Below are 144179 nucleotides of genomic sequence, written 5' to 3'. Positions count from 1 at the left end.
TCTATGAAGTTCCATTATTCATTCTTGAAGAATTTTACATTAACATATTTCAGCAAAAATCTCTTAACACCAGTTTTTTGCAACAGAAGGTGAAAAAGCAGTTTTAGGCATTCTCCATGGGAGGTGTAGTAATGGCCAGAATTATGTAGAACATAACAAGTAAGAAATGCAACTGCTGCAATTGGTGGAAATATATCTGCTGAAAAGGACTTGGGATCAGGTGTGTTTTTTTCATTTTCCACCTCCGTCAATATGAATCGACTTTTCTTACTGTGAAGAATAAAATAACAGCCCTGTTAGTTAGGTATCTGTAACAAATCACTCATCAGTGCAAATGCTTATTTTACGTGAAGACAGAGTAGTACTTTAAGTGCAGTTGATAATGACTTTGCTGGCCTAGGAAATAAGGAATCAGAAGTTGTCCAAACCAGGACAAAATTAGCCTAAAATAAATCTTCAATTGATATTTTTTAGAAGTGTTTTCCTCTGAAGAATCACAGAATCAGCTAGGTTGGAAAAAACCTTAGATATCAAGTCCAACCTATGACCCAACACCACTTTGTCAACTAGACCATGGCACTGAGTGCCATGTCCAGTCTTTTCTTAAACACCTGTAGGGATGGTGACTCCACCATCTCCCCGGTCAACCCAATCCAATGCCCCATCACTCTTTCTCTAAAGAACTTCTTTCTAATATCCTCCCTAAAACTCCACTGGCATGGCTTAAGACTGTATCCTCTTGTCTTGGTTGTTGGTGTGGACTAAAGATATGGTAAGTGGCCAAAAGAAACAGTGACTCTTTGAAACAGTGGCATGATATCAAAATAGGTTGTCTTTAACTCAAAAGTGGTGTGGAACACAATGAAGAAAGAATCCATGAAATAAACCTGGCAGACTTCTATACATCAGCAAAACTTCTTGTGCTACAGTGATTCAGTTACATCTACACTGTTCTAACTGTGTTTTGATTTTGACAACTAGAAGCCTGTTAGTTCAATAGCAGTTTTATTTATAAGTTCAACAGCATCTTATTTGTAAGATCAGATACTTAAAAATAATACCTGGTTTCAATGTATTGACATTATCCAAGCTATCTTCTAACCTGGACAAAATAAAAGCAGCAGATCTGTTTAACTCATAGCAGGCGTTTAAATACGGTTTCTCAGCAAAATTGAAGGAGTAAGATTTAATGAAAAAATAATGGTGAAAATAAAATGAGGATCGTATAAAAAATACTAACTGGATCTTGATATAAACCTTTACTTGAATTTTCCTTGTGTGCATGGCAGAAGAAATGCTAGTATAGCTGTTTTATTACAGAGATTTAGGTATTATTGTTTATTCAGAGGACTGATGTATCCTACGTAATGAAATGGATGAGTTTTAGCCTGCAGAATGACTTAGTAGGAATTATATGACATCCAATGACACTAAGTGCGGAATTATGCGCTAAGATACAAGTAGTGAAAGAATTTCTGCTATAAATTGATAGGCTATGTATATATGTATATACATATAAGAAGTAGAAACTGGGATGAATGTATCACTTATCTCAGGACAAATGCAAGTCAGCAGCATAATACAGATCTCAAAGAAGCAAATGTGATGCTCGCTTTGTAAGCAAGAGCAATTTAGATGCTATTGTAAAGGGTATTGGTGATGCATTATTTGGGATCCTGTGGACATGTCTAAGGCAATTGGTCAAATAGATGAATTTTGTATATTGTAGCAGTAGGGGAAAAAACCCATGAGCAGGAATTTGAAAATCTTATTTCAGAAGCCTGAAAGAATTTCACGTGTTATCTGTCATTTATTGCCTGTGTCAATACTAGCCTTGATCCAGTAGCTATATAATCACACTGTGTTGTCTTGCATGCAAAATAGTATACCCAAGTTTTTTAGTGACTTCAGTCTGTTTTCAGAATTTAGTCTCAGTAAGAACAACATTTTGAGTTCCAGCATCTTGGTTCTGTTCAGAAGCCAGTTGATGTGAGGGCACAGGCAAATCATTGAGCATCTTTCCTAGTTACATTCACTTTGTCTGCATCTAATAGCAGTGACAGCTGTGGGACAAACACTTAAACATCTAACCTGCTCAGAAACATTGATTGTGGTGTGACCTCATACCACTGAGTTTTTCAAGATATTCAATGTTTCCATCTGTTAAAAAAGTCCATTAATTTAAGGTGTTAACTGCAGTGTTAACTGTTGTAAATCAGTTATAAGTCAGTTTGTTTGTAAGTATGTGAATGTAATCTTGTCAGTGTTTCCTTTCCATATTGAATTTTGATGATGGATTATATTCTCCAAAATGGAACATGTGAACAGTGAGGTGTGAGGTCTGAATATAACTGCTTAGAAGCAGCTCTCTCAGGAGGTTTTCTGATGCATATGAGGACTGCAAATTTGAGTCTGGAAGGAGCTGAGCAACTGTGAAGCTGGAGCTAACCACAGTTGGGTGAAAATTGCTAAATTATGTTTTCTTTATTTTCAGCAAAATGTCAAGTATTGCTCTTTTGCTTTTGCTTTTACAAAGGTCAAATTGATTTAAAAAAGCATCAAATCAGCTTATACTGACAGCTGATTGTTTGTTTAAATCTTCAGATACATAGTTTTGCTGTTGCAACAGGACATGAAAAGTTTTAGTGACAAATATCCTCTATTATAAAACTAGGAACCATACTGAAAATTTTTTTTCTATATCTTCTTAAAGAAGACTGATCAGGAGATTTAGTTTGAGAGGGCTACCATTTTATTTTCTGTGTGTGGGTGCCAATGACTGTAAATAAAGCTCATCATCTGCTGGAGACTTGCTAATGTTTTGATTGGGCTTCAAAAAATATGAAAGAGGAAAGCAAGGTGAAAATTGTGATTTATCCTTATATAGATTCAAATACTCTGCATAACTGGTGGTAGATTTTGAAATTTTGGTATTTCTTATGCCCCAGAACCCTTTGGGATTAAGCTTTTGAGTTCCAGAAAAGAGAAAATTGTCATCATAATACACAGAGTGATTTCATTCTGAGTAAAGCAGAGCCAGCAGATCTTGCAGGATTTCATTCTGAGTAAAGCAGAACCAGCAGATCTTGCAGAACCTTTTTCTCATTCCTGACTTCTGAAAGGTAACAGGAAAACAGTGATTCTCAGCATAGAGACTTCTGTTTTCCTTTAGAGCTTTGTTATTCTCACACTAGCTTGTCTCCCCCATTATTAACCAAGTAGGCCAATGTATGTGACAGAAATTTTTACTTCATAAAAGGAATATGTATTTACAGATCTGTTTTTAATTCTCTAATTCTCTCTTTTAAATTCTTTAATTTCTTTTAGTGAACAGAAAAGACTCCCCACCACTGGGTACCTAATTTATCACACTGATGTCCAAAGACTTTTTATGTGGTCAGTAAGGAGGGAAATGTGATTCCAGAAGATGCTTCACCAGATATATGTGATATTCCTGCTTTCACTCAGTATGGCATTTCTGTATTTAGGCTCTGTGATTTCATCCCAACGACAATGCTGTTGTTAAGCATCTTTGCCCCTTTCTGGCTGGATTTTAAAAAAAATAGAATCTAGACATTGCATACATTGAAAACAGAAAGTCTGTAATCACCTATCCCAATAATTTTTGGGTTATTTCATAATCCTTTTTATTTTCCCCTAAGAAATAGGTAATCTCAGAAGGAGCAACAAATAATTTTAATCTGCATTTCCACAGAGTCTTTGCTTTGCAGATAACTACAGTGTAGAAGTCCTTCATAAAGCTCCAAGTAAGGCCATGGAGTCATGATGAGATACTTGGACCACTTGAAGGTTTTTTTTAAGAGTCACTCTCTAAAGTCATAGTCTAAACTCTAAGAAATAATCTAAACAATTTTTTAACCTGGATCTATTTTTGTGTGCTAAACTTTGTCTGAAGTTATTATACTAATCCCTTGAAAAACAGTTTAACTGTCCTACTTTCCTTGAGGACACATGAAAACCAACTGAGAAAGTTTCTTTAGAGTAGTTTCTTTATGAAACTTTAGAAATATTTAAATTAATGAAAATTTTGATAGTTTTGCAGCAAATATGTTTGTAGTAAACCACATAATTATTTGGTATATTTAGACAAATTTACAGAAATTTGGAAACATAAATATGGAAAATGAAAACTTGGAAATGTAGGACTTTTACCAATGTAATATAAATTTTAAGTTCATGTGTGGTAAAGATATTTCAAGAAACACACAAATAATAATTTTCTGCTTGTGCAAATCATCACAATAGCATATAATTATATATGAAAAACAGAGACTAAATTATTTTTTATTTACAATTTTTTTTTGTAGTTCATCTGTAGATAGCCATGTCTGTCTGACCAGCTTGTCAGTCTTCAGAGATGGGTATTATAATTTCATTATAGATGGCTGGAATAAAAACTACTGGAAGATAAGTGACTTTTCTGGGGCCAACACAACTGCAATATGAAGCAAACTTAATGGTTCCTACATTTCCAGTTTGATCTTAATTTATTAAACTACATTACCATTAAACTCTCAGTCTGTATTGCCTCAAGTACTTTATTTTTTAGATTGGATTGTATTTTCTAATTGGAAACCAAATTTATTTCTAATACAGCATTAAATTCCTGTAACAGTAGAAATTAGAAGGAGCTGTGGGATGAACGATTTTCAGGACAACCTAAATAAAGACCCTCTTCCTGGAAATGTCTCTTTTTAGATTGCCACCTTAATTTTCTTTGACAAAGAGCATTAGCACACACTGTTTAGCCACTTTTCTGACATGGATTGGCTTAGTTTCTAAAAATTATTTGTAATAGATAAAATTAGAAGGAAGAGATTGGTGTTATCATCCTTGCCACAAATTTCACTTCTGGTAATGTAATTTTATGTTTAATTTTACCTGTAGTTTTGCATGTAGTAATTCATTGTGCATGAACCTTAACCTAGGGCAGTGAGTGCAGCTGCAAATAACTGAATGCACATGCTTTGAGGACCTCTGTATCTGAATTCAGAGGAAGGTTCTGCGTAGAGAGCAGTTACTTAACATCTAGGGTGGAAGTTCGTCTGAATGTTATAACTTGCATTTTTGCTGAGTGTTCAGAGAACAATTGTGCCTTGTGCCTGGTTTATCAATATTAAATTACCTTTATAGAAACATCATTATATGGTTTTGTTTATATTGTTATAGATAATTACAGATACATACAAATATATATATATATATATTAATATAAATATTTGAATATATTTTTTATGTCTTAGTCACCGCAGACACCACTGTAAAAAACCCTCACAAGCTGTTGTAGCTTTGAAAGACTTAAGGAGAAACATGGACTGACTGTGAGGTATATGTGAAGAGAGAGGCTGTGGTTTTACACAGAGAGGCCTTGGAGAAACTGGCTTGGCTGACTTGAATAGTGTCATTATGTTACATTACACTGAAGTCTTCTGAGGGACCCTGCATCAAGGACCACCACCCTGGTGTTGATGGTGAAGACATTATGCCCAATATAAGAGCCGAAAAAGAAAAAACATGCTCAGGTTCTTTCCATTCCCAGTGTCCTCACTGGAATGGATTATTGAACATCACCCTACAAATTTCTGCATTCATTAAATTATATGAATTATTGTGATTATTAAATACATTAAATGACACTGCCACACCAGCCTATGAGAATTCCAGTAGTTCCCTATGTCACTGGTTTTATATAGATTATGTTTAATCTGTTTAACATAAAATTGCTTCAAAATCCACCTGCCTGGCAAAGTTTCCCAGTCTCATTTCAGAATTTCTGGCAAATGCCACAGGAGATTGCTTTTACATCTCACGAGGCTTTTCATTACCTACTTATCAGCCCATTTCTTCTGCTGACTTCAGCGAGGAGCCAAAATGCTTCTGCAAACATCTGAACATGCAGATTTTGGAGGTGGAAATTCAGTTAGGTCAGTATTCCCCATCAGGTCTGACTTATTAGTACCTCCAGGCTTATGGAGCTCACCTCTCTGTGTTGGTCCTGCTCAGCAGTCAGAGCCAGTTCTGTCTGGGAGGTATCTGCAGGGGGAACAAGGCTGGAGTTTTCTCCCAGCTCTGATTGGTGGAGGGATAATGGCAGAACTGGTAGCTGCCTTGCTGCCACTGGGAACAAAAAAGTGCAAAGGATGACAAAGTCAAAAAGTACTAAAGTAAAAAACAAAAACAAAACAATAATCTAAAGAACCATTTGTCAGAGCCATGCACTCTTCTTTGACTAACACTACAGCTCTGCAGCTGGTGGCTGTCTGTGTTTGCTCTGCACTGGACTTGCCATGCAGCACAGACAGCTCTGTCAAACACTGGATAATTTGGCAATGAGAAAACATGATCCTGCAGGGCCAGCAGGGCCATAGAAAGGTGCTGGAAAAGAATAGATGGTAATCTTCAGCCCTCACATAAAGCAGAAGATCTCAGAAGGACATATATGCTAAGCAATAGGAAAATAAAAGCTAAAATAAAAATAAACAAGCAAAAAAACCCAAACCTCAGAAGCCAAACCAAAAACAAAATAATAAAAAACAGCTGAGAAATGTATTGCTTTTAAAAACATGGGAAAGTCCATCCTTCAACAGTTCCTATAATTTTTTTCTTTGAACAAATCCTCCACAGATAGCAGGAATGGGTCACAGACCAGGTCATCTCAAAACATTTCTGTTAAGTGCTGCAAACATGTCTTAGGTAATTTCTGGCATTAATCCATTGCAGAAAATTTCCAAGAAGGAGAAGGGAGCTTCTCATTTTCCAACTATCTTTTGCTGACTATGAGTAAAGCTACTTTCTGGCAAAGTTCAATGAATGTACCAACACATAGAAACCAAATATTCCAATTGCTTTGTTTTGAAATATATTTATATATCCTTTCTTATTACATTGGTATGTATTGACATACAATATGTGCTTTTATTAGTACAATTAATAACAATTAGTACAATTAATAAATACTAATTACTAAATACTATATAACATATTAAATAATATTTAATTGTACTATACATATTTAGTTATGTTATATAGGCCATTACTCTCCCAAGTGTTGTACTTGTCTCAGAAATGCAGAGAGATCCCTGTTTAGAGCCATTGGAATTGCCTCAATGTTAATTTAATTTGCTTTCTATTTTCTGTAAATTTTCCTTCTTTTATATATATATATATATATATATTTTTTTTTTACATTTAGTTGGTGTTTCTGTCTGAGTCTGTCTAAAAAATCCTGATGGAAATTTTTGTGGCAATGTTCATTTCCAAAAAAATCAGTTGTAACACACAAATGCAAATTCTTGAAAGCTTTCTAAAAAAAGCCTCAAGACAATGGTTTCTAGTAGAAGACTGACAGTGGTGGGATTGAGTGCACCCCAAGCAAATTTTCTGGCAACACCAAGCCGTGTGTTGCAGTTGACATGCTGGAAGGAAGCAATGCCATCCAGAGGGACCTTGACATGCTTGAGACGTGGGTCCATGCAAACCTCATGGAGTTCAGCAGAGCAAAGTGCAAGATCCTACACTTGGGTTGTGGCAATCCCAAACGCACCTACAGGTTGGGCAGAGAAGTGAGTGAGAGCAGCCCTGAGGAGAAAGACTTCGTGGTGATGGTTGATGAAAAATTCAGCATGAGCCAGCAGCGTGTGCTCGCAGCCCAGAAAGCCAAAAGTGTTCTGGGCTGCATCCAAAGGAGCATGGCCAGCAGGATGAAGGAGGTGATTCTGCACCTCTGTCTCTCTCTTGTGAGACCCCACCTGGAGTGCTGTGTACAGTTCTGGTGTCCCAACAGAAGGAGGACATGGAACTGTTGGAGCAAGTCCAGAGGAGGCCAAGAAGTTGATAAGAGTACTGAAGCATCTCTCCTAGGTTGACAAAGTCAGGGCTGTTCAGCCTGGAAAAGAGAAGGTTGTATAGAGACCTACTAGCAACCTTCCAATAACTGAAGGAGGCCTACTGGAAAGCTGGAGAGGGACTGTTTGTCAGGAATTGTAGTAATAGGACAGGGAATAATGGGTACAAACTGAAAGAGGGGAGATTTAGGTTACGTATGAGGAAGAAATTTTTCACTGTGAGGATGGTGAGGTACAGGAACAGGTTGCCCAATGAGATTATGGGTGTGCCAACCCTGGTACTGTTCAGGGCCAATTTGGATAAGTCCTTGGGCAATCTGGTCTAATGAGAGGTGTCCCTGTCCATGGCAGCTGGTGTCAGGAGTAGATGATCTTTAATATGTATTTCAAACTCTTAGCATTGTATGATTCTGTGATCAAATCCCTATTTAGTATGAGTCTGTTTTTTGTTTGACTCTGAGTAGCACTCCTATGAAAAGAGATCTGAAGTGCTCTTTTGAGGTACATTTTATTCTCTCCTTGCACAGACTGGGGGTTTGTTATCTCAATCCAAGAAGTGGGTGATTTCCATGACAGAACCAAATTATGCCTCTACCTTCTCTTTTTGTTGAGTTGTCAGATATGGAAGGACATCTAGTCTTTGTCCTCATTTTTGCCCACATTTCCCTTTTCTTGAGAAGCATACCTAACCAAAACTATTTTATCTTCCTGCTTTATAAAACTTGTATTCTGTCATCTCTGAATCTGTGGAAAGGTAGTAAGTATCTATAGGATATTTTCACTAAAATCAAGGGAAATACAGAGTATAAATTGCTGACAGTTCCCATGAATATCACTTAAAAGCAAAGCCTGCTATACAAGAACTCCAGTTCTGAAAAAGTCAGTTGTCTGGCAAAATTGCTTCTTGTAATGACTTACACATCTGTTATTCTGGATGTAAAAGTCATAAAAAAGTCATTGTAAGATATTTGCTGGGGTCTTAGTTAAGGGATGGTTGAACGTGGTGACAACCTGTTTGGTTCCCTGCAGCCTTGCATGTCTGTAGCTCTTTAACTGGCTGCAGAGTCACTGAAGGATTTTCCAAATGGTCAGAGAATGTTGGAGTACACAAACACTCTTATTCCCATCAGTCTTGCTCTAAAACACTCAAGCAGAAGATATGACAAATAATTACACTGGTTATCTACAACAATTCAGTTCCGTCCAAGACAGAATTTTTTATGGTTTCTTGCATTTATGGCTTCTGAAGTTGCAGAGTTCTTGTTACAGCTTTTTATGGCACTGCAATGAAATGCTCCTAAATAGATTATCCAATCTGTCAGTCAGAGTAACAAGAATCAAAGTTCCTACCTTCAGCGTTCAGCTCAGTATTTCCTTCTTTCTCAGTTAAGTTTGAAATACAAAAATAGGGATTTCTTTGTATTTCTAGGATGACTGTATTAGAAGGAAGGGACAGAATCTTATTCTATCTCAATCTACACATTTGGCAATTTTGGCTAACCATCTGTATTTTCAGTGCATTTTCAAGCTTAACACCCCTCTTGTAATGTTGAATCTGTGCTCTTGAAACAACAAGTCCCAAAATTCCAACCAAAAAAAACCTTTAAAAAACAGAATAAAAGCCCCCAAGACCTATTCCACTACTTACAGTGCTGAAATAAGAGGTAAAAATGGCAGTTGTGTAGGAGTAGTTACAAGTGTGCTGAGAGCTATGCAAAATATTTATAGTGAATCCTGAATATCCAAGCAAATCGCTTTTTAAAGATGTAGCAAAGTGTGTGAACCTGTCAGATAAGACTTAGCCAAGTTTAGACTAAATCTGAGATGAGTGCAGTTTGCCAGAAAGGAAGTTCTGGCTTTGGCTTTGAGCAGGAATTGCAAGATTCAGCATTGTGTTGGCATAGCTGACTCTGCATAAAGAGAAACTTGGCAGTGCATACTAAAGTTTCAAATGAGACATTAGTATTAGGAAAACTTGTTCAAAATGCTGAAAGCACAGTAATTTTTTTCGTTATTACAGAATATACCTGTAACCTGTTTATCTGTGAAATTAAAACTTTACCAAAAACTGAAAGCACTCAAAATAAGTGCATCTCAGGGCAGACCTGTAAATGCACTTTCAATTTAATGATAGATACTTGAATTATTACTTTTCTTCATTCCATGTTTTAAGGTGACTTCTGTTCTTGTGTGTGTGTGTGTGTGTGTGTGTGTGTGGTGGCAGTTGGCTGGTTCAACAGGTGATGCCTGCTGGCATGGTATGGGTTTTGCAGTCCTGAATTACATTTATTTATCCTTGATTACATTTATTATTGTGTTTTTGCTTTTGATGTTAATTTTTAGGTCTACAGCTGTAACTGGCACAAATCTTGTACAGAGCAAAATGGGGTATAAATGCGTAAGGAATCAAAGTGCAGATAAGCAGTAAACGTTCATCCTTGAAACTGTGATAAGATAAATTACAGGATTGATAAGAATTACAATGGTTTCATCAAAACTGACACTTAACGGCAAATAAACACTCTAACATTTGATACACAGCAGATCCAAAGTCTACTTCCTAAATGCAATCATCAGCTGATGGAGTTGCACTGCTACAGACAGTTTTACAACAATCACTTTGAATGCTAAGAAACAGAACCACATATAAACAAAGGATCTTTGATTTATATTTCACTGGTTATTATTTCTGAAGAGCCATGAGTGGAAGATGTTAAGTGATGGCTTCAGATGTGTCATATGACTAAGATGATATCAATATCAAGAATATGATGTCGTAATGTCAAGAATAAAAGATCTTCAATCTGCTTTCAAAGTCAAATATGATTGAAGAAAACAATGGCAAAATAAAATGTACATTGAAAAATGCATAGAAAAATGCCATGCCTGCAATTTATTATAATTATCTCTAAAAACAAGGAAGGAAGGGAAGAAGGAAAGGAAGGAAAGCTTTCCTTGCAGAAATAGATAATTATATGTTTTGTGTTTGCCACTTGGCTCACATTATTAATACTACTGCATGTATGAATATTCAGTTCCATAACTAATAAAAAATTATTAGGAAAGATGATATTATCAAATTTATATCATGCATTGCACAATAGCATTGATTATGATTCCTTGAGTATGATTCCTTTAATTTTGTGAGTAATTTAATAAAAAGATTATCCTGGTCCCCCGGCGTATGCTTGTGAGTTGAGGAGCACGACTCCCAGTATATATGTAACAGCAGAGGTTGCTGGCACTAGGTTGATACTTTGGGGTTAGGGTTTAGGTTAGGTTTTTTTGATGAGAACTTCTAATAAAAAATAATATTTCCCATATGTTGTATTGCATTTTGTAGCCTAGGGGGCCCCCTGGGGGCCCCCCAGGATGCCCCCCCCCCCCACCCCCAAACGAACTGCGACACCCATAAATTTAATAGAGATGTCATTGCCAGTGTTAACTAATATCCACACCTTGACCAACCTCTTTTCAATCCTTTTGGAGGGTGTAGGTTCCTAGCAAGCCTGTCAGCAGAAATTAATTATTGTATTCATTTCATTCTTAGTCCAGCCAGCAAGGACAAAGTCTGTGAGTCTCTGAAAAAGTACAGGAGTTCCAGGTTGGCTAGAGTTGTTTATATGATAAACACACAAAAACATATATTGCAATGCCAACAACCTTATTTTCATAGCAATTTATGACTGTTTTTACAGTGTTAAAGGTTGAAGTGAAAACAAACATGGGTCAAAAGCATGATGAGAGATAGTTCAATTCTTAGACTGGTGCTTTTGAAAAAACCCACTGAAACTGTGAAAGCTGTGGTTGCACTGACAACTACCTAAGTATCTGCATGCTGTCCATTCTCTTTCAGAGTAAGCACCTTGGTAGCTGCTGTCTTGAAAAGAAACAGAAATCCATATGATTAACTGCATGACATCATGCGTATGGTCTTTGGAACTCAGTGCTATCTGAGCAGGACCATTTGACTTATTTTAGCTTCCTAACCAACTTCCTGGGAGTTCTTAACAAGGACACAGGACTAGCAGAATATGACCACAAAACTCTTTTGGTGCTTCAAACAAAACTACAGTGATGGTACAAAGAAACTCAAATCTACAGAGCATTATCTTCTTGAGATTCTAGATTTGGAGAGGAATATAGGTGAAAGAAAGATCCATCCTTTGTCCAGCCAAGCTAGGAATTCTCTGACCAGCAAGAATTCCTGTGTAAATGTATTGCCTTCTTAGGAATGTTGGGTTTCATTAGGTATAAGCTTCTGTTTGTAAGACATTGCTCTAACAATTTACAAGACGGGAAAAGTAAAAGATAGTTTTTGGTTCTGCTATCTGTCTCAGCCTTTGACTTCTCCTGTTCTTAGCTATTAAAATAACTTCCCTGTGTCTGTGTGATTACTATGGAAGGACCCAGAGGAGTTGTTTCATCATCCATCTGCAGAGAGTTACATCAGGACACAGACCAAATTAAGGAGATAATTGTGACATTTTATTCCATGGGTATTTGTTTTAGAAAACTGGGTGTCCACACTTGAGGCTACACAGGAGAGTGATTTGTCATGAACCTTGTATGCCAATGCCTTGTGTCTCTGCAATTTTAAAAGACAGGGCTGTGCAGCATCTTCAGCTAATGTTTTTTTCTTAAAAAGTACAAAACCACTTGAAATGTTTGTGCAACTTTTGTGGCTAGGCCCTCAGAGACTGAACTGCCAGAGACTACTCTGAATTTTGTAATGTCACTATAATCTCTTCTTCTTGGGGGTTTTATCCTTTTCATATCCATAACAAATTAAAATAAATCCATTTGCTAGCCCTGTTATGTTTGATGTATATCAGAGTCCTTGAACTTGTTTATAGAATGAAAGGATATTTTAGTGCCTTTTAACGTTTGTCTCAAATGTGTTTACATCTATTTTATAGAATGTATTTGTTTGTATGTATCACAAAGAAATTTCTTCTCAGTGAACTGCTTGAGTTGTCATGACAAATAAACAAAAATCTGGAAAAGCAGGAACATGTTTTCTCAAAATAGTTTTTTATTGGTTTTAGCACTTTTGTTTGGTAGTCTTCTGTTAAAAAAACTCACATGCAGAGCTGTATGGTTTTATAGCAGCTGTGTGAGAGTATTTCCAGTGTTTAACCAGCTGAGATTGAAATCCTGTTGAATCCCATTAACTTTTCTTATGTGTCACTTGAGACCAGATGATTCTGTCATATCATTTTGGTAATAGAAATTATCAGTTTATGTATCATCAAGTGCTGTTGGGTATTTGCAGTCTCTTTTCAAGTATTTTCAAAATTCCTTTTGTTAGGAATTCACTAATATAATTAGACAAAACTCCTTACTATTTGTAATCCCAGTTAGTACTTCCATGCCAGTGGATACCTTTAAAATTAATTGTTCTGTTTTGTACAATTGGCTTCAGGATTCTAGAGAACAATGTGAATTAAAAAAAACCATTGCAAATGGAATTGTATTGCAGCAATTGGTAAGAATGCAGAAGACTTCATTCTGTACTATTTTGGTAACCCTTTCTTTAGTAATTATTGAACAGGTTGATTTAACAGTGGAGTGAATTATTTTCCTTCAGTATTAGTGCAACTTTAAAATAAGTCATCTGACTTAGTGATTCTTACTGAGAAGTTCAATTACTGGATTTCTTTATAAGCACAAGACATGGTTTTATTATTTGTCTTGGCTCAGACTAAAGGTCAAAATTAGCAGGTTTTAAAGAAGAACTGCAGAAGCATACAGCAGAGCCTTTGTTGTAACCAGTAATGAAAATCAGTGCTGAATTAGTGCATATCACAGAACATCTAAATTATAGCTATGGTATCTGTGACAGCATCAGTGTGGTTTGCATGAGGTAGATTACAAAGAGCCAGCAGGTCAGAAAAGAAGAAAATGAAGAATTGTGGCTAAGGAGCAGCCGCCAAATACTATTATGAGGGAGGCCTTTAACCTCATTTTCACTGTTATGACAGCTGTGAAACTCAAGTTGGTTTTGTTGGTTTTGGGGTCGTGGCTTTCCTTTGCATCTCTGTAGGTTCAACTAAATAATAATTTTCAAGTACGTGTGTGTGTGTGTGTGTGTGTGTGTGTGTGTGTTTGTGTTTGTGTGTGTGTGTGTGTGCTTGTGTGTTTTTTAGCTGAAGAACTCAGGATATGAACTTACTTGTAACTTTCAGATCTCTGATGGACAGTGATGTCATCCATTATTTTGCAGAGAAAGCTCTGAACCAAACTCCCTGCATTTCACAGCCTGCTGTTCTCTTTCAATCTCTGTTTAAGGGTCTTTACGTCTTTGTGGTATATTTTATCCTGCACAACCAACTTTGCTGTCCTGTGAAGGCAAGTTACACTGTTGACATGAATGGGCATACAACTCCAGGATCAGCATTTTTCACACATGGCAGTGGTCTGCCAGCTGTGGGGGGAGAGATCAGCAAGTCCACACAGAACCTCATCAGTGCTATGGAAGAGGTAAGAGTGCTCTGTAGTTCTCTATAGTCATTAACTTGTTTATGAAATGCACCTAGAGATTTCAGCATTAGTTCTGAAGAGTAATACATGGGAATAAGATGCTAAATATTACAGGTTTGATGGGTGAGGGGGAGAGTTTTTTCTTTTTCATTTATTTTAATAACAAAAATAGTTATCTTTATCTATGTTATTCTTGGAACTTGCTGTGCCCTGATAACATCCCACCTAGAGAATTTCTCCTTTCACACTTGAGTCTTCAGTTTAGTATGGAGGTTGGTTGAAGTGTCAAAAGTAGGTCATGAGAAATCAAAGTATTAGGTTAATTCTTTCAGCTTACTATAGATTTTAGATGGGTTTTAAGTAGATAATTTCGCAGAGTTATGATGTTCAAAACTTCTGGAAATTGCAATGAAGTTAGAATAAAATTAGAATGGAATGGAATGGAATGGGGAAAGGAAAGGAGTGGAAATGGGAAAAGGGAAAAAAAGGGAAAATGGAAAAAAAAAAGGGAAAAGGGAAGGGAAGGTGTCATGGGTATACCCTGCCTGGATGCCAGGCACCATCTAAAGTGGATGATATAGAGATATACTTAGCAACAAAAAAAAAAAAAAGAAAAAAACAGCAACCTTAAAAACACCTTCCCCCCTTCACCAACCCTCCTTCTTTCCCAGGTCTAATTCCTCTCTCAGCAGCACAGGGAGACAAGGAGTGGGGGTTATGGTTATGGTCAGTTCACCACCCATAGCTTCGGCAGCTCCTCAGGGAGAGGAGTCCTTCCTGTGCTTGAACATGGGGTCCCTCGAGCAGAAGACAGTTCTCCATGAACTTACCCAGTGGGAGTCCATCCCACAGGCAAGAGTCCTCCCCAGACTGCTGCAGCATGGGTCTCTCTTCCAAGGGATGTAATCCTCCATGGACAGGCCCCAGCGTGGTCTCTGAACACCTCTCACAGCCTCCTCTCAGGCACCCCCCTGCTCTGGCATGGGGCTCCTCCATGCGTTGCAGGGGCACAGCTGCTTCCTCATGGTCTGCACCACAGGTTGCAAGAGAATCCCAGCTCTTGCATCCAGAGCACCTTCTCCCTTTCCTTCTCCACTGACTCTGGTGTCTGCAGAATTGTTCCTCTCACAAATTGTCACCCTGCTCTTCCCAGCCACAGTTGCATCTGCACAATAATATTTTTTTTTATTCTTCTTAAATATGTTATCACAGAGGCATTACCACCATTTCTAATTGGCCCAGATGTGGCAGTGGATATATCTTTGCAGCTGCCAGGGATTGCTCCACCAGGCATGGAAGAAGCTTCCAGTAGCTTCTCACAGAAGCCACCCCAGTAGACCCCCTGTACCCTCCCTACTACCAAAACTTGGTCATGAAAACCCAATACAGAAGGGAAGGAAAGGCAAGGGAACGGGAGATACAGATTGATCTAGATCTAGATCTATATATAGATATAGACCTAGATATGTAGATATATATATATTTATAGATATAGAAATAGATATAGATATAGATAGATATAGATATATTATTCTGTGATTCTGTGATATAGATATAGATATAGAGACACAATTTATTAAAAAGTTTAAAAAGGCTTCCTGTTTCATTATAGAAGTAGCAGAATAGCTGGTTCCAAAGTCTCTTGGCCTTCAGCTCAGCTCTGGTCATAATTTCCAGATAGTTTTGATGATTACTGAATTTTTGTGTCTTTTTAAACTCTGCAGGTGCCTGCAGACTGGGAGAGGGCATCCTTGCAGCCTGCTAGTCAAGCTAGTGCTGCCTTTAAGCAGAGTCCACAAAATGGTAATGTTTTCCACCCTTCTGGAGGATTCAGTACCAGCTCATTAGTTGCTGATGAGGAATCACAAGAGTTTGATGACCTAATATTTGCTTTAAAGACTGGTGAGTGACTCTTCCCCTTGCCCTTCAAAGTTTGCTGTATTGCTGTATTGTTATTCATCCTAATGGTGCCACCATTCCACGAGATACAGTTAATGAGGTCTCCTAATATAATCTGATTTGCAACGAAAATCTTAAAGATCAGTTGTCATGGGAATGTCTGCTAGGACAACCAAAGAGTGAAAGGAATCCTACCTGATAAGATGTGACATACACTAACCACTTACCACTCAGGTAAAGTACAAGTGGACTTGCTTGGTAGCAGGAGGTCAACTATATGATCTTTAGGGAGACCACTGAGCCTTGCAAGAGACAACAGCAAGATATTTGTGGGAGTAGCAGATTAAGTGACCTGGCACACACAATTTCAGAAGCTTGTTCCCTTCAGTGAATCAAGAAAAGTCAAACTGGGTGGAAGACTGGGAATGCTGATAATAAACAGGTATTTTTATTTAAGTTCATAATGCTATATATCCTACTTATGGGGCCCTCAATGTGATGGACATGGGCTGATTCCAGAGAAGGCCATGAAAGTGCTCAGAGGGCTGGAGAGCCACTGCTATGAGGAAAAGTTGAGAGAGTTGGGGTTATCAGCTAGAGAAGGAAAGGCACTTAGGAGAGCTTTGAATCACTTACAATACTTAAAGGGGCTACAAGACAGCTGGAGAGGGACTTTTGACAAGGGCATAGTGTGACAGGACAAGGGGGAATGGCTTTGAACTGAAAGAGGGCATGTTTAGATTAGGTATTAGGAAGAAATTCTTCCCTGTGATGGTGGGGAGGCCCTGGCACGGATTATCCACATAAGCCATGGCTGCCCCATCCCTGGCCAGGTTTAATAGGACTCTGAGCAACCTGATCTAGTGGAAGGGGCAGGGGCTTGGAAATAGATGGTCTTTGTGGTCCCTTCCAACCCAAACCATTCTATGTTTTGTGAAAATCTGTTTTATACTTATTAATTTTTCTAAACATTTTGCAGACTAGTTCTACTTTGTTAACTGTCAATTTTTTTTTCAAGACTTTCAAAGACTTTTCAAGACTTTCAAAGTTAGGTGCAGAAGTTACAGTTGAAAACCTTTTTTTTAGGTATGTAAGAAGGTAGATTTTACTTTTTGACTTCTTGAACACTAAGAAGGAAATTCATAGATAGTTAATAAAACATGAAACAATCCACATCTAACACTTCTGTTAGTACACAATGTTTACTGCTTAAGTAAATCAGTTGGCATCAGTAAACTGTAGAAGTCTGAGTCTTAAGGCATGAAGAACAATCAAGGCAACAGCTATAGCTGAAATATAATACAATTTAACACATATTCAGCACTTACTGCTGAATATAGTTACTTTTTCCTAAGTCTTCAAGCTCGATCCCTAGTTAACTTGTTTTAAGTTGTTTGAGAAAATAGGTCTAAAATCAACCTTTGATTTTCTTGCCTAAATTCTGTTATTGTCTTCTTTATTAAAATTTTGTCATAATTTTTAATGAGCATTTCATATTAATGTGATTTGAGGTAGTGACTTCAGGCCATTGTTGGAGAAAAATATTTGGTTTATATTACTGATTCGAGTAGTGCTGGACAATTTTACACCAATGCTTATTCATGTGCCCACATGGTGTCACCCATGGTGTTACAAGAGTAAAAATCCCCATGATTTCTAAACCAAACCAGTTGTCCCATCTTGTTTCAGCCTCATATTTGAACAAGATGACCTGAAGAGGTGGTGTGGAAGGTTAGAGCATCTTTGACCAGCAAAGTAAATGTTTATCAGTTATTGTCTCAGACACAACCTCTAGCTCAACATATATTTTTCTTATAAACAAACAAACAAAAAACCCCACCAAAACCAAACAAAACACCAACAAGCTTTTATGTAACTAAAAATCTTTTTTATTATTTTCATCCTGACATATTCTGCAGTTCAGTTAAGTGCATGGCCAAAGAGAGGGAGGCAGGGAATCACATGGAAGTAATAAAAAGAGAGAAGAGGTGGTGGAAAGCTGGATTTTTTTTTTTCTCTGTTTGGCAATATGGACCTATGCTGCTAAAGTATTCACTATGCTGCAGTCTAACAGGAGTTTTATGATAATAGTTAAGCTAGCAGGCACTGAAATGAGCTCATCTCCTAGTCTCTCAGCACCACATTTCTTCCTCTCTTGCGTCATTGCTTGTGCTCACATGAAACCACAAGAAATCAGGATAGATTTCTCCTTTTCTTCTTTCCTCTCCCTTCTCTCTCCCACTCTACGTGAGTTAGTCTGAGGCCCTTTGAATACCAGCCCTTGCTCCAAGGAAGTGGTCATTGCCAACTGGAGGACAAGGACCTCTTCTCTGAACAGGTTAAAGGGTAAAGGCAGCTCAGATGCCTTTTTGCTGAACTGCTCTTGCCTGCAATTTGCTGTGTGAGGAGCTTCTCAAACCCTTTTAGAATAGACTTTATTTCAGAAGGCTGGGAATTCCTCATTCTGGAAGAGCGGGGAGAAGGTGCTTTCCCCCCCACATTAGCTAGTTTTATCACTGCTAATGTGGGGGGGTGTTGCTTTTGGAGGAAGATTAGAAGTACTATTGTTTGAACTTTACCTTTGATAAACTGAAACAGAACCTTCCATTATCTGTGTTCCCTAAAACTGTCAATCTATACTAAAACTTACAGTGGTGCTGAAATATAGTGGTGCTGAAATGTTAACTCCCACTCTGAGGGCTGACTGAGGATCAGCACTGATTAGTAGAGGAATATGTAAAAATGTTTTTATGCCCCTTTGTGCTTCGTCTGTTCTTTCTGCTCATGTCGTTCTGAGCTGTCTGAAGGTGACTTTAACTTATGCTCACAGGGAATAATTTTGTGGCCACAAGGTTTAACCTGGCAGCCAGGATCATTGGGAATGAGTGTAATCATAGCAAAGCTAATATTTCATTCCTGCCCTTCTGTTACTCTCAGCTGTAGAAAAGAAGACAGGTTAAAAAAAAAAAAAATCAACTAATACTCTACAGAAAAACTTGGTTTTTAACTTGTCAGTGTTTAGTAATTTGCAGTGTGCAGTGCAGCCCCATAAATAGTTGTGCTGGCACACTCAGCCTTGTTGCTAAAGGAATGTGTCACAGAACTGTGCATTTAGCCCTTGGTTCCACAGTCATTAATTCTGAGCCTAATTACAGATTAACCTGAAATACAGGCTGGCTCAGATGGAGGCATACAGCTGCAGTTCTAGAAAATCAGGTGGATAGCAGTGTGCTGTTTCTTAGCTACCTGTTATGCTAGCTTTGTACAAGCATCACATGGTGATAGGGTTTTTCTGTTTTGTGTGAGAAATCCAGTGGGCTTTTTATATCATACAGCCATTGTATTTGAATGCCTTACCAAGTAATTCCTTCTTTCTATCGAATATGCTCATGTCCATACAGAAATACACAGCTGGGATTTGCTCTGCTCACTACATTGTGTCATTTCTTTTATTTTGGAGATCTTTTGAAAGAAAGGCCAGCTCAAGGTGGCTTATGTGAAGGAAATAATTAAAAAATTAGGGTAGGAAAAATAATTTAGGGACGTCTTGCTCATTGACATGTGCTAAAAGGTTTTTAAAAAAGTTTATTAAATTGTATTTATTTGTTGTGTTTCATTTATGGCTCTTATTCAAACAAAATTAGTTATTTGTGAATTAGTTTTTGTTGATTTCACTAATGACTTTAAAAGTCTGCAATTTTGGACTTGATCTCATTTTCCCTCTGATTTCTTGTGCATAGTTTATATTGATAGTCAATTTAGTAAGACCTTTGCCTTCCAGATTGTGACAGTCATATGTTATTGTAATTGAGGATAAAGCCCAATATACCAGAATTCCCTGAGGACTTGTACTCTGGTAGAGAAGCATTAAAGGATGAATAAATGCGTGATAGCTTTACTGATTTCTGAACTTCTATCTATATCTTACAAGTACTCATGTCCTCTCCCTTTCTGTGAAGCACAAAACCAAAGCAATTTATTCCTTTGGATGAAATGTGAAACCAAAACACAGCAAAGCCTTTGAGGAGGCCCAAACTCGTCTAGAGGTGACGGGTGACCCACCATGGTAGGACCCAGATGCATATTAAGCAGAATACTGCTACATTCATACCTCAGTGGTTTTTTAATCTTAATAGAGGCAATTGTGATTAATATTATAGAAATATTCCAGTATTTCCTTAATATGATGCAAATATTCTAATGATTCCCTGATATGGAAAATACCTGGAAAAATCGAAGTTAAAAACCCTACACAAATACAGCTGTTACAATAACAATGTTATATAAAATGATTCATGATTTTCTATTTAATACAGCTAGGGTTCCAAAGTCAGCATTTTATAAACCTTGGTGACCCCACTAAAGGTGCCTGGTTTAAGAATAAAGCATCTCATGTGTCCATCCTGAACCTGAGGAAACATTTGAAATTTCAATTCTGGAAGGTGTTCAGTACGGCATCCTGGAGACTCTCTATTACAGGGCATATAGATTGTAGGTGGCAAAGTTCCTGCCTTATCAATCTACATAATCTCTGTTTTGAAGGGCTCACTTCAAAGAAAAAAATAAAGGGAGGAAAGTTTGCATATTCATTCAGTTTCTCATCTGTGTTTGTCACACATATGTTACCTGATGGCTATTGAATATGACTGCACAATACCCAGCAAGCATTTTTAGTTCAATATGAACTTCATTCATAGAAGCTGGATGTCTGTTGGTGTCATTTTTGTGAAGTTAAAATCCTGAAAGAAGAATTAAATTTGGTTTGTGTAGCTTATTCATACACATCCCACACATACAATAAAATCATGATTGATTAAGAAAGATATAAGTGCTTGAGAGACAGAAAGTTTTCCCAGTGATATGAGTACAATACTTACAAAACAAACTCTCTCCCTTAAAATGTTTTAGTGAAAGTCTGAGCTATCTCTGAGAAAGCAGAAGAAAACAGCTGGTGTTTCAGGGCATGTAGGGATGCGCTGGTGTAGCCCTTCACCAGCAGATGTCAGGGGAGGAACCTCTCTGTGTTTGAAGCCTGAGCTGAGAGTTTTCAGTTTACAGCTAGTCAAGAAAGAAAGAAAGAAAGAAAGAAAGAAAGAAAGAAAGAAAGAAAGAAAGAAAGAAAGAAAGAAAGAAAGAAAGAAAGAAAGAAAGAAAAGAAAGAAAAAGGAAGGAAGGAAGGAAGGAAGGAAGGAAGGAAGGAAGGAAGGAAGGAAGGAAGGAAGGAAGGAAGGAAGGAAGGCTTTATTTTCTTGCTTATTTTTCTTCACCAACTGGGGAAATTAATACTCCCTGCTACATACCTACCATCCACCTCTAGGATCTCTAGAAGAGTGCATGCTTTTTGGGATCTGATTGAGTTTAAATTCCACTCTAATCTGAGAACACAATGGACCAATGAACTCTGTGAAACTCAATTGTGTAAACAGTCGTACCCTTTCCAGCCTGCTGACTGTTTGGTAAGCTGGTATCCTGGTTACATTTCAGTTCTTATTCCTAAAAAGGATCAACTCCAACACAGTCTGTCTTTGCAGCATCAGCGGAGCAAGGCCCTTGTAAACCTAAAGTACCCAGTTTCAGTCTCTGACTTACCAAGTTCCTTATAAGAACCTATGTAACAAAAAAGATCTTCTCTGACTTTTCACAGAGCATGGACAAAACTTGCACATGTATGACATTTAAGAATGTCATATATTTATGTTATTTAATACATAAGAATATACGTAGCATTAGACCAAGATCTGATCTTTTTAGTGCCCAGCAAAAGATTCTTAAAGAAACGCTGTGCTAATTTGCCACATTACCAGTATAGCCACTGGTAAGACAAATATCTTTCTAACACCAACATTCAGTGTTCACCTTGAAATCTGAGCCAGGGTGATCATTTGTGTGATTGCAAATATTTTTTAATAGTGTGTATGGGATGGGGGTTCAGTTTTTGAAATTCATACTGTTTTCAGACTGGCTAAATGTCTTGAATGAATTTGACTATTCTTCTTATACTACATAAGAAGTATTGTGTTCTTTCTTCATTTGAAGTATTTTATTTACTTCATGGTTTTTACTTGATCGTCCATCCCCATGTGGTAAATACAGCAGTCTGATTCATCTTCCCTGTAACAGTCAGGTTTCTTTTTTAAAATAATCAAATATCAAACAATCAAAATAACTTGTTTAAACAATTGCTGCTTTTCCCAGGACCTTCAAGTACCTTTTGGATATTAGGATCTGGCTTATTAAAAGCCAGAATGTGCAAACAAATTTAAATCAACTTCAATACATTTATAAACAAGTATTTTAATAATTCAGATCCTAATCTTGACTTTTTTATTGTATCTCTGTATCTTGATGGATTTTTACTCCTATCATGCTCTGGCAGTAGTTGTTGTTTTCTCAAGAGCTTGGATCATGCAGACCTAAGGACTCAGTAGTGTCAGTGAACGCATGTTCCGTCCATGACCCAAACACCAAAACCAGGTGTAAGAAGGATCATGGTGCAGCTTACCCACTTTTCCCCTGGATCACAGGGCATGGAGCCAAGTTTGCCCCCTACCAGGACTTCGTCCAGACCTCTGTGGGAGAACTAGTCCTACAGGACCTTCTGCAGGTTCTCTGGACCAAACTCCATATTCAAGATTGCAGCCTGACTTCCCACAGCAAAGCAGCAGCTCACTGCTGTCCGCTTTACTGTAGTTCTTTTCTGCCTGGGGGGTGGCGGGTGGAAGGGTGCTAAGAGAAAACTTTGTCAAAGTGGAACAACAGAAAGCATAGAAAAAGGTGAAGAAACTGAAAAAAATTAACTGCTCTTTTCTTTTGTCAAACAAACCAAAAACTGAAGTGTCAGCTGAGATAGAAATAAGAGATGCACTGTATACCTGATAGAAACTCTGGAAAATATTTTACAACATGAAATGCAAGTCACTGCCTCTCCCAGCATACCCTGTTCAGGGCTGTTTTGAGCCAGATGTCATTCCTTTGTAACTGCCTTGAACGGCATGTAGTTACAGATCTGCTTCTGCCCAAAACAAATTAATTCCCCAATAATTTGTAAATGACATCGCTGCAGGATCATACTTGAAAGTGATTTGTATTGATATCCTCATGCCTCATTATACTGACATGCAGCTCTCAACAAATTTAAAGCCTAGACACCCTAAGCCCTCAAAACTCATGTGTTGTGTAGAATTTGTTCTATAGCTCAAGGAGACGAGCTGAAAAAGCGCTGAAGTTTATAGTTTCAACAGATCTTTTGTGACAAAATGGTCTGAAAAAAATTTGCATTTCATAAAAACAAGTGCAGGATTATGAATCTTCACATTAACTCAAACCTCCCTCACAATAAAAGCCCAAATTAAATCCCCATCAAACAAATAGAAAGCAGAAAGCTAGCAGAAGTCCTCTGACAAAAGGATGGAGAAGATAGCCTCGCGAGGTCATTTCTAGACATGTTTTGGAGGTTCCCTTGGACCAAATTCTTGTATTGTCTTCTGGCAGAAGTAAAACTTAATGCCACAATTTATGTCAAATGTGGGTTTAAAGAATATTTGGTCAGCATGTTTTCTCATGTTGAAATTACTGTCCTATTAAGACAGCTGGAATTATTGTTTAACTTTGAAATTGTATCATTAAAAATCATTTATTTATGAGGAATTCCTTGGAAATACCAGATACTAACAGCCAATCATGAACCCAGTCCAAGCCAGGCCTCGATTTATGCTTTTCTGATTTCAAGGCAACCTCTAAATATCTGTTGTACCACTTACTGGGACAAATAAAGTGAATGACAGTGGAATTATGAAAACGCATATCTAGATGGTACAAAGCTATGTCAGCTAATGTTATGATCCATTAATTCAGAATGGTAGACTAGTATGAGAAATCTTGCCACATGGTTGCAGGGTGGGGAAACATTTCAATAATCAGAATAAAACAGAGTGGAACAGAATGTTCCTATTTTTGTGTCAAAATTTCATTCTCACTGATACCTCTCCACACTTGTCAGATGAGCTGAGTGGATGGGAGTTCTCTTTTTTTTTTTTTTTTTTTTTTTTTTTTTTTCTCTATTTCAGGTGCAGGTCTCAGTGTCAGTGATAACGAGTCATGTCATGGCAGCCAGGATGGTGGCAGCATGGCTAACTCCCAGATCGTAGAGCTTAGAAGAATACCCATAGCTGACACTCACCTCTAACTCCACAGCTTGCTTGGGTTTTTGTTGTTGTTGTGGTTTTTTATTCAAGCCTCAATATTTTTATATTTGTACTTCCTTTTGCACTAAAACACTATATGAAACTGTAGTAAAATGCTGTTACCTTTACTGAATGTTTAACAAGGAATGTTTGCTTGAGGTTTTGGATATCAGGAAAAAAACTGTAAATGTTTTATAGTGGGTGAGCATCAATAGATACTGTGGCAATTGGCCTAGATTTGTATCTTGTAAGTAGATGGTACATTTCATAAACTGTAGCTTTTTTTAAATTAACCTGTGCATTAACACTGACTAATAAAGCAATAGAGTCTGTTTGATACAAACCAGTCTGTTTCTCCTTACTGTTTATGAAGATGAAAGGTGATGCAGACTCCTTGTTGAATAGGAAAGCATTCTTGTAGCACAGTTTTTCTAAGTTTCCTAAGCTGTGCTCTTCTCACTGTTTTTGTGAGTACCCAAATCTTTGAACAAATTCAAATATAGACACAAGCTTTGAGCCAAAGAGCTTGAAATTTAAATTGTGACATGATAAATATGTGATGATCTGAAACACACAGAGGGGAGGGCAGATGAAGAACAAGAGTGAAACCACTGGCAGCTATGTGCTTTTAGCTTCCTTACCTTGCTGGTTTCATATATGAAGCTCTCTCACTCTTCACAGGCAAAAATAGGAGGAATTCCAAAGAGCTGAATTTTCTGTTGATCTCCATGTAGATAGTCCTGTTCTGATTGGAGGGTTCAAGTATTGCATTACAGAGTTAGATGAATAATCTGGGACCATAAATGAACAAGAAAAGTTTCTCCCTTGGAAGAAAAAAATAGCAGAGGAGGTATTTCAGAACTGAGAGGGGGAGGCAGGTTGATCTTGTAGAAATCATTAACTCTGCTTGTGCACAGACAGTCTGGAAGAAAAACACATTAAAGCAGGAGACCAAGGGAATTTTCCTGTGAATGTTTCTCAGTGTAGTATAGATGTACAGTAAATGAGAATGTAAGTCTTTAATGCATTCCTCAGGAACTTGCTAAATGCTTCACACTGGGTAAGGGCTGAGCAACACCTCTCCCCTTAAAAGAAAACATTTCTTATAGAAATCTTTCCATTAATTTTTCTAGAATGATATGCAAATTTTGCTGTATTGAATTAGCTGTTGAGCTTTAAAAAAGCCAAAACCAACAAAATAAACAAATCCCACTTCATCACAGTTCTGTAACAGCTAATATGACTGCACAGCTTATAGTCATCATCTGTACCCAAGACAAGACACCAGCTTTAAGGTCTAATGCTAAAAAAGCCTTGACAGACACAGGAAACTATTTTTAGTCAGGAAAGCTCTTAAACAAGTGCTTTTTAAGTGTATGTTTGAATTGGAAAATAAGAATATGTCTGTATATAACTAGAATATGATCTGCTGTATTGAGTCTAAAATTTCTGACTCACAGGAATTTTGTTGTCTTTTTATACTGGTCATGGTATAGAGGAAACAAAGCCAAGTCTTTTTGATAAATGTCAAAAGTTAGTGTGAGTTAGAAGGTGGGAGTGGGGGACAGTAGATGAGCCTTTCCTTACTGTGGGAAATACACAGGATGGGCAGGAAGACCCTGAGCAGAAGGGGGCTAAAATTAAGTGCAGTACATCACAATACATACATAGATGCATACAGATGTATAAAGTGGGAAAATTTATGCAAAAGTGAGCCATCAAAGCAAATTTTGTAATTCACTTTTTTTCCCAAAGTACACCTGATAAAAAGGGACTTTCTGAGCACTTGAGTGAAATGCAAGTATCATTGAAGTATGTGAGTCTGGAGTTAACATTAGTTTTGGATATTTTGCAATATTTTGCACTCTTTTTGTTTTCCTCACAAAAAACCTGTCTCATTCCTCCTGAATAAACTGAGATGAAGTAAACCTTGTGAGTGTTGATCCTTCTCATCTACCCACTAAAGGCTTAATGTGAAACCTGGCCCTACAGAACTATTGCAACACTTGCTCAGTTGTGAGCAAGTCAGGACTGTAACAGATGTTTCATTACTCACGGTACATGCTACTACATGCTGTGAGAAAGCTTATAAAGATGATGTTTGTTTGATTTGACTCATCACCATAAATGTTAATACTTTATGTCACTTCAGCTTGTTGCACAACTGGCCTGCTTAGAGATTTACTGTAAATGCATCAGCATTTTCAGAGCAGATCAGCAGTAGGATGACATCAGTAGAATGGCATCTGCTGCCAGCATTTTCTGAACTTTACATCTCTAGGTGGTACTCACATGGTTTAAGGTCATGAGATGAATTTTGTAATTGTTCTAAAACTGATCTTTTGTTAGCAGAAAATGTTCTGTATGTAGGAGATTCAGTGGTTTAATAAAAAGAGTTTCTCTCAGCCCCATTTTGCTGTTATTTGGACAGACAAAGACAGAGCCAGGAGGAGGGCAGCTGTGTGCTCTGAGTCAGGTGTACCCAGCAGCCACACCTGGGCAGGACCAGTACCTTTACTCTTGGCATAACTCAGCCCAACCAGACTGAATACCTCCTGTGGCTCCTTGATCTGACGAATTATTTAAAATTTAATTGAGAGTGTAAACATTTCTTTGTTTCTATGAGATTAAATAATCTGCAGGTAGATATCTTTCAAACCAAGCATTACCACACAGCCTGCCCTGCTGACTGACTCATACAAGCCTTTACTTTGCTCCTCTGTAGGGAAAAAACACTTGCTGCCTCTTCTGTTTTCTTATAAAAATAGATAATTTCTCTCCAAGAAGCCATTTTACATGTCTTGAAGAGTAGGAGGAGCTGTAGTTAATATTTACTATATTTAATATTAACACTTAATATATTAAATAAAAACATTTACTACAATATTTAATTGAATGTATCTATGTTTCAAATATTACTTAATAATATGATACTATGCTCTATGCAATACTAAAATGTTATATAATTGTTTATAATTTATTATATTTCTTATACTGCTATAATTTAATATTTTATGATAATAGTTAATATATAACATTTTACAGTTCACTGTGTGAAGGAGGTCCCTTTTCCAGATAAATTTCTCTTAAAACTGCTTACATATATATGTGCATCAAATGGATGAAAGGACGTGTTTCAAGAGTTTGTTACTGCTCACATGCTAATATAATTCACCTCTTTTGAAAGATGCCTGAGTGTATTCATATTCAAATGCATAACTGGTGAAAAATACTAAGTTCAACAGACATCTTTTAGGTGATGTTTTAGAGAAAGCCACTTGTTTCACCTTCCTTGCTGTATCGCAAAAATAAAGCTCCATGTCAGTGACTTGAACTGATCTATTCAGATTACTATTTTTTTTAGAACCCAGCTGAGAGCCCCAATATATTAATGTTCTTTCTCTGCCATGCAAATGATAGCTCTCCAGTATTCTGCACTAAAGTCATCCTGCTGAGGACTCCACAGTGAAAGCTTTGATCTGCTAAAGGATGAGATTATATTAGGAGCTTTCAGCAATAAAATGCCTATGTGCTCAACATAAAATTATGTTAAATTGATTGATCATGTCAGGATCATGGTTAGACTAGAAAATTGCGTAAATTCAGGCATATCTAGCTGTCAGATGCATTTCACTATAGCTTGGTTTAAGCTCTGGCCCTTGGGCTACTATTGTAGATTCTGTTTCACCAGCACTAGTGTAAGAAATCACTAGAAATCAGAATGTATTTCAAGTTTGCTGGCAGCAAAATTTGCTCCTGTGTTACTTTGGCTGACAGTAGCATGTGTGAAAGTAGCATATGCAAGTTTGGGCTTATTTGTTCAATATGTTATTCTGTTAATTTTCACAGAAAAACATTCAAGAAGAATTTCCATTTCTAATGTCATGAATCAGAATCATCTTCTCTACAATAAATACATTGTAATAATTACAGTGTAACACTCTGGTACACAATAAATAAATGGAAATAATTGCATTGTAATACTCAAGCATTGATCTAATACCTGAGACTAATAATATACTGAAACTGAGAAAGCAGTTTGTGTAAACCACCCTAAAAGTTAGGCCAAAACCCTAAGAATGATTTTGCAAAGTTGTGTTCATGATGCAGCATTTTTACAAGAAGAACAGATTTGAAGGAAAATACATATTCCTGTGTCTCGTAACAATGTCCAGGGTAAAAACAGAAGGGTTTTTATTGAAGCTGTTTTTCCCCAACTCAGCAGGTAGGCTTTGAGACAGTGTGTTCATGCCTGTGCTATAGCACCACTAATCTGAGCACACAGTGATTTTATCCAGTGAAACTCTAACTTCCAAAAGCTGTCATTTTCAGTGTGCCTTTACTCTTCATGAACAAGTACATGCCACCATGTGCAGACAGACAAAAAAAATAATTGTAGGATACAATGATATAGATATATAGATGATATATAGATATGTAGATATGGATGTGGATACAGGTATTGATATAGGTAGATAAGATATGGCTAGATGTAGATGTAGATGTAGACATAGACATAGATGGATAAATGGATAATAAGAATAAATTCTGTTTCAGTCTGGGAGCTAAAACATTGTGGTTATGAAACATGTATGTGGTTTCTCTGGAAACTTCTTGGCTTCTGCTTTGCAATTTCTGAACCAAAGTTAAGCTTGTGATTTCCTAGTTACCTAACTGGAAAAGAGTCAGGCATGGGATATCGAGTTGTTAAAAGGGGAGCAAAGTAAGGGGATGCCCCAAATCTCCATTTGATCTTAGCCTCACATAGCCCACAGGCTGTGTGATAGATGTGCTGCACAACCTACAGCCTGTTTGTGCCCTGGGTCTGTCTGTTCCCCATGACAGGGAAGAAGAGAAACAAAGATTTACCATCTGGCAAGGACCAGATGAATGGATTCGTGCTTGATGTGCACACAGGAACATAATTCTATTTGATTTGAGAGAACAGCATGTCCTGGAGATTGGGACAGGGCAAGAGGAAAGAATGGCCAACACTGACCTCTCTCCAAATAATTGAGGAATCTTGAAAAAGGGGGGTAGTGAGTTGTTACTCCTTGTGTGTGTACAAGAGGATGACACCACTAGATCCCCTCTGCTGTGACACACAAGCAGCATCTGCACTAGCTACTCAAACAGGACTTGGTCTCTACTGTTTCAGAGCCTAAATGAGCACTGTTTAAGTCTGTTCTCCACATTACAGATACTTTTTGCTCCTTTTAGCAGAAATCTAAAATAACCCACAACTAACTTCTGGTGAAGAAGTGACCTTCCTCTCTGATCTCCTGCATGCCCACATTGCTTCTCAAAGAGACTCATTATTCACTTATTCCTTCCAGACCATTGTAAGGACATAATGCCAATTAAGAATCTTCTATGTTTCTGTCTTCTAAGAAGTAAAAGGTTTCCTTCTAATTTTTTATTGTTCTGCAGTTACCATGTTTTGTACCTTCAGCTGGTTAAGGTTAAGGAGTTATGTCCTACTCCTCCAGCAAAATACACTTGAGAGCATCCTCGTTGTTGAACATGTGCCTATTTTGGCAATTCAGGTGGCAAAACCAGTTCACTGGTTGATGTGACTCCACCCACGTGGATCCTGTGTCCAGCTGTTGTCTGTTGTGCACTTAATAAATTCCATTTTAACTCGGACTTCCTGCAAGTTTTGAAACATGCATGGTCAGTTGTGGAGCCATAATGATTGCAGCTGAGAAACATAAGCAAAGAGGATAAACTTCTGAGTGCTTATTTGTCTTCCTTTTTTGTTTTTAATCACCCACTCGTGTCCTACTGTTTCTACAATGTGATGCTCTGCCTTCTGATGCAGCAGTGTGTAACAACCCAGAGTACTTAAGGCAAGTGCTCTGATCCTTCTCTGAGGATTGTTCTTGCATCTTGAGAGCCAGACTTAATAAGAATGATTTTACTTTGCATTGCTAATGGGCTTTTCAGAGTTAAGAGTGTATTACTCATTAAATTCATTGCTGGCGGAAGACCACTTGCACATTGGAAGGCCTCTAATCCTGATCCTTAAAGAACTAAGCATTAGGATTAGAATACCCCACATCCTGGTTTTTAGTGTACTAAGGATTGAGATAAAGTCTGACCTATGACAGTCATGTGGACCCCTGCTGTGTCACCAGCAAGGAAGCAACCTGCCTATCTTAAAAATTATGCAGAGTGCAGAGCAAGAACGAGCCACGCAAATATCAGGCACTTACTAACAAGCCTTTTGACTTGTAAAGGAATGGTCCATTACAAACACTGCCTGATAAATATTGAAGATAATCCTTGGAGCATGTAAAAGAATTCCACGTAGCCTCAGGAGATGGACAGCTAGCTAAATCCTCAGAGCCAGTATACACAGTTATGCCAGCTGACATGGGGATACAGACCTTGTTCTTGAAATGAGCGTGCTTTAGAGGAGAATGTAAATGAAAAAACTTGCTCTTCTAACCCAGAAAAGAGCCTTGAGTATTCATGAAAACTATGTTTTATTCAGAGGAAACAGAAGTTAAGGTTTTCTCCTCGTAAGATTGAGGCTAGCATGATTTAAAAATGTGAAACTGTGTAAATTAGCAAAAAAAGAATGTGCATTTTCTATATATATTTATACCCTCGGAAATGCTGTTAGAATTAATTTTTTTTTTTTTTTTTTGCAGAAGTACTAGATGACAAAAAGTAGTGTGTTACATATCATACAAAGTAAGTTAACACCTAGATCATAGACTCATAGTGCCTCTATACCACAAGTGGTGAGAATTCATTGCCTCTAACTTAACTGCTTTTTATTTTAATCTGTACTCTACCTTACTAAAAGGAAAATTCTTACATTGAAACTAATTAAAGTCCTTTTTTCCCTGTTTGTCTTATACAAGTATTATATTTGTCTTACGACTTTTATATTAATGGTGGTAATGTATGTTTTGCTCAAAATTAAATTCATAATTTCCGGCTTTCCTGGGGGAAAGGGAAATAAAGGCATAATTATTTCCTTGTACCAGACAGAGACAGCTTCTCTATTGTGAGAAGCTCAGTATTTTGTGAATTAAGTAAATAAATAAACCTCTAAAGAAGTAATGCTTCTTGAATTTTGGAGGGGAGATTTGGAATGCCTGTCTACTTTTCTACAGAAAGAATGTAGAAAGCAGGAAAGGATGGGGGATATTTAGTCCCATTAAGTGTGAAAAAAACAAAGAAGCATGCCTTCCTATTAAGATCCATTGTAGGCCAAAACTGGATACACGGAAAACAAATTCACGATAGTGGGAGTCATTGTCTTAGCTTGACTACTAACAGCTGTAAGATTATTCCTGTGGTGACTGTTTTCGTTTGTTCTGACAGGATACAGTCAGCAGTGACTGCTCTACTGCTTCTTAAGGTCAGATCCTGATCTAGCAGCTTCTCGGACGATAGTTCTAAACGTCAGATTTCACTGATAGGAATTTATACTTTGTATTTGCAGGCATTAAACTCTGGTCTTAACTGAGTTATGTTGTGAATATAGATGTTATTTTTGGCTTTCAGGTGGAAAAACTGTATCTCCAGGTTTCCAATAGTGACCTGGGAGAAAACGTGTGGAATTCAGAGTGGAACTGGCATCTGTACAATCCCAGATAATGTGACAGGATATGATTGTCAGTTTTAGAAAGACTGTACTCCTTTGTGACTCTGTGTTCAAATTAATAAGAGATCATGTTCATCCATCTGCCCACCACCTGCTTTCAAACACAAAAACCCAGAACAGCATGAGAGTTTGGGTTGGAAAGGACCTTAATCATCTCATTTCAATGTCCCTGCCATGGGCAGGGAGGGACACCTCCCACTAGACCAAGCTTTTCAAAGTCCCATCCAGCCTGTCCTTGGACACTTCCAGGGATGGGTCAGCCACAGGTACTCTAAGCAATTTGTGCCAGTGCCTCACCACCCCCACAGGGAAGAATATGTAATTAAAATGTGTAACGCAAATTGCAATTTTCATACCGGTAGTACCAAATTAGTTGTGTTGTTGCTTATAAAGCCATAAAAATGTGAGGTTTTTTTCTGTGTCAACAAGATGGAAAGATACCCCATTTCTAATGTCTGCTTAACAGTCTCTTGCTCTAGTGCCCTCTCTTGACATATGATCAGTAATGCCTGATCTTGATTAAAAACAAACATGCTTCTTAAAGGAAAAGTCATAGTTAATTTTGAGGGGATTTTGTGTGGTTGTACCTCATTTTGATTCTTTTATATCTAACTAAGTTATTACTGAAGTAAGCACTGGATGCTGCTGAGTGCACTCCTACACAAACACAGTGTCTTTAATGTCATCTAAAGATTGAGGTTTTATTTGTGCTTGGAGGTAATAGTGTAATATTTGTTTAGACTTAGTGATTGAATGAGAAGGAAGATGTTATCTATGCCCTTGACTGAAGGGAAATGCTTTATGTCATGGTAAGGAGTCAGCATATTCAATCACTAATTTGGAAAACAACTCAAAAGATCTTGTTGTGTGCCTTCCATATACATCTAATGAAATGTAGCCAGAATTAACTGCTTATAAAGGCTTAAAATGACACTTGCAGTTTCCATTCGGTTGCAGATTTTTCACTTTGAACAAGTGCCACTGGGCTGGAAAAGTTCACAGTGCTATGGGGTGTGATGGAGATAGTGGGGAGCAAGACACATTGACAGTCCCTCATGCTAACCTGTTGCAGGACAGCATGACTCCTCCTGGATGTCAGCAGGGTGCTGCACTGCTCTCCAACTCTTCTCTGCTCCAGTGTTCCTCCTTAAGTATTTCATTGAGAGCATATGTCTGCTGGATGTGAAGATGACCAACTTGTTTTGATTGAGGAAAGCCAATAAAAGCAACCAAATTGATGCTGAATTAGATCATACTGGTCTTTCCAGGAATTTGGACTCTGTTACCATTTCTTAGCAGTATCAGTAATATTTGGGATAAATTTGTGTAAAGGATGTCATGCATGGTAGTAGATCTGTGATGGTTTATATCCATGTTCTTTTGAAATGGGTGAGTCAAAATGATTTTAACCTATTTTTTCCAACTAAAATATGAATAATGCCACATGATGAATTTCCGTATTGAAGGAAACTATCCAACATCCACTATACACACACACTGAAACAAAAGTATTGAAACTTCCCGCCTGCCTCAATTAGGGCTTTCCAAGACATTAATCACTCTAGTAATTAAGATATTTCATGTTTCCCAAACTGTACCAGCAACTGCCAATTAAAATACAACTATTTAATCATGTTGAATTAGAGTTATAATAATATTAGTCATTGCCTAATAATGTTTTGCAAGCCACTAAGAAAGTAAAGTCTTGCCAAGAAGGCTGTTACCCTTCCACAATATAAATCAATAAATCATAATTGCACTGTGTAACTTCACTTCTTTTCTACCACACTAGGTAAAGCAAAAAGCAAGAAGCCAGAGATGGGTTAAGTAATTTAAAACAATTTGTAAATTTTGACTCAAGAGGCTGTCTAGGCCTATTAATTAGTAAATCAGTCATAATCTTGAACCTATTTAAATGCATTTGATTTCAGTAAAATATACCAAGTGGAATATTTGATAATGTGACTGCTGCTTTCAAGACTGTAAAGGACAATGTACTTTTCAAGTGTTTCTGTAAATATTTCAACATAAATTGATGAAAGTAATAATCAATTTCAATCACTCCACCAATTCTACATAAATTAGGAATAACAGGAAGTCCTATATTTTTATCCATTAATAACTGATATTTTCATTAATATTCCCAAACTCATTATTTTGAAGCCATTGCAGACATGGGTTGGAGCTTTCTTCTCTTTTCTTTGCTTTTGATTAGCTGCTTTCTGGCATTGCTTCTTCGCTGCTTTGTCCTCATTTCAGTAATAGTCAATGGTGGAAAATTACCAACTCTGAACTCCTATTGCTATGGATGATCACAAGAGGACAGGGCACATGCTATGGAGCAATGGATCTGGTTGCATTAGAAAAGATTTAGCAAGGGCTGGGATTTGTAAGGCATTTTTAAGGAATTTTTTTGTGAACCTCAGAACACTGGCTGAACACTCGGGGTTTCTTCTGTCTCTCCTGGAATGGCTTAGGTGACACTTCTATTTTTTTTGGGCGTCCTAATGTGGTCCCTGTGATAGTGCAGGAGCTTGATATGTGTCTGTTATACCAAAAAATAAAAGCAACTTCCAAGTCATAGAATCATGGGTTCATAGAGTAATTTAGATAGTCAAAGACCTCTAAAATAATTTAATCCAATTCTTAACCCAATCCTGCCAAGTTCTCTACTAACCCATGTCCCCAGATGCCGCAAGTGTTTAAAATACTTGCAGGAACAGTGAGATCACCACGCCCCTAGGCAGCCTGTTCCAGAGACTGACACTTTCAATAACAACATTTTTCCTAATATTTAATCTAAGTGCCCCTGGCAGAAGTTGAGGACTTCCTCCAGTCCTCACTTATTACTTGGGAGCAGAGACCTACTGTCACATGGTTACACCTTCTTTTCAGGTAATTATAGAAAGAATGAAAGATGATCTCCCCTAAACCTTTCTCCAGGCTAAACAACCCAGTTCCCTCAGCTTTTGCTCATCAGACTTCTGCTCCACACCCTTCTCCAGCTCTGTTTTCCTTCTCAAGACATGATCCACCTCCTCCATGTCTCTCTTGTAGTGAGAGGCCAAAACTGAGCCCAGGAATCAAGGTGTGGCCTCACCACTGCTGAGTGCAAAAGATTTATCATTTTATAGTGCTAGGTACCTTAGTTAGCAAAAGAACTAATCCTAGAATGGAAAGGAATCAGATTATCCACAGCTGCTAAACAGATGAAGTGTCTCCCACACTTGAGATGTCCAAGTGACCTTTTGGAGAAATGAACAGGGCAGTCTTAGCCTTAGGCACATGTGAACTAGAATCAAAATTTTTTAACTGCAGCAAAAAGACTGATGCTGTGGATGAGATGTGTCTGGGCTTTGTTTGTGTAAACACCTTGGCTGGTGTTACATGAAGGCTGGTATTCCAGCCCTGGGAAACTCCCAGTCAAGAATGAAACACTTTAAAAGGAGGAAGTGCGTAAAACAAATATATTAATATTTTCCAGGAATGCTTATATTGTTTAGACATGTCAAGGAAAGAAAACAAAGAAAATACAAAACACAGGAATAATAACAACAATATTTCTGGAAAAACTTGTTTCAGTGCATTGTTTATTTACTGCTTCCTTGCTGTTCTAATTATCAACATGGTGTGCAGCCTTTATATATAAAAAATAAAGACTAAATCTGCACTCATGAATGAATAAGTGTCACAGAGTCACAGAATATGCTGAGTTGGAAGGGATCCACAAGGATCAACGTGTCCAGCTGAGGAGGAGCTTTCCTGTTCATATCAGCAAGTGTTCACTCAACTATTTTAATCTTACTAAAATTTCACAACATCTAGAAATAATCTATAAGCCCTTAGTTAGAGCTTACCTGCCTTTAGTGCTGGAGAAGGTGCCTGTGAGCACCGTTTCCATCTATTTTTCAGGCGTGGACTAGAAGAGCAATCAGCTGATGCAATAAAAATAGAGGTGCCATTGCTGTTACAGGTTCTTCATTGCATTTCAAGCTGCAGAAGACTGATCAGGAGGCCCACACACTGGTCAATAAAGCTCTCAGACCACACACATGGGAGAGGGAAAAAGTACAGTTTACCTAAGGAGTTAGGATGACCTTGTGCAAACTGCCTGTTAGGAAAACACCTCTAATCTCAAGGGGAAAATGGGTGCTGCTCTTCATCTTGATCTGACACAAGTCCACTAACCTCCCTGCACCTGCATCCACTCCCCCAGGTAGCCCAACTACCTGTGTGCCCATAGAAGTGAGTTCACCTTGGGAAGTCTCCTAGGTTAGCCCTGGCCTTGAATGCCTGAGCTGGTAAAAGCCTCATTTAATATCCATTCAGTATTTGTACTGTTCAAGGGCTGAGAGACTCTTGTAGGTCTTTGGGGTATTGTGGAAGGAATAGCTGAAAACCTTTCCTTAGACAAGTCTTTTGCCTTTCAATGGGAAAAATTTCTGATAGAATTAATGGAAAGAGGGTAGAAAAAGAGTTTTAAAAATGTATTATAGAGTATCCAAAAAAGAAAACAGGGTGACGGTGTGGGGTACATGTCAGGAACAGATACCATGTGTTATAATTTTGAACAAAATATATGTTTACATGTGAAGCAGTTAACAATTAATCTGTATTTTTTTCCCCTTTCAGAACCAGTCCATGTGAAATATATAACGTATTCACCACATGCTTGTACAATAGCAATGCTTATAACCTTGGAATAAATCTGTGAGGGATACTGTTGTGAGAGGACGTCTCTTTTATTAACATGGACACAGCCAAACTGCAACATTTCAGTGCGATCTGAAGGGATTTTCCAGAGTGCTCAGTGATCTGTAGACTCAGAGTAGCATTCAATGCTATAGGGATATCTTCTGGCATGAGTTAAAACACTCAAAATGTCACACAAGGATGCCTTAAGCATTCTAATATTCCTTGCCAAACCACTGGCTGTCTTTCAAGATCTAAGATCTGGTGGTGGTGCCTTCAGCCAGAGCATAGCCCTTGCACTTCTACTGTAGCTTTTTGTTGTTTTCAGCAAGGAAACATTGTCCTAGGGTGAGGTTATGATGCTTGTATCCCCAATCGTGTGTTCTGTTGGTGCTGGATGTTATGTACTGTGCCTTCAAGACTGGCTCTGAAGAGCAAGGGTTGTTTTGGTTTGTTATCAGCCTGCTCCCCCACGGCTGGCAGGACAGAGAGACGGGACAGTACACAGTGCAGCTTTTGCTTTGCTTTTTGCTGCTTGCTTTGCTCTTGCTCCTGCTTCGCTCCTGCTTTGCTCCCGCTCTGCTTTTGCTTTTTGCTTCTGTTAGTTAGTTTAGCTAAGCGGTCCAGATTTTTCCCTGGACTGTTTTTTTCCCTTCCCTTTTTGAAACCATTCAAACCTGCTCCGGACTGGAACCTGGGAAACACCAAAAGTTTACATCTTGTGGCTGCAGCAGCCATCCCCAGCGCCGGAGAGAGGAACAACAGAGGGACCACTCCCAGGAAAGACTTTCTGAATTTGTCATCCTTTTTAGATCAGTGAAAGTGTTGTCATCTGGTATTGTTCATTTTGTGTGCTGGGGGTGTTTTGCTTGTTAAATAAACAGGTTCATTCCACTTCTCTCCAAGGAATCCTTCCCGAACCGGTGGGGAAAAGGGGCTGTGTGGGTTTGTTTTCTGGGGGGGCCCCCTTTGGAGGTTTTCTCCCAGATTTGCCCTAATCCACGACAAACATGAATCTCAGTGAGTTTTGCTTCTGCTTGGTGAGAGCTTGTCTTGGCTGAGCATGAACTCCTCCTGCCAACCATGTCCTCCTAGGGCTCTACCAGTAGATTGGTGGTAGCACAGTATTTTGGTGGTTTTGGTCTCTCAGTCTTTCCATTTGCCATCCTGCTGAAGAAAGATATTTGTCAGCTGCATCCTTAAGGAGGAAACTGAAATAATTTGTCTGAAAAATGGGTCTTTGGGCCTGATTCAAAAAAAACATCAAAGTCATAGAATCCCAGAATAGTGTAGGTTGGAAAGGACCTTAAAGATCTTCCAGTTCCAATCCCTTGCCATGGGCAAGGATACCTTCCGTTAGACCAGGCTGTTCAAAAAGTCCCATCCAATCTGGCCTTGAATACTTTCACCACAGATGGAGTGCCCACAACTTCTCTGTAGCAGTGTCAAACACCCTCACAGTCAAGACTTTCATTCCAACATAAAATTTAAATCTCTCCTCTTTCAGTTTAAAACTTTTTCCTCTTGTTCCATCACTAACTGCCCACATAAAAGGTGGGTGTGTACAAAATAATGGCCATTTGTTTATTCATTTATATTTCCATTATTTTAAGTATTATTATTATTATATTATTATTATTATTATTATTATTATTACTGCTGCTACTACTACTATTTATTTGCATACACACAGCCCCCCATCCCAGAAATCTGTAGTCCATGAGTGGTCTGAGGCAGCCTCTTCCTGCCTCCTGTGCTGGGCTTTCACCAAAGTCAGAATATCTATGGTTTGATTCCACTGCGGGAGGATGTCAGTGAGGAATTTACTCTTTGAAGCAACCTTGTCTGAGCTAGGTTCAGGGGAAAGCTGACAGGATAACTCCTGACAGCTTCAGAGTCCTGCTGGCCACTCACACGCTGAAGTTCAGTCTGTGCAAGATTAGGTGAATCAGAACAGTAATTTGTGACGACGTTGGACTAGGCTTCATGTGGACATGATGTTCTGCAAGAAGTTGTGTCTGGGAGTGTGGTGCTGAGCACTGCTGTTGGCACTGTGAATCAGAGAGGGAACAATGCAAAAGGAATCCTCTGAGGCAAAGCTGTGCCATCTAGGTGCAAAATGCAGAAGTGAGTTGACTATGGTGGTACGTATTACATTTGCAATTACACTTCCCTGGAGCTGCAGAAACTGGTAATTTGCACAGGCAACTCTTTGAGATGGGGCTACAATTTTACATGCAGATTTAACAGTTTTCCTGATGAATGAGGAGAAGATATGGGGAAATTCTTTAGAAAATATACACCTGTCCTTGTTTTTGTTGCTACTGTTATTAAAGCCTGAGAAAATGACTGGTTTTAAGTGCTCTGTGAGGTTTGCTGAAGAGTGTGAATTTTTTGATGCAGTTAATGCATTGTCACTTCCCAGTGATTTGCCAGTGACACAATTGTTCTTTTGCTTCTTTGCATCATTTGCTTACACCTAATTGGTTTCTACTGTGATATGGATAATGTGTACAGAGCCTTCACACAATTTCAAAACAAATCTCTTAATCTAAAAGCACACTGAGATGTCACTTTTACTCTGATGTAGGCAGGAGGAAGTTGAGGAAACAGAGGTTTTGTTCACAAGTCTTTTGAGGCTTTTATTTGAGTTTAGAGAAACATTCAGTCCCATCCCTCAGCAGACAGCAATACTGAGTCACACACTTATTGCTGCATATCAGCCTGGTTCTTGATTAATGAAATAGCCAGTCCTTCCTCCTATTTCTTTTATAGGGCATTAATGGCAAAACAAAACTTGTTTTCTATTCAAGGACAGGATCTTCTTTTCTTCAATGTCTTCCTATATCTGCTACATTTTTTTTTTTTCCCAAACAGTAGGGAAGGGTTAGTTTTGCACAATTTCTTCCTCAAAACAGCCTTCAGTAATGTGGGCAGATACTACCATGATGGAAATCAAGACAGATCAAGTCGTAGGTGTGGGTTTTAAATCAGCAGATGAAGTTGTGGACTCACATATTCTATTATTTTGCACCCTAAATAGGATGGTGCCACATAATCATGAACTGCTATGAGACCTTAGGATTAATAAATTAATATTGGATTTTATACCAAACTGGAGTTCCGATAAATATAAGTGTGCTTTGATTTAGGGATAGATTTTGCTGTTAAATATCACTCTTTAACGGAAATGACATTTGATAATCCAGCTTTCAAATATTCTTATTTGTAACCAATTTTTGAAACAAACCCTTTTAACTTTTGAAGAATAAGCAAGGACAAAAATTTTTCTTCAGCATTACAAAACAGTAGGAGGTTTTTTTCCCTTGCTTTTTAAAGTGTTCTGCTGAAATAACAGTTGAAATTTTGTTGCATTTTTCTCAGCTTGCAGAGTAAAATCTGTCCCCAGGAGTTTAGAACTTGCCTATTTCTTTAAAACTGCTAAAACTGCCAGTGTGGGTTTGGGTTTAGTATTTTTGTGTGGCTTTTTTCTTTTAGCTTTTTTCTCTTTTTGGTTGCAGGGAGAGAGTGAGGTGGGGGAGGGTTCTTGGCAATTTTTTCTTGTTCGTTTGTAGTTGGGTTTTTTGGGATTTTTTTTTTTTGTTGTTTTTGTTGTTGTTGTTGTTGTTTTGGGGCTTCTTTTGGTTTTTTTAAGAGGCCAAGGAAGAAGATAGGAGAAAAAAAGAATGGATTAATCTAGAGTGTCCCATAGAAAATATGCACTGACCAAACCTGTTTAGTCTTTATTTAAAGTTTCAATAGATGGCAACCCTCCCCTTAATCAACAATAATACGTCCTTTTAGGTGTCTGCCAACCCCTCATCTTGGCCAGTGCATTTTACTTGTAGCTTGAATTTGGAATCTATTTTTCAAAATACCTGCTGTAACAGCCTTCTCTCCTCATGCTTTTGCTGAGCATGGAACCGTCACTGTCTAACTTCTCTTCAGCCTGAGTGAGTCAGAAAATTTATTAATCCTTTAGTTTAACTCTCAGGGTGGCATCCTGCTCAACATGTACTTAGTTAGACTGTGCTCTCCCAAATGGATAAAGCTCTGGAAAACTTCACAGGGACCAGCTGTCACCCACTTGGTACAGAAGTTAATTTTAGCCCTTTTCTTAATCTGACTGCCCAAATTACTTTGATGGACATGAAATAACAAGCTTACCATGAGCTGTTGCTCCACAAGAAATGCGTTTTGTTAAGTTGTATTGTTGGCCATAATATTTTCTTTTCCTGGTTCACTCTCCATATTACGCAGATTTAGTAGTTTAGAAATGTCAAGGATGATCCAGAAAGCTAAGGAAGAATTTTTTTTTTTGCTTGACCAAAACTAAGGAACCTAAATTTGAATGCTATGTTAATCTTAGATATTAGGCAGAATTTAGAGCAGAAGTCTGAATATGTTTACCACCAGTACATGACAAATTTATTTTCAGACCTTTTTCAAATATACTCTAAACTCATTTGGTTTTGTTAATATTTCTAAGAAGATAGTAGAGGATATTCTAGAATTTCTGCTGTAAGTTTTACTACTTGCTTAGAGACAGTCAACCCCATCCAGAGATTAAGTCACTGTGATATAGAGGTGTATCAATCTGCCTGAAAAATTAGTCACACAAATTCCACTAATGAATGAAGACTGCGGCTACTAAATGTAGGTGGAAACAGAATCAATTTTACCTCCATGATATTGATGTACCACAGGAAAGAATCTTTTTCCAAATAAGAGATTTTCTTTCCTTTTAGCCCTCACTGAACATGCAGAAAATTATTTGTCCAGCAACAGAATTATCCAGCAAGCATTTTTATATTTTTTCAGGTTGTAAAACTCCTCAGATATTGTCAAGAACATATCAAGATACAACAAAATTCCTGGAACCTTTATGTGAAAAGAAAAGCTAACCTTCATATATGTTTAACAGCCTAATTTCTTAAAATTTTCTGATAAATAGCAGATTTTTTCTGGTACAAAAATTGCTTTCTCTTTAAAATTTCCGATATATTTTGTTGCCAAGATCTTGGTAGTTGGGATTTGGCAAATTATTTCTGCCCTGATGTCCCTCCCCTTGAATGAGTAAAAAACCCTTAGCTCACCATGAAGCTAATAGTTGCTGTGAGGTGTCTGTAATTTAAGATGATCAGGCACTACTATTTTTTAACAAGATTTCACTGACTTTGATTAGCAAAGCCTAACAAGCAAAATCAATACATTAAGGACCAAACTTACAAACACTTTGGCATCATGCAGCGTTAGGAAAACTTCAGGCAAACAAGCATGAGTAGTATTCAAATTTCCATTAGTCACTTAGAGTGGAAAATCTGACGTGATTTTCAATTAGTGGGATGGGATATTCAGTTATTTAACCAAGAAACCACAGTGCAGCTTGAGGCTCCTTAGTTAAAACAAATATCTCATTACAAAAGTACGTTGACATTTCTTGTGTTCATTTAAAATCAGTCATCATTCAGGTACTTAAAAGCTATAAAACTGAAATCATGCAGACCTTACCAAAAGTAGGTCCTACCCTTCCTTTTCAAGTTTCATAACTTTTGGTGAGTTTATACACTACTGAAGGTTAATGATGAGCTAATACCTGTTTAAGATGTCTATTTAAAAAATACACTGAGCAACGCCCTGTTGCTGCAGCACACAAGTTTTCTTTCTTTCTTGTGCTCAGATTAGTGGTTTGATGCTTCCTGAACTGTGAGTCAGAATAGCTGCTTCTGCCTTTCTGCACTGTGGTTATGTTGCCAGCATTCAGGAAACTTGTGTCAGCATGTACCTTATGCAAGCAGGGCTCAAAGGCCAGTGTATTTAGAATTGCAACAGAGTTTTTGACTTCTTTTTTCTTTTTTTTTTTTTTTTTTTTTTTTTTTTTTATTTTATTTTAAGGAGTTTCTTCAGAATTTTGTCAGGAGAGCATAGGAGGAAGAAAGTGCTGGTTGAAGGTGATGGAAGAAAATGTGATTGTAGCTTTTTGTGTCCCTATGCTTTGCAGTAGTGGTGACCAATGGTGACTCAAGATTAAACAACTCTAATTTCAAAGAGCTCTTAAGCCCTGATTCATTAGATCTCGAAGTTCTACTATCTATAACAATGTGACACAACTTTTCTTGATTTGGGTTTTTTTACTTGTTACTTCTACCGTTACTCTAAAGGCCCTATTCATGCTCCATGTAGGGTCAGGTTAGTACTATTATTGAGAAAATGATGGGTAGAACATAGGTGCTTTGCCAGATGCACTGTGTTCTGATTTGTGCTCTTTTCTTGTTGGCTCTGCTGATGGACAGATATTAGCTCAGATAGGAGGTCTATGTTTCACTAAGAGGCCAAATATGTTCGGTTTGAAGTTAAGGGATCAGGCTGAGTTACAATCTGATCTTGTGGAAGTTAACCAAGAAGGGTGACTGAGGTTGTTGGAGTTTGCTGTGCCTGAGCCCATGCAATGGACAGGAGCTGACCCCTCACCAGGAGGAGGCACAGATGTATTACTGGACACTGGCTGTAAATGAGACAGAAGAAAAGTCCTTTGAATGCCTGGAGTTTAGCAGTGGCTTCTCTCCTCCAGCTCCAAGGAGGAATCTTCTCTGAGACGAATGTGCTGGAGCTTTTTGGGTGAAGTGGTCTCTCCTCTCTGTACTCAGAGGTGGTGAAGAGGAGACCTCTAATCAGCCAAATTCCCACAGCAAACAGCCAGGTTGTTTGGAGTGGCTCACATCACCTCTTAGGTTGACAGGCTTCTCCTTAAGTTCTTTATAAATCACCTGAGCCCTGTTCTGCTATGCACAGCCAGGAGTTTGGTTTTTGAGTAGTTAACTTGGCAGATTTCATTCTCAAGTAACAATGCAAAACTAACCACTTCTGATGCACGGATGGCTTGCTTTTATCAAAAGTTTTGAATGTAACTGAGGAAGAAGTTATGAGCTTCTATCACAAAAAAAAAAAAAAAAAAAAAAATCAAAGGGAATTGGTCCAATTTTCTACCAATCTGTTCTACCTTCATTTGGATTTGAAAAAGAGCACCTGGAATAGTGGAAAGGATCTTGTGAAGTTCTGAGATCCACAGCAAGACAGCAACATGCCTGAGTGAGCTTTAGGAGTCCTGTCTGATATACCTCTCTAAACAGAACTGTGTCCCTCCCTTGGATGTGTGAGGGCAAAAATATCTAATTATGTCAGTTTTTCTCCATCAAACTCCTCCATTCAAGAGCAGATGATGATGACAATTGTCTAACATTTTACAAGGACCAAGACCAAATGAAACTAATTTCCTCTTAATTCTGAAATTTTCTCAAGCATATTCAGGAAAAAAAAATATTTTAACATAATTCATTTAATGTGCCAAAAAGAGACAATATATTGTGATGCTATTGACATTTTTGGCAAAAAAAACCCCAAATGGGTGAAAATTTTTTATTGTTTTGGTAGTTGGCTTTGTTGTTTGCTTGTTTTTCACGTTAGCCAATGACTCAACACAACTACAATAAAAAGACGTTGGCCAATGTCTTCATATTACACCTGAATACAGAACAGAGTTAATCACCCATCTTCAGCAGTAGGGTGTGCCAATTATCTGTCAAACAGCTTGCACAGTTCAATGACTCCAAGTAATTTTGCTGACATCCTGAAAATAGGTGTTTATGCAACAGCCCTTCAAACATAAATAAAATCAAGATATATGATGAAATAACATTATGTGCCTCAAAGGTGGTGATGTTTTGTTCTTTCCCTTCTTTTGAACTTCAAATGATAACCAGATCATTTAAGAGTGAAGTAAGTTCTGAGTTCAGCTGGTTTCTGCACTCACGCCAGCTTTTTCTTCAACTTCTATCAAGGTTTGCAAGATCTGTTAAATCAGTTTGGAGATACCCTGATCTCTCCTTCAAGAAGACCCTTGTAATTACTGTCCTTTGATGTGTGTGCTTCCATCCTCCTTTATCTCCTCTTCCTCCTAAGACACTCCTGCAAGCATCTGGCTTAATTTCACTACAGTTGGAGCAGGTTTGGCCATTCAGCATCATTTGAGATCACTGAATTCCTGATTACTATGCACTGGTATTATATGGAGAGCTGTTTTCCTTCTCAGCCAAAACATTTTTCTCAGTCTTGCAGAAATTCAGTTTGTTATTGATGTGGAAAGTCTGAGTCAGCAGTGCTGGAAAACTCAAATGTGATGTGAGAACTGTGCTAGAAAACAGAGATTATAGTGGAGACATAGTGAACAGAGGTAAAAATTACTTGAAGAATTGTAGATTTGTTTCCTTTTTTTGTCTCAGAATGTTCTGGAGGAAACAAGTCTCCCCTCCTTCAAAAGATTGTATGTTCACTTCTAACTTGTTCCAGTGACATTAATTTTGCATTAAAGGAATTTCCCAGGTCTATAAGTGAAGGTGAAAGTTGGTATATTTCCATATGATGTGAAAGTCCTGTGCTTTTCCACTGAATTCTTGATTAAATCCTTGCAAACATTGCTTAAGAAGGAATTTTGAATGTGATGAGGCTCGGTAGAGGCTGGGAGCAGCTATTATCTCTGTCTGTAAATGTTATCAAGGCGTACTGTCTAGCAGAGATTTCTGTCCTGAAAGAAGTGATCATCCTATTTTCATTTTGTTCCTGTTCCTTTCCATGAGTAACACAACATGGAGTCCAAACAGCAAGAAAACTTGCACAGTTTCCTGATAAAACTTACTTCTTGGGAAAGTCTGAGGTGTTGGTTTATTATCTTTTTTTTTCTCACAAAGATTCTAAAAAGAGCAGATTGTAGAATGGGGTGTGTTATGATATTAATCTATTTACAGATACTGCATAGCCACAACTCTTGTACTGATTTTTCATACTACCTATTAGCCAGTTGATTGTGACTGCACTTGCACAGCAAGCTCCAGCATGTGTGCAAGGCACTCAGCAGCAGCTAAGTGCTGGAGGAAAGAGTCCAACCTGAAATGAGAAAACTGGCCATATTCAGTGTGGTCCAAGTGAAGTTGGAAGACCATGAAAGCATTCTTTGTGAACACCAGAGGGGATATGTTGATATGTCTGTTATTTGCAGCTACTTTAGAAAATATATGGAGGATGAGCAAAATATTGGTGGGCAGAAATAAAAACAATAATAAAAATTAAAATAAAATAATAATAAAAATAAAAGCTTGTTGTTTATCATACTTTAAAGAGGGAGAAAAGTGTGAGATAGCAAATTGTCTCTAGCTTACTAGAAAGTTTTGAAGAAATGCTTGGCAATTGCAGCAGAGTATACAGGTATCTCAAAGAAAACACAAGAACTGCTAAACGGCCAACAAAGATATGTCAAGAGCTAATCATGTGTAAACAATCTAATTTCTGCTTTTGAAAATATGAAGGACTTTCTCAACAGGTAAAACCAGCAGATGTTATGCATTCTGGTTTACCATAAAAATGTTGTGCTGTTTCACCCAACATTTTCTGGTGAGGAAGCATGTTGAGCTGTATTTGCTGAAGTACTGGCTGGAAAACTCTTTCCAGAATTCAACAGCTTAAAGTCAGGGAATACAACCACTGTGTGGCACTCAGGAAGAGTTTATAATAGTGGTGGGATGATGAAATAAGAACACTGTCATTAAATTCAGAGGTAACATTAGGCTGAAAAGGAATGAGAATATATAGACAGGCTTAACTTTATTATTGACCTTGACAACCTGGTGAATACAAGTCAACAAGGACAAGTGCAAAGCATTGCACCTCAGTGGGAAACATCTTTTCAAAAGGAGAGCAGACCTCAAGACCTTCAAGACTATTTAATAATATAACTCTAAAGGACAGAATGAAAAACAACCAAGTCAGCAGCATTTTGGCAGAAAGGGACCTAGGAATGATTGTGGTCCATGGGTTGTACAAGATGGTAGTAGTGTTCATGTGAGAAATTAAGCTTTTCTATAGGAGTGGATTTAGAGGATGAGCTTGTGACTAAGGTGAAATAACCTTTCTTCATTGTTCAGTACTACCTGGTTAACATGGCAGTGCTGTATTTTAGACAATATTAATGAAAGAAATTGTCAAAGATATAGGATAAAAGGTCTCCAAGGGGAAGATAAAAATTGTTTAGAGGTTTGTCTAACATAGGAAAAAAGGCGTTTTAATGCACAAAAAAAAGTTGCAAAAGCTAGTCAGGCTGTTCTAGCATACAGACAAGAAATGCACCAGAAAGCATTGAGTGTACATTGCAAAAAGCGACTTTAATTATTAGCTATGGGATAAGGAAGTACTGTGCAGAAAAGGCATGGAGCACTGGTGTCATGTTGTAGTTGTGAAAAACAGGTTAAGCAAACGTTCTTCAGGAATGACAGGTGTGGTTGAAGCTGCCTTATTGTGAAGGATGGAAAATAGTCTTCACCAGGTTTCCTCTCATCTTCTACTCTGTGATATTGACCAGTCATCAGGAGGACTTTAACCAGATGTCCAAACTAAATTGAAAACCTCAATCTAGCTCAGTGCAGATGAGGAGGGGAGCAGCTGGGAGATGCCTGTAAAATGAACCTAGATGTTAGGTAGAAATGTTCTGTTTTAAAACTTTTCTGCTCTGCTCACATGAAAAATAGGCATTTTATCTCTTTTTGTGATTTCAAGTCTGACCACAGAAACCCAAGCAGAAGTATGTAGCTACCTCTGCTCGGTAGGTAGTCAAACTCAGCTGGATACTTTGAATTAAAGTGCATAGCAGATAGAAATATCGTGACCTTGGTTGCTAAAGGACACACAACATTTTTACTAAGCACTGACAGATTGACAAGAGCAGCCCTTTTGCATAATGGTTGTCCCCTTTAAAAATAACATGCTTTCATTTAGCGGTAAGTGAAAAACAAATAGTCCTTAATTTATCATAGAATTGTTTACTTTAGATCAGTCATCCATATGCAGATGATTCAACTCTTGATTCAACTGTTTCAATATCTTGGTGACAAGGCTTTTTTTCAATTTTCAAATTGTATCTCTGTCTTTCCTAGCATAAACAATGGGAATGGTAAATTGCTCAAGCCGTAATTATGAATATCATTATTTTCTCTGCTTTTTTCATCTCCCTAATAATTCTGAGCATTTGCTGTGTCTAAGATGAATAGATAAATGTGGATTTCTTTCACTAGAAAGAAACAGGTCTTTATTATTTATGTCAGCATATATTTTTCTCAAGGTAATCCTTGCACAGCAGACTAATATGCAGCTGACCAAATTTTTCTTCATGCATGTATGAAGGCAAAATGCTACAGAAATTTTAAAAAATAACCTACCATAAAGAATGCAAGAAATATCAGTGTAAAAGTTGGCACTTCAAATGCTGCTTCCCTTCACTGTTATCCTCACTGTACAAAAAAAACCATGGGAAATTGACATTCATGCTTCTTATTGGCAGGAGAAATGGTCTGCATTTGCTTTCCTGAAGAATTAAGTCTGAGAATGACTGTTATTTTCTGAAATGCACTTAATGCAAAAATCTTGGCAAATAAAAAATCTACTAGTAGAAAATCCAGGTTAAAAAAAGGACCAGACAGTCCTTCCTGTGTCTATGTGCTTAGAACAATAAGAACTAAAACCCACTTATGTGAGTTGACCTAAACTACCAAAGATCTAAACAATACAAGAAAACCACTAGTAAAGGTAAGTGCATCTTATGAGGTTGATTTCCAGAATTATATGCATCTACATAAAATCTTTCCTTGCATAAGAAACTAACTTTTATCTTCATAGAATGTGGACTATTTTGAAATATTTATTTTGCTGTGTAGCACTTTTGTTTAAGAGTTCCACAGGTGTCTTTCAGGTTTTAATGCCATGATATCACGTTAGCTGACAGATTGCATTGTGTTAATGAGCATTTTGTTATTACATTCTAATACTGTATTGTTAATATATTTTCATGTAATTAAAATCCATAAAGTATAATTGAGATTGTTAGAAAAAAGCTTAAATTTGCTTCAAAATGCTTCTACAAATCTTTGGCACCTACAGTTGCCACTTGAAATTGATGTATTCTATTCTGAGAGAAAAGTGAAACCCATGTAAGTTTCTCAAATTGTATTATTTGGAAATATAAGAATTGCTAATTTTTTCTGTTTTTCTTCATCAGATAATGCTGAAAATGCCTGTAGAGAGAGTTTTATAGTTTTACAACTAAATACACTGGCACATATTCCCTGACATGTGTGAAATTGAGAAGTACTGTGATGAAGTTATTTTCCTCAGCCCTAGACACCAATTTGATTAGTACTGTCATTGTATTAAAAAAAATTGCTTTAAGAACTGAGATTGTATGTACAAAATCATTGTGGTTTAGAGAAAGTGTAGTATGTATGCTTTATATGTAGTTACATTTACTTTCTATTGTGCTTCTTCATATGTAAGCTTTGATATGTATGCTTGTCATCATCCTTACAGAAGCACTGATAACAAAATTTTTAAGATTTTATTATGTCACATCACTTTATTTCAGGAACAGAAGATTTTTCAACTTAAACCACAGTGAAATTGTGATTGTAATGGAGTATTATACTAAAACAATACATATTCATATTGCTGAAACCTAGGATTTTCACTGATTTAATGACATCAGTTTTTCTGCTGACTTAATCTTGCCAGCACAAAACAGTTTGTATACACAAATATACAGCGTGAGGGCAGCTGTCTTTCTTTCCCTAATTCATCTGTAGATGTCTACAGTATAAATACATAATCCTTCTTGCTCCTATCTCAGCTTTTAAATCCAATGGCATTCAAGTTTTATAGGTTAATCATACATTTTGCGAGCAAATGTTCTGTTACCAGCTTAAAATTTGCTTTTCACTAGTAGGTATACATGATTTTTTGCTTCTTGTCTTTGAAGATTCCTAGAGCTGTGGACATCCTTCTCCTCTCTCATCCCACTGTCTACAGGAGAGACCCAAATAAATGTGTCAGTGCTACAGCACCCACTGAGTTGCATCAGAAGAGAGGAACAGTCCATTCCCATCTGCAGGGAGAGCTGATGTTTCTGTGTACTCTCAAAAAGAGATTAGTTAATTCTGTGAAATCAAAATGTGTTGAGAGACTGTTCCCAGACAAACAGCTGCTGTGTTAGATTTTCATTATCAAGGGATTGACGAGATTTACTCTGGGCTGCTTTTTTCCATTGTGCCCTGGAGATAAGAATTCTTGTCTTTCTGCTAGTTATATTTTAACCTACCTGTTGGTTTCATTATTTGAGAAGCTAAACACAGCAGACTTTGTGGGAAAAACTAAACACTTGCAGTGCTACTGCTTCTAAGACACCTTTCTTGTTGACCACTCAGTCCACTGATAACTATAATAATTTAATGCATGTAGTTGCCTTATTTAATGTAGAGAAATTAATTAACAGATGTTTTGGGTGCTTTACTGACTTAATGTGGACTCTTTCTGTATTCATATATGCACAGTGGACTTCAGCACTTAGTAAACCAGAGCCAGAATCCTATCAGTGGCTGTGTTAGCTGGTGCTGAAAAACTATTTTTAGACCCTTGGCTATTTTGGTAATTGGAGGTTTTCCCTCTTTTAGACAATGAACTTTCTATTGTATAATTCAGCTGGCTGTCAGCTTGGTGCAAGGGCCAGGAAGTACAGGGGTCTCCACAGAGCACTCTGGGGGAGTCAAAAAGCTGCTACAGGTTAAGGACTTTATTGGGCATCCAAACAAAGAATCTATGTAGGTGAAAGGTTTGTTAAGCAGCACTGAAAGAGTTGGAACATGTTTACTTGCAAGGTTGAAAATAGACTAGTGTTACTAATTATCTCTGTAAAGTGTTTTACAAAGAATCTCAGTGCTGCTAACTCAGGATTACATGAACATCTGGAAAGAACCATTCCTGTCTCTAATAGTGAATGTCATTGTTTGGCCAAACCAAAACCTCTGAGAAAGACAGCTGGATTCTCACCAATATTGGTGAGACATTCGTGAGAATATTTCCATAGAGCTATAACATCGATGTCTTCAAATTTCCAGCTCAAATGGTAGGGAGATTAAAGAGATATTGAGTGGGGTTCAAATGCTTGGCACCTAAATCCAGAATATATTGTTCCACTCTACAGCTGGATCAAGGAGCATGAACCAACAAGTACCTAACAAGATACGGCTGGAAAACATGAAATTTTTAAGGACGTTTGTTAAATGCATCAACTACCAGACTGTTGCAATAGTACATGGAGTAATAGTTTAAATACAAAGGGTAAATTTAGATTAGATATATGAAAGAAGTTGTTTTATAATAAGGGTGGTGAAACACTTGATTAGGTGCCCCAGAGAAGTGGTAGATGCCCCATCATTGGAAACATTCAAGATCAGGTTGAATGGGGCTTTGAACAGACTGATCTACTTGAAGACATCCCTGCTCATTGCAGGGAGGTTGGATTAGATGGCCTTTAAAGGTCCCTTTCAACCCAAACTATTCTATGATTTTGTGATATGACATGTACACGCAGTTCCCTCATTTGTATAGACTCTAACTACCATAGTAACCCTTCACATATCTTAATTCCTAATCTCACTAAATTCTGTTGTGTCTTCTTCACGAACAAAAAATATCTGAGCAGAATAGAACATTGGGTCATAAATGTTCCTTCAGAAATCTGAAATAGTTTTGTAATCTAGTGGCATAGTTAGCTTTCCTCTTGAAAACTTCAATAATTCAGTTAACATAAAGGAAAGTACACTAATATAATGATACATGATGTATTATCTTTGATATTATACTTCTTTTAGCAGTTTATATCCAAATCAGTAATTTTTGGCATGATATTTGGGTTTTGTGGTTTTGCATGAAGACAAAGCTCACATTTCTTAGAATTTCTTTGAAGCCATTAGTAAAATTTCATAGTATGTTTACCTATCCTCTTCCCAAAAAACCACTGAGACAAATTTCCTAAATCAACTTTCAGAGGCCTTAATATTCTATAGAGACATGGATAGAAAAGATAAAAAATTAAATTTTAAAAATTTAAATTGACCTTTTTTTTTTTTTTCAACAATCTGAGAGGTAGTTTTAATAAGATGGATTCTTAATGGAGTTTTCACTATGTTCCAGGCAAAAAAGGTCTTAGAAAAGTCTTGTTAGACCATATACATCTTCAGCTTCTATGTAAAAGTTGAAAATACAAACTAAAATAAGTAAGTTGTCTCTCGGTAAACAAAGTTAAAACTGTCATGGTGTTGGCCTGTTGGGTTTGTTTTCACTTAAAAATGAGGCAAAATAAGGTTTTCAAAACCAAAACTTGCCTAAAGAATTAATCACAAATATCATTCTCACTGGAAAAGGTAGAGGGTTTTCAAAGCACCCTTAAACCCTTAATTACAATATTGATGTGGTAAGTCAGGGAGTGCTGGACATAAATCCAGAAATGACCATATTAATAATGGTAAGTTTAGCTAGTGCTGAGTAACTGTGGAAATACGATTTAGCAATCAGTCTATATGTCAATAATAGCATAAATCAGGTGCATTCCTCTGAAGCATAAACTTAGTATAAAATAAGTTTTTGACAGAAAATACAGGTGCCATGGTAACACTGGATTCAAAAACTCATCACTTTTAAAATGAGAATGCAGAAGAGAATACATAAATCTAGGTGTAGTAAGACTTTTCTTTGAGGTCTGTTATTTCTCTCCTTTAATTAGTGCCCTTCTAAGAAGCATGTTGTGCTACTTGAAAAAAAGTTTACAATGTTTGTTCAAATTCTATGACCTTTAGAAAAATAAAGCACCTTACCTGGCAAGCTCAGTTCTGGGTGGGCAGAAATGGCACAGTGATTTTGTGCTTTTGGTTATGAGATGTAGATCATGGGTTTGGTAATTCAGTTTTATTCTTCTGTATTTTTAATTTTTATAAATCTTAGGAAGAAAGTGGAAAGGAGCAATACTACATCCTATAGAGAGATATGACTTGAAGAAATGCATGTCATGAGATAACTATCTTGCAAGACCATTTGTTACACTAGTAGGGCCAAAATAATATTACTGTATAAAGAACTTCTGAATCAGAAAGTCATAGGTAAAATATCTGATATAAAGAGCACAAACTAAATTGCAAATTACATAGATTCATCACATATTGTAAACTGGTGTGTTTCTTAGCTGAAACTATGAAAATGTAAAACAAATTTGCAAACATTGCAAATACTCAGTTTCCTGTCTTAAAATAAAATATACAGCTCTTTAGATGAAAGTATTTTAATTCAAAATTGTTGGAAAACAATAACAAAGTTCAAACTTTTATACAAAATTTTGGAATTTTGAGTCAGTACTGAGATGCATGGATTCTATCAGCTGAGCAGAGCTTGATTTTAACTATTTTTTTGTCCTTTTATTTTCCTTTTAGATGCTTTAGTGCAGCTGACAGTGATAAGCACCCCTCTTCTGCAAAAGAATCCTGGATTACACAATGATGACACTTGCAGTTTGCCCAGCAAGTGGAGATAGACGCTTTCCTCTGCCACAGCTTTGGGATGGCATACCTCCTTTGTGCTGCCCCAGCTCCTGAGCAGTGCCACTCTGGACTTCATGAGGGATGGAGTGGGCAGAGCTAAGAGAGCAGTGGCTGCATTCCTTGCTCCATCACTTTTCCTTAGAGAAAAGGTGATTTGTGCATGCTGCACAGGCCTGCCTCCTGTCCTCTCCTGTGCTGGTGCATGGCAGGCAGGCTGTCACAACCATCCTGTGTGGAGGAGAGAGCAGGAGGATAACTCCTTGTCAGAGCAACTTGAGGCAATTCCAGGAGCCTTATGGAACTGCTGCCTTGTTTCCACATTTTCCATTAGTTACCAGACTCATCTGTAGCTTTTCCCTTTTTCTTTGTGTAGCTGTTATATAACAAGGGTCATGCAAGTACAAAAAAATCCCCAATAATAAAACATGTAGTTTCCCAGTATGTAATTTCCCAGTAGTGATGACTTCTGGCAGTGAGCTTCATATGTCCTAATCTAAAACAAAGGCAGCACAGGAAGAGAAAGTGACTCAGTCTTTGAGTCTCAGAAAGCAAATTATCTAACCAATCTAGTCTGGTCTTTATGAGCTTGAATGAGGTGTTTTGCTAGGCTTGGATTATTTCACATAGTGATATGTATTAGGAAGAATGGAAGCTCCTTATGAAACTGATAAAATATGTTGCTAAATGCTCTTTAGCTGAAAGATTTTAGAGGTATTTTTGTTTCACCCAGCCAGTAACCAAGCCCCATGCAGTCACTAGCTTACTTCTCCACAAGTGAAATCACAGAGACAATTGGAGGGATAAAAGCCAAAAAAAACTCATGGGCTGAGATAAAAGCAGTTTAATAGGGAAACCAAAAGCTTCACACACAAGCAAGGCAAAACAAGGAATTGATTCACCACTTCCTGTGGGCAGGCAGGTGTTCAGCCATCTCCAGGAGAGCAGGACCCTGTCATATAAATAGACACTTGGGAAGACAAACACTATCACACAAAATGTCACCCTCTTCCTCCTTCTTCCCCGACTTTATATAGTGAGCCTGATACCATATGGCCTGGAATATCCCTCTGGTCAGTTGGGGTCACCTGTCCCAGCCATGTCTCCTCCCACCCTCCCAAGCACCCCCAGCTTCCTCACCCGTGTGGCAGTATGAACAGCAGAAAAGGCCTTGGCTCTGTATAAACCCTGCTCAGCAATAACAGAAACACCTCTTTATTATCAACTCTGTGTTCGGCACAGATCCAAAACAAGTGTATGGCATCCCATACAAAACCGCTGTGAAGAAAATTATACCAGCAGAAAGCAACACAGGTATATATTCCTGAGGGTGCTTTCCTCAGGGAAATTACCATACTTCAAAGCTTTATTTTCTCCTAAAAAGGTTTACCAGTACATTTTTTGGTGATTTGGTAAAGAGGAGGGCTAAGACTTTTATCAAGAAGGAAATTTAGGGTAATGCTGACCCCATGTCTGAGTCAGTGCAAGTCACCTGCTGGAAGCCCCTTACATCTAGAGCAGTCCTGTTTTTCCAGAGCCTAGAAATGTCCCATCTGTCCAGAGCTGTCCCCGTTCTCCTACCACGTGGAAAAAGGTGCTGCCATTTCCAGTGGTTTCATGGCCTCTTCCTAACTAAAGTACTTCAAACCTCGTGTTTGCCTGAGCACCTGTCCCTCAGTTGTGGTCCTGTGCTGGGAAGCAGGATGCTTCACTCATGCAGCTCTGTGGAGTGCATTCCTCATTGCTTTGCTCTGTACGTGTGATGTGCCTTTGCCTTCCTCCTGCAAAGACATACCACAAAAAGTATGTCTCCCCAGCAGGTGAAACTCTCTCTGCACTTCATCCACCTGGATTTCCATGAGGCTGAAAGAACTAAAGATGTAGTCCAGTTTCTAACAGCTGCTTCATCTTGAGTGTCAGTCTCTTCTCCCTGGTAGCAAGCAGTAGGATGAGACAAAACAGCCTCAAGTTGCTCCAGGGTAGGTTTAGATTGAATATTAGGAAATATTTGTTCATGAATAGGGTTGCCAAGTCCTGGAACAGATTGTGCAGGGAAGTAATAGAGTCTCACCTAGGTGACATTTAAAAGATGTGTAGATGTGACATAGGGGTATGGTTTAGTGATGGACTTGGCAATGCTGGGTTAATGATTGGACTTGATGGCCACAGGGGTCTTTTCCAACCTAAATTTTCTGTGATGCTATGATCTGCTGCTGGGGGAGGAATTGTTGTGGAAAATTAAGTGCTGGCTATGGTTCTCTTTGAACACCCTTGGAAGCCCTTGGGAGCCTTGATGATTCTTTGCCTGCTCAACTCTTCTGTCCCCACCTCTTCTTTCGTGAGTCCTTCAAATCATACCTCTTCCTGGCAAAGCAGGTGGAGTAAAAGCAGACAACTTTCCTTTCAGCACTGCAAGAATGACCCCAAAAGTATGTACTCAAACCAGTGTTGTGTTTATATTTTAATTACCCACTGACATGACCTTTGGATGAGTTGTCCTTCCAGTCATCCCAGAAAGATATTGTCAGTACAGCACTTCTGAAAACATTTTGGAAGACACTGCAGTATTAACTCCATTTCAGAGATGAAAAAATCACCAAATGAAAAATCAAGTAACTTTTAACTGCTAAAGTAGACACGCAGAGCCAGGGACTGTGGGAAGCTTTATCTGTGCCAGAAATTCAGGCCAGCATTTTTCAGACATTAGCATTCCCAAAGCAGCACCTATAGTTGTTGGTTTTTAGCCATTCTTAGGGCAATATCTTACCAGATTAATTAAGTCAACTACTAGCAAACATCTTGTTAACTTCTGTGCAAGTAATTTAGAAGTCTTAAAGTAACTTGCTTGGTCAGTCTTCCCTTGTTATGTTTAGGGAGACAAAAGAGATATTTCAGAAAGCAGAACAGCAGAAATATTATCTACTTAGATAGCAATCTGAAGTGAATAAATGCAACTCAGTTATCGACTGAAAATGTCTTTTGTTGCTTTATTCTGCCACTTAGTGCCAACAGCCTGTGCCAAGCGCAGACTTGATTTGCGTCACCACTATGGTGATTTTGTCCCTATGCTAATTTTGTAATGTATGACAGCAATAACCTTGTAAATCTTGGACTTACAGGGAGGCAAACATGAAGTAAATGAGTTGTGAGATTTTTATGGTTATTCTTTCCTGCAATATAGATTTATGGAAATGCTGTCCATCAGGGAGACTTCTTGCCTGTTATGTGGCACAAATGTGCATTAATTTCAACCCTTTTAATAAATCTTCAAGGGGAATAACAACAATAGTAATGCAATAGCAGCAACAATAAATAATACTCATAAAATCACAGATCAGAGTGGTTTGGGTTGGAAGGAACCTTTTCCCTCATTCATGGATAGGGACGCCTTTCACTGGACAAAGTTGTTCACAGCTCCATCTGACCTGGCCTTGATTTTTCCAGGCATGGGGCATTCACAACTTCTCTGGACAATGTGTGCCAGGGATTGATCACCCTCACAGGGAAGTATTTATTCTAAATATTTAATCTAATCCTCTTACTTTTTAGCTCAAAGCAATTCCTTCTTGTCCTGTCCCTCCATGCTCTTGTCAGAAGTCCCTCTCCAGTTCTCCTGTAGCCCCTTTGGGCACTGACAGGAGGTCTAAGGTCTCACGAGAGCCTTCCCATCCTGGCTGGACAGCTCCAGCTTTCTCAGCCTATCTTCATAGTAGATTTTCTTCAGCCCTCTAATCATCATCATGGCTTCCACTGGACTTGCTCTGCTTCTTGTTTTGGGAAGTTATGGTTTGAAAAACCAACAATAATAATAAACCAACAACAACAATAAGAAAAATATTAAAATGGAACAACAAAATAGTAAAATATTGAAATTATAAAACAATGAAACAATAAAATAGTACAATAACAAAGTAATAAAACAGGAAATAATAATGTAATAACATCATTAACTCTATTACTTGTGTGCAAATGGGTCTGTGGCTGCTGGGGGTCTCAGTGGTGGGAAGATGCTCCAGTGTCCTGAAGCTGGAGCAGTGTTTTTTTGGAGGCTGGAGGGGTGGAGGTTATTTGCAAGCAATATTTTTCCTCTGCTCCCAACACTGCATCAAAAGCAAAAAAACAGGTAAAAAATTGGAAAAAAACCAACAAAAACCCACCCAAAAATCAACAAAACACAAAACAAAACAAAACAAAAACAAAAACAAACAAAAACAAAACCAAAAAACCCCTCAAACAAACGAACAAGAAATTAAACAGAAACAAAAAAAAGGAAGAAAAAAAATGTGCAGCTCTTTTCATCCATTTTGGTTTTAAACAGTATTCTGGAATAATTTAATTCAAACTAAAAGCAAATACTTAGTAAGCAAAAGATTTAAAGTATAGTGTCACTGGTGATTAATTTTTATTTAAATTAAAGACCTGTTGAATTCTTAACTTTTCATTTCTACAGATTACAAAAAACCATCAATACAATTTCTGTTCTTTGGCCCTCCCTTTACACAAGCCTCTAAATTATGTGAGGGACTTCTGGCTATGGATGGAGCATATCCTGACAGGTAAAAAAACCTTGTTCACAATATTAGCTGAATAATTCAAAGCCCTTGGACAAATTTGCAAAAGTTCCTGGCTTTGCCATCTGTTTTATGTAGAATTGTGTTTTCAGGTCTCACAATTCCCTTTCTTGTTTTAAAACCAGCTGCAGCTCATCATCACTGAATTAACATGATCAGAGGTTTGGACTGGACTGATATTGTTTGGGTAAACTCACTTGTGTGTCTGGAGGTGAGAACATTTACTCAAATTCAATTCCTACAGAGTGCAACTGCTGAGTCTGGAAACACTCTGTGAACTTCAGAGTTCCATGAATTGCAGGAAATCTTGGAAAAAAAGCTTGTTAATGGGAGTGTTTTCAACTTTTCATGGGTAAGGCCAGATCTTTAGCTTATCTCTAATTCTCCTTATAGCTTGCATCACGAAGACGGATGTATTTCAACTTATATAATTGCCTTTCATATGTTTTAATATATATGGCAAGATGTGAAATGAAGTGGTACCTGCCGACTTTATAATTTTTATCTAAATAGTCTGAGGTGGGGTTATTTTTTAAGGGAAAGAGTTTCTAAAATTAAAACATAGTTTTAGACTATTAAATTTTAAGGTGTTTGGACTGAAACAACTGTAGCTACAAAAGCAGAGGTCAATACCAGAATTGAGGTTCCTTTAAAATAAAAAAAAAAAAAAAAAAAAAAAAGCAAACTTTTTTCTTTTTAGGGGGGTTTTGTGGCTGTTAAGGCAATGAAGGAAAATCTCACTTTGCATTTACATTGTACGACATATGCTTAGCTGGAAAAATGTTCATTGCTTTAGACTGATGGTGGAAAAGAAAAGAAATTTAAAGTGAAGGTACTCAATTTATCTCCAATTTGAGAAAGTAATCTGGTTTTAATATTTTTGAAGTGTGTTGGAAATGACCATTTGACCTTTTTGATTTTTTTTTTTATAAAAATCTTTCTGTGTTTTCAAAAAAGCATGGCAGATGCATTTCATTAAACCTACATTTCTTCATTGAGTTTTCTCCATAGATGTGTGTTAACCTGCCTCTGCAAATAATTGAATGAATGAATGAATGAATTGAATGAATGAATCATTCCTTGATATTGAAAGTCAGTGGTTCCCAGTTTCTTCTTTTAATTAATATGGCTTTTTTTTTTTCTCTCAACACAGGTTTTCTCTTATCTTCAACCAGGAATGGTCTGATTATTTTTGTAGGGCAAGATGACCCCACGTGTCTTTGTTCTTCCAGCTGTAACCAGTTTCCACAGACTTCACTATCCAAATGCACCTTTTGAGACCGTGGGTACCACACTGAATCTGAACACATGAGAGATGAATCAAGTTTCTCAGCAGAAATGCTGGTGAATTTACCATATAGGTTTAACACAATATTGGTTTTAAGGGGAGAAGAAGGAGGGAAAGAGAGACTATTTGAATGGCCAACAAGGAGGATGATAGAAGCCTGTCTTACCTGATTATGGTTGGGACAGAAGGCTGCAAGTAGAAGTGGAGTTGTGTGACAGTAGACAGCCATACAGGCCTAAACCAAAGGGAATAAGGCTTTATGGCTGACATTAAGCTGCTATAAACTCAGATAAGAATGAGTTTCCTACACAACCAAAGTGAGGGAGCTCTTGGTTTATTTTGTTTTATCCTTTCAGTTTCTTAACATATTAAAAGCCTGGCCAAACTCAGAATAGGGGAGATATTGAGAAAAGGTCATCTGAAGGTGGAACCACATGGACAGTGTCAACTCTGGCTTACAGCTGCAGAATATTTGTGCATCACCTACACCAGTGGGCACAGGAGGAGGAGTAGATAGACTGAGTCCTGCTCCCTTTCCTTCTCTTTGATTCAGAAGCTGGAAACAGGAGAACATGGCACGCTTGTGACCTGGTTTTTGCACTGTCCTTCAGGAACTTGATAGCAGTCCAAAAAGCATTCCTCAGATCACAGGCTGTTGACACAGTACCTCAATATGAACTGTGAAAAGGCTGGCTTCGTTCTATATTTACTGCCACTGGCAGCCATCAGGAACCATGCTGTGCTTGAAGCATTTCTAGCATGCTCAAAGCTAGCTCGTAAGCCCCAGAAAATGAATGTTACACAACAAACTGGATCTGATATAACTGGGCTTAGGGTATCTCCAGGTGATGCCCCTTGCATTGACCTACTGAATATTAGCCATGATGTTGTGATTCTTGATTTAAAAATTATTTTTTGTGCTGTTTTTTTTGCTAGTTTAACTCCCTGAGCTGCCTTACTGTAAGGCCAGCTGAGTACTAGCAGGAGGGAAAACAAGTCAGATGCTTTAGTGCAAAAGAGTGTGAGGTTCATCACTGTCTTACTAGGCCCATAAAAATAAAAAGGGGCAAAAAAAGTACAAGAGAAACCTGGTATATAGACGGTAAGAGAAATATATATTTAAATGTCCTTTGGCAGACCACAGAACATCCCTTCTATGAGGAAAGAATGGATATAATTCGGTTGAAAATTTTTATTCTTTAAAAAGGAAATTAAGATTTTTGACCTCTGAAAGGAGGAAGAAAAAAGAGCTGACAGTTGCTGATTCATTTTTCTTTTCTCCCTTCCTTCAGTAATTGCAATAGGGTTATCGTTATGCTTACCGAAGTAGTTAAAATCCTGGAAGCATCAGAAAATGAGCTCAAATCAAATTCAAATAAAATTCAAACATGTAAGTTTGCATCTGTGAACAAGCCATAGAGTTGTACATTCATTACCAATATATAAATGTGAAAATTTCTTACCATATGTTGATTCGTGGATTTTATGTATAGAAGATGGACAGTAGTTTATCTTCTGTTCTGACTTCCCTTCAGCTGGGAAAAAAAAAAAAAAAATCTCTGACTCATGCTGAAATGTATTTTGTATGGGTTGTGATGGTTTTAACTTCCAGCCTCAGTTTACAAGATATGCTAGGCAAAAACAAAGGAAGGAAAAACAATAGCCTCAGGTGAATGAAGTCATGTGTTAGGAACTCCTGGAAGGGAGAGGTGGACAAGTCTTAAAGTTTTTCAGCATGTATCAAGTAGAAAGTAAAGTCCAGAAAAGAAATATTCAAGCTAGATTTCTGCAAGTGATTCAACTATTTTTTTCTCTTTTCTCTAGTAAGCCAACTTTATTACTGTGGTATTGCTGAAACCTCAGCCAGTTTCAAACCAATAATCCTAGTTACTCAAAATCCTTGAGGGTTCACCTTTAGTTTCTCTGTCTTGGATACAAAAGGGTAATTTTTATATTTGTTAAGACATTGATTAAATTTAAAGTCTGTGGTGTGACTCTTGAATTTAGAGGCAGCAATTCTGCTGTTGCATATTTACTGGCATGGGAAGTTAGTGATCAGAGACAGTTAATCATCCTCTCACAGAGTAAATGAACTAAGAATATAATAAATGGTGCTGCTCTGCACTTTTGTGATTGTCTGTATTATTTGAGACACATCACCCACTTCCACTATAATACCTTAAGAATACTGTTAAAAACATAGCCTCTGAATAAGTAGGAGATCTATGCAGAAATGGGAACTTGTGCAAAACCCCCCAGAGAAGTTATGAGCAGTGCTGGTGAAACAGCAGCCAGAGGTCAGCAGTAGCTTTCATGAAGAAAAACTCATAAACAAGCTGGTGAGTCAAACTCATTTCCTTGACTAACAGGAGTAGGATTTCATAAACACAGCAATCTCTTAGTGCTCTCCAAACCAACTGTGAACTGTTTTTGTCAGTTTATGCAGCAGAGAAACAGAGGGGAAGGCAGCTTTTTCCAGCTCTTTTGGAAACACTTCTAAAAAGAGGCTCTTTCAGAAAATATAATAGTTGTTAGACTTTGGGTAACAGGGGAGACATTTTATTAGGACTCATTTAACTTGGCACTCAACACTGCCTTCTTTCTGACCTACTCTTTGCTGAACTGGTATATTTTTTCATGTTTACTCCATGTGTTATGTCATGGTGGCCTAGTGTCCTTCTTAATGTATTTACTTGTGTTTGAAAAGGTCAGTGTGTAAGACCAACCTAATAAAACACTCCATCTCATAAAATTCACTGTCTTTCTAGTGAGGCAGCACTGTCCTTCAAATCCTCTTCATTTTAGTGGAAATCCAGATAGATCAGATTTGTAAGGGAGGTAAAGACCTCACTAATGCAAATACTTTGTATTTAAATTCAGAACACTGTTTCAAGCATTTATTATGTTTTATGAGCCTTTTCAAAATGTTGTGAACCAGATGATCAAATATAAAATGTATTCTGCATTCCGTTAAAACTTTATTCCAAAGGTTCTATTTAAAATATTTTCATTCACAAAAAAGTTGATAATGTCTTTAGCCCAGTTCAAAAATATTCTGGCATTGGTCCTCGGTGCAACTGCAGACCAGTTGCACACCATGAATTCACTTCCTTGGATATTTCATGCCTGTGGTCATACAAGAGGTCTACGTGATAGTCAGGAAATGCAAAGAACACTCTGAGATTCAAAGTCCCACTTGCAGCTGCCCACGGTGGAGGATTGACTTAGCTTACACACACACTCGTTCAGATCTTCAGGTGGGCCATGTCTGCAAAAATTTCCTGTGTTGTTCTGCAGCTGTGTTCTTTGTGTTACATCATTAATGGTGTTGACACTGAAAAGGTATTGAAACCTCACAATATACTACTGATCTAAGGGTTTGGTAAATAAACCATAGACTGTGAAGGAGAGAATGTGTTTGTCTCCTTATCTCTCTAATTTTGTCTTGTTCTTGTTCAAAGAGATTTAGTCTTGCTGGAAGGCCAGGATCCCATGCAAGAACTTTGTTTTTTGTTTCTTTGTTTCTTGTTTCTCGGTTTCTTGAAGACTCAGACTAGCATTGCCCCTGTCTCAAGGATGTGCTGCTGCTCTTGCCACCACTTAGCCCATGTAGGCAGAGAGAGGAGGTGGGGACACGTCCTGACACTGGTTCCTCCTGCTCTCCACTGCTGGTGAAAAGCAATAACTCCTCTTCCATTTCTGTGAGCTGGTGGCATAACCTGATAGAGCAGGTCTTGAATCATCACAGTACAGTGAAAGCTGTCCATCATCCATATTAAATGCCTCTCACACTACTCTTCTGTCCCACTCTGCAGGCAGAGTTCATGTCGTCAAGATTTTGGAGCATGTGCTTAACCTTTAGATATTAGAGTGGTTGGTTGGCACTAAGTTTTTTCAGTGAAAATAGACACCAACTTTCTCCAGCATTGTCAGTGGGGAGTGGAAAGATTTCTTCTGCTAGATATGTTTTAAAATGTACCAAGATGCATATCAAATGAAAAAAACCTAATTTTTTCTCAAAGTTCACCCTGTCATTTTTTAAGAAACCTCTGCACTATGACTCGTGCACTGAAGGGTTATCTGCTACTATTTCTATGGCATAAACTCATCCTTCATAACAAGGGCTGCTTCTTGCATTCCTCTCCTTTTCCCCTCACAGCCTCCTTGTGTGCCACTTGCTTCTTATCCTGAATTCCAACAACAAATCTCACATTTCTTCAAAAATTTTTCAATGGCAATTCTTTCTTTATGCCTTTCCTTTCTACCACTGCAGGATTTTTATGTATTTCTCTGGTTTTGCTGTTTTCCCTTTTATCTTTATGCATCCACTCCTTACCACTCTCACTCATTTCTTTTTTTCTTCTTTCCCTCTCTCAGGAGAGAATGCTTTCAGAAGTGTATTAGAAAGCTGGCAGAGTTGAAATGGAATAATTTCATTGGCAAAAAGTCAAAGGCTACTAAAGTTTGAAGTTTTGATGATCACAGTAAACCCTCCACCCTTCTGTGTTTCTCTTTTCCCCAGTGGTAGTGTAGAGTTTTGCCCTTCTATTTTCCTTGAAACTTCAAAACTGATTGAGTACATGTGACATATGCTGTTGTGTAACAGTCAAAAAGAGCAATATCTTAAAGCTGAGAAAAAGCTCAGTCATCAACACCAAGAAGCTAACCTGGAGAAGAAAATTTTCTCAGCTGGGAGAAGATCCTGAAGACCTGAAAGCATCTTCATCCTTAAGAATCAGGGTGCTGAGTGGAACAAGAAAAAGGATCACCTGTGGAGAGAACCATGGAGAGAACACCTGTCTATAGACACAGAGCTTTGAACAAGCAAAAACTCCAAAAATACAAAACTCTCAAACTCTGAATAGCTGGAAATCAGAAGGTTTCTGACCAGGTTTTGTTTTGTTTTTTATTTTTCAGTCATGACTGTGTCTAAGTGTGTGCAAACTCAGGAAGTGAAAGATAACAACAAATGAATTTGTTGGCAAACTGCTGTGAATTTTCATGCAATATTTTGCTATAGTGCAGTTATTTCACCTGGAAAATTATAATGGCTGCAATTATTTTGGAACTGTGTTTGTCAGAGAAACTTGGAATGGAAACACAATAAAGTTAATATTCTTTTTGATAGAAAGTGAATGAATTTGTATGCTGAAGTTGTAGATATAGCCTTATTGTACCTCGTATATGCAACTCTGTGTTGTCATCTAGGACAAATTTAGGAAAACATTTAGGATCTTCTGTAGAAACAGGGAGCTAAAACAATGTGCACGACTGCTGAAGATAGACACACAGCAAAATAGAATTTGAACCTTGGAGCCCCATGAGATTTCCTTAACATCACATAGTAAATGCAAGGGCTGGAATAATTGACAGGATTATGGGAGAGAGAAACATTACAAACTCCTGCTGACAAAGAAGTGGCAAGTTATCTCAGAAACAAGAGGAGAAACCCTGATTAAGCATAAAGAAAATACTCAAAATTCATTGTCATTGAAGTGCTGGGCTAGCTGAATAGGATCAAGCAAAAATGAGTGACATACAGTATCTTAAAACTAATATAGAGATGATTTCTATATGTCCATGAGTAAGAATTTGTAATAATGTTGGGAATGTAACAGGCAAACTTTGGTGCTAAAGAATATATCCTACAGTAAATATTGAACTCTATTTCAGGCAACCCAGTCCTCACATTTACATTAGGTTTTCCACATCTGTTTCATATCCAATTTATGTCAACAGCAATTGAAATCTGTTTCCATCTGGGTTTTGGGTGGGCTGCACTGAATGAATTACCAGGAAAAAAGTAACTTCTAGCATGAATTAAACATCATTCAAAGTCCTCTGGTACCTTCTGTGAGCTGAGTGGAGAAGCTGTAGAGCCTTGACTTGTACGGAATTGGAAATTAAGGAACCAAATTTTACAGAAGTAAGGAAAAATGCTCCATTCAGTCTGAAGAATTATGGGTTAAGATATAGGGCCTTCTATACAGTGATATTTGCTTATTATACAGAAACTTTTAATAAGCACCCACATGTCCACAAGTATTTTACTTTGCAAAATCTCTTTCTTTTGGTCTGCATCTAATGCACACTGTATCTCAACCATAAAGTTTCTACATTTATAAGAAAGAAATTACTAGACAAATAAAAGAGTGGGAACAGATGTTAATGTCCTCACTCTAGGGAGGTCAAATGTAAATTCACTCCAGGAGACCAAACTCAGTAATTGGGCTGCCTAACAAATTAGATTCCCAGTGTGTGCCTTGATATGTACAAGTTCTTTGTTTTCACACAATAGCTTCTTTATCACTGAAATCTCCATATTATGAAACAAAAACATTTCTTGCAATATTCTGTTGAGGAAATAAAACAGTATAATATGAATCTTTAAGTAAAAATTCAGTGTTACAGCCTTTGGCTTGGATGTTACATCAATAGGTAAATCAGGTACAGACACATGAAGGGGGGCTTGTTTTCATAACCCAATCTTGCTTTTGGAGAAGTTAATGGGGCGTTTGTTACTGGCAATACTAAGGGGTGGCTACAGACCAAAGGAGCAGTTATCAAAGGCTATATAAATGGGGAAAAGTACCCATGTAGGCCTACAATAGTGACTGAGGGAAAAAAGAATTTTACTTCAGACATGCAGAGACCCTTTCCAAGCTATATTATTCATGTTTCTATGACTATTTATATTTAATTACCAGAGACCTTCTCTTTTGAAGAGTCTATTGTATTAGTGATCCCTTTTAAACTGAGTAATCTTAATTTTGTAATATTTTTGATTTTTTGAAAGGATCATAGCTTTCAGGGAATAATGAATGCAGTAATGAATAAGTTAACTTGAGCTGAAAAATTTCCTAATGTCTTTATACTGCTAGGGGAAAAAAGCAATTTTTTTGAGAGTCTAAACCATCCATAGAGACCAATAAAGACAGCAGGTCTTTGATTAAATAGCTGGCAAAATATCTAACTTTTGGAGTAGCATCATTAAGACAGAACATTCAATGACCATTCAAGTGTTAATTAATCAGTGTAAATATTCATACATTCTTCGTCCTTGAAGAACAACTCTTTTCTGGACAGAACAGCTTTAATAATGTTTTTCATCACAGCTTCATGAACTTACCACAGAATTTTGGCCTAGGAAGTGGCACATGTGGATATAGATTTTTTTATTTTGTGAGAGCTCAGGGTTTCTTGTTTGAGTGTTCATAACTGTGGTAATTCCACTTAGGAACCAGCAAAGGAGCTGTGGGTAGGTATTGCAACCACAATGTATGTCATGTCCTTGGAATGCATCCGTCCTCTTTTAGGGACAAGGAGGGAAATTTCCTTCAACTCTGCGTGCTCCAGTTACTACTCAGTCATAGATCCACTCTGTACTCCAGGTATTTTGGCTTTGAAATTAATTACAAAAGGATGACAAACAGGAGAAACCTACTGAAAAAGTAGGATGAAAGTATGATTAAATTGGTATTATGTAGTGTTTAGTGCCTGGCTTTAGATGGGTTAACATTCCATCTTTATTTGTGTATGTGCACAGATTGAGAACTGGAGAAAGATGATAGCTGCTTTCTTGTTTACAAGTGCCACCTTGTCTTAGGGTGGCTGCGTGATGCTTTTATCCCCAATCATCTGTTCTGTTTATGCTGGATAATAAGTTTTGAATCTTTAAGACTTATTCCAAGAGCAAAGGGGGGAGAGAAGAAATGTGCAGTTTGTTTTCAGACACTGCACTCCTTCCTCCACATTCCTGCTCCTGGACTGTGTTGTCTGTGTATGGACAGACAGCGGGACAGAGCTCTCCTTTGCTTTTAGTTAGTTTTTTAGCTAGCTGAGGCAGAGAAATTCCCTGAGCAGTGGTTTTTCTTTTTCTTGGAATTGTTCAAACCTGCTCTAGACTGAAAACCCGGAACATTGGGAGTTCACACCTGTGGCCCACCAGGGCCTGGGATGCAGCATTTCCAGCGCAGGAGGGACTGATAAGAGACTGAGTGAGCCAAGCTACACCCCACGAAAAGGACTTTCTGAGTTTTCCATCTCTTCAGAACAGCGAAAGTTTTTATTTTTTAATGTTATTAATTTTTCATGCTTGTGAATACTTTACTTGTTAAATAAACAGGTTTTTTATCATTTTTCTCTGAGGAAATATTTACCTCAACCAGCAGGGGGAGGGTCCTGGATCTGCTTACTGGAGGGATCCTTTTGGAATTTCCTTCCAAGTTTGCCCTAAACCAGGACACACCCTCTGCACTCTTTCCCTACTGTCTTTTGGGTTTATTGCCCTCACCAGCACAGCAGAAGAATGAGTTTAGAATCAGTGGGCTGTTACTCTTCTGTGGGCTAGAAATTGCAGTACTGGTTGTTTGAGTGTTTGAGTTAATATCTCTAATGATAAACACAGGATGAAAGAAAATGGAGAGGCGTTGGCAGAAGCCCAACAAAATTCTCCACCCTTCAGAGACTATTTCCTTAGGCTTTGTAACTAAGTTCTCGATAGTGCTAAGTTCTACTTAATATGGATGTAGAAATATGTAGTATATATTTTTGAAGTCAAAGCAAACACTGAAGAACAAATTGTGAAATCTCATTTGGCAGCAGGAGTTTGCAACATTGGCTTTTCTCTCAGCCTCAGGAGGTTTCATAACATCTGAAGAAGTTATCATGAATGTGAGAAAGCTGACATTTTAGACAGAGTATAAGAATGGAAAAAATTATTAACCATTAAATATCAGCGATGTGAAGAGAGTGCACAAGTGATCATAAATGATCACAGTATGTAATGATAATATGCATGTTTTGTAATGTCTCTTATGTATTGTAAAGAGGCATCCTCTTTTGGTCCCCATATGCTTCCCATGTTGGAAAGACCCCAAATGCTCCCATATTTCAAGACATCTAGAGATTCCACTGGCTGGGGTCTTACCTGGTGTCTTTGAAAAGCTACCCACAAGCATAAAAGGGAAGATATATATAGATGGCTTGGTGTGTGAAATAGGGATAACTTTCAGAGTATCAGAGGTGTATTTATCATATTGAATTTCATATATCATTTTGTCATTCAGTGTGTGTAATTCAAAGAGACCATACCATAGGACTTTGTAATTGGCTTTATTCTGACTCTTCCAAGTAGTTTTGTGTCATCAGAGGTTACTGTTATACCACAATCAATTCTTTTATCTAAATTGTTTATGAGTATGTTGAACAACAGACATCTTGCCAATAACTCTTTCTCATCATGAAAAAGTTCTTAGTTGTCTAGGTGCACATAACATTCGCTACTGTTTCTGATATAAAATGGAATAGTACATAAAACACACTTTTCTAGGGTTTTTTTCAAATGCAGAGATGTATATATGCATGTGTAGTATGTATTTCTTATTATATTTTTATGTATATATTATTTGTGTATATATGTTTGTATAGATATGTGCATCCAAAACTCTTTTAAATAAAAGCATTTGCACTTTTTTGATTGACAGGTTTATACTATGCTGCACTATTAAAGAAAGAGTTGTAATAATTTTATTATGAAGTCTATACATCTAGAAAAATCATCTGCTCATGCTGATACCATATAAAAATAAAGACAATGTTGTTTAATTTGGCTGTGAAAAGGTATACTTCTGGACTACCAGCATATTTTTGCCAATGTTTTACCTTTTATTGTCATTAGAAAATTAACATAGCTTGTCGATTAGCTTTGAAGCAGATTTGACTGAACCCAGGAACTAGCAAATCTTCTCCTGAGACTATCATATGTTTTGAAAAGGCTGATTAACTGAGATTACATGCTGCAAAGATTACATGCTTAATTTTATCTGTAACATGAATTCAAGGGCAAAAAAATCCATAAAGTTTTAATGTGACTGATTTAGAACCTACCACACTTTTATGTGAAGACGCAGCTTTTCATGTGAGTTTTTTTTTTTTTTTTCTTTTTTCTTTTACCAGTTGAAATTTTATTTGGGATGAGGAAAGCAAAAACTTTCCTCTTTTCTGGGACTTCCAGTCTTAAATCTGTAACTGAAAATAAGGCATGCCCACACACCTTAGACCTTCAGCAAATGTGTTGTCATTTGGAAATCCTGGACATGTCATTTTTTTCTGATTTTGAGAAATAATTTTCCATCAATGAGGTGAAAGGATCTGATCATGACAGCTCTTTCAAAATGCTGTGTTTAGGTTGACAGTTCAATTTAAATTATTATGAGTGGACTAAATTTGTGTTATTTTTTATATGTCATACAAATGCATTCAGCTATGTTTTAATTCTCTACATTGAGAGAAAAGTGAACTGAATAACTAAAATAAAACAGGAACCTTCTACATGAGTAACTCATGTAGCCAACACATTTTTCTATTTCTAAAGATGCCTTTTACCAAGGATTCTGTTTTCTGTTAAACAAAAGTCACTTTATCACCATTAATAACCTCATTGACTGTGATGACTTACGTTGTGTGAAGATGTATAATCACATATAGTCAAGGCTGTTCTTTTCATCCCTTTACTTATTTGCTTCTGGCAGTGTGTCCCTCTGGATCCCTCTAACTTGCAGAGGTAGAGACTTGTCATTTGTCCTTGGAACAACACTAGAGAAAACAAAATTGCTACAGGATATAGCCTGATGATTCATTCACTAGATGCTCTCTCCTTTCTGAGTAACAACTGAATCATCGCAGATGCCAAGGGTGAAAAAGACTGCTTGTCACAAAACTGTGTGGCTATGTTTAGTTCTGTCCTTGTATTCTAACTTTGTATTTTCCCATTCTAAGGATGTGTCCTGCCCTCAAACAGTATTAGTAGGTCTGCAGGTAGAATTGCTCTATTTTGTCATTCATGTCAGCTATTATAGAAATGAAATAATTGATTTACAATAAAGATTATTTTCAGGGAGAGGAAATGATCTCTCAAAGTTTGCAGATGAATGTCCAAATTCCTAAAATCCAAAGCTATTTTCTGAGGGAGGATAGCTCACACCATGATCCTAACCCAGCGATAATCAGGGACTTGTTGTGGAGCTTTTCCTCCATGTCTTTCATTTTCCTATCCATCCCTGACATACTTCTCAAGAGAGAACTGTACCTTATTGTGGCATTTCTTATTCCTTATTTAAGACATTGGCTATGTAAAGGGGTTTTTTGAAAGTTTTGGGAAGTTTTTGAGTTACAGGGAATTTCCCTTGTTTACATTTTGTATATTTCTTAATCTGTGAGGGTCTGAGTGAAAGTGAGAGATAATGAAGTATTAATTATTTTATGGTACTATAGGAATAATTCTTCGGCTTGGAAAGTTGCTGATTGAAGATTTGTGATGGTGGTAGTAGAGTTTTGTAACCTAAGGATGTGCTAGCTAAGATGAAATGAAATGCTGTTCCAGACTTTTTATTAGCTGTAGCATATACATCAGCAAATAATAAGAGTCAGATTTCCTTATTTTAGGATTTCTCAGTTTCTGTTTGAATGAGTCTTTTGGGAATGAATAATACAGTCATTGTTTTTTAAAGCCCTTTAAATATTTTTCACCATCTCAACATCTCTGGGAACTAACTACAGTGCATTCTGCAGTATGTGTGAGTCCGTGTAATGTAAAATTGCTATGTGTAGGTTTTACATATCACACATCTTGAAACTGTTTTCTCTTGTGTCTGAATTTTTTGTAAGAAGAGCTGTTTGTTAGCTGTTCAGTGTCTGTTTCTAAACATAAACTGAAGACCCTTTTTTTTGTTTGATTTTTTCCCTCCTGTGCTTCTCTCTGTTTATAGACTGTATACCCCATGTTTTTAAAACTTACTGTCTGAAGCTTTTTACACAGTAAATAGCTGCAGATAACTATCTTACCTACTTTCCTCCAAGTTAAAGAAAACTTTCTCCTCCCCTTTCTCTGTATTGCTTCTTCAATTTCCAATTCTTTCCCATTTGCTGAATAATACAGTTAACTGACTTATGGATATTTTACTTCCCTATCTGTGTATCGGGATAATTAGTTGTGTAGTTTGTAATCCTAATACCAGGATGGTACTGACAAATTCTTCAGGTAGTAATGACATGTTCTTTTAAATTGCCGTCTTAAGAGCTAGGGCCAAATCCTGATGCAGTAGTTCAGATTTTATTGTGAACTACTTTTATTTTCATAATTACTGAGTATCTTCATGAGGGCTTTCATGAATGGAGGGACACAAAAAGTGAAGACAGGTTTTCTGCTCACAAGGTAATAAATACATAAGAAGACAAAGGAAAAGAGTTGGAAGGCTCATTTCTGTCCCAGTCCCATAATTTCTGCCTTCTGCTCTGCATCTCCTCACCTGCAGTGTTTCATGCTCAGCTCTCTGATCTCTTCATCATGTCTTCCCTTACCATGAGAATGGATCCAAAATGAGTTAATGGTGATGTTTTCCCCACACCTTTTCTTTATTCATTGGCTGCACATTGATCTTATGTTGCAAATATATTTTCCTTCTTCGTATGGTTCAGAATATGATGGGGAGAAAGGAACACCAACATGCACAACATCAGAAGCCATGCTGGAGTTGCTTACAATGAGCATCTTTACTTTTTTTTGTTTCCTTCACAAAAAAAGAGGGGAAAAAGAGAGGGTATGAAATTATGAGTCTACAGATAGTTTTACACAAATTAATGTCTGGTTTTGCATTTGTTTTATCTTTAAAAGAAAAATCCTTCCGTGAAGGTTATAACGTAGGCTAAGATTTATTTACCTTAGAGATAAGGAATTTTATTGCTTGCAAGGCTATTTATGACATAAGCAAAGAGTAACAGAAGGATGAAAGATAACATTTGTTGTGAATACCCAAAAGAAAATGTTGATAAACTGGGAGTTTTGGAAGTGCCAAGTGTATTACTTTCCCCATTTTCACTTCTAGAAGTGGAGTTAGAGGTTCATTATTGTATGAAGTTAAGAACAGCATATGCCACATTATTTTTGCCCATCGTCTGAGAAAATTAATGACAACTAACAGTATTAATTCAATATTCTAGACAAGCTGCACAGCCTTAATGATGAACTCATGATGGGGTAAATCACTGAATTTTTTTCTCCTGCCTGCTTCTCCTGAATTTGTACAAGAATACAGTCTTGCTGGACTGGGACAGGGCAGAGCCAGGAACATGTAGGTCAAAAAGAAAGATCAGAATGTACTTGCTGAAACTGCATAGGACATCAGTTTCTTGGAAAGCAATGAACTAAGCACAATTTTGGTAAGATTCCAAACACAGTTCAGGGTGTAGCTGATGATATTTTTTTGTCCTTTCTTTGCAACTTGAGTTTTTTTAGCTTCTAGGTTTTAAGCTTTTCTCACAAAACAACGTGGTTAGAAAGTTACTGCAGACAAAACTCCAAAACGACTGTGGGAGTCATATTGCCTCACTCAAGAGACTGGGGCTTTTCTGGAAGTACTAGAAAGCACAAGACGAAATCATAACCTTGGGCACCACTTGATAGAGAAAGAGGAATAAACTCCCAGTAGGAGACCCTGGGGCAGGTTAACACAGAGCTGCCTCCACCATCACTGTGTTGAAAGCTTGTCTGGTGCATTCTATTGGTCCTCTTTATCCCTTTAGTCTCCCTCACTCCTTTCTTCATTAAACATTGAGTTATGTGATTTGTTGGTTTTTTCACCATGCAGCGGTGCAACACAAGGGTTAGAGCAGCATTGGAAGGCAAAGGGAGCTGGTAGGAGTGCTAGGCAGGACAAAAATCTTACTGATACTTGAGTTTTTCACAGGTAGGAAGACTTGTCCTAGGAATAAATTTGGCCTCATCAGAAAGAGATAGGTGGTGGATAACCCAGCTCTGGGCAGCTATAGTGGCATTGTCCCCAGGTGTTTGTAAATCATCAGTGAACTTTGTAAATCAGTGAAGAATGCTGATGACCCATCAAAGAAATTTGGAATGAAGACTGACAATTTTTATTTATACTAATTAAAACTCAGTTGGTATTGCTAAGGACTCAAGCTGAAGACCACCTCTGCTCTTTTCTGCATAAAATGAGCAAGGCCAGGTTTAAGGGCAGCTGGAAGGGAAAACTGGCTTAGCTATAGATAGGAAAGGCAAAACAAGCAAATATGAATTATTTGCCACTTGCTACTATTTTCTGAGAGAATTAACACTGATGAAAAATAAATTACTTTTTTACTTTATTTGGAAATGAAGATAACAATAAAAGGTGACAAAACATAATCAAAGAAAACAAGAGAAGGTCAGCTTTTTAAATTTTCTCATTAAAAAAATTAGTATTGTCAATCCTAGACATTCAAAAAAAAAAAAAAAAAAAAACCTACTAGAAGAGAATTTTCTCAAAAGGAATAAGTTTGAAGGTGAAGTGTACACCTGTGTCTATTAGTGTGAATATGAGGCTTGTGATATCAGAGTTCATTCCAGTTATGTTTTCAAATGTTCCTCAACAATATATTAGCCATTTACTTATTTTTCTTTCAGTGGAGATTTTCTTGTTATCAATTGACTTGAGGAAAGAGATCTTTACTGTTCAGATATGAATGCAATCAAAACTCAAATCTCAGAATACTGTTCTGAGCTCTGATATAAAGATAGTAATTTAAATTAGAACTTTATATATTTTGTTTTTCAGGTTTGGGTTCTTTTTTCTGGTTGGTTGGTTTTGCATTTTCTATTTAATTTAGGGTTTTTTTCCTTTTTTTGTTTTCATTTACTTTTAACATTTTTTTTTTAGTAAAGTATGGATTACATAAGGTGTAACTGTTTTACATGATTATACCTAAGACAGAAAATCCCCACACCTGTCTTCCAGATAAGAAATTGTCTCTTCTGCTGTGCTTGTTTAAGCAGCAAAGTCCAGCCTGGCACTTGTGCCACTCTGCTCCCATCAGCAGCCCAATCACCTGACCTATTTGCCCAGCACTGACCTATTTGCCTGGCAGACTGCTAAGAGTTACAGCAACTAACTATTTCTGATTTCTCTTCCAGGCAGCAGAATGATTTTGTGGTGCATCACTTCCTCACCAACTGCAAGGTAAGAATAAGACGAGTTTTAAAATCTTTGAAGGTTCAAGAGGGTATGATAATTATTTGCCCTGTTTGCTTGTACAGTGCTCTGCTGCAGTCACATTTAGTTTGTCCTGCTGCTTCTCCTTAAAAAATAGTACAGTCCATGAAAGGGGGATTCCTGCTTAATGGCAATGACATTGTCAAGTTTTTAAAATGTTGTTGCTCTGTGCTGGTGTTTCTGAGCAGTTGTGGGAAGTTCAGTCTTTTGTGATATCAAGATGATTGCTATAAACAGCTGTTCTCCCTCACCCAGGCAGTGAAGGGATATTTCAGGGCTGACATAAAAAGAATCAGATAAACAAAAAAAGTAGTAGCAATGATGATGATGATGATGATGATGACGATGATGATGATGACAATAATAATAATGATGATAATAATAATGATGATGATGGTAATAAATAATAATAATAATAATAATAATAATAATAATAATAATAATAATAATAATAATGTTGTGGGGGAGAGGGCTGGGGAAGGGAAACCTGTCATTGGTTACAGAAACATGACTCAGCTTCTGTTCAGTAAGCCCTCTGTTCAAGCGCATTACACAACAAATTTAGAAGGGACTTTCATACTTTTTGCATGGCTTCTCCACTCTGATTTCCTGTTTACAGCAGGCTAGGAAAAAAACTTGTCAGAATAGCTGGAGAGCTGTGCCCGGACTGCAGGGGAGCTCTTGCCAGAGCAAGTTTTGCTTGAGGATTTAGATCCAGAGATGTCCTGGCGTTGTCCCAACCTTTAACAATAAACACAATAGTTTCACTCCAGCAATAGTTGTATGTTCTGGTATGCACACACCAGCTGTGTTCCTGCTCCTACAGTCCAAGTGTTTTCCCAGACAGAATACTTCATAAAATGAAAATAGGTTTGTGCCATTTACAAGGCCTATTATTTTTAATACATCTTTTTCTTTTCTAATATATTTCCTTATTTCTAAATTAAACTCATCAAAACTATTAATTTAAGAATGTAGCTTTTAGAAATTTTTCAAACATATGGTTTATAAAGGAAAAAGGAGTGCGAAAATATATGTGCAGGCTTTCTTTGCAATTTATTAAGCAAAAATTACCAAAACTGGCCATACCATTAGAAAGCACATAATAAGATAAAGGAAAATGTGAATCTGTCAAGTTTACCTCCAAAATTTCCTTTACACATACCAAAGAAGTTGAAATGGTTAGTAGGTATAAGAACCTCTGCAATAACAGATTAATCCATTGATTCTGTTTTCAGTGTTTATCCAAGTGATGTGTACATATATAAACCTAGGAAACTAGGAAATTTAACATGCAATCTTTTAATCTGACTTCTAAAACCTGTGTTCTATCCAGTTACCACCAATAGGCATTTTAAAAATATAAAATAATATTAAAAAAATCTATTTTTAAATAGATTAAATATAAATAAAAATTACATAAAATAAAGTGTAGAACTAATTTATTTTATAAAGAAATAAGTTTTCGTTTTAAGCTTTCAGAGGGTTGTTCATAATATTCATAAAAATAAATTGCTGGTGTCTTTTTTATTTGCTTGAAAAATATTTTGTTTTGTAAGCTTAACATGATTTTTTTTTTTTCCTGTAAAGTTACTTGACGTAGTGCTTTAGACTAGAATAACTGGAATGTGTTCCTGATTATAGCAATTATAGCCTGGTCTTCCATTATTTAAAAGGAAGCACAAGGACTTGAAAAGCCATATTGAAGGAAATAATTTGGGTAGCTCTCACTAGCAAAGAATCCCTTCCCAAGTGCTCCTTGTGTGTTTCATTCACATGAAACCTCATTCAAATCCAGAACTATCTGAGGCTTTACTTAACACTTTATGGTCATGTTGTAAGATATGGGAGATGGAATGTGGAATATATTGCTGTTTAAAGCATGCACAGCTTTGGAAGCCTGAAGACTACTGAGATCATAGTGAAAAAAGTAGAGAAGGTAAAGGTGAGAAAGTGTTCTTCAAAATTCTTAATATATTATGAAGAGAAAAATGAGATCACTAAGATGGTTTAAGTCTCCTGCATGCTATGACTGTCATGGCAGAAGAATTACTCTGGGTTCACAAGCAAAAATGTATCCTTAGTAGAAATTATAAAAGTGAAACTTTTGGTAGCTGTTTGACGTAGCTTATGGCTGCAGCAGTTAGATTGGGTAATGACATTTAAACTGCATCTGGCTATAAGTGCTGCTTGTAAGTGCTTCAAAGACACTGGTCACCTGGAGCAAACTCAGAGAGCAAATTATAGATTTTGAGTTCTAGCTTGTCCCTATTTGAGTCCAATCCACACAGAATACTCCCAGTAAGAGACTTAGGCAATTTTTTTTTGTTGAAAATTGAGTTTCCAATGAATACCATAAATATTGCTTAGTTCTTAGAGTTCTTCTCTAAGAAGAGAGAAGAAGGAAGGAATCAAAGAAAAAAATCCAAGAAGGAATCAAAGGAAAAGATGGGCACCAATGTGGCCTTATTAAATGGAAGACTACAACTATAGTTTTTGTTAGGTTAAAAAGGTGAAGTCATATTTGTTGTAAGAGTTAACGGTAGTTAAACTTACCTCATGCAGGCATTGAGAGGTATTAGGATGGAACTCTCTTTTTCATACGTGGGCAGTACACACTCCACTCATGGCTCCAAAGAGAAGGGCTTCAAAACATTGTATTAGAAACACAACAAGGTCCTTGCAAGTTGTAAGATTTAGTTGTCACCTGTTTTATGACCACTGTTTTAGGTAACTCAACAGGAAATTGAAGCACTTTGAGAAAACATGTTACATGAACACAGGGCATGCTGGAGACTTGCTTTCCTTGCTCCAGCAACCTCCTCTTAAGTAAACAGAGGAGGAATATTTCTGTGCACAGCAGTGTCTGAGGCTTGCAGGAAAAACCTATCTTCAAATCCTCAGTGTTGCCTATGCCTTAGCTGCATTAAATGACCTATTTTTCTCTATCCAAGTGCTAAGCTGGGGGTGGTGGACACCACTGGTGTCCTTCCAGAGTGACAGGACAAATAGCTCATTGGTGAGAGCATCAGTCACTTTAGAGAGCAATGGAAACTAGAGCAGTGTCTATTAGGAGACAATGTGGGTGTCAGAAAACTGAGCACAAGCTGTCTGGTAAGACTTTCAGCTTTCTGGAACACACAGGGACTTACAGGACAAAACTATATATAGTATATTTTTCAGTAATTGCAAAGTATGTTTTGCTGAAAAAAAAATTCTCTTAATGTTACCTAATATGTTACTAATGAATCAGAGAAGCTCCTCTGAACCTGTCCGAGTCTCTGCAAAATTAATCTGTGGGCTCAATGACATAACCATTGTGCGGTCAGCCTGCCATCTATTAGATATGCAGAGCAGTTGCGAGTGCACCAATTGTACTATGCTGGATCTGTGAAGATGCAAGCCCAATGGAGCATTCTGCAGTTTTGGTTGCAGAACTCTAAGGCTTGGGATAAAGAAATTATGAAGCGAAACACAAGAATGCACTCATATAGTTTATCTTTAGTAAGTTGCATGAGATAGGCAGTATCCCTTAATTTTTTCAGTGTACCTACTGTATTAGATACTTTGGTCCTTTCACTTCAGAAGTAAGAGTTTAAATTTCATAACTGCATTCATATAAAACTTCTAGCAATTTCCTTCTCATTGTTCTATGGAAGTGATATTGGGAAGGCTGATGCCACAATTGAATGACTGTTCTCCATTATTTAAGAGAGAAGTTTGCCCTTAGAACCTTTCCTCTAGAAAGAATGAAAAGAAAAGGAGTTTTTGAAATACTGTTTTGATGAAGTGAGGGAAATATATGTCAATTTTCTGATAAATAAAACAGTGCCTGAAAAAAGATACCTGATTAAAAATCATTATATTTATGCTTCTCTGTATCCTAATCACAAGCTGAAGAGTTGAAAGGCATCACCAGAATGTCATAATTGCCAGATTCTGCATCTGGATCTTTGAGCTATTTGACAGACACGTAGCATACAAAATATCTAGGCAAGTTGCCAGTGACTGTTTAGATGTTGGTGCAGGGAAACATATAATGTTCTTCACATATCTGTGTCCAGTCATTCCCTCAGAATTGTCTTTTTCTGCTTGTCTTTGTTTGTGTTGACCTTGTGTGGATTGAGACAAATACTCCTCTATTAGTTTTTTTCCATAAAAGGAAGGTGACTGGGAAGGCTGAAAATTTATTTTTCTGCAGGTTTAGTGATGCAGCAGTCATGAATCAGAGCTAGATGAACTCAGAGACAAAAGCAATTAAAATCCATGAACTACAAGGAAACCAACAGAATGGAAGAAATTTCATCCTTTTAATTCAGTAAACATTGTCAGTGAGCCACAAAAGTATTTGATGATAATTTTTGCCTTTTCTATGTACTATGTTTATGTAATATAATCCCCTCAAAAAGAAAGAAAGAAAGAACACAAGTTAGGTATATGTACTATCATGTAGAAGCAAGTTGTACATTCATTAAATTATTTGTACAGAACTGAGCTTGTCATAATCCATATAAGTGCACAAGATGTGAAAAGACTAAGCCTATTATTTCTATTTCTTTAATAAGACCAGTTGCTTATATGCTATTTATTTAAATAATTGCAACCATCTTCTTCCCCCACCCTTGCTTTTTCCTTTTGGAGAGAAACAACTCCTAGAAATAACTAGTGTCAGCTGTGAATTCTGGAGGAGAAGCCAAGAATATAAAACCCGCGCATGTGTGGACAGATCTGACCCTCAGTGGGAACATGGTGACACGGTCTCTTTTCCCCGCCCGGGACAGCCTGCTGTCGGCAGCACCTTTTAGAGACAGGAGCCAAGGAACTTTTAGACCAGGAGCCAAGGGACCGATTTTCCCTGCAGCTGCTCCTCAGAGTCAGACAGCCCTTGCTGAGGATGAGGCTGCACTTTCGCTATCCCTGCTTGGAGAGGATGGGCCTGGATCCTGCTGATGAGACTCAGTGTTCCCACAGCACCGCTGTTAAGGTGGTTGCCCATGTTTGTATTGCTGGAGTGTTCTGTGCTCACCCACAACATTCAAATGTTGCTGAGTGACATAGGGCTAAACTTAAAGCAAACAGATCGTACCTTTTAGCTCTGAGGAAATTAAGTAGGGGCACCACAACACGTTTTCTTGCTATATCATTCTGGCTATGTCCATGGCATACATTGCTTCCATCGACAAATCCCAGTAACTTTTAGTTTTCAGCATGCTCCACTGCTCTTAGGTTTTTCCACTCTCTGTCTTGCAACAATGCTAGCCTTAAGGCTTCTTGGGGGTCTGGGTTGCAATTTATGAAAGTGAAACTTTTTAAAGGTCACAAGAGTGCCTGCTCCTTCTGTCAACAACTTGCCTTGCAAGAGGGCTGGAAAAAAGTGTTTGGCTCAATTCCTGGGTACAATCCAGAGCACCACACAATAATCCAGTAACAGCATTTTGAAGCCCCTCTTTAATACTGTCACCATGCTTGGAAAGATCTATGGGCTGCAGAAAAAAAAACCTTCTTATAAAGCTGGAAAACAAAACAGCATGTCCAAGTCTAAACTGTCCTTGCCTGAACTGGACAGATCTCTGTTTTGTGTAATCAGTCAACAGATCTCTGGATCACATAAATCAAAGCTGTTCCTTTACCCACAGCCCCTTTTGTCCAGGTCTGCCTGTGTTTGGGGCTGTGCATATCATCCGCATTGACTGACACAGGTAATGGAGGTAGATGGATGTTGATGGGGAGTTTGCTCTGTCAGAGGTTCCTGAAGGGCCTTTCACTGCTTTCAGCAAGGGACTTGCCTGTTGCAATGCACTTAAAAAATTCAGATTGCACTACTGAGCTAAAAATACCTGTGTACTCGTCAGAGGTGTCTGTCTTCTCTCTTGGTGCTGCTTGGACACTCTGGATAGAGGGAATAGTCGCCAGTTGCAAAATTTGGGTTTCTTCCTTCCCCCTTCACTGCTCTTTAATTGTAATTACAGCAACTTTTTGTCCCTTTCAGATCTGCTCACTTTGAGCGAAGGGTAAAAGAATGATTTGTTGGAGTATTTTGTATTTATCAACTAGTTGCCAAGAGAATAAAGTTTAGCACAGCAGAGCTTGCCCTTCACAATAGCAAATAAAACATGCTGCTTGTACTCTGTTTCAACCCTAACTACGCTGTCAGGTGTAACATTTCTTGTTTCTTCTGGTTGTGCCAGAAACCTAGTTAGCATTCAGTCATGCAGTCATAGAAAAGTACCAAATATATGCCAAATAAATTAATGTAATTTAAATTTACTTTCTAACTGCATATGGGAAGCAAAAAAATATAAGAACAAATGTAGTATAGCCTCCATTAGAACAGTGTTTCCCTATGTTAGCTACATGAAATTGCTGCTTATAAAGCTTTTTAAAGATTAATTTGTTTGTGATTTGTAGTAGTTTGATTTTTTGGAGGTTTTTTGGGGGTGGAAGGGTAACTGTGAGACAGAGGTAGGATCTATTATCTCCCAGGTAAAAAGATACAAGTTCACTGCAGTGTACTCTAATATTAGTGGTTCCTCTGAATGCTTTTAACCTGTGATAAAATCACCTTCAAGGTAAGTCAATTTGCATTCTGCTTCTTTAGTCACTCATACCATGAATAAAATCAGTTTTATACAAGGAATTCAAAAGTCTATCTAGTCAATACTCCTAGGATTTTGTTCCATAAAATATGACTGGGGGAGAAAGACTATAGTGTATTTTCAAGCTTATTCTGAGAAGGTATTTTATGTCAAATAGCTGGATGAAATGGGTTTTCTTTGAGGAAATACAGGCTTATATGAGGCTTTATGGTAGCATAAGTTATATGCACAGAAAAGAAGTGGGATATTTTGAAGCATTAAAAAGTTTGAATAAAATATAGAAAGAGGAAGACAGCAATTAAGACAACTTATTGAGATTAAGAGAAGATTATTACTTCCTTTGAATTACTTTGAACTATGAGGGGAAAAAGAGGAAAATCAGAAAAAAAAAAAAAAGTAGAAGTTTTGTGGCTTTACATTTTAATGAATTTACATTGTTTTTCTTCTGCACAGGCCAGGTATTGTTTTCTTCCTTTGTTTTGTTTGGGAGGTCAGTTTTACATGGTACAACTGAAGAACTGCTTTGTTACTTTAGAGCTGTGTGACTCTGTCTCCATAAACAGTGTTGATGGACTAAAACATAATGACCAAAAAAACTGTCTTTCCTGTCTTATCCTGTTAAATGATAGGGTAGGGGATCATTTAATTTAATATATATGTGATAATTATATAGCTGTAAAATATTGCTGCAGGCTTCTCTTTGTTTATATTGCATATTTAATACTAAAATTTTTTTTTAATTAGAACTGCATTTGTTATCATGATCTATTTTCCTGGCATTCTTAACTAGGAAAAATGGGCTGCTTACAGAAGAAATGGACCAGTTTCAAAGACTTCAACTGACTTAGGGTAGACACCCCAAGCAAGAGTGTAAATAATAAAAAAGCAATTTATTAATCAGAAGCCATTACCTGCTGAATACTTGACACCTTTTACAGAAGGTATTCTTAAATTCTGTTTCTTAGCTGATGGGCAATGATGACAGACTTGAGTATTGACCATCGGCAGTGGGGAGTTTTCATTTTAATTCAAGGCCGTCCAATCACAGCAAGGCCTTTTTTAGCTCTGGGAAATTGCATTAATTTCCAGATAAATAATAACCAGGTTTTAAAATAATTTTTTCCCTCCTATGCCCCAACCTACTATTCAGCTGAAAGCAAAAGTATCATATCTCCTTTGAGAAAGATTGAATGGCATCACATTCATCAGTTCACTTTAGAAATAATACTTACTACATCAATAAACAGGTAACAGGTTGTGGCCTCACCATTACAAATTACATTTGATGGAGAGTTGGTGAGCCAAAGACATGTTTTAGCCTGGAAAGACTTGTGATGGAAGGTGAGATTCTTGGTAGTGACATACGGGAGCAAGAGGAATGCATGTGTGCTTGGTTATTCCCTCAGTGCCCCAGCAGAAGATCATGCAGGGAGCTGCTCATGGTAGATGGAATGCACTGTCTTAGAGGGAGAGGTGAGTTTTTCCTGTGTAAAACACAGGAGAATTATCACATAGTGCCAGGCTAACTTTCTGGATGTGTTTTTTAATATTGTAATTGTACAATCCTCTCCCCCTTAAAATACATCTAAATAATTCAATTTTTATGTTATATTTAGCACTCTCCCCTTCTCTGATCCAGGTAATTGTCTTTCATCCAAGTTATGACAAACATCTCAGGCAAGGTGCCTGAAGCAAACTCAACAGGCACAACAGTGTCCTTCTGAACTCTGAATCCCCCATTAGATGCTGTACTAGGTGAAAGGTGCACTATTCAACTTGGATTTCATAACAGCACTTGGACTCTACTCAGAAGCTACTGCTCTGTCATAATATCCACTAGGTAGGGAGATCCAGCTCTAGAAATAGCATCCTGTATCCAGGTGGAGTTCCAGGAGTGAATGGCTGCTGGGAGAAGATATAGGCTAATTTTCTGCTAATTTTCAAGGATATGATCTGGAGGTCAAGGTGGAGTGTGCTTGACAATGTGCCTTTGCAAGTGACTTTCACTAGTATCATCAAAATCCAGGAGCTAAAATCCACAGGAATGGTCATACAGTGCAAATGCTGGTAAGTCTTAATGTGTCTGTTGATCTCTGAAGGGGGACTCCGCTCAAAATCCACAACATGTGGGACATCTTGCCTCTGTGTCCCCAGGAACAGCCATCTTCCTGCAGCACTAGCCTATGAAGAATCTCTGCTGGTCATTTGTCTCTCTGCAACAGTTGCCCATAGCTGTGTACCTAGTTGCAGGAATTGGTTCAGATCAGCAGCATCAGCCCAAGTATATATGTTTTCCTGTGGAAATGCATTGCTGTGTTGCTGCCCAGCTTCACAAACTACTTCAGGAGACCCTTCATCACTGTGGTAGCTGGACTTTGTGCTTTGTAGCTGTGCTGTGGAAAGGTAAGGTAGTGAAGCAAGGTAGTGGTCCATTTCTGTAAAACAAGGGAAGGTTTAAATCTAGCAAGTGGTTAAAAAGTACTAGGTACATGTTTTAACTAGCTAATTCCCAGAAAATATCTTGATCCATATTAGAGCATTGCCTCTCAAAGCTGAAGTGCTTAAGCAATTGTAACTTGCTGCTGTTCTGTACACTTTAATGGATGGCAGAGGTGGAAGAGTCATTAGTTTTACATCCTGGTGTTACAGGCTTTTACATATTTACATTTATATATTTACCTTTATATATATTTATATATTTACATTTATACTATTTATATAAATAACCATCTGCATTTAAAAATTCTCAAGGTCTCAAATAGCAAAACTTTGATAATTTCCAAATTTATAACACTGACAATACAGCTAAGTTTGTTAGGTAGAGGTACTGGTCTGAAAATGTAGGATTCAAGATGTTGCACAGAACTGCTAGCAGATCGTTCCTTTAATGGTGCTAATTTAAATTCTAACTCTATAATGTAGCACTAGAAGGGTTGTACAGATATTAAAAAAATAAAAAGATTTTAAAAAAATAATATATATATATAGTCACTTAGCTATGAAGGAATTTGTTCTGGTTTTGACTGGGGTAGTTAATTTCTGTCACAGTAGCTATTATGGGGATGTGTTTCAGATTTGCACAGAAAGCAGCACTGACAACACAGAGATGTTCTAGTTACTGCTGGGCAGAACTCACAATGCACCTAGATCTTTCCTGCTTCTTGAATCACCCCATCAGCAAGTGTGCTGGGGGTAGATAAGGAGCTGGGAGGGGATACAGCTGGGACAGCTGATCCCCAGTTTATCACAGGGATATTCTAGGATATGTGGTATCATGTTCAGCATATAGAGATGGGGGAAGAAGGAAGTGGGAGAACATTCAGTGATGGAGCTTGTCTTCCGAAGTCACCATTAAGGCATGATGGAGTCCTGTCTTCCTGGAGATGGCTGAACCCAAGCCTGTCCTACTGGAAATGGGGAATGAATTCCTTGGTTTGCTTTGCATCTGTGGCTTTTTCTTTATTAAACTGTCTTTATCTCAACTCTTGAGTCTTCTCACTTGACTCTTCTGACTCTCCTCCCACACCCACAGTGGGGCACTTAGGGAGAAGCGTCACACTCCTTCTTCGCTAGTAGAGGTTACACACAGTAACAGATCTCCAAGCAGATTAGCAAAATGACAACTTTCATGTTTCTTATTGGTTTTAACCTGAACTTAGGCAAATATTATGAACAGTATTATTAATAAGGAGGGAATTAATTCTTAAGTCTGTCTGAATTCTTCACCAAAAACAAAACTAAGCTCAAAATTAAGCTGAAATGCTCTATTTAGAGAGGAGGTCTTATTGTTTGTATTATGTAAGGTGTTGGATCAATGTTTATGTTGCCCATGTTAGCAGCTGCATCCCTGAAGTGAAGATACAGTACTGTGGGAACATTGTGGCCCAGTACCCCAAACACCAACAGAAGTGCAGAGGGCAGGCCTGCCACTCAAGCCTCTGTTCTTCTCACTGGTCAAATGACATGCTGATCCTGAAGGACAATGACAATCCATTTTGCCCGTGCATAGCAGACAGGACATGCTGCAGCACCACCACACTGCTGGCACACAGAGGAGACTCAACAACATTGCGCAGGGAACACATTTCCACATTTCCTTACTTCCAAGGGAACAGCAAAGGACATCTTCTACAAGTCAACAAACTTCATGTAAAAGCTCCAGCTGCAAACTAGACCTTTGAAGTCACTCCCCTCTTTCCTCCTATTCCCCCAATATTTGTGTCACCTCCTCAGGCAAAGGACCAGACACCTCAAAACAGGGTCACTGCAGCTGTAATGCGATACACAGTCCTAAAAAGGCATTTCCCATCTGGGACCTGGCCCCATGAGCTCAGTCATGTAAATAAAACAGATACGATCCCGAAACTAGACTCCAGTAGTACTCAGTGGTATAGTTCTAGAAATAGTTTTTTTTTCTATTTTTTGAGAAAGCAATATATGTTTTCCTGCAGTAAGTTCCTCTATTATGTGATACTTGGGGTTTTTTTATTTTACACATAGATAGAACATTTAAAACCCTTTTTTTTTACAAAAGTTTATTTTCCACAAGGAAGAGCAATAGGAAAAATTAAACTGTTTTCCACATACTGTTTTCTTAAAACAAGAGTCTACAAGGACATATTCAGCACCAAAACTAAAAACAAAAAAAAAGTACAAACAGCCATAGAATATAATCTATAAAGCAAACATTTAATATTGCACTTTGTTTCTCTAATGTTTGGATTTTACTTACTTTTTCCTAATTCAGATCAGAATTCTCTATCAAATACCGGGTTTCAACTGTGAACCTCAAGTTTTATAATGCTGAGAACTGACCAATATTTGTGGGAGAGTAATGCCTCTGAGTAAATTAAACTGCAAGTCTTTATTTGATAAGCTTATACAATTTTTCATTCTAATCACAAAGGCTGTAATGCCAAGTCAATTACTATGAAATTGGTCAATCCTGCCTCATGTGCAATTTTCCATTGTATTGTGCTAAGTACTTTAATGCTATGTATATCAGCAATTGTTCCCTAGTCTGTAAAAAGAACAAAAAAAGGAAAAAAAAGTAAAACCACCAAATGCCCTTTTATACCAACAATCCCATCAGCATTAAAAATTGTTTGGTTGGAGAGGGTAGAGGGAAGGGACATCCACAAAATTGGCCTAGTAGCATCATCCAATTTCCCTCTTGCCAATATTCCCGCTCAAAGCCCAAGCCTTTTAACTGAATCACTTAAAACGCGACTCATTTGTATTTTATCACCCTGTTGTCATTTTTGAAACATGAATGATCTTTCATGTTCTCATAAAGGCCACTTATGGAAAAGCCTATTTTGTCGCATTTATGAAGCCTTAAAAACAAGGCAAAAGTTTTTAAAAATGAGCACCATGCAGAAACACCAGCCTCCTCTCTCCCACTCTCTTCAGAGCTTTTTTATTGCACAAGGAGACAGGTATTTGATGGATTAGATCTTGATTTATTCAAATACTCAAGACCAGAACAGTGTCCCTTCGTCAGTGATCTGTGTTCCACAGTTTCTGAAGAGCAAAGTTGACTTCCATTGTACATCTCCAGCATCTAAGCACTGGTATTTGTTAGCACAGGTAATGGCTCCATTGCACTCTTCTCCCTGGGGCACACTCAAGGGCAAGTGCTCTTTCCATATGGTTTTGTTGCATTCTGGATGAATACATGGTATAATTCAGAGTTCTGTTTGTTTTAAAGCTCTTGAGAGTGCCAAAGAAAGATGCAGTTATCAAAGCACTTCCACCTAACTCATATTTAAGTATGGTGGTAACACTGATCTTTCTTGCTTTAATTATACTTCTAATCTTGTACAGTATCATGAACCCTGAAGGTAATACAAAGTGCACAAACTGAGCTCTTAGCATAAAAGAAGCTTTTCCTGCAGTTTGAAATATACTTTCTACTAGACTCATCAGATACAGCATTTTTGGTGTTTAAGTAGCTATATATAAAAATAAATTTACTTTCCCTTCCTATCTCTACTACTTGAGATATTGATCTGCCTGTGAATCTAGACAGTGTATGACCACTTCCTTTTAATAGTCTTTTGAGGAACAGCTGGTGTCTGCTGGTGCTGCTTTCATTTGTGCCTTTTTTTTTTAAGAGCTTCACAACTTGAACATCTTTTTTTATAATGCAGAAACAGAAATGGGAATGAGGAGGATTTCATAACTTTTGTGTATGTCCTTATTCCAGATCTCCCTCTCAAATAAAGAACAAAAAACAAAACACAAACACAAAAAAAGAACTAATTCAACAGTGCAACATAAAAAACCAAATAGCATTCCAACAGTTTGGCAAGTGATAAGTTCACCTGAGATTAAGTGATTTTTAGGCAGTCTGTAACAAAATGCTGCTTTGCAATAATAGTAGAAAGGCAACAAATTCTTAAAAAAAATCAAGAAAGTATACAATCTTGACAAAGTCTATTAGTTTCTTTCTATTAACTCTTCACCCTCCCACCCTATCCCCATATCTGTTGCTTATCTACTACAGTAGGCTGCAAAACATACAGCAAGTAGGATTGGCTTGAAGGCATTTGATGTTTGTAAAATAAATCCACAATAGGATCCAAGCTGAAGAGGTGATACAGGATCAGCCTACTAGGACAATTCTGAGCATGTGCATATGCAGGTAAAGTCCAGGCTACATTAAATTAAAAAAAAGAAGAAAAGTCAGTGCATTTGTCAAAGTCTGTTGCTGTTGGGTTGTTTGTTTCTTTCTTTCTTTTGTCAAAGCTTTCTTTTGCTCCTTATTGTGCGGACCACAAGACATAAGAAAGGGGTAACAACTGTCCGGCGTAAATGAGGAAAAGCTGTAGTGACACTGAACCGCACAATGTAAGCAATAAGCATGTGCAAATTTCCAAATTGTAAGAGGAAGCCAAACCTCTCTTAATGTGGTTTGGGTGTTTGGACACACATGACTGTAGGTTAGTAAGGCTGCTCCTAGTATGTGCCAGTATTTAAGAAGGAGGGGGGAAAGCTCAGTTCTTCAAGAATGTGGAGCAGTCCTACAATGTTACTGTAGGCTTCAAAGCATGATCACAGGTTGTTTTCATTTATTCACCACACAGGCAAGAGCAAACCCACTTTCTTTGAAAGTGTGTCTCCACTATGATGCCTTGACCTTCAACACAACAGGTATGATTCCAAACCCAAGTCAAGTCAGCTTCTTATGGATTCTTTCAACGAGAAGGGCAAGATGGTCTGTCGTCTGTGGGATGATCTGGGTTCGGATCAATCTAAACAAAAGAGAAGAAACCACAACAACCCAAGGTATTTTTAGTACTGATTGCTAGAGAATAAATCAATCCAAACACCAAAATTTTTAAGTCCAAGACTGTCAGAGATAAATGCTATTCCCAATCTGAAAGTTACTCAGATAACTGAAGTATCTCTAAAAATTAGATAAAACTTTGAATTGAAAATTACTAAGTATAGTGAAACATTTTAAACGGCACATTGATGGTAGCTTAAGAATAAGCACAAACATGTAATAAAAAATTGTAAAAAATCTGCTATAGTAGCACAAATGTTCTAAATTATTTATTGCTTAAGACAACCAGACCCATCACGTTAACATGCAGCTTAAAATACGAAATTGATTTTGGAAGACATTTTACTTAAAATGGCACAAAATTATTAGTAAAAAGTTCTTCTACTTAATTTGTAAGTAATGAATCCTGAAAGACCCCATACAATGTTTCAGAAGTTCATATGTACCACACATTACCACCTTTTCCTTTCAACAAAAGGAAGGAGGTGAAGAACATGGTCTCTAACCTAGGTCTCCAAAACTCAATAGGAAGTATAGTTTAAGTGGACACTATATAGTTTGGTCAGTTATTTTAAAAAGACAAAGGAAAAGCTGACTTCTAAATATTTAGAGTACCTAAAATGAAAAGCTCCAGAGTTGTATTCTAGGCTTATGTTATAGAAGAGACACAAAAAACATGCCATGCACTCATTCACTAGCAGATTAAGTACTTCAAGAGGAAAACAAACAATCATGAGTGGGTGGATCCAGGCAAGATTTAGCCAAAGGACACTATTTTATTTTGTCCTATACCACTATTTTTCCCTGAAAAATATGAACATGGCTTTTGAAGGTTTTGAAGCCTGAACATGCGTCCCAGTTATTGAGTGACTTTCACAGAAGTGAACTTGCAGACAGAAACATTTGAACTGTGCATTTAGAGAAACCTGAGCCAGAAAGAACACCTTTGAATCTTCTCCGCATGGAAATTCTGAAAGTAATACATACAAAGAGCTAAAAATACAGAGTACTTTTAGATCAGAGGTGAAAAACAGTTTGTTTTGCATCTATAGTCTGAAAACGTTGGTATTCATTAATGTCATATATAACTGCAATAATTTGCTGAGAGAGTGCAAAACGATTTCAGAATCTCTATGAAGCATTACAATAGTGAAGAATCCTGGAAAATTTTTGATGCAATTTATCTGCACTTTGCTAAAGCTAAGTTACCTTTTCACCTTTTCATATTTTTGCTTATTTGTCCTGGTTTTCACAAAGCAGAAACAGTTTCTTATGTTTATTCCACATGGCAGAATTCAAAGAAACAGTGTATTCATAATTATATTTTGAGGTACCTACTTCTGAATAGAGGGGTGGAGGAAGAAAACGAAATTCCTGGATGTACGCAAACAGTGGTCCTGGAAGCGCTCTCTCAAAGTCATCACAAACACCTAAGGGTGCAAGGCTGGACTGCCGTTGCTCCTCCGTAACCACTTCTGCATAGCTGGGAGGTGCTGCAGGGAAAAGGCACACGCAGTTTGAACAAGTTCTTATGCGTGACAAAACATATAACATGATAAATATTAAACTTTTATATTGTAAAATGCACCAGCATTTAGATAAATTACTTCTGTGACTTTTACACAGTTACTGAACGTGAAAAAGAGGGTAGGTTGCTATAGTTTATTTTACAACTATGCTCAAATCCAACAGCAGACTGACCATTGCTCATTGAGGCTTAATTATCACCTTCAAATTTAAAGCATACTCAGAATATCAAATTTCTGTTACAGGCAGGAATGACAGAACATTGCATTCCTCTGGACTGCATCATCAGTCTGGGATTTGTACATTAAAACCCCCATATGTTTATATGCAAAAAGAGAGAAGCTACAGAGCTTCTCCTTTGACAAAAGAGATTCCCACTGAAATGGATTACATTATGGTTTCACAATGTCTTGGCTATTAAGGATGATAAACGTCACCTTAACTGCTACTCTGACAGGTTACACTGACTTACAACCAAGGATACAGTTGGGATACTGGAGGCAGAATTAATTCTGCCCAGGTACAATGGCATTCTGTGCTTTCACTTGTACCAGCTTCCAAGCAGCTGCATTCCACTGCTTGTACACCTGAGAGACGAAGGCAAAGAGGAGAACTCCATTCTCCTGCAGAGAGCAAGCAGGTAGCAAGGAAACATCCACAAAGGACCTTCTATGGACCTTATTATGAAGGATGTAATTTGTGTCTGTTTGCATGACAGCAATGAATAAAGCACACAAAAATCAAAACAGACTTGTTTTGTCAGGTTACCTTCTGGTCTTTCGGGCAGTGTCAGACCAAGCCAATTCATGTTCATGCTACACTGGCTGCTTACACTTGAAGTTCTGCTACCAAATGGGTGTAGAGGAATGGTGCCAATGACCAGTGGTAAGTTAAGGAATAAATCCATGGCGCCAGGAATATCCACATACACCTAAAGAACAATAAAAAAGTATACATTAAAAATAGATTTGTGTGAGCACTTCCTAATTATTAGACTAAAATCTCCAGCCATGTAATTTTTCACAAGTGGCTGAAATTTCATTTTGTTCATTTCAGAGCCAATGTCCCTATGGAGACAAATAGCCCTCCAAGACAAAGGCAGCTCTATACTCTTCACACAAGTCGTCACATGGAAATGTCACATACTTGTAACACATTTCCTTAGAACGTGCAAGATTTAAACTGAATTTACTTATAGAATTATTGTTAGGACACCTAATGCTAGGCTATGTATTTCTTTTGTAACTAGTTAGCGGTTCACAAAGCTTTGTTAGCAATTTGCAAGGAATCATGGAAACTACTCATGCTCCAATGAAACAATCCAACATACCATCAGTGAATACTCCACACGGATTATACTACAGTCAAGGATTGAAGGGGAAACAGGTGGAATTTTCAGCTGTTTGCCATTCCAGGTTTCTGTTTTGCCAGATGACAAGGAATCCCCACGCAGGCTGGCAACAAGCTGTTTGACTTCCTTCATTTTCCCTTTGGCATAAAATGCCTGTGTTTGGTAAATGGCTGCCTTTGGCACCACCACACGGGAAGAGCAGTTCTCAATCTCAGCAAAGATCTGAATTGATTCACCTGAAAAAAAGCAGCATTTCATTTTTCCGATGTATTTGCAAGTCAGCTGAAGCAAATTGCCACATACTGTGTATTGTTATAAGACACTGGATGCTGCTAGCAATGCTCCACACTTTGAACAATATCCACTGATGTTAGCAGGAGTAAGGTCACCATGAGGTAAATCTAACAGAAAAATGCACAGGCCCAATAAAAGCAGATGGCCTTTAACAATATGGAGACAGAGCAAGCTAACAAAATTAGTTGTTTAAAATAGCAAATGAATGCAAACCAAAATGGTAAGAATAGTTTAAGTATTTCTTTTACATAACAGTCACTAAGTACACAGTGTCATTTTAAAAGGGAAGGAAAAACATTTCCTATAATTACTTCTGTTACGTACCTGGGGTGTAGCCCTTCCTTTCAATTTTGGCACTTAAGGATATTGGGCCTGAGGTACAAAACCAACAACAGAGAGTTTTTTCTTTTGTGCCTGCTTGGGGTGACTGCAAGAAAAGAACAATATTTTCCATTTAATAGAGTGCTCCATGAGTCTTTTAATCTGTTCTAATCAACATCAAAAAAATTTGTTATATACTTTCTATGCACTTTGATAAGCATACCTAGTTCTATTTAGAGGAAAAAACCTCAAGCAAATTGCACTACGCAAACTGTAAACTTATTCTAATTCCATACTCATTAACACTGCTTTTTTGCTACACTTCATACGGCAGTTACACTTAAAACAAGTTTTTATACATAAATAAATTTAGCACAGCTTAAGGAAAGGCTTTATAACCTACATATCCCCCCATATTGCTGAAGAACTTTTAATTTACCAGTAAACTAGAATGTCTATCTCTGTGCAGTATAGTATTTCAGAAACAGTAACTAAGGTGAAGTCCTGTAAACCTTGACTCCTGCTATTTCCTGTTTCACAATGTTCCTATTTCATCTGTATTAAACAGACTTTGTTATTTTACATGACACCAGGATTTAGGACTTGATCCAAAGCCCATTAAAGTCAAATGAGAGTCTTTTTGATTTTAATAGAACTTATGCAAGGCCAATGTCCCCTTGCAAGTCTGATTTTTCACCCATACACACAAGAAACCTATTTCAATGGATTTTGAGAATTTTTTCCCCTCTCTATGGGGGGTGAATTTGAAGAAGAGTGGGAGGAGGGGGGCGGAGATGGAATTTAGACCTGATTGAATTCAAATCCTCATTGAAAGGAGCTGTGATACTGAAATTATTTTAATGAAATGACATTTCATAAAAAGATTATAGAGCATTGTGATAATTTCTCCCCATTGGTAGAAAACAATCCATATGAAAATGATCAATTATGTACACCAGTACATTATTTACTTTGCATTTTTAAGTTTGCAGTCTTTCACACTAATTCTTTTAAGTGTCTTTCTTCAGAATCAAAGAACAGTTCTCTCAAAATTTTCCTTCTTACTCACACTTAATAATTTAGTATTAATTGAAATTGACAAAACCATTTTACATATCTTAAAAGTAAAGCAACTCCCAGTACAGGAAAACCTAGCTTTCAAAATGCCAGTACTTACAGAGCTGCAGAACTAATGTAATACTTAGAAGATTGGTTGTAACTAGGTATCGACTAAGTATCAGGTAATGTATTAGGTAAAATTAGATATGGATATCGTTTCAGTTATTAAACGTCATTATTTTTGTATGCCAGAAACAAAAAATGAATAATTCTGTCAATTCTTACCAGTAATGAAGGAGTGTTGATATCTATATGTTCAAAGACTGTAAATTCCTTCTTTAATTTTACTGGTAGAAACCAAGGCCTATGCAATTCGGCTTTCACCCAATAGCGCACACTGCCATGTCTGCCTTCGAATGAGGTAGCAAGTGGTCTGTGCAGGACACAAAGGTCAAAACTGAGTAAAGTCTTTCTGTCTAATAATGATACAATTGATCAAGTCAGTGATTAGTATATAGAACTGCATTTTTAATGCACTGTAGTACTTAATGTATAGTATCTCAAAAAAATTCAAGATTAAAGATGGGAGAAAAAATCATCTCCAATTTACCCTACTATAGTTTTTCATAGATTTTAGGAATCAATTGAAGAATTGTACTCGAAAATGCCAGGAGAGCACAGATTTTCTTTAAGCTTAAGAGGCCACTTCCACATCTAGGGTAAAGTATGCCCTTTTGACTACCAATTTAGAATTACCATTAGTATCAACCAATTATAGTTTTGGATATCACCTTTTGTAAGCAATTGTGTATTATTTACTTGGTCAGTAGCTCAACATCAGGATAATTTTAGCTGTAACTCAGCACTTCCATAGTTAGGCTCACCTTAAGCAGAGTAAATATTACAACATGGAGTTCTGAAGAGGGGCTATTTTGAGCACCTTCTAATCTTTCTCTACCTGATGAGACAGCTTAAAACATTTATAATATCTAAGAATGTACTCATACAGGCATATATGTATTTATATATACATATAAAATCATAAGACTACTCTGAAATTTGTCAAATGAAGAAACCTATTTTAGAAGCTGGAGGAAAGATGATGCAGGTAGTTTTTCCAGACCTGTGAACATTGCCTTTTTTATTGCGGTACATAAAATGAAAGATAAAGTTTCTTCGAAGTTCAATTATTTCAAATTAACAGTAGTTTCTGTAACTTACTCTCTTTATTTTTGTAAGTATTTTCTTGCATTTTACTATGTTCTGAATATACCGATATATATATATTAAAATAAAGTATTTGTAACATTTCCTGTTTTCCACAGAGAGTAATACTAGCCGTGCTAGGGCTTAACTAGAATTATTCTTTCAGGTTTGACTTCACTATGTGCACATTTGAAATGCTTAGTTTTTTCTCCTAATAATGGAATTAAAACTTTAGTTTTTTGTTCTGTCCCATATTCTGTAGAGGAAAAATCAGTAAGGATGATGCACATCTTTCCACGGTTGCTCTGAAGTTTAAGTCAGTTTTGGAAATATAGTATGGACACAAAATAGCAAGTAAGTAGGCAGCATCAAAGTTCAGTCTTTTAATATCACTCTTTGTTTTTCCAGTAGTATTAAAAACTGAGCTAATAGGTATTCTTTCATGGCACTTAGAAAGAACCAATAATTTGACCAATGCTTGTGGTCTTTTGCTATCTCTCTGTTTCACTTCAAGCTAAACAATTCATGTTCATGTTTTTAATGTTTTGGGGTTGGGATTTTTTTTTTGTTGTTTTTTTAAATGCCCCTTTAAACTCAAGGGAAAATCAGTACTGGCCTTACTGTTGAGATTTTCACAGAATGCTAAATTGTCTTTAAAATCTCCAAGTTCACCAGTCTTCCCAGAAAATCTTACTGAAACAATGTAGAAGTTCTGTGCTGTTCACTTTGAAACTGTAGAAACTTTGAAACTTTCAAAGTGTTTGCCATTTAAACATTCTACTAAAACCAGCACCTCTAATAAAAAACCTTAATATTAGGCAGTGAGCTTATTCACTGGCTCATTTTTCATCCATACGCATACTCCCTCTTTTCCTGTGTACTTGATTTTACTGGAACTTGTAGTTTTAGCTCATTTCCGTATTTCCAACTCTACTACACCCAATCTTGCATCCACAGTGCCAACATTACATATTTCAGACAGGAGTGGGGCAACAATTTTTATATTACCAGAACAAACTTTTGCTCTTACTCTTGCTTTGCCTTTGTTTTCTAAAACAAATGGGATTTGGTAGGAAAATTCTTCTTATTCTATCTACCCATTCTTAAGTTTGTTTCCATCCAGGCTTTCTGCATTAATAGCCATCCCTGGGTACATACATCCTATCTGAATAAGAACAACCTCCTCTTTTGTTGAAACCTAAGTAAACTAGCCACATCTGTTCCAGACTTGAGCCCAAACAATTCCACTGTGATCTTATCTCTAGTTCTGCTGGTCTGCATAACTCCAATAAATGGATGAGTTAGCTACTCTGCAGGACTTCAGTGGCAGTTCAAATTCCTCTCCCTCCTTTTGGGAAGGGGTAATAGACTGGAATACCTAGTCAGTCAGTAAAAAGGAAGTGAGCAACTGGGCAGCAGTGAGCTCCTTTTTTGTGGAAATTTTTTTTAGAAAAGATTGGGTATATCAGTGTAAAAGCAACCTCTTCCGTTTAAAGAGATTATGTTCTCTACTGCATGTTATGAGCACAATTCCTACTACCATTGAAAAGGTTTTCCCTCCACCCACAGCAGGAGTTTTGGTCAGGTGGTTGGGCAGTAGAGCCCTGTGTGGAGGACTGTGAGTGGGTACTTACGTCTGTGGAAGCTCGAAGCTGAATGCATATTCATGCCTTCCTGAATGGATGGTGTGAAGGCCTTCTTCTGAATTGTCATCGTCTAAAAGAGAAAAAAACCAACAAAGTAATCCAGCTGCACACATCTTATACCTTGTGTGGGTTTCTCTTCCAGAAAAAAACCAATTTGCTCAAACATTACAACACTCAAAGAATGTGATGTCCCAGGAACAAGGGTCTCCAGTCCATGAGTTATTAACTCCTGGAATGCAGGGCCAACTCTGACTGACAGAAAGGTGGGCAAGACTGCCAGCTTTGCCTTAGAGAGAAGCAGAGGTTACTGTTTTAATATAATCCTGCCTCTGAACAGTGACACAGTTTCAACTGCTGCCATTTCAAGGCCTCCATTCAAGGTCTGTAAAGGAAATCATGCTGCTTTCCACTGCAGTTGCTAGTCAGAACGAACAAGAGCTGGCTTTTTACCAGCATTAACAGTATCAAGTCTGCTGCTTAAGATTAAATTTAGAAATTCAGCTTCTTTGTATCTCCTGCCTGGCAACAGTGTCCACACATTAATCACACACACAAAAAAACCCGTGTGAGAAAGGAGTAAGAGTATATGAGCAACACCCAGAAAGTACCCGACATACTCAGGGGCATAGGAAATGGCAAGTTGCCCAGTTAATACTATCTAGAGCTCAACCTTTAATTTCTTTAATACATTAACTTGATCTTGCTCAGACAGAGCACAGATACTTTCTGGTTTTATGTCAGGAATGCCAACCATTGTTTAGGGTCACGATTATGTGTCCAGCTTCAAATGCCGCAAGAAAATTGCAGCTTATTCTGACATCAAACCAGAAAAACACTGACTCGTTTAAAATAAAAATTGAGTGAAAAATGACTGAGCACCTCGCAGATAAAACGGGTTGGAATGATAAAAGCGGTTATAGCGAGACAAAGTGAAAGGGAACAGCTTATGTGCGGCCCTCTGAAGCACTAATGGAGGCATGCAGAAGCGTTCTAAGTTTCTGTTGTCCTATAGAAGAGCCGATGCTCTACTTCCTGCAGTGCAAATAACGAAAATTTAAAAACAAATTAACAAAACAAGAAAAAAAAAAAAAAAGCCAAACAAAAAAACCTCCTAGCAGCGAGATGTGGAAATAAATACACCTTCAGCATGCAACTTTACTCAAGGTAGGTCAGGAAAATGTGCTGAAAAAGCGAGATGGTGTGTCGGCGTGAGGGTGTGCTTTTATACTGTTGATTTGCTTTTGGGATTTTTTAAATTAAGTGTGATTTATTTATTTTTGTTTAATTTTGTTCCGAGGGGGGCAGCGCTGCTTTCGGCGGTGGCTGCGCTACTCTCCGCCAGGCTCCCAGCCCCTTCCTGCCAGCTCAGCAGTCCCGCCACGCCGCGGTAAACAAGTGCTGAGCTGTCAATCAGCGCAGGCTGGAGCAGGAGCCGACCGGCCTGAACCGGCGCGCGCGGAGCGCCGCCAGCCTCGCCGTTCTCACACACTGCGTGCGCTGGGCCCGCGGCTCCACACCGAGGGCGGACCCTTCCGCCACCCGCGCCAGGCCTAGACCGCTCAGCTGATGGGACCGGCGACAGCAGGCGGCAGAGACGAGACTCAGGGCAGAGCATCCCCCTGCCCTCTCTCTCTGAGGGGCTTTGCGCCGAGCCAGCGCCTCGGGGAGCGGCCCCAGCCCGCTGGGGGCAGGCAGCGAAACCTGCTCCCTCACCCCCGCCGCCAGCACTCCGCCAATCAGCGGCGGGCATCGCCTTAGCAACAGGGCAACAAACCACGTCCGGCCAATCAGGGGGTGGCGGGGGGCGCGGCCGGTTCGCGGGTCGGCGCTCGGGGCAGTCATTGAAATGCGGCCGCCGGCAGTGGCTCCGCGAGGCCCCTGTCCCACCCGCTCCCACGCGTGCTCCCCCCGCCACGGGCAGCTCCTGCGTGGCTGCAGACTCCCGTCGCCAAGCTCTTGGAACCAGCTCTTGGTCCAGAGGTGCGGGAAGTCACGCTCGGGTGAGTGATTTCTGAGGTGGTGTCAGGAGACGGGTGGGAGCCGCAAGTCCCCTTGTTAGCGCGGTGTGCGCGAGACATGAACCAAATAAAAAAAGTCCCGAGTTCTGCAACAGATTTGGTCTCGGGAATACTGTATGAAGGGCTCCGTGTCGCCCGGAGTTGTTCAAAAATTACATTTATTATTTTTTCCGGAAAGAACGAGAAATATCGCATCGCTGCAGTGTATAGGATGCATATTCGGGGGAAAAAAAAAGGGGGGGGGGTGACAAGCAGCACAAAAAATTACATAACCGGTTTTTAACATTATTTTCTTGCGCTGGGGAATTAAGTCATCGCCACCACCTGACGCGCGCGGCCAATCTGCGCGGAGCGGGCGGCCCACCCCCCTCCTCCAAAGCCGGTCCCAAACAGGATTGAACCGCTTCGAACAAAGGCTGCGAAGTTCGGAGGAAAAAGAAAAAAACACAGAGAACCCCCGAACCCAGGCGCTTCCATCACGCCCCGGGGAAGGGGTCTGCGCTTCGTGGGGAGACCACGGCGGCTCGAGTGGGAAGTGGGGAGCAGGAGGTCCTCATCTCCCCAGTTTTGGGAGAGATGCTTCCATTACGCAACACCACTTCCCCCCTCTCTCTCCTCCCCCTCCTTCTGCTTCTCATCAAGGGCTTTTCGGACACACCTTTATATCGGGGTGACCCCCATTGCCGAGCGGGGTGTAGGGGCAGCCCAGGGAAATGAAACCTTTTTACGAGGGCGAGGGTAATACTTAAATGAGGAAAAAATTACACGTGGGGTGGTGCTATGTCAAAATAAGCCAGGGAGACTCTTTTATCTGCCAGTAATCAGCCATCCTGAAAAATTCATTGTATTATCACCCCATCAGCAAAACAGCATCAGCAGAACCCCGCACGTATCAAAAAGTACGGTTTTTAAGCTTTCATTGCGTTTCAATTAAGATTCTGCCAATTAAGTCCGCTGCCCATCTGGCTGTGATTTTACAGCTGTTTTTCCCCACGGAACGGCAAATCCTACTAAATATCACAGGGGAAAAAAAAAAAAAAACAAAAAACAAAAAAAAAACCAAACAAACAAAAAAAAAAAAAAAAAAAAAAAAACCAGAAAAAAATTAGAACACTCGGAAAAAAAAACTTATTAACATATGGCCGTACTGAAGGGTAAGTAGTTCAAAGAGAGTCCTCCTGCTTGCAGGTACTTTGCAAATGCATCTCCCATATGTAACTCCATCGCCAAGATACGACCCTCGGCATGCCCTGCTCTCCAGGGCTAAACCGGTGTGACACAAAGATGCATGCTTTTTTCCCATAATAAAATAAAGCATCACAGTTAAGGGCAGCCCTTACCTCTCTCATGGCCGATCAGGATGTCTTTATGGTTGAAATATTCCACTTCTTCGGTGTAGTTCTGTGTATAGGCAGTGTTGGATCCAGCATTCCTCGATTCAGTCCAACGTACTTTAGCGTGTCCCCTCGCATGGATTTTAAGGGATTTCACTCTAATTTCCCCAGTTACTTCTAGACTGACCCTTCCTGAGACTGTATCCCCGCTGGAGTACACAGGGACGTTGCTGTCATTCAGACAGTCAAAGCTTATCGTCAGACTCTTCACCTTCCCCAGCACCATGGTTTTATAGCAAAGTGTACAAAAATAGATTGTAAGAAAAAAAAAAAAAAAAGGAAGAGGGAACCCAAAAACAACCAACCCCGAGCCCCTGGGGCACAGGGGTGCGGCGGCGCGGACCCTACAGGCGGCTCATGGGGGCGGCGGGGAGCCCCGGCCCGGCGCGGGCGGCGCTGGTGCCGACGCGACGTGTCCCCACAAAGGCGCTGCCGCGCCGCCGCCGGCCCCGCCTTATAACCCGTGTGACAAACAAGCGCGGGTGCGCATGCGCCGCCCCGCCCTGGCGGCGCCGCCTTCGGAAAGCCGGGGCGGGGGGAGCGGGCTTTGTGCGCTCTGCTGGCCGGCCGGGCGGGCCGGCTCCGCGCAGGTGGGTGCTCTGTTACTGCAGCCGGCCGCCCCAAGGAAGATGGCAGTATTCCAGCTTCTACGAAGAGATGAAAATTGTGCTTCGCTTAAGAGACCTTTTTCTGAAACTAGCAAATTATCTCGTCTCTTAGTCATTGGGTTTTGGGTTTGTTTCGTTGGCTTTGGTTGGTTGGTAGGATTTTGCTGCTTTGGGGTTTTTTTGCGTTTGTTTGATTAGGTTTGGTTGGGTTTTTTGTTTGATTTCGGTTGGTTTTTTTGGTGTTTTTCTTTTTTTTTGTTTGTTTGTTTTTTTTTTTGTTGTTGTTGTTGTTTTTTTCCCCCCTCTGTGTGTGTGTCTAAAGATAGGAAAGAAGTGAGAAAAGCTTGATAGGAAATTATAGAAAAACATAGCAAGAAATACGAAGCAGTCCTGGCTTTCAGGTAGTATGTATTGTACTGTGTGAGAATCGTCTCTGTAAACTTTTGAAAATAAGTACTGATTCATCTGAATTTAACTATTGCAGAATCAATTAGTGCCCCAGTAATGCAAACTACATTGCTGCAAATCCCCCTGGAATCCTCCAAATGTTGGTTGGTTTTTTTTTTTTTTTTTTCATTATTATTACTTTGGTAGTTCTGTTTCTCTGGTAAATGCTCTGGGTTTGGTTATTTAATACTACGTTAGCTAATTTTTACACACTTCCATGCTGACAAAATATTTTCAGTGAGAAGTATGATGCTGGTGGATGACATCCCCCAAGACACTGTGCTTTGGGGAGACTAAACTGAAATACACCACTAACATTTCATGCCAACAGTTTGAAAGTGCTTGCCTATTCTTGCTGGGTTTTCTCAAGTAAAGGAAGTCATATTTTCTTTGGCCTGGTGGATATTCTCTTGTGTTTTTTGTGGCCAAATGGGTTGAAGTCTTGTGGGTAAATTAGAACTTTCTGTGCTTTTGCACCATCTTGTGGTAAGCATTCATACTTTCTTAGCTCATAGAATCATTGAGGCTGGAAAATACCTTCAAAATCCTGAAGTCCAACCATAAAAAGAATACTTGCAAGAGAAGCAGAGGTGATTTGATTCCTCTTCTGACAGTGCTTTTCCTGTTCCTCTCATGCCTTCAGACTCAGGTGGTCTCTTACATGTGTTTGTTTGCACATTTTTCTTCTGTAATTTAAAAGATAATGGTGTATTTCATGAGTCATAAAAGCCACAATTCTATGGTCTCCAGTTGCTATAGGACTTGAGAAAACTGGCAGCCAGGTGGGATGCAGCTTTCATCCACAGGGCTTGGGTCGTATCTCCTGTCCTGCCAATTCTGGGCTAGTTCTTAATGTTCACCTGCCCAAGGACAAATCTGTAGACATGAGAAAGAGCAATTGCATTTTCCAGGAAGCTGAAGATACATATCTGTTATTCTAGTGGATATTCATCTGGATTTTAATTTTTTTAAAAATCTAGATGGGTAAGGAAGAGAATCATCATGCATAGTTGGGGTACATGCAGCGTGATTTGTATACTGCTTGCATTTGCCTATTCCGGAGTTGTTGAAGGATAAAATACTTCGCTAAGCTGCAGCAAATCATCCCCTGTATATACCCTGCAGACCTCATAGCCATGTCTTACCTCCCCCTTTCACTATACACCAGTCATCTCCTAGATCACCACACTTTGTGTATGGTGATTTAAATCTGGACCACTGAAAAGGCTGGCATGATTTAGTTAATCATGTGTTAAGCATACTAAACTTGAGATTGACTGTTCTGCAGAAGAATCTATGTATGTGTATGTATGCATTTCCCACATCCTTCCAAAAATCACACATATGCATTCAGCCTCTGCTGCTCTTTTTAATACTTCTCATAGTGTATTCATTTTACTTTCGTGTTTCTAAAGTATACGCTTCATGCCACCATGTGGTAAAGGTGCTGAAGTTTTGCCTTTCACCAGTCTCTGGTCTCTGCATTTCTGCAAAACTGACATTTTTCTGTGAAGCCTTTTTGTCAGAATCAAAAAAACTCAAAATGAAAAAATAATGTAAAAGCTTAATTTTGGTTTTATTTAAATGGAGAACATACTATTAGGTTTAGCCAGAAATATTTAGCAGGGTTTTTTTGTCAGATGTTTAGTTAACCAAATATTAGTTATTTTTTGGGATTCAAGTTTTTGTATTTGTCAAATGTGCTTATCTTCTAGTTAAACATTAAAAGTTTTATAGATCTTGACACAGGATTTTAAAAATTGGTTGCAAAGATGATTAGGTCTTACCATCTTAGATCAGCAATAGGCAGTGTAGACTTTGTACACACGTGAAGTTTCAGGAGCCTTCACTAACCTTTTACAGGCCTTATGCACAATGCAGTCCTCAAAAATTCTCATAAAGTTTTTAAAAAAATAGTTATTTAATTAATTAATCAATTTTTTTTTTTTTTTTTTTTTTTTTTTTAAAAAAAAAACCTTTTTTTTTTTTTTTTTTTAACTAGCAAAACTCATGATGCTGTCTGCCTTTGGAGTCAGTAGCTCCAAGGAAGATGGCAATATTATAGCCTCCATACAGGCATAAAGATTTTACCTCACATTACAAACCCTTTCTTGAAACGGGCAAGCTTTCCCTTGTTTGTCCTTTTTTTTTCTTTTTTTTTTTTCTTTTTTTTTTTTTCTTGGAACTTTTAAAATTATTTTATTTAAAAAAAAATTTAAATTTGTTGTGTGCCTAGTTTTGCACATTTGTGCATGCCTAGAATTCTCCATGTGACAACCTCCATGTGACCTAATGGTACATTCATGCTGAAGACCATTCAAAATCCAGAGGTTAGGTCCATTTAGCATCTTCAGCTAATCAGTCTTCTCACTGTGCATTGATAAATCTGCAAGGGTGAGTGTAATGTACAATGATCTTGGCAACAGTCATTATGTTTTTCTAAAAGCAGCTTTTCCCAGAAAAGCTTGGAATGTTCTCCTGACTCATTAGTGAGCTACAGTTAGTAGGAAGATCCAGGCTTTGATCTCATCTTCTTGCAGACCATCCTGGTTTGAGACTAGGTCTGGTTTTTGTGGAGACAGTGTTTGCCCTCCCTGTGAAGCTGTTTCTTTGTACATCAGAGAATGGACTAGAGTGAGTGTCAGAAGAGAAGCGATGTGTTTTCTGAAGGTTAACATGCCCTTATCAAAGGGACAATCCTGAAAAGTAAACACAAGCTTCAGGATGGTTTCTGTATTTTGTGCAGTGAATGAATGAAAAATGTGAAATGTCTTCCTAATGAACTCATTTCAGTTCATCCTTGTTGTGTCTGATCCCAAATCCATTCATAAAAATAAGAGAAGTAAAATTTGCCCTCATCATACCTGTTGTGAGTCTACGTTTGTGAAATATTGTCACATTAAAATATAGAGTGGTGAGATAAAAATGTTGATTTATGATACTGTAGATGTGTGTACTGAGGAACTGTTTCCAAAACTCCTGAATTCAGAAGGATGTCTGCAGACCTTCCTTTTGGACTATGTTCACTGGAGCAGTTGTTCAGCTGTCAGAGCTGTAGAAAGAAGAGAAAATTTTGCTAAATAGGCTTCCTTTGGGTTTGTTTTTTTAATGGAGAAATCATCAGTGATGGAAAGAAACTTGGAGTTTGTGAAACTGTTTCCTGGATTTGAAAGATCCAGGATTTGGGAGCAGCTTTTTCTGGTATTCTCTGTATCCTTGGGTAATAGCATTTATTATTGTGAAAGAATGTGCTGTATTTCTGATGATTCTGCTTTCAGAAGATGCATACTGTACAAAAAGGTATTCAGTCTCAAAACTCAAATGTTGTGTGAAATGTTTATTAGTTTGGGTTTTTTTTTTCTTTAAAATATTTTAGACTAAGTTGAGTTCTGAGATGTATTTGTTATTAAAATCAAAGTGTTGTATAATTATTAATTATGTTAAACTGAATGTTTGGTTTGAAAAATAACTGCTAGTGCTATTAAACTGAGAAAACAGTTAAACACACACTTGAAGCAATCTCTCCTGGTCAGCATCCCCAAAGGACAAGTTTATGGTTGCAATCAGTATTATCCAAACATGTGCTTCAGAAGTTATGATGGACAGTTGAACAAAGAACAGAGGTAAAAACATTTTGAAGGTATGTGGCAATGATCTGCACTGGATTTGGTTGTCCCTGTTATTACTCTCTGCTCCCCTTAAGGCTTTTCCCCCTTCTTGCCTTGCAGGTACTTTATCTGTAGGCTTCTCCCAAGTCCTTTACCTCGCACTGTGACTAAGCTGAGGAGTGTGCCTAAGCCAGTCTTGAACTGATTCAAAGCTATTCAGTATTCTGCAGTGTTGAACTTTGGGCAGATAGCAGATGCCCACCAAAGACACTCTATCACTCCTCAGATGGACAAAAGTCTCACAGGTGAATGTAAGGACAAAGAGACATCACACACTAATTACTGTAACAGGCAAAACAGGCTTGATTTGAGAAAGCATCTCTGCTGTTTCTTCTGCCTTAGTGAGGACTCCTTATGGTCTTCCCTTCACTGGAAGGGTCTTTCTCATGGGAGACAGTCCTCAATAAGCTTCTCCAACATAAGTCCTCAGGAGCTCCAGTTCTTCATGAACTGCTCCAGTGTGTGTCTTTTCCACTGGGTCAGTCCTTCAGGAACAGGCTGCTCCAGTGCAGGTCCCCAGTGGGATCACAAGTTGACTTGGATTGTAAATGGAAGATATGGCCAGGGGAGTGTATTCCATTACCATCTGTTAGAGGTGGGACAGTTATCTTCTGTTAATTGGGCCACCTGTTAAAACTAGGTGGGGCAGTTTTCTTTATCTCTTCCAGGATCCATCCTCCCTCAGGGGAGACATCTTCTGTTAAGGGGCCATTGAGTGTCACTGCGTGACTGATAAAATTACATTATCCCATTGTGAGGTGTTCTGCCCAGGGGGAGGAGCCAAGTGTTCCTACCTAGATATAGTCTGAGATTTGGAGCACCATAAGCAGCTTTTTTCCCCACTGGATTCCCAGAAGAGCACCTTTCTCTTCCACTGGATTCCCAGAAGAAGACCAGGTCCATCTACACCACCGCTGGACCTTCAGAGGAAAACTACACCCTTTTACAGGATTACAGGATCACTGCTCCAACAGAACCACATGTGTCACTCCAGGAGGACTGCAGTCACTATTTAATCAGACTGCTACCAACACCCTGACCCACAGGGTGTCAGGTCATATTCTGACTCTGTCAGTGTTGTTTTGTGTTACTGCATTTTTATTTTAATTTTTCCTGATAAAGAACTGTTATTCCTGCTCACATATCTTTGCCTGAGTGCCCCTTAATTATAATAATTCAGAGGGAGGGGGTTTACATTTTCCATTTCAAGGGAGGCTCCTGCCTTCCTTAGCAGACACCTGTCTTTCAAACCAAAACACAAGTCCTTCCAGCAAAGGGGCTCCAGCATTGGCTCCTTTCTCTGTAGGTCCACCAGCCTTGCTAGGAGCCTTCTCCAGTGCAGGTTTTCCACAGGGTCACAGCCTCCTTTGGTCACACACCTACTCTGCTGTGCACCTCCACGGACTGTGGGGCAGCTGTCTGTCTCATCATGTTCTTCATCACAGGATAGAGGGAAATCTCTGCACCAGTGTCAGGAGCAGGCAGAGCCTTTTATTTCTTCACAGACCTTGGTTTCTGCAGAGCAGTTTCTCTCTCAGATTTTCATTCCTCTCCCTAGCTGCAGTTGCTATTGCAGTTTTTCCCCTTGAATACATTATCTCAGAGGCAGCATGATTATCACTGATAGGCTTGACCTTGGTCAGTGGCAGGAGCCAGGTGGCATTTAGGCCCATTGCATAGCTGTAGAGCCTCCACACCTGGCTCAGGCACATGGTCGTGTTTAAAAACATGGGATGGTCACTGCCTTTGTAAAGATTATGAGAAACTGCAAGATTATGAGATCCAAATGACCTAGGAGTCATTGAGCTACAAAATAAAGTAGGCCACTAACTATACTGGGAGCCTAGGAGCAAAACATGTTACACAGCTTTTCTGATGAAGTGTGACCATATCCTGCCAGAGGAAGAAGAACTTGGCATTCGGCTTGGGTTGCAGTGGTACTGAGGAACATGTTCTCATTACACTTCTGCATCCCCTCTTGTCATGTTTATCTCTCCTTCTTACTCGCAGTTTGCAGAGAAATCCTGTGGTATTTGTGGCTGTATGAAGTCCCTTTCTTGTGTAAAATGTGTATTTTTGTTGCAGGATCTTTCTAACATGACATTGGCTCCGTTGGTCAGAGTGTGGTGCTAATAATGCCAAGATAGTGGGTTTGATCCTCGTATGGGCCATTAGCTTAAGAGTTGGTGTCACTGTTTAGTAAGAAATGACAAAGAGTCAATCAGAAACTGAGTGGCATAAGCGCGCATCTTTACTCGGAACCGCTTCTTTTATACACTGATCTGATACAGGTGAACCTGACTGGTCATTTAATCAACACACTTCACCTGAATGGCAAATTAACAAGATGCCCATTTGTAAACAATCTTATGACTATAACAAGAAAACAGATATTAGGAAAACAACACCTGCAGGTTGTTTTTAATAATTAGATATCATTGTTTATCTCTGACTCCCTAAAATCTCCCAGGCCGATTCTGGGAAAACTTATCAAGTTTTCGTGCTCCCTGACCAGGCTGTCACATTCACAAGTTGGAGTCAATTATTCTTCTGTGTTCCCTCCAACTCACACTATTCTATCATTTCTGTGATCCAGCAAAAACCCTAGAAGATTTAAATATTTGAAATGAAGTTTTCTAATAAAACTAAGAATTTTTTCCTAATACTTTCTTTTGGTTTATCAAAAGTTACGCTTTAGTGCTATATTTCAAAACGGTAAGGTATATACTGTGATTTTTATATCTAGAAATAAAGTCATTCTTTTTACTAAGCAAGGGTTCTTGGAGAGCTGAGATCTTTTATTAGACTAATTTGTAGTCTGGAAAAAGAACAGACCAGCATTCAGTACACCAGCTCTTCCTTAGCTTGGTTTCCAACCTATATTAGAGCAGTATTTTTAGAAATAAAATGACTGAAGCAAGATGAGTTCTGTTTCAGGCTATCTCTTTTACTTTATCTTTCTGAGCTAAACTAATAAGCACATCTAACCCGCCTTAGTGAGATAAGCACTTCAGCAACAAGAGAGATTGAAATACAGATGGTATAGCCATGCTTCTCACTTTATTCCTGTTCCCTTAAACAAAGTGGAAGCAACACCTCTCTCATTTTTGCTGGTGTGCTGTTAAAAGATGAGGACATGGGAACTTTTTTTCACTCAGGAGCTGTGTGGGGGCTCGTTTACATGGCATGCAGAGATATGCAGAGTACTCACTACTTCAAGTCAGCCTTCATGCCCAGACCAAAACCAAAATTTCAGGAGGAGTGACAGCAGATGTGAAGTTACTAAAACACAACAGGACAGTGCAAGGTGGTCTACTGATTGTTTTAAGAATGTTTAGTGTCGGATCCTTTTCCATTCACAGGGCAAAATTTCTTCTTAATATCCAATCTAAACCTACCCTATGTCAATTTGAAGCCTATCAATACATGCCTATGTCAAAAGACCCTTTTTCCTTATTCCAGCAAATTAGAATTCAGACACTGAGTGTTTGTTGGCTACCAACCAACCCATGGGACAGAAGCTGAAAACATATCATAATTATGCCGTGATGGCGTTCTGTTTGTATGACTTGAATGTCTATAGGCACGTGTCAGATCTGTTGGGGACTATTTGCAAGGCAAGGCTACTCCTCTGCTGCATTCATAGCAAATGTCTGGCAGATGACAGCACTTCATCAGTGCTTTCCACACAGGAGGCAGCCCCTGGCAGTGTGCTGGGTGTTCATGGGGTTCAGGCATCACTGTGCAGTGATGCACAATTTGGTCCACAGAAGGGACTTTTGCATGCTGTATGCATGCTGTATACATGTATATGTTTGTAGGCTATGGTAGTTGACAAAATTACTTCTGGGTTCCTCTCAGGTGTTCTGTTTTTAAAAAGCAAGAGACCAGCCTTTATAGTACTTTGGAGGGTTTCATAGGGTTGCTTTTTTGTTTTATTTTTTGGGGTTTTTTTTGCATTTTTTGCATATGTGTGGGATTCTTTTCATATAAGGATCATATAACAATAGGAGAGGGTCTAGGCAGACAAGTAAAATTGCAACAAATGTCATTAGTGCAGCAATATTTGTATAATTCCATTTGTGTGATAAAATGCGTGTGCAACTCATCTTTTCTTGAAACCTGATATGCCAGAAAATGCCTTTTATTTTATTTTTTCCCCCCCAACCTGTCTAAAATGTTCCTCTTTCCAGGTTTTGGATCCAAAGCAAGCAGATTCATTTCCCTGCTGCATCAACTCAGCAGTTACGCATCAGCAAGAAAAGACTTCCCTCTGTCTTCAGGATGGTTTGTGGGCTACCACAGATAGCTGGGGATGCAGAGTAACATTGCTTAGTAGTCTCATTCACAGATGTTTGCTTCCCTATACATGCTGTGTTTGAACCTAGCAGAGATGCCTGGATTCAATTTTGGAACTAGGCATTTAAAAGAAACAGGTAGTTAGAGTTTCTCTGTGCTTTTCCAGGGAGTAGACTGCTGAATTGATGTACAGAAAGTCCTGCCTGGGTTACAGCAGCAACAAAAAGGGCTAAGGCTTCTTCCATAACCTCTTGTCTTTCTTCAGCTACAAGGACATTATCCACATAAATAGGAGGACTTCAGTCATTTTCTGATGAATGGGACTGAGGACCCTTGCAATAAGCCACTGAAAAACAGTAGGGCCATTTTTCAATCCTTGTGGGAGGGCAACTCAGTGATATCTTTGCAAGGGTGCTTGCATATTGGTGCGTGGGACAGAAAAGGCAAATTTAGGAGCATCATCTGGATGCAAAGGAATGTCAAAAAAGCAGTTCTTTAGGTCAATGACTGTCAAATGCCAATCTCAAGGGATCATGATAGGAGATGGGAGACCAGGCTGCAGGGCTCCCATATCCTCCATTACAGAATTAATTTTGTGGAGGTCTTGGAGCAAGTGTCACTTGCCAGTTTGTTTTTTAGTAACAAACATGGGCAAATTCCAAGGACTGGTGGAGGGGACTAAATTCCCCTTTTGAAGATGTTCTTAGACAGGTTTAGTAAGAGTGCATGCCTTAGGTATGGTAGGGTCCATTGATCCACCTAGACAGGTGTATCAGTTTTCCAGTCAATTTCAGGGTGTCATGCACTGCAATGACCCCTCTCAAAAATCGGACTGAATTTTGAAACCTCATTGAGAAAGTACATCTCATCCCCATAACACCATGGGTAGAGGCAAAACAAATGGCTTTATAGAAGCTATGTGGCCTTCTGGTCACATCACCTGAATTAGATGGTGACTTTGATAACTGCGACTGCTTTCCCAGTCCCAGTGAAGGCCTGGGGTACCTCTATGAGGACCCAGGTGGTAGGCCATTTGGCCTGAGAGATAAGTCACATCAGCTCCAGTATCTAAAACAGTGGTGAGTGTTATCTGTTGTCCCCGTAATGACAGGGTACATTTATGGGCAGGGCAGAAATTGTTTGTACCCATATTTGTGGGGTTCCTGTAGAGCCAAATCCTCACAGTCTTTTTTTGTATTTTCTACAGGGGAAGGCAAAATGTGTGGGAAAGGAATAAATTGTGTGATAGGGGTCATTTGAGGGACAGTACAAGGTGGAAAAGAGGTCCAAGCCATAATCTTAATTTCATCATTAGAGTCTGAGTTTATGACCCTGGGGAGAACAAAAAGTCCTGAAAGGGTATCTGAAGATATCGCCAACAGTAAAGCACATTTCTGGGGCCCTGGTGGTCCAAAAATTGCTGTAGGGAGTAAATGAACAGAAGAATCGAGCAATGTGACTGTGACAGAGGTTGCCTGGTTCAGTCCAGCACTGCTTGTTGTTGCTGGGGGTCTGTGGTGGTGGCATTTGTGTCTGCCTGCAGTGCCGTCCCGTGCTCCGGTTCCAGTTTCCCTGGATCGGCTGACCTTCAGAATCATACTTAGAGAGACATTGGTTAACAAAGTGACAAACTTTATGGCACCGTGAGCACACAGCTGGGGCTTTAGGCTTAGTTTCTTCCAGTTAGCAATTGTGGCTTAATTGAGTGAGTCTGAGAAAATTCTAGAGTTTTTCTTATCTACCAGCCTTTTTTTTTTTTTTTTTTTTTTTTTTCCCTCTTTTTAATCTGAAGGAAATTTCGTATGTGCATGACAATAATATCCACCAAGAATAGATTCTGGCATGTGTATCTGAGTAAGACCATTAAATAACCAAAATAAAACATGTTTGCTATTACTGCAAGTAATAGGGAGAAAGAGCAACTGTCTTTAAAGAGAAAAAAAATTGATATGTTTTTTGACTATACATTAAAATAATGGCATTCTTGTTATTAAGGGAGAGCAGTTAAAACAGATGATAGATAGTATTTCTCTAAGTCCCAATGCAAGCACTTATAGTGCTGAAATTACAAAACAGTGGAAAAAGAAGCATGTAAATTGGTCTTAGCTCATGGTGATTTGTGTTATTAATTTAATTACATTTTAGCAAATACTTAGAGGAGAATGACAGAAGAAGAAAATTAATGAGGATATGGTGAAAATGGGACACTGTGAAAAGCAATTCATAGGATCTGTGCTAATACTTATAATTTCCAGGCCACATTCATCCAATGGTGTGCTGTATTAAACTGTTGAATTTATTGTTGAAACAATAAATTGTTTCACTGAGGTCATTCATATGGAGGCAATCTGATAATATTGCTGAAACTGTCAGCTTTCATTTCAGATACTTATAAATTTTGAGTAGGCCTTGAGTTTAGTGATTTTTTTTTTTAACATGTCCATTGGCTGTAAGAAAGGAAGGCAACAATTAAGTGATTTTGGATATTGAATGAAGCCACAGTTTCATGCATTAGCTGGGATTTATTGCCATCTGGTGGTTATTGTGTATATTTCAGACAGTGCAGATATATCCTTATTTTATGTACTAGTATTCATATGATTTCAAAATGATGGCATAAAATCAGCAGCTGTACAAAAAGTATTGAGTAAATTTTAAAATATTCTGATATTACTTATATAGTATGATCTATAAAAATATCCTCTCTTAACACATAGGATTTAGGTGCTACGAGATAAGGACACACATAAACAAAGGCAGCATGAAAGTCCTGTTCATAGTCATAAAATACAAAGTGCAGCATCGGATATTTACAGTTCTCTAGAATTGTAGCATAAGAGCCAAAAGTAATTTTCACTGATCATAAAGTTATAGAAGGTAATTGAAATCTTGTGGTGCTCTTTGAATTAGGTTTTTTTTTTTTTTTTAATATGAGGATGCTGGATCTGGTTAATGGTTGTACTTTGATGATCTTAGAGGATTTGTGCAAACTTAATGAATCTATGATTATATACAGTATATTATTCCTAAAACTCTATTGGTGTTTCACTACAACGTGTGCTTACTATCCTGTCTCCTGCACTTAAGTGCTATAAACAGATGCAATTTTTAAAATCTCATTGATACATTTGTTTCTTTTACCATACCCATTAGTTTTATACATTGTGGTACTTCCATCAAAAGTGTAAGTTTCAGTGTAACTAAAGGTATCACCTTGAGATTTCAGTTTCATTCTTCATAGGCAAAAATAAGTAACTCATATGTAATGTTTGTGATTTTTTTGGTGGCTTGTTAAATGCAATCGTTGACAGCTTCTTTGTAGTCCACCTTATTTACTCCATGTGTTTGTAAGAGAAATCCTTCAGGAAAATGTTTAAATCATCATGATGATATTGTTTTATGCAAGTGTATTTTAGTCAGGGGAAGGAAAATAAGTCAGAATAAGGAAAATAAGCCAGAAAACAATTACACCCATTTCTATTGACAGAAACTTTTGGATGAAAATTTAACATGATCCTTTGTTCAACAAAAAAAGTAAACATCCTAACAGCAGGAAGATAACAAAAGGGGAAGACCCTTCTCAAAGTGACAAATCTAAAAGTATGTTTACAAATTTATATGTTATTTTAATTCCCCATACCTGTCCTATCACATGTGTCTGTATTTGAACAGTAGGAAATAAATGGAAGGTAATTTCCTTTTGAGTTACAGTGCTGATGCCATGTCTATCATCCTTGTGCTCTTGCTTTGGCTTGTGATGCATTTTTATTGGGTTTTTATCTCCCAGCTCTGCCACTGAGGTTATTGTCTGCCAGGTTTTCCTTCATGCAAACTTCCATCTTTATTTCTGCTGCTGTCTGAACTCTTTGGTACTGTGAGCCTGAGTAGCTGTAGTCTTTTGGTTTTGTCTTCCTGACTGTCATGCATCTTCAGTCTATACTGGAATAAAAGGAATGCTATAGAAGCAGCAGCCTGCTGCAGCCATCCCGATCTTGATGAGAGCTCTGTGTAGAAGCAGCAGCCTGTCATGTTTATCTCTACTTTGATAAAAGCTCTCTGTTCTCTTGGGAAAGGTGCATACCAAAGGATTGACTCCAGCCATAAATACCATGTGTGAATGTTTTCCTTTACCTGGAACACTGGGCTGTGGCATGTTTGAGTGAATGACTGATAAGGGCAGAAACATCTGCTCTGCTGGTACCTGGTGTTGTGTCTGTTTTGTCTTTAATAAAGTAATAAAGATGGAACCTGCTAGAAGAAGCAGCGTTCCCTGTTTTTTTCCAAGTTGCTGCATATCTGATGCTGTTATTAAATCAAAATCTTTAAAACCATGTGTCTTGGTGTTTCCTAACAGTTTATTACCAGAACAATGAAAGATTTGAAATATTTTGTAACAGGCCTTTTCCTGCTAATTTTTTTTAAGCATACACCTTCCTATCACACTGCCAGCAAACATGCTATCTTCTTCTCTGCTATGAATTTCCCTTTATGCTTCTCATTCTAGTCATAAAGATGGGGTTAAAGAGAGTGTCTGCATCTCTCTAAATGTAGAAAAAATGACTGTTTTAAAGCCCAGCCTTTCACTCCTGCATTTTTTACAGAAGTAACCTTTACTTGTAACCTCCAAGAGCAGCACCTTCAGCACCATCTCAGCTGTGTTGGGAACTTGGTGGTAGCTAGATGTAGGACCATTGCTAGGATTGCCTCTCCCAGCTGGATTCCACTCAACTCTGCCTCCCCCACCATAGCAGAGGTTGACTGGCACCTCAGAACTTATCTGTATAGCTCATTGCGGGCCTTGTTCATCCTTAAAAAAGATCTCTTTTTATTGCCTGATGAAATGCTTCTGGGCTCCTATGGTTTTTACTTTTGGAGAAGACAATAGGGTTATTGGTAATTATGGTTCTTTTGTGTTAATACTAGGGATAAACACCAAAGAACCTTTTTCTGTTAAAAACAAAGAAATGTACAAAATGCCTTTGCATTTCAGCTCTTACCTGGAATGTTCCCTAACCAAAACCAGGAGCAGGAATGGGTACCTGCTATGTCAGGCTCTATGTTTCTGTGTCCAGGTTCTGCCCACAAGAGGAATGAGTCACTTTAATAACTCATGGGGGAGAGAATAAAAAGGAGTAGTATGAGATAAAAAATTCTCAGAGCAGATAGCCCAAAGTACAATTATAACACATTACATAAGTATTTGAACTGATGCTGAAAGTGACACATTAGGTTAATTGGTCCATCACTGGGTATTGGCAGTATAAGTAATTAATTAAATGTTAAAATAGTCATTAATATGTTGGACCTTAATAAATGGGTAGTTGTGTATCTCCCAGTTTGAGTCTGTAGATCTATGGTAGTGCCATTTACCAGCACAATGGGGGCTAAACCACTACCCTCTTTCATCATGGTGAAGAACAAGACTTTCATGCTGCTGTAGCCTTCAATACCTAGATGCCATGCTGCTCCTCAGCGGAGGAGCTGGCTCAGTCACCATCAGCCAGCTGGTAGAGCATCTATAGGAGCATTAGTGCTAGCAGACACATTTTGAACAAAATATGGTAAGACCTTGCTTTCCATTTGATAGTGAGCTTCTTAGGAGTTTTAGCCAGGGGAACAAAGATGGGTATATGGATTAATTCATAATGCTCAGGTTTGGGGGTTTTTAATTCCTGAAGACTAGAGAGATACACTGGGATATATAGGAGACATAGATAGATAGGTGATAGATAGATAGATAGATAGATAGATAGAATAAAACCATTTAGGATAATTTGGATAACACTAGAGAGTGTTACCTAAACAACAGTGACAGAAGTTGTGGGTTGTAAAGAGGTTGCAAAGAGCAGCATGGAAAGATCCAGAAGCCTGCTTCTCTCTGAGGACCAGAAGAAGCTTCCTGATTACACCATTCATTCAGGGATAAAAAAATATGGATGTGTACCAAAAACTCAAAGAAGAATTGTAGGCCCAAAGAAGCACTGCTGTTCTTGGAGAAATGGGTGGTAGTGTGAAGTTAAGTGGAACGAGGGAGTTTGAATATGAGTTTATGTAAACCCCTTCATTTATAGTACTTACAACCTGAGATGGAAGGAAAAAAAGAATTCTTAGATAACAGGAGATGTTATGAAAGAATTTTCCAGTGACAATCCTTTTAAAGGAAGAGTTTTATTGAGAAAATGTCTTTACTATAGGTGACAAAACTATCCACTACAAGGTATCAGTAAAGAGAGCATAGCAGTGTTTGAGTGTTTGAGTCCTTGTTTTAAGATAAAAATTATTAAAATACTTAGAGAGGCTAAAGTTCTACAGAGAACAAAGAAGACTCTAAGTCTTGACTTTCCAAAATAGGCAAACATCCAGAATGCTGTGGCGTAATGGAAATCTTCAGATTTACTGAGAAGCATGAAGACCTCATAGTACCTTCCAGTGTCTGAAGGGGGCCTGCTGAGAAACCAGAGAGAGACCCTTCGATAGGAACTGTAGTGATAGGACAAGTAGTAATGGGTAAAAATTGAAATAGGGAGATTCAGGTTAGGTATTAGAAATAATTTTTTACTGTGGTGGCGGTGCGATACTGAAAAAGGTTGCTCAGGGAGGTTGTCGATGTCCCAAGTCTGGAAGTGTTTAAGGCCAGCTTGGATAATGCTTGAGCAACCTGGCCTAGTGGGAGGTGTCCTGGCAGGGGAGATTTGGACTCGATGATTATTAAGGTCCCTTCCTTAATTGCAGGGGTCCCTCCCTTATGATCTCATAAACTAAGTCAATGTAAATTTTTTTGTTGTCATCAGAGTCCATGAAAATTACATGCACACACAGATTTTTCTCCCAAAGCACATTTTGTCTAATTTGCCTGCAGAAACCCATATGGGGCAAAAATCTGTCTTGATCTTACTGTGCTACCTTGATTTATTCTGTTTGTTACATTGGATTCTCCTGTAGCTTTATTACATAGATGCTCAATTCTCTAGAGGCATTTCATAAATTTAGAGAATGAAGTTAAACTTCCAAATGCTGTTGTTAATGAAAATAGGTAGTTGCCTTTGTGCAACTTCAAAACACTTATGGTAAATTTCTCAGTACAGACTCTGTAGGAAAAATACATTAGTATTAAAATGGAGCCCTGTGATATTAAAAAGCAAAATTTTATCACTTTTTCTACTCTTCTATCTATAAGCAAGAAATTAGCTTGGCAAAAAAGTGAGCAAATTCTTATATGTCATGATACTTCTGGTCAACATTACCTTTGTCTTGACAGAGACAGTAAAAGCCTTGGGCAAAACATCAAGCTTACTTTTTGGTGTTTCTTGAACCTTTACTTTTATGAACCCTAAATGATGACTGACAGTAATGGAACCTATGGCTGTAATGAAACGCGCTTGCAAAGCACCTGTCACATGCATGGAAGCCGCAATAAAAATGCAAGAGCAAATAACCAGTGATGGGACCTATACTTCAAGTGAAAAAAGTGTTTGTAAAGTCCACTGCATCCTTTGAATGGAGGACACAATATAAAGGAAAAAGCAAATGAAACTGCTCCAGTTTTTGAGCAAAGAGTGCATCAAAGCCCAAAGCACAAAGCAATTTTTAGTTGCCCTTCTAGTCCAATGCTTGCAGGGTTCTGTCCAGTTATTGACTTGCTCTGTAAAGAGTCAGTAACTCCAATGGACAGAAACATTTTAGGTCCTGTCTGAGGACTTAGTTTTCTACATGACCTTTCTGTAACCATTTCAGAAACTGATTTTTCTCACACTGTGTAAATGGCATCTTCTCAGCCATTCCTTATCAACTTGTCTGGCCAGTTCTTTCTTCTTCTGCTGAATCTTCAGCCAAATGATTCAGTAAACATTTAATGCATTCTTTTGATTTTGTGCTCATTTCTATTGTGATTATCTGGGATAATTGTCTAATTTTTCCAAAATGAGCTTATAAAAACATGGGAAATATCACATAGAAGAAAAATGGATTCTGTCTTAAATGGTCAAGGTTGTCCCTCACTTCATAATAAGGATTATTTTGTGATGAAATGCACACAAATAAATTTTAATTTATTATGTAATTACATACTGGAGTAGGTCTTTAGTAAAAATAATTTCTGTATTTTTACTGTAATTAAGAATAACATACTTATTTAATACTAGTATATCCTAGTAATATTCTACTCTGAAACTGATGACATTGGTTGCTGATTTTTAATGCTGTGCCTCAAAAAAGCTAATTCCTCAGTAGCAGCTTAACTTGTACAAGTGTGAAGGAAAAAGCAAATTTGTAGGCATATATATTTCAATATATGAAAAGCCTTCTTGCCCCATGTTTGGCATTTGTCAGCAGCAGCAGTTAGCTAGCCAGTACCACAAACCTTTGGGTGAATCATTCAGAAAACGTGTAATAGTAGTGCTGCTATTTGCATATCAATAATAGTAAGCTTGGAGTATGAATCATTTATTTCGAACTTAAGTATTTCAGATCCTTTCCTACACATGCTGTTCTCATTTGTTTAGCTACTTCTGATGTGTTATTGTAGACTCATTTACTTTTTCTGTTTAATGATTTGTATGCATTTATTTTATTTTGGTTTCAGGCACTCTTCTTACTGTTGTCACTTACTTCAGTTTACATGTGTTCTCAGGCCGCACTGTTATGGAGCCTTATCTGAAGGAAATCCCTGATGTTTTCTGTGAGGCAGAGGAACAGGTTAATGATTGGTTTTCCAAGCAAATGCTTTCTGAACAAGTCTGATTTGCTACAGCTTGCTACAGCTTTATGGCACGCCTGAGTTTCAAAAGCAGCTGGGGTTTTTTTAAGTTCTCTTCATGTCTCCACAATTTTTTTTACTAGGTATCAGCTAAAATATTGAGATATACTGAGTGCATTAATTTTTTATTGCTGTTTAAGTTCAATAAAATACATTATTTGTAACAGAAATTGCCACCTATAAGCCAGATAAAAGATAATAAACATATTTCAAAAAGGTCTTTGATTAGGATTTAAACTGATATCCTTCATTTCATAAGGAGAAGCCAACAAAAAAGTTTTTTAAAGGCAGATAAGAGGCACCATAGAGATTGTGCTGAGTTAGATGGTGTCATAGACAAGAAAGCATGAAAGGAATTACAGCATCACATTGCTACTTTACCTAATTAAAGTTGTGGATGTCATCTGTGTATACAGGGTACTTTTGCATCTCAGAAAATTTAAAAATGTTCCATTTGAATTATTGAAACTCACAAGCTGCAAGTGTGGTGCAGTAGTTTTTATCTGGAAATATCTAAAACATTCTTCTCCAATAGCAAGGCCTTGCTGAGCAGGTTCTTGCACAATAACTGCAGCTGGCTCCTGAATTTAAAAGTGCTCAGAAGACAGGGAGAAGAGGTACCAGAAATACCTCACTGAGGGATTGAAGTTTCAGTACAGCCCATAGCATAGCCTTAAATATGCAAAGATGGAAGTGTATGTGTACACTACAGAAGAAGGCAGGAAAACAGACACTTTTGTATTGCTAGTAACAGTTGTCTCTGTCATGTTGTGCCACTTTCAGGTTAATTAAACAAAAAGCTTATCAGAGAAAGCGGCTGTGATTCATCTTGTATGTATACAGCTTCACACTGCCAGTCCTGGTGTAGTAGTGGAAATGGAAGAAAGGATAATTCTTGGTGTATGTGTTATTTTTATTTTGCAGCTAATAGTGTTCAACAATTCATTCACCTGACTGCCTGATTTTCCCATGAATGCTGACATGGTTTTTTTACCCTGTTTTCCTTTTTTAGGGATGTAGTGTTTCCTGCCTTGGGACACGTATGTCCCTTGGGACACATTTCAGTGTCTATATATTTGTACTGCTATTGTATAGTTTTCTGGGTTTTTCCATTCACTTTTCTCTTTTATTTATTACTGAAGAGGGATTTCCTTTGTGGCTTGTTTCCTGTGCTGCCACTGTATTTCTGTATTTTTCTTAGCATTACTTTTGTCTTCATCTTTTCCATTTCCTCCTGTCTCAACAGTATAGTTTGTCTCTCTGCCCATATGCTGCTACTCTTCATCTCTCCATATGCTGTATCTGGACTAAATCCAAAAGACTTATTGTGATACCTCAGCAACAAGAGCTGCAATGTTTAACTTCTTCATGCCTCCACAAGAGAGCAAGACCAAGCCTTCGTAAAATCCAGGAGTGTAGAGTAAGCTTCTGTGAAATATTTGTAACTTCTAAAATTTTGAGTTGCCTGCAGTAAGTTCATAAAGAATGACTGACATAGGAAGGAATAGGATTTAAGACACAGCAAACATGTTAAAATACATTTTGTATATGTGTTCTGAAATTTGTGTATAAGTTTTGGAAACATGACAGAGCTCAGTCTTTGCATTTACTCATAATAAGTAGTTTGTCCACCTATTTAATTGCCTTTTTAAAGCACGTGCCCTTTCACCTTCACCATAGTACTCTCCACACCCAAGAATGGCAAAACTTGCATCTCTCCTGTTGGGAAAAAAAAGGGCTCCATTTACCCATTACTGTGAGAAGGAGTTGTCTTCTGTTCCTGGTTTGGTTTTTTTTCATCTGAATATGAAATTCAAGATTTTTGGGGTCAGAAGAGTTTTGCAAACCATTAATGTAGGGAAGTAGGTCTGATACCCATTTCTGAGGTAGCAATATATGAATAAAGGACTCCTTAGCTTAGATTGGGAAGGAGAACAGGCAGGGGAGACCATATTGCACATTTCATTTACGTACCTTTTTCCCTTCCCCCAGTCACCACTCCATTGTGTCAGAATTTCAGAAATTTCAAAATATAATCCTAACTGTAGACATTATACACAGACTGTGATACTTGCAGTGCTATCTATGTGCTGGAATCTGATCCAAACATGATGCATCAAGCTTGTGAAACAGCTCTGCAATTTTTTTCCCTTTTTTCGTTTGGCAAGAAGCAACCACAGTCAGCTGTTCACATCCATTACCAAGTTAGGTTTGTCATTCTTCATCAAAAATAAAGTGTGCAGTGAGTACTGATAATGAGGAACCATCTGTGTGAAGGTTCAACAGAGGGCATCCAAACTGTGAGTTGGAGTTTTGTTTTTCTTTATGTAGAACAGGGCATGTCAGATTGATACCAGACACATGTATGTACTCTCCCCCTCCACAGGATCAGAAAAAAGAGCCAAAGATTTAAATTATTTACAAACTTGGCAATTCTTTATTCTCACCTTAAAAATTTGACAGGATGTAGGAATATGCTAGCCAGCTGTACGACAGTCATGCCTCCCATATATCCAAGACAGGTCCTGTTCAGACCCTCAGAGTTAACTCACATCCCTTATGCTTATATCCCATATAAGGTGATGGTTGACAAACATCCAACACAGTTGCTGTTGAAGAGCTCTGTTCAAAGACAATGAATTTCTATTAATCTTTAGAAAAATGTGGGACTCATTGTGACAACATGTATCATAAATCTGTTTTTTTATTGAGCTGAAAGTAAAATTTTAGACATGTGGCATTTAAAGACTTGGGTATGATATAAGTGGAATTTCAGTACAGCAGTTTATCTTCCTAAGAACTATGTTTTTAAATCTTATAGTACTGTGATATAAATTACTTTGAAATATTTATGATTTTAAAATCAGAAATTGCTGTCTGTTGACTTCAGATTTACACTGCTGTGTTTCTAGTTGTAATTTAAAACCAAAACAGTTCCTGATTATCTAACATCTACCACTAAGTCTTTAAAGTGTCAAGGCATGTAGAGTTTTCTTTTCTTAATATGCTAAGTTGAAGTGCTGCCTCTTTCAGAGGAATCAAAAGTACGCATAGAGTCTTACAAAATATATCTTCAATACAATATTTTTTCATGGCCACAATTTCTAAGGGTATGGTAATACCCCTAAGTGACTTGCTTACAACATGGTATTCCCTGGAGAGTCTAAATCAATCAATTTTAAATATCAGCTGCCAATTATTTAGTTAGCCTTGCAGAGAAACTTAGATCTGGGCTTTCACCCACTTTTTCCTCTAATCAGCATTAGTGTCTAACAGTCCTTTTGGTCTTCACAAAAAGTATTTCAGTTGTAACCTCATTAACTGTTAGTTCATGATATTAGAAATGAAAATAGAACCAGAAGATGGTTGCTCAACATTATGGAGAAAGTAAGAACTCTAAAGGAATCAGCAGATCATTTAGTTAACTCTGAAAAAGGAAATTGGTCCCTTAGGAAACCAACTGGTGCAACAAAAATATTTCAATATTTGACAAGTTCTAGGTAGATGATCTGTGGTCTGTAGCTGAGCCCTGGCTACTGTTTATCAGAGACTGCTCATCACTTGATAGCACCTTCAGGGGGAGAAAGAGGAAATCAGACCAACAGCCACTGTGGCCACTCAAACTGCAGCTGAACTGCAGGAACAGCCCATGCCGATAGAACAGGAGGAAAAGGCAGGTCCAGAGTTAATCATTGATCCCTGTCCCCAGGTGGGCTGCAGGCTGTGCAAGAAGATTTCAGCTGCCAGTCTGCCCTGGCTGCTCCAATGCTGCCATATCATGGCCCATGATATGAAACTAGATGTTAATAAGGCTGAGCAGCTGGAATCCCTGTCCCAGGATCTGGGCATTGACAAGGGCATTGGGAAGGGAACAGAAGCTCTCAGCCTTTGGAGGTGACTCCTGTCAAACATGAGAGGAAGGTATTCTCTCAAGGGTGATCCAGTAGCGCACCCAGGCAGGTGGGACACCATGGAGAAAGGTATCCAGTACCTGGGAGAATGAGTGTTCTGGAGGTAATCTCTAGGGATCCAAATAATGTGCAGTCCCCTGTAGATCCAGATGAGGTCCAGTGTGCACAATCCATGTGGCAGAAGTTTGGATGGAGCACATGATCCTTGTACACCAGCTATTGGCATTGATGTCCGTGATAGGAGGAGAACAAAGTGCTTTAGGTGAGTATCTAACTACAGCCATGGGGTGATCATCTTTTTTCCTCCCTACTGACCTGCACCTTGCCTGTGGAAAGACTGTCCAAGACTGCAGACAGACTCAAAAGACTTCAGCAGATTAGAGGGGAAACGTCCCATTCCCCTCCAGACCAGAGTCTGGACTATTTGGAACAAGTACCCCTCTGCTCAAGAGAGAGGGTACAAACCACAAGGTAACCTGTAATTTTTGCTGTGTAACCCCAGAGAGGATATGAGGAAGTGGGATGGAAAACCCAGCTCTGCCCTGGCAGCACAGGTATGTGAGTTGAGAGGAAGAACAAACTCTTCAAGGATAAATGCAGCTCCAGTTTCCAGTGGGTGAGTCCTCAGAAAGAATAGAAGGGCTGACATTTCTTCTGGTCCAATTGAAAGGATCTCCAGTTCATATCTACAAGAAATATTGATGAGTAGCGTGATCAGAACTAGAGAGGTTCTGCCTCCAGCCAGGTGGAGGAAAGGAATCTAATCTATTGGACTATGTGGATCCAATGGCTTGGTTCATCAGACCCACAGAGCATAAAGCTTTAGTTGACCCCAGAGCACAATGTACCCTGATGCCGTCAAGATATGTACGGGCAGGATCTATTTCTATTCCTGGGGTGATAGGGAGAACTAGACAGCTGACTGTACTGGAAGCTGAAGTGACCCTGACTGGGAATGAATGGCAATAACACCCTGTTGTGACTGGCCCAGAGGGCCTGTGCTTCCTTAGCAGAGATAGCCTCAGATATTTCAAGTATCCAAAAAGGGCATCATTTGGCTTTTGGGAGAGCTGCTGTGGAGACAGAGGAAGCTAGCTGAATACCTTGCCTGGTCTTGTCTCTCAGAGGAGCCTTCTGCTCTGGAACTGCTGAGGGTTGAAGAACAACAGGTACCAATCACTACCACAGCAGTGCACCATTGATAACACCACGCCAGCCGGGACTCCGTGAACCCCAGCCATGAGATGGGTTCTGGAAATGCAGGGAGTCACCAGCAAGACTCACTCACCCTTTGGTGATCCTTTATGGCCAGTGCAGTGCAGAGTGGAGACTGACAGTGAGCTAGCTGATCTGAATGAAGTCACACCATCCCTGAGCACTGCTGTGGTGAACATGTTGGAGCTTCAGTACAAGCTGTACATGCTGTACACATTTTTGTACATTCTGTCATTAGTATTGTTGCTGTTACAGTTTGTTGCCCTATTGCATTGCTGTTTCCAATGAATTGCTCTTATCTCAGTCCATGACCTTTACCCTTTGTGATTCCAATTCTCTCTCCATCCCACTACAGGGGAAGAGGGAGGGAAGGAGGGAAGGAGAGAAGGAGTGAAGGAGGGAAGGAGAGGAGCAAGTGGATCATGAATTGGAGTGTTTCACTGGGAACACTAAATTGAGGAAAACCATTCCTAAACCATGACAGAAGACTGAATATTGGTTCTGGAATAAAATGAATGACATTTTAAAGTGTATCATTAAAGAATTAAAATATTGTTTTCATATGCATCTCATTGATATTATATAACACAATAACTTACATAACAGTCTTACATAATAGCTACAACAATAACAGATAATAAACATAAAACAGATAAGTTAAAGCTTTTGGTTTACTGTGTTTTAAATATCTTACAGAAGAAGATTTTTATAGCAAGCATGTTACTTATGCTGTGGAAATGGTGAGACAGTTATTTGCAAAGGTTGAACACAGCTAAATTTGTGTTTCCTCTTAATGAATGTGACCCAGCAAAATTTAAAAGACCCTTCATCAACTTCATTTGTGGTAATTGTAAATCTTTGAATGTGATGACTTGAGCAATTTTTTAAATTTGAAACTATTTGAGAGTATTTTCCCATTAAAAATTGTTTTCACAGGTCAAGACCTAGAGATGTTGCAATTGTGAACTCTAGAAGACTACAAATCAGAGAAAATTAGGGTGCCTCATGAAGTTGCTGTTTTTTCCTCCAAAGGAATAATAAAATATAATATGACCATCTACAAAAAGAGTGAGAGGAATTGAGTACTGGCTGGAACTGTTGAGTTCTGGAGATAAAAGTAGTGAAGCTGCTAGAGTAATTAATTGATACAGCATTGAATTTTCATACCCACGTGGAGCAGGGACAAATCCTAAAAATATATATTTCTGTCCTACAAGACAAACTTTTTCTTTAAATAAGTACTCTTTCCTTCTTTCTTTCTGTCTTGGATAACTTATTTCAGTGAAGATATTATAGCTGAATTTCATTTTTAAAATAAAAATGCCCTTTTAAATAAGGCAGAAAGATGAGAAAAAATGCTGAAATTTTGAAAAATACATTTAAAAATATTTTAGAATTTTTTTTTTCAGAGAAAACTGAGAGAAATTTTCACAGGCTGAAGACCAGTTTATGTATTATAAAGTACCAGAAGCCCTGGACAGCCAACCAGGTGAGGAGGTGGTAGTTCTGGGAGCAACTGAGAGTGATGAAACAGCTCCAGGGAGCCACTTTGGGGCACGACAAACAGGGACACAGTACAGCAGTGAGGTCATGAGTATTTGCAGATGGATCAAGCAGGAAGGTCTCCTCTCTGACCATCCAATAGAGGCAGCAGAGGACTTAGTAGCTGGTAAGAAAGAGAGCTCCTATTAGCTGCTGTCTTATTAGAGTATTATATTAAGCTTCACCAGTTATGGTGCTGCTGACACGCTGTAAAGCCCAGTCCCCTGTGACTTCCAGGGTCACTGAATCAGTCATGTCAGAGGCTTCCAGACAGACAGACCTGCTGATCAGAGATGGCTGCCAGGAGTGCCTGATGCCTTTACAGGAGGCAGCAGCTGACAAGCTGCTTCTTTTGCAGGAAGTGTGCTGTGGTTGAGGACCTGTGTCACGAGGTGAAGGAGCTAGAGGTGAGACAAAGGCCAGCTTGGCTGAAGAGAAATATTCTCTTGGAAATAAGGCAAAAAAGGAAGGTGTATGCCCAGTGGAAGCAAGGTCAGGTGAAATGGGAGGAATACAGAGATGCTGTTGCCACTGTAGGGAGAAAATTCATATACCCAAAGCTCAGCTGGAATTAAAGCTTGCCAGAACCATAGGGGAAAATAAAAAGAGATTTTCAAATATATTAATGGCAAAAGGCAGTGCAAAAATAACATCACACCATTTCAGGATGAGGATGGTCACCTCACAAACAGGAGCAGGGACAAGGCAAAGGTATTCAATGCAGTCTTTGCCTCTGTCCTCAGCACAGATGATGAACCAAGGGTGTTTCAGTGACCTCATCTGGAGAACCGTGGCTGTGAGAATGATAAATGCTCAGTCAACTCTGAAATGGCATGGAATCAGCTGTGTCTCTACAGATCTATGAGGCCTCAGATCTAGCTAATGGCACAGCAAAACTTCTCTAGACAATTTTTGATAGATCTTGGGAATATGGAGAGGTCCCAGCTGATTGGAAGCTGGTGACCATTACCCCAGTTTTCAAGAAGGGCAAGCAGGAGGACCCTGGAAACTCTAGGACTGTCAGTCTCACTTTAGAGCCTGGTAAAGTTATGGAGAAGATTCTTTAGGGAGGTATTGAAAAACAGCTTAAAGACAAAGCAGTCATCAGTCCTGGCCAGCACAGCTTCATGAGAGGAAATTCCTACTTATCAAACCTGATTTCTTTTCATGACAAGGTAATCCACCTAGCTGATCAAGGGAAGCCAGTGGAGGTAATAATTTTGGATTTCAGAAAATCTCTCTCATAATATCCTTATGGATAAAATGTGCACCACACAGCTGGATAAACACACAGCTGGATAATCATGGGTGGGCAACAGGCTCAGGGATTTGGCACAAAGGGTGAATGGGGTGACATCAGACTGGTGATCTATCACAAGTGGTGTTCCACGGGCTCCATCTTAACCCTGTGCTCTTCAACATCTTCATAAATGGCTTGGATATAGGACGCAGTCTGGAAGGGATACTAAGCAAGTTCACAGATGATACAAAACTGGGACAAGCTATTGGCTCCCTCAAAGGCAGGGAGGCCCTGAAGAGCAATCCTGAAAAATTAGAGGACTGGGCAATCACTAACCATAATAAATTCATTTAACAAGGAATAGTGTCAGATTCTGCTGCTTGGATATATATATATTCTGCTGCTTGGATAACCAGGGCAATCCTGGATAGATGGACAATCTGGGATGAGATGCTGGAAAGCAGTGCGATGAAAAGGGACCTGGGGGTCCAGCTCAGTGGCAAGTTGAACATGAGCCACAGTGCCCTGGCAGCCAGGAGGGCCAAGCGTGTCCTGGGGGGCATCAGGCCCAGCATCTCTAGCTGGGCAAGGGAGGGGATTGTCCTGCTCTGCTCTGCACTGGGGCAGCCTCACCTCCAGTGCAGGGGGCAGTTTCAGGCGCCACAATATAACAAAGAAATTAAGCTGCTACAGAGTATCCAAAGAAGGGCCATGAGGGTGGTGGATGCCCCTAAGGGGAAGCTGAGGTCACTTGGTCTGTTCAGCTTGGAGAAGAGTAGACTGAGGGAAGACCTCATTGCAGTCTGGAACTTCCTTGTGTGTGGTACAAGAGGGGCAGACACTGATATCCTCTCTGTGGTGATCTGAGACAGGATCTGGGAGAATGGCCTGAAGTTTTGTCAGTGAAGGTATAGGTTAGACATTAGGAGAAGGTTTTTCATCCAGAAGGTCATTGGGCACTGGAGCAGGTTTCCCAGGAAATGGCCACAGCAGCAACCTGAAAGAGTTCAAGTGTTTGGACAATGCTCATGAGCACATGTGATTCTTGTGCTGTGCAGGGTGAGGAGTTGGGCTCAATAGTCTTTGTGAGTTGCTTCCAACTCAGTATATTCTGTGATTCTGTGATTCTCTGATCTTTGTAGGGGAAAATGTATTTGCTCATACATAGGATAGAAAAATTTTAAAGAAAAATGTGGAATCGGAGAACTTCTGGTCTGTTGGTCAAATCAAAATAAGTAGATCAAAAATTTGCCTATAAGAGGCAAAAAGAATTAATGAAATTTATAAAACTTTAGTATTAATTTTGGCATTTCATAATTAATCTGGTGGGGAAGAGTATTACCTTCTTATTTCATATGCTGTTGCAGTAGGTGCTAAAAATGCCCTACCAAATAACTCCTGCTCCACCATTCCTATTACAATTACTCAAAGCTGCATGAAAATGATTGTAAAATCCTGTTTGTATCTCTTCAATGTTATATAAACTAAAGATAACATTGAGAAAGGTATTTTGCCATGTGCAGCTAAAGAAGCTCCTCTAGAAAAGGCTTATGGTGAAGTCTCTTCCTCAGGTGAAGTCTCCTCTTTTACTAACAGGATAGTGTGTTCAGGAAGATTATTCTTCTCACAACCTGAATTTTGTGTCCTCTATTCCAAAATGTGAAGAAATACTAATGGTGTGTTGAAACTAGAGGGAAAGTGAAGTTTGTAATGACAGGAATGTGTCTTGCATTTTAGACAAAATTAATTAAAAATTGAAAAATATATGTAAGAACTAAGGGGAGATACAAACCTGCTAATTTTGTGACATAAAGACAATATAAATAAATAATAATTTCAAAAGTTCAGCTTGAAAGAAATCACTGTCAACTGTTGATTCCAATCTCATTTTCTAATTCAACAGTAGATCCAAGGTATCAGGGTTTTTTTCACATTGTATTTTATCCAGGGACAAAGAAACTCCAGCCACCTTAGGCAACCTGTTGCAATGCTTAACCACACCCAAGAGGAAGAGGTTTTTTTCTTGTGCACAGCTTGAATTACTTCTTCTGTAACATGTGACTATTGACTCCTGCCCATTTCTGGTGGACGTCTGGCAGGCATTTATCTTCTCTGTTACTCCACTTTTGGTTGTGGAATATAGCAGAGAGGTGCTCCTCAATCCTTCTCTTCTCCAGTGTTCAGTTTTAAAAGTAAACAGGCAGGAGAAATGAACTCCACTCAACTATCTCAAGAGAGATTCCAGGTCAGAATTACAGTTTACATAAGAGATTACAATAAACACAATGATACAGACTAAACTGGTTCTAATTTACAAAGTCTGAGTACAACCTGGCACCCCATTGGTCAGAGTGATGGTTGCAGTCCTGTTTAAGTGATGGTTGCAGTCTTGCAAAAGCAGTGGTCACAGTCTTGTGAAAGTTGCGGTCACAGTCTTGTTGAAGTTCTGGTCCTCCTCTGTTCTGTCAAGTAGTGATGTCTGAAATCCCCAAGCCAAAGATTATATATGTTCAGGTTCAGGTGGGACTGCTCAGTACTTTCCCCTGGGTGGGAAGTTTCACAATTGATGGTGTAGCAATTCTGTAAGTCATGGGATTCGTTTAGGAATCTTTGATGGTCTAAGTCATTGCAGCTACCTATCATGCTAGTGACATTGACTCTGTTATGGCCCATTAGCAGAGATGACCCCTCAGGCTGGGTATAAATATGCACATACTTCCCAGAGGAGAGTTATCACAGCTGAGTCATTGATGTGAAGAAAAAAGAAATTCTACCCTGACTCAAAGGGTTGCCTCTTTTTCTTTATCTCATCTAACACCCAGCTTGTAGCCTGAGGTGTCAGGTGTGCACTAGGCAAGTCATCAGAAATGATGGAGGTGAGGGTGGGATGGTGTGAAATGCTGGCTAAACTGGTACCCTACTCTTGTAACCAGGACATTTAGGTAAATTGTTTCAGCTCCTTTAGCCTTTACTCATGGTCACTCTACTCCAGCACCCTGTCGTAGTGCCCCCCCTCCTCCAGAATTCTCCAAAATATCTGTCTCTGTCGTGTACTTGGAAGTGCAAAAGAAGACACAATGTTTCAGATGCATCTTCCATCCATCCATCCATCCATCCATCCATCCATCCATCCATCCATCCATCCATCCATCCCTCCACCTCAGTAATACATAGAATCATTAGAGTTTTTAGATTGGAAAATTCCTCCAAAGTCATTGAGTCCAGCTAACACAAGCCCACGACTAAACCATGCTCCCAAGTGATACATCTGCATGCCTCCTAAATCCCTGCAGAGATGGTGACTCCACCACTGCCATGGCCAGCCTGCTCCAATGATTGACAACCCCTGTTACGTGTGGTCTTGTTTGCAGCAACAGTAGGTTGATAGCTTGGTTCATCTTGTTCACTAACTCATCAAATTCTTTTTAGATAATTTTGCTTCATGGCTAGCAGTTCAAAATTTCCATTACTTTAAAAATGTAGCATGAGCTCCTTGAACTTGTTAAAATGAAGTTCTCCCATTACAATAACTCTAGTTTCCAGCACTGGGTATTAAAAATCACTCAGAGGACATTTATTTTTACATGACTTGTCAAGTGGCATTGTAAATAAAAAAAGATGCAGACATGTAATACTGAGGTATGAAAGCAAGGTTTGTGAGACTTTCAGGGTCTTCCGTATAAGTATTGTAGGTATGATAGTTAGCTTTGCTGGTTGTTTGTATCATTGACAATATAGATCAGGTAAAAGATGCTTTTCTCATAACACGAAGTCAGTGTTGGGTAACTTCTGCAAGTATTTATTTTTCAATGCAGAAAGCAGTATCTGAAAAAACACTGATTAGCTCACTGGTTGCAGAAAGTGTACAGAGTTGTGCATGAGAGAATTTTACTGGACTTAAGAAAGAATTTGGGGCCACAACCAGAACAAGAGCTTGCAGGATGGGAACAAATAACATTGTAGCTTTTGATCTGCACCTGGGAAGGGCATTACTATATCCTACAAAGGACCAGGTGTAAAACTTACAGAATCTCATATTATTGAGGAGTTGGAAGTACACACAAGGATTGACTCCAACTCCCTGCTCTTCACAGGACTGCCTAAAACTAAATTACATTACTAAGAGCATCAGCTAGGAGCTCCTTGAAGATTCAATGGTGTTGTTGAAAGGATAGCAAGGTACAGTCAAAATAATATCCTTTTGCTGGGCTTTGGACAGCACAGCTCTGAAAACTTCTCACTACTTATTTCCTTCATACTCTTTAATCCTGTGCCTGATCAAGGGCTTGTTGTCTTGCAGCACGGGAGCAGAACAGATTTGAACCTGTCATAGGCAGAAATTTCTATTTGGAGTGCAGTGTGGCTTTAGCCTTAAACTACTCATATCTTCATGGAGAAATTTTGCAAATACAGCCTGTTACATAATGGGTATGTGCATTCTAAATAAATAATACCCTGTTTTCTGAAAGTTGAGTTGGTTTGCCTCCACCATGGAAGCACGTGATTGTGCTTTACATTTATGTGCTTTAGATTAACTTCAAATCAGTGAAACAACTACATATCAAGTGATTGCCAGCCAAAACTCTTGATGCACTTTCATAATTTATGGAGAAAGGCATATTTTCTTCTAGCTTATAATCAAGGGCTGCAGTGCATCACTTCTTGCTGATACACCTCTCTCATCACCAATACTGTTGGGTGCCTATAGCAGCCAGCTTTGGCTGCATAATTTAATGTTCAGGTGACTGAAGCTGGGTGCATTGTTTCCCTCTCCAAGATAATGTCTGCTCTCCAAAAGACTGGGCAAGACAGCTATGCTGAAGTCCCTTGCCCAGGAAATTGATTGGAGGAGGGGGAGTGGTTTGTCCACAAGTATGAGAATGGTGTTAAAAGGCCAGGATGCAATGACATGAAGAGGTTGAAGCTTACAAGTGTTCCCAAAACCAGATTATCAGCAAGACAAAATTTATCTTCTTGACTATATGCAACAACCATGTAGTGAGCATGACTGAGTGGGGTCTCATTCCACCTGCACTTCAGCTCTTTGCAAGTGTAAACTCACTCAAAAATAATTAATACAGTTGTATTAGTTTGTAGAATTGCAATTTCCTGGATGTAGAATTATCTGGGTATGTGTCATGCTCAGTGCCTCTTTCTTCATACTTCCCCCCCTTAATTTTTTTACATGTGGTAGATGGAATTAACAAGAACATTGTCTGAGGGTGTTTCTCTTGCTGCTCCTGGACATTTCACATCTCAAGTCCTTGATGCATAATTTAAAACATATACTGATTGCTTTGGGTAAACTCCTGGGTTTAAAAGTAAATTACAGTAAATCAAAAATAATTGGTATTCAGCAGTCAAATAGCAATTTCATACTATGACTTATCACTGTGACACTTCTCCCTAAGGGTGTTGAGTACCTCAGAATATTTATCCTATCAAGCTAATGCAAACTATTTAAAATTACTGCATTTGTAGCTATTATTAGGTATTGTGACATGCTATGGTTTTTCTCTGTAGTTTTTGTTTTCTTTCTTTAGTTTTGGTTTTTTTTTGTTTGTTTGTTTGAGAGTTTTGTAAATTTTTCCCATGGGAACTAAACAGTCAGAAGTCTCTTTTGAGCTTAAGAAAGGGTAGGTTTTTATGAACTGCCCAGAGAATGGCTGTTTGTGCTCAAGTGGAGTTAATGTGTTTCAACAGCAACCCTACTATGGCTTGAAACAATGAGGTGTTTGAGCCTAAATGGATTTTACAGCGTTGTACATGAATGTGATTTTCAAATTCATATAAAAGCTTTTCCATATCATGTTAATGCATATTTCATGTATATTTCATGCATATTTCAGTATCATATCTTTTGCTTCTCTATGCAATTTCTGACAAAGCTGAAACACTTGCTGGAGACGTAGGTACTGTTGATTACTACTGGCATAGTAATAAAGAACATGAAGATACATATTGATTTTACTACTTGGCCTTGCTAAGCACTATGATGTTGAATGAGACCATGTGTTGGCAGGCATTGTATTTCCTGGTTTTGTTTTGGGATTTTTTTTAAGAGTTTATTTCATCCATATAGGAAACATATCAGCACACATTTGTTTCCTGTGAAGATAAATGTAATTAACATCTCCCCATATTCACCAGCATAACTGTTTACATCACCCATCCTCAAATCTGAGCTTTACCTTATCTCAACAGTACCATTTTTTTTTAAATAAACTCACAGTCATTTTGATTCATTTGGAGCACAAAAAGTCTTAATGCTATAAATCTGCTGAGATTTCTAGAGGGTAGTACATCTTCCATGTTTTTCTTCCATTTTTTGTTTTTCTGGCACATTGACTATCACAAGATTGAAAGGGCAGAATGTCTAAAAAGCTAGTAAACTGATACTAAAACAATTTCTGTGACACTTTTTTCCATTTTCTGATCAATTCATATTACCTATGTGTTTGCTTATCTGCAAATTTATGATACATAATTGTCTTTCACCTGTATTAGACAATTGTAAATGGCTTCTTCATTCAGCATTGTTCTCTAAATGTATGAAGTTTTATACCTCTTCATTTTTCTATCAATTATGGTAAATGTTTCTGAACAAAGCTGATGGTGACATAGTCTCTGAGCTTTGTCTGCAGAATTATTTTTCGTGGGCTAAGGTCACTCTTTGGGCAGATGATTTATGAAAAACCAAGTTACTGTCTTGTTCCTTCTCTTCCCTGTATTTCTTCCCCGTATTTCTTCCCCATCTAAGTCATCTTGATAAACAAAGGAGGGATCACTGTAGTGAAGGCTCTCTACAAATGACCAGGCTTTCTGACAGTTCTGTAGAGGAAAGGTCCTCTCTGACACTTACTGTAGCTGTGCTTGATTGAATCCTGCAGTTGTTTTCCTTTGCTGCTTGGCAGGACAGTGGTGTGTACCTCATGCCTCCAGCCTCCATCACCAGGGAGCTCAGACATCTTTTCAGCATCTTCAGCATTTGTATGATGTTCTACAGCAGAAGTTAGTCTTCTGTCTACAGCTCAGCAATTTTTGCTTACAACCCTACCAGATTATCTCCTACCACTGACGACAGACCTCGAATCTCTTCTCCTCAGATTCAAGTCTCTAAAGGGATTTGTTTTGAAACATTGCTGCCTCTTTTGTTGAAATAACTCTCATGCTTTTTAGAAGCAGGAGAAATGGATTGAGAAACAGGTTGAAAAATCTCTGGTGGCCATCCCTGCTGGTTGAGAGTACCTATTGTCATGTTTAATTCATATTTTGACTCCTGAAACCCTCAAAAATGGTGTAGACAAAAGCAGCTTGCAAAAATGTAAGCTGCTTTCATGGTCTGGGAATATTTTGGGTTTCCATTTTTTTTCAGGTGTTTTTTAATCGCCACGTATGGGAAGGATGTCACTGAGCACTGATACCTTGTCCAGGTCTTTTGAAGTCTCATTTTGATTATCACATGTGATATACTTCAACCTAGTCAGTGTAAAAGTCCACTGAAAATAAGAAACTTAAAAACCAACTAGATTACTGTGTTAAATCCCATTGTACTTGTTTTAGAAGAGATGTGATTTTTCTAAACTGTGACCAAAAAGGGAAGCTTTTCTTCTCTAAGTTATACTAAATTGTGGTAGAATTTTGCTAGTTATTTTTTATTTGCATTTAAATTTCATTTCTCAGGTCTACATGAGTGTTTTTAAATATCTGTGTTCTCAATCAACTGGCAGAGACTTCCCAGAGAAGGTGTGGCTGCTCCCTCCCTGTTCAAGGCCACTTCGGATGGGACTTTGAGCAAACTGGTCTAGTGGAAAGTGTTCTTGCCTGTGGCAAGAGAGGATGGAACTAACTAAATGATCCCTAAGGTGCCTTCCAACCCAAACCATACTATGGATCTACGAATGGAATGCTTCAAAGACTGAAAAGAAAAACTGTTTTGTATTCTACAGAGATTTTTGTTCATAGATTACTAGTTTGTCTTGAGTTTATGCCATTAAAATTTGGAATAGTATAGAAGAAAAAAATATATAGCCACATATGGAAAATTTAAAAAAAACCCAACAAACAACAAACAACTCTCGATCTCATGTAAGGATTTGGACTTGCTAGCAAGAACTTAAAAAAAAAAAATCTATTTTTAAAATCCGTTATCCATTTGGACTAGTTTTTTCCTCAAAAAAGTGTTATTCTTTCAAGTTTTGAAGTGAAACTTCTGTTAGTAGTTTCAGTAAGAGAATTTTGTACTGCTGCTAAGTAAGTAGAGTAAAAAGAAAAACTATCTTCATATTCATCTCTATGGGGTTTTTTTTAAGTTTTGATAATAGAGGAGTATTCATATGGTTAGGAAAGTAACTGAATCAGGCCCTCAGTTCATTTGTTACTGCTTGCATACCAAAAAAAAAAAAAAAAAAAATCATATATAAGTTCTGCTCCTTGTAGTAGTACTTCAACCTCTGTGTTTGTGTCTAGTTCATTCATTCTGTTAGGCAAGCTACCAGATTATCATGGATTGACTCTGGCACAGTGCTAGTGCCCTCATGAAAGGTGTATTTTTAAAATGGTTACTGTGAGATGTGACCCGGAAACAGAAAAAAGCAGGCTCTAACTTGGGAACGGAGGGAAAAAGACAGCACTTTATTAATCTACAACATTGACACAAAAGGGAAAAAAAAAAAGAAAAACACACACACACAACAATCTACAATGGAACACCTCCAAAACACTCCTCCTTCCCTCACCCTTTCAAATCTGGCCACTGATTGGTTTGACCATAACTTTCCCAGAAACTCACTTCCTGGTCAAACCACAACACAGATGTTTGTATTCTTTGAAAATCCAGTTGCACCATGACAAGTTGTTTCACATTCCAATGGAAGCTTCCTTTCAGTGAAGTGGCTAAAAGTCTTAAGAGCAGGTTTCATTTCAGCACGCACAACTGGGAGCATCATTATATGTGTGTTTTACTCAGCAATAAAGTCCTCTTATTTTCACTGTTGCAAAATAAAACATCTAGCACAGATGGGTTTTGCACAACTGCTGACTCAGTTTAGTAGGACCCAGCCTGTGAAACTGCATGGAAAACTTGCTGCTCAACTGCTATGAAGCTGCTGGGTTCAATCTGTGTGATAGACTATAATCAGCATCGACACATAGTCACACCTGTGAATCATGGAAATTCAGCCAGCAGCAGCCAGCTCCATTCCTGCATTCAACTAGTGGGTGTGACAATGGTCTCACTAATCAAAATTATGCAAGTTTATTTTGCAAAATGTTTTTTTTAAAATCCTCAGAGATGTGTAAATGTTCATTCCATCTTCTTGACTCATAATTCATAAAAGGCTTTTATGAAGATCAGACCTACAAAGCAACTTAGAATTCCTTCTTGAATTTGATTGTATTATAGTTTGAGGTGAATGGTGCGATGCTGCTTTGAACTCATATGTTAAATAAACATTAAAAAAATCTTACTGCGATTAGATTTTCCTCTCACCCATAACATTGTCTGTAGGATTAAGGCTTAATCTAGCAATTTATTGGGTGCTTATACAAGTTGCTGAGCATTCTGAGCTTCCACAGGCATCAGTGGATTTGAATACTGATGACTGAATTAAGTGCCTCAAGAACATTAAATGTAGGGTTTAAAAAGTCTGTCTTTTGCCTTATTATTGACAGTAGTTTGCCATTTATCATACTGAATATTTCTTTCTTTAACCTGAAATTGTCAGTAAATACACAGATAGATCTTGATCTGATATTGCATTAATAAAAATCAGTTATCTTATGAAAATCCCTGTAAACTACACATACTACTATCAGATGTAAGGAAAAAGGAATTAAGTAACCTATTCCTTAATTTTCATATAAAAATATTCTCTTTCAAAATTGAGGGAAAGGATACTTTATTAAATTGTTGTGGGAATCATGAAGAAAGCTTATTTTTTGTCTTCTCCTTTTAATGTTAGGTAGGAAGTAAATAAGTGTTAATGATAAAAATGTTAAGTATACTTGTTAATAGATTATACATATATTTATAAACATATATTATTTCATTTTAAGGCAAAAAAGAAGCAATTCCACCATACCATAGAGATTCAAATATGTTATTGTGTGAATAGAAATGTATACAGGTAACGAAGATGGCCAAAATCCACAGCTGAATACGAAGAATAGATTTATTCCATCACCATGCTGGGAAAAGGAGAAAACATACACTGCTAAGCTTATTCTATCTTAGCATGGGCAAAGAGCGCTCAGGCAGTTCCTGGCCTCACATATCAGAAAGGCCTGGGGCAGGCACAATCCTTCATAAGGCTGTGTTTTGTAATGTCTAAGCTTATCTCTCTTTCACCCCTAGAAGGAGGCCCATTTTTCCCTATGGGAAAAATGCTTTTAAGTCTTTAGCAACGTCCTGTTATCTTTGAGAGAATCCCATTTCTTTCAGCAGACAGAAAACAATGCAAAGCAAACACAAATACATGAAATTTCCACACTAGGTATTTTAGCATCTCCCACATGCAAGGTTGGACTTTGAGCAAAAACAATTCTAAAAAATCTTATTTTCTTTCTCCTCATCAATCTTACATTTTTAAGATTTCTTTCCAGCACTCATTTTGTTAAAAAAAAAAAAAATTAAGATTTTCCATTGGTTGAATTAAAGCATCCTGATTATATTCATAAGAGATATACGAATTCTGAACCTGCATTCTAAAGTGACTGTATATAGACACCTAGTGTCATGTTCGGTAGGTTACTTTTAAGCAATGACTGTGGATAGAATATTTTGGTGATTGTCCAGTTGTTCAGCCCTGAAAGACAGGAAAGGAACAAAAGGGTTTCATTTAACAGTCTTTTCATTGTAGTCTATTTTGTTGAAGCTTAAAATGTGAGATTTCTGCAGTATTTTATTAGCTTAATGGTAAGCAATTGCTGACAGAGTTGAGTTAGAATAAACCATATGGGTTTAAACAAGAGAGAAAATAAATAGTCTCATACTTTGATATTGCAGAATTTCAGCATGACCTGAATTTCCCAGGAGTCCAGAAAAGCATCCCCTCCATCCCCACCCACTGCCAGTTGACAGCACTTTCATACATGCTATTCATGAATTATGAGCTGAAACTCATTAGACTGTGACTCTAGCAGATGGGTATTAGCAGACGGTCATGTGCAACTCTAGCAAGTTTTCTGGCAACACCAAGCTGCGTGTTGCAGTTGACATGCTGGAAGGAAGCAATGCCATCCAGAGGGACCTTGACATGCTTGAGACGTGGGTCCATGCAAACCTCATGGAGTTCAACAGAGCAAAGTGCAAGATCCTACACTTGGGTTGTGGCAATCCCAAACGCACCTACAGGTTGGGCAGAGAAGTGAGTGAGAGCAGCCCTGAGGAGAAAGACTTCGTGGTGATGGTTGATGAAAAATTCAGCATGAGCCAGCAGCGTGTGCTCGCAGCCCAGAAAGCCAGAAGTGTTCTGGGCTGCATCCAAAGGAGCGTGGCCAGCAGGATGAAGGAGGTGATTCTGCACCTCTGCTCTGCTCTTGTGGGACCCCACCTGGAGTGCTGTGTACAGTTCTGGTGTCCCAACAGAAGGAGGACATGGAACTGTTGGAGCAAGTCCAGAGGAGGCCAAGAAGTTGATAAGAGTACTGAAGCATCTCTCCTAGGTTGACAAAGTCAGGGCTGTTCAGCCTGGAAAAGAGAAGGTTGTATAGAGACCTACTAGCAACCTTCCAGTAACTGAAGGAGGCCTACTGGTATGCTGGAGTGAGACTATTTATTAGGAACTGTAGTGATAGGACAGGGAATAATGGGTAAAAACTGAAAGAGGGAAAATTTACTTTAAACTTCAGGAAGAAATCTTTTACTATGGGGGAGACAAGACGCTGGAGCAGGTTGCTCAGGGAGGTTGTGAATGCCCCATCTGTGGTGGTGTTCAAAGCCAGGTTGGTTTGAGCTCTGGAAAACCTGGTTTAGGGGGAGGTGCCCTGTCCATGGCAGCAGGGGTTGAAACTGGATATTTAAGGTCCACTCCAATGCCTTAACATTCTATGATTCAACTTGTGGGAAAGCATGCAAAGATTGATTTCAGTGAATGCTGTGTTCACAAATTATCTAACACAGTATATGTAAAAAATATTTTAAAATTTACAGTTTGAAAACAATAATCCATGATAACCCTTTTGACTTGCAATATTTAACTTTGCAGTAATTTAAGACTCTAGGTTATTAATTAAACTAAAAAGGCTTGTTCTATGACTTTATAAGGAAACATCAAATCCATCCAACTGAATTTACCAGATGACTTTTGAGTATGCAGCATTTTCTGACAGGTAATTGAAAACAACCTGTGGACACAGAACTGGCAAAATAACTGTTGCTGCCTTCTGTGCCTTGATTTTAGGGTTGGTAGAGTGCTTGTAACAATTGAAGTTTACCGCTACATTAACTGTTGCTTCAAAAGGTTCTGCTGACAGAGTGCGAGTTAATATTCTGACTGACAGTAATTTATAAATACACTTTTCAACAGAGATAATAATCTTATTAAATTTTTCACAAGGTAATCATCACTGCAGCAAGTAATTAATGAATTTTATGAGAATGTTGGATTTCTAGCTGTCAAGGGAGCTGCAGACTGCATGTATTTGTTTATGCATGCATCACCACATGATGACTAATGAGACAACGTAAAGAAATTGAAAGTTTTTTCATTCCATCAATATGTAGTTGGTGTAGGATGCCAGATATAAAATCATTGGTGTATTTGCCAAGTTTCACAGATCTCGTCGTGATTTATTCAAACTTTGACAATCAGTATTAGGTCAATATTTTGAAAATGGTCAGATTCAAAAGGACCAATTAATAGATAAGTAGAAGAATTTCTTGTAAATAAAACATTGAATATATATCAAAAAAGGAAGTTACTATTTACAGCCTATTTAGGGTCACATTTGGTCTCATCTGAAGAAATCACTAATGACTACAGTTCAATATCCCCAAATACCATCAGAATGACTCTATAATGAGTCACATAAATTCATATGAGCAATAATTGGAAATAAAACATGGCATCCTGAAAAGAATATAAATTCCTTTTCAACTCTGTGGTATTTTATATGAAAAAACTCTTTGAATATTTGTGATCCTTCCTTGTGTTCTGCATATAACGCAATCAAATGGACCTATTTATAAAAGTATCTGAGAGAATGAGGTACCAGTTCAAAACATAAAGATATATTTAGATAATTAAAATGAGTCTGGTAATATGACTTTTCACCTTGAGACACAAGAATAAGCATTTAGAATTATTTGGGTTGGTATTACTATGTATCAAGCAAAATTCACATTTGCCGAATATGCATTAGCTTTCTTTGCACAACATATATATCTCTATTCTATGAAGTGTATTTTTAAAGATATGTCTTTCATTAAAAGGCTTGGTTTTTGTGACTATGGCCTTTGGAGATCCAGTGCTTACATGTTTACATGTTGTACCCTATGTACAGGCATTTGACTTGCTGAAACAATAGCATAATTATCTCACAGAATTTGCCACCACAGAATCTTCTGAGTTGGAAGGGACTCACAAAGATCATTGAGACCTACAGTGAATGTGGGTCAAACCCACAACCCTGGCATTCTTAATACCACACTCTAACCAACTGTGCTAATCTCAGGGTTCATAACTGCTCTCACAGTCTCCTTCTGAACAAAATATCAACTCAATAACCATGGTAGTTGATGGGTTAGAAAGTGGCTCAGAGGTTGGGTGCAAAGGATTATAGTGAATGGGGTGTCATCAGACTGGTGACTGGTCACTAGTGGGGCTCCAAAAGGGCTCCCTCCTCACCCTTGTGCACTTCAGCATCTTCATTAACAATTTGGACAGAGGACTTAAGGGAATACTAAGTTTGCCAATGGTACTAAATTGGGACAAGGACAGCCCTGGATTTGTATATAGACTGGAGAATGAGAGGCTGGAAAACAGTGCCATGGAAAGGGATATGAGGGTCCTGGTCAGTGGCAAGTTGAACTCAGAGTGTCCTGGCAGCCAGGAGGGCCAAGTGTGTCCTGGGGGTGCATCGAGCCCAGCATCGCCAGCTGGGCAAGGGAGGGGATTGTCCTGCTGTTCTCTGCACTGGGGCAGCCTCGACTTGAACATTGTGGCAAATTTTGGGCACTGTAATATAACAAAGAAGCTATTAGAGGCTTGTCAAAGGAGGGACATGAGGATGGTGAATTGCCTTGAGGTGAAGCTATATGAAGAGTGGCTGAGGTCACTTGGTCTGTTCAAGATGGAGAACAGAAGACTGAGCAGAGATCTCATCATGTCTTCAACACCTTCAGTAGGGAAAGGGTAGGGATAGGGACTGATCTCTGCACTCTTGTGAACAGTGACACAGTTTAAGAAAACTCTCCTGGAAGGTATGCTAAGGCACATAGTAATAAGGAGGTGATTGATGACAGCTGACATGGATTCACCAAGGGCAAAACATGCCTGACAAATTTGCTGACAAATTCTGTGATGGTGCCTCAGCAGAGGTGGATGTGGAAAGAGTGACCTACATGGACTTGTGCAAAACATTTGACACTGTTCTACACAACATCCCTGTCTCTAAAATGGAGAAGTATGGATTTGAGAGATAGATCACTCAGTGGGTGAGGAGTTGGCTGTAGGGTCACACTCAAAGCATCGTGGTTAAAAGCTTGAATGTCCAAGTAGCGACCAGTGATGTTTGTCCTCAGGGGATGGTATTGGGACCAGCCTTGTTTAACATCCTTCTTGGTGACCTGGATAGTGGGATTGAGTGCACACACAGCAAGTTTACTGACAAAACCAAGCTGTAGTGCAGTTCACATGCTGGAGGGAAGAGATGCCATCTAGAGGGACCTAGACAGGCTTGAGACTTGGGTAAGTGAAAAACTCACAGGAGTTGAATAAGGCCAAATGCAAGGTCCTGCACCTGTGTCAGGGCAATCCCCAAGCATAAGAACAGGCTGGGCAGAGAGCGGATTGAGAGCAGCTCTGAGGAGAAGGATCTGGGTGTGTTGGTGAATGAGATCAACATGAGTTGGAAGTGTGTACTCAGAAAACCCTTTGTGTCCCAGGCTGCATCAAAACCAGCATGGACAGTAGGGTGAGAGAGGAGTTTTGCTCTACTGAGACCCCATCTGGAGATCTTGGAGCTATGGGGCCTCCTACACAGGAAGGACATAGACCTGTTGGTGCAACTCCAGAGAGCCATAAAGATGATCACAGGGCCAGAGCACAACTGCTTTGGAGACAATCTGAGAGATCTGGGGCTGTTCACCTTGGAGCAGAGGAAGGCCTTATAGACCCTTCCAGCACCTAAAAGCGCTCCAAAAGAAGTGGAGAGAGAATTTTGGAAAAGAAATTTTTATGGAATGATAGAGAAGGGATAATGGCTTAAAACTGAAAGAGGTCAGGTTTAGATTGGATGTTAGAAAGAAACTCTTTACTCTGAGGGTGCTGAGGTACTGGAACAGGTCGTGCAGAGAAGTTGTGCATGCCCTATGCCTGGAATTGTCAAGACCTGGTCTGAGCCACCTGATCTAATAGAATGTGTCCCTGCCCATGGCAGGGAGCTGGAGATGGATGATCTTTAAGGTCCCTTCTAACTTGGTTTGAAAAGACAGGTGTCTGCTAGGGAAAGCGGGAACCTCTCTTGAAATGGAAAATGTAAACCCCCTCCCTCCAAATTATTATAATTTTGAAATTAAGGGACTCTCAGGCAAAAATATGGGGACTAGGAATAACAGTTCTTTATTCAGAAAAAATAAAAATACAAATAAAAATACAAATGCAGTAATACAAAATGACATTAACAGAGTCAGAATATGATCTGACTCCCTGTTGGTCAGGATTCTGGTAGCAGTCCAATTCAATGGTGACTGCAGTTCTCCTGGAGTGACAAATGTGGTTCTGTTGAAGCAGTGGTCCTGTAGAAGGGTGTAGTTTTCCTCTGAAGGTCCAGTGGTGGTCTAGATGGGCCTGGTCTTCCTCTGAGAATTCAGTGGGAAAAAAAGCTGCTTCTCTGGGAATCCAGTGGGAAAAGGCTGATCCTTTGGGAACCCAGTGGGAAAAAGCTACCTGTGGTGTTCCAAATCTCAGATTATATCCAGGAAGGAATGTTTGGCTCCTCCCCCTGGGTGGAGCATCTCACAATGGGCTGATGTAATTTTATTGGTCATGCAGTGACACTCAATGGCCCATTAATAGAAGATATCTCCCCTGAGGAAAGAGGGGTAGTGAAAGAGTTGCCTCTCCTGGTTTTAACAGGTGGCAATAGAATACACACCTCCAGCCACATCTTGCACTTGTGGCTTAAGACATTATCCACCCCTTATTCAATTACCATCTGTATTATACCTAAATCAATAAACTCTACACAATGGAACCTTACATACAGTTCTCACTAACACTAGGTTTCCCTGTGGTACACGACAGGCTTTTCCACCTTTCTGCCTTACCTGCCAACTGTAACCAGGTCCTTGAGCAAAAACAATCCCACAGATGTGTTTGCCTTTGCCTGAGGTAGGGCTAATCCAAACAGTCTTTCCTGAAACACCCTTCATGTGTACCACAGGGACTTTATCTCCATCCACTGTGTGCAAGTGTTCAGGCTGGGCAGGACCAGCTTGATTGATGGACTCTCGGGTGTTGACAGTCGAGGAGACTTTTGCTAAGTTCATTTCCCAGTTTCTGAAGGTTCTCTGCCAAGTCCCTTCTGGGTAGCCTCAAGCATTCTGTTGCACCATTCAACTTTCCCGGCAGCTGGTGCATGATAAGGGAATATGTCCATTCAATACCATGTTCTCTGGCCCAGGTTGGTCAGGCTGTTCTTGAAATGGGTTCCATTGTCCCACTCAGTTCTCTCAGGGGTGCCATGTCTCCACAGGACTTGATTTTCCAGGCCCAGGATGGTGTTCTGGGCAGTAGCGTGAGGCACAGTGTAGGTCCTCAACCATCCAGTGGTGGCTTCCACCATGATCAGCACATAGCGCTTGCCTTGATGTGCCTGGGGCAGTGTGATGTAGTTAATCTGCCAGGCCTCCCCATCCTAATATTTGGACAATCACCCGCCATGCAATAGGGTCTTCATCCGCTTGGCCTGCTTGGTCTCAGCACATGAGTCACAGTCAAGGATAACCTGAGAAATACTGTCCATGGTTAGATCCACCCCTCAGTCTTGTGCTCACTTATAGGTGGCATCTCGACCCTGATGACCTGAGGCATCATGGGCCCATCAGGCTAGGAACAACTGCCCCTAATGTTGCCAATCTAAATCTATCTGTGACGCTTCCACCTGCTTATTGTTTTGGTGTTCCTCACTAGCCGGACTCTTGGGAACATGGGCATCTTTCACAGGTAGCTTCTCTACCCAAGTGGCAATGTCTTTCCACTCATCAGGAGCCCAGATTAGTTTTCCTCTATGCTGCCAGTTGGCCCTTTTTCCACCTTTCTAGCCAGCCCCACAGAGCATTGGCTACCATCCATGAATTGGTACAATGGCAGAGCTTTGCCTCTTTCTCTCTTTTAGTCCAGGGCCAGCTGAACAGCCTTGAGTTCAGAAAGTTGACTTGATCCACCTTCTCCTTCAGTAGTTTGTGCAACCTATCATGTGGGGCTCCATATGGCTGCTTTTCACTTTCATTTCTTCGCTACAATGTGACAGGAATAGTCAGTTAAAAGAACATATGGTGTTTCTTCTGCTGGTAGTTGGTTGTATAGTGGAGTTCTTCAGCCTGTGTCACTTGTTCCTGCTCCTTTTTGTCAGTGAGACCAAAGTTTTCACCTTCTGGCCAGTTTGTAATTATCTCCAGGGCGATTCAGATTTGCAATACGGGCACACTGTGTGATGAGGGCAATCCATTTGCTCCATGTGGCATCAGTGGCATGGTGGGTAGAGGGAATCTTTCCTTTAAACATCCACCCCAGCATGGATAGTTGGACTGCCAGGAGGTGTTCTGCTTCCATGTCAATCACCTGGAGAAGGTCTGAACTCCTTCACAGGCAGTCAAGATTTCCTTCTCTGTGGGAGTGCAGCTGGCTTTGGACCCTCTGTAATTTCAGCTCCAGAAGCCCAGTGGTCAGCCTCAAGTCTTCCCAGGCACCTTCTGGGACAAGCCATTGTTCCTGGCTGCAGAGTAGGGCACATTCTTCACTTCTGGGCCAAGGGCTACCACATGAGTGACTTCCTGCTTGGTCTGGGCAAAGGCTTGCTGCTGTTCAGGGCCCCAGCGGAAATTGTTCTTCTTGCAGGTAACCAGGTTACTGCAATTGAGAGCCTTCTCAATTGGCTGTATTCAGCAATGTGCATTATACAAAAACCTACGGTACCTAGGAAAGTTTGTGTCTCCTTCTTGCTGGTCAGTGGAGATACCGTGATGATCTTATTGGTGACCTCAGTGGGAATCTGACATTGTCCATATTGCCACTTTACTCTCAGGAAACTACTCTTGGGCAGGTCCTTTGATTTTGCTCTTCTTGATGGTGAAGCTGGCATCTAGCAGAATCTGGATGATCCTCTCTGCTTTCTCAAATAATTCCATTGCTGTGTTCCCCCACACGATGATGTCATCGATGTAGTACAGGTGTTCTGGAGTTTCACCCTTTTCCAGTGCAGCCTGGATCAGTCCATGGCAGATGGTGGGTCTCTGTTTCCACCCCTGGGGCAGTCAGTTCCAGGTGTACTTCATCCACCTCCAGGCGAAAGCAAACTGAGGTCTGCCTTCTGTTGCCAGAGGAATGGAGAAAAATGCCTTACCAATGTCAACAGTGGTGTACCACTTTGCCATCTTGAACTCCAGCTCGTACTGGAGTTCCAGCATGTCCAGCACAGCAGTGCTCAGTGGTGGAGTCACTTCATTCAAGCCACAATATTCCACAGTCAATCTCCATTCTCCTTCAGATTTACACACAGACCAAATGGGACTGTTGAAGGGTGAATGGGTTTTCCTGACCACCCCTTGGCTCTCCAGCTCACAGATCATTTTGTGGATGGGGATCACAGCAGCTTGATTTGTCCAATACTGCTGGCGGTGCACTGTCAAAGTGGCAATTGGTACTCGTTGCTCTTCCACCTTCAGGAGTCCTACTGAAGATGGGGTTTCTGATAGTCCAGGCAAGGTGTTCAATTGTTTAATGTCCTCTGCCTCTACAGTTGTTATGACAAAAGACCACCTGAGTCCCTTTGTGTCTTTGTAATACTGGTTCCAGAGGAAGTCTATGCCCAGAGAAAATGGGGCTCTGTGCCGGTCACAATGGGATGTTTCTGCCACTCCTTCCCTGTCAGGCTACCTCAGTTTCCAACGGGATCAATTGCTGTGATCCCTCCGTTACCCCAGCAGTGGAAACAGGTTCTGCCCCGACTTGTCCCAATGGCATTAGGGTACACTGTGCACCAGTATCAACTAACACTTCACATTTTAGTGGCTCTGATGTGCCATCCAAAAGACCCAGTTTTCCTGTGCCTCTTCCTGGCTAGAGGTAGGGCCCCTTTAGCCCTGGTTATGATTTCTTTCCTGGGCATATCTACTAGAGTTTCCTTCAAGGGACTCTGACAGATCATACCCAGCAGCTTGGTCATGGGAGGTTTAGTGGAACTCCCTCAGTTAGTGTTTCCCTCATGGAGTTGATGCACCCGTGCTGCCAGAACAGAAGTGGGTT

At 38.7% G+C, this 144179-nt stretch overlaps 2 protein-coding genes and 2 long non-coding RNA genes across 4 annotated transcripts in view; 2 read left to right on the top strand and 2 right to left on the bottom strand.

Moving 5' to 3' along the window:
• The window catches only part of ADGRV1 (adhesion G protein-coupled receptor V1), a 282378-nt gene extending 257775 nt beyond the window's left edge, over positions 1-24603 (top strand). The window contains exons 94-96 of the mRNA XM_041463583.1: positions 14157-14348; positions 16073-16250; positions 24314-24603. Coding sequence (XP_041319517.1) covers positions 14157-14348; positions 16073-16250; positions 24314-24432 — 489 coding nt within the window. The 3' untranslated portion in view covers positions 24433-24603. The remainder of the gene's footprint in view (positions 1-14156; positions 14349-16072; positions 16251-24313) is intronic.
• Positions 24604-57173: 32570 nt separating this feature from the next.
• LOC121351444 lies at positions 57174-78732 on the bottom strand. The gene is made up of 3 exons (XR_005954796.1): positions 76660-78732; positions 60523-60594; positions 57174-57300 (listed from the first exon to the last, which is right to left on the bottom strand). It is a non-coding gene; the product is annotated as an uncharacterized LOC121351444 (long non-coding RNA).
• LOC121351443 lies at positions 73886-84556 on the top strand. Its single transcript, XR_005954795.1, has 3 exons — positions 73886-74070; positions 78745-82766; positions 82854-84556. It is a non-coding gene; the product is annotated as an uncharacterized LOC121351443 (long non-coding RNA).
• A 532-nt stretch (positions 84557-85088) lies between these two features.
• Positions 85089-99240, bottom strand: ARRDC3 (arrestin domain containing 3). Its single transcript, XM_041463581.1, has 8 exons — positions 98753-99240; positions 95383-95464; positions 92828-92975; positions 91487-91589; positions 90848-91104; positions 90286-90448; positions 89329-89483; positions 85089-87955 (listed from the first exon to the last, which is right to left on the bottom strand). Exons 1-8 carry the CDS (start codon positions 99030-99032, stop codon positions 87899-87901), a joined length of 1245 nt encoding a protein of 414 aa, XP_041319515.1. The 5' UTR covers positions 99033-99240; the 3' UTR covers positions 85089-87898.
• Between the last annotated feature and the right edge of the window lie 44939 nt (positions 99241-144179).

The sequence above is a fragment of the Pyrgilauda ruficollis genome, unplaced genomic scaffold (genome assembly GCF_017590135.1).
Source record: "Pyrgilauda ruficollis isolate IOZ18807 unplaced genomic scaffold, ASM1759013v1 scaffold167, whole genome shotgun sequence".
Classification (NCBI taxonomy): Eukaryota; Metazoa; Chordata; class Aves; order Passeriformes; family Passeridae; genus Pyrgilauda; species Pyrgilauda ruficollis.
This window is presented reverse-complemented; position numbering and strand designations above follow the sequence as displayed.

What these genes read in the sequence shown, in the direction of transcription:
- ARRDC3 (XM_041463581.1), bottom strand. Translation starts at nt 99,032, where the DNA reads ATGGTGCTGGGGAAGGTGAAGAGTCTGACGATAAGCTTTGACTGTCTG. An exon ending in CCTGATCGGCCATGAGAGAG is followed by an intron (nt 95,465 to 98,752) that starts GTAAGGGCTGCC and finishes TTTCTCTTTTAG; the next exon opens with ACGATGACAATTCAGAAGAA. An exon ending in GTGTGGAGTATTCACTGATG is followed by an intron (nt 90,449 to 90,847) that starts GTATGTTGGATT and finishes ATTGTTCTTTAG; the next exon opens with GTGTATGTGGATATTCCTGG.